Source organism: Lontra canadensis, unplaced genomic scaffold, assembly GCF_010015895.1.
Source record: "Lontra canadensis isolate GAN:19392208 unplaced genomic scaffold, GSC_riverotter_1.0 scaffold2, whole genome shotgun sequence".
Lineage (NCBI taxonomy): Eukaryota > Metazoa > Chordata > Mammalia > Carnivora > Mustelidae > Lontra > Lontra canadensis.
The window spans coordinates 20085583-20204353 of NW_022630996.1; the positions used below are offsets into that span (position 1 = coordinate 20085583).

Sequence of the window (118771 nt, forward strand, 5' to 3'; positions counted from 1 at the left end):
CAAGTTACGGTCATTCAAATGCAGACACATATAGAAATATACCTTACTTTATGAAGCAGATGTTTTCCTGAAACTTATCTGTCAGTTGAAAATTTATGAATTAATTCCTACTTAAAATATATTATAGAATATTAAGTATTAGGTGATCCAACTTCTCTAATTTTCTAGATGAATAAAATGGCCAGCATGCACCTGCACTTGAGGTAAATGTGGTTCCCTCTATTTTTCTATATTGCCATGGATCTTCCACTCCTGGTTGAGTGGCTTTCCATTATATCAGTTGCCTAGGGAAGTTTGCTATTTTAAAAATTTGTATGGAACATGATTTTATTTTATTTTTTTTTAATATTTTATTTATTAGAGAGAGAGAGAGAGAGCTCTTGAGAGAGCGAGCATGAGCAGGGGAAGGGCAGAGGGAGGGGGAGAAACACGTTTCCTGGTGAGGCACCTGGGGGGCTCAGTCAGTTAAATGTCTGCCTTTGGCTCAGGTCACAATCCTGGAGTCCTGGGATAGAGTCCTGTGTTGGGTTCCCTGCTCAGTGGGGGATCCTGCTTCTCCCTCTTCTCCCGGCACCCTTTCCTCCCTGCTCCTGCTCTCTCACTGCCTCTGTCTCTGTCTCTGTCTCTCGCAAATAAATAAATAAAATCTTCTTTAAAAATTAGTATTCTTTACACTTTTTTAAAGGAAATCTTTACACCCAACGTGGGACTCAAACTCACAACCCTGAGATCAAGAATTGTGTGCTCCACTGACTGAGCCAGCCAAGCGTCCCTGTAAGTATTTTCTTAAAACACTTGAAGTATTTGTTGGGGTGTCCTCTTATTCAATCTTTTCATTCATTCAACAAGTATTTATTTAGCACCTACAATGTAACAAGCACTAAGCTAGTTTCCAGGTATACAAGTAACATAGACATTTCCCTGTCTCTTAAAAAAGACAAGAAGAGGGGTGCCTGGGTGGCTCTGTGGGTTAAAGCCTCTGCCTTCGGCTCAGGTCATGATCCCAAGGTCCTGGGATCGAGCCTCGCATTGGACTCTCTGCTTGGCAGGAAGCCTGCTTCCCTCTCTCTCTCTCTGCCTGCCTCTCTGCCTACTTGTGATCTCTGTCTGTCAAATAAATAAATAAAATCTTAAAAAAAAAATAAGAGACCTAAAAACAAGAAGACCAGACCATAGATTTTAAAGGACAACAGGAACAGATGAGAAGCAATTTCAATACTGTCTATGGTATATGGTAAAGGTACACATAGAAGAAATACCTAACCTAGAGAAAGCTACCTGGAAGTAGAGATACCAAAGCTGAGACATTAAGTATGAGTTGGAATTCGCTATGAAAAGGGTAGTGAAGAAGGTGGGGAGATAAAGAACATCAAGTTGAAGAGTCAGAGGGAAAGCTCATCAGAAGACCCAAAGGTGGGGCACCTGGGTGGCTCAGTGGGTTAAGCCTCTGCCTTTGGCTCGGGTCATGATCTCAGGGTCCTGGGATCGAGTCCCGAGTCAGGCTCTCTGCTCGGCAGGGAGCCTGCTTCCTCCTCTCTCTCTGCCTGCCTCTGCCTACTTGTGATCTCTCTCTGTCAAATAAATAAATTCTCTAAAAAAAAAAAATAAAAAAAAAGACCCAAAGGTGAAATAGCACATGTTCAGGTTACTGCAGAGTTTGGGGGAGGGAAGTGTCAAGGGACTGGGAAGGTGAGATATCCATGAGCCAGATCAGGAAAAGAATGTTAAAGACTGGGATGTCATTGTAAGGGGACTGGAAGATATTGAAGGGGTTTTGAGTAGCTTGTGACAAGATCTGACTTGCACTTCAGGAAGATGTTATGACTGCAGAGTTGAATATGGATCAGAGGAAGAGCCTTTCAGTAATTAGCAATTGCAGATATCCCAATGGCAAAAGATAGACATCTGATCTAGGGTGGTGGTGATGGAGACTGGTCGGAGCAGCAAGGGACAGGTTTGGCAGGAAAAAGTGGCAGAATTGACAGCATTTGCTCACTCGTTGAAGGGCAATCCACTGAGTGAGCAAAGCATAGAGGCAAGAATCTGGCTCGTGAGGCCGTGTCTCATTCCCCTTGATTCTCCTCTGCCTAGCCAACTACCATGCATGACGTAGTGCAGAATAAGTGTTTGATGAAGGGATGGATGGATTTAGATTTATTGATTGACTGACTAAGTGAATTCATTAATAAAAAGCAGAGAACTTGAGAGGAGAGGTTAAAGCAAAGAATGAACATTGCTAAAGAAGAAAGCTCAACTTGAATAATTAAAAGTTTTTATCTAGATTGAGATTTCTATGAGCTCTGAATCACAAACTTGAGGGATTAAGTAAAGCAAACAATAAAGATCTGACTCAAATGATGAGTGGGTTGATACAAAGAACACATATACACTGGTAAAGCTGGGTTGTTGAAAGCTAATAACATCAGAGAAATGCATGCTAAGTAAAAACATTCTGTGTGATGAAATTTACCCCAAGAGCATAAAAATCCACTGTAGTTATCCTCTTTTTTTGAACTAGTATAAAAATTGAACTAGCACAAATTAGCGTGAAATTTATGAACCAATAATGTAATCTCATGTAGTGATCAAGTTATATTTATCTTAATTTTCCATTAAAAAGAGGGAAAGAAAAAGAGTAACAAAGCAAACTTCTTATTCCTCAATACAGTTACTAAATAACTGGAATAGTAAATATCTAATATTTTTAAATGTAAAACTAGACTCAAATCTGTTAAATCACAGTTTGCATAGTTCTTTCCTATGCAAGTTACCAAACAGAAGCTCATCTGAGAAGAGCACATGGACAATTTGTTCTATTAACAGCAAAAGATTTCCTAACTGACTATAAAATCTAAAGCAGCAAAGAACAAGTCTGAGCAAGAATCAGGAAAAAGACTAAAGACATTCAGTAGTTTCCATAGTCAAGAATAGACTTAGACCATCATAAAAATATTCTAATCTTTCTAATGACATAGAAAAAAGAAAGGCAAATCAAGAGAACCAGTGAATATTAGGAGACATCATGGTGTGTTATCAATAGTTGGCATTAATTCTTTTTCTGGGGTGTTGGGTAGCCTGCCATCAAATCTAGTTTTTAAACTGTAATATCAGCAGCTATTGGCTTCTGTGGGCAATCAGCAGACAAATAGTCCTTGGGCCTTTGGATTTGCCCACCCCATGGCATTTCCTTCTGACTTCAGGCAGAAAGTAACCAAGCAATTTTCATCACGCAAAGCTTGGTTTTAAGCCACTTTTCTATAATTTTGTTCCAAAGATACCGTACTTCTGGTTTCATTTACTATTCTTTAAGTCACAATTTTTACCATGTAGTTCAAATCACTGGACTCCTGTGTTGTCCTGAATTCTTAGCTTCAGTCCTAGTGTTTTGCCTAGTTGCTCAGTCCCATCACTTCAGCCTCTGGGTTTGAAATTTTGTACCAGAAACATCATTGCATTGGTTGGAAGGCCCATTATTTGCACACCAGCCTCTCAGATGGCAACTGAGATTCAGATGTCAGAGTATCACATGTCTGATTATGTTCTTGCCACCCACTGAGATGCCCTTGCCAACCATCGAGGTGCCCCACTTTTAGATGTCAGTCCCCACTCTTGCCTGAACTCTGACTGGATGTTGCTGTTTCCATGGATTCTACCCACTAACTGCTCTGCTTCTGGTCTTAGTGACTTCTCTCCAAATCCAGGTAATTGGCATCATGTACAAAATACCCATAACAAAAATGCCAAAATAATATAACCACCAAAGGTTTTTAGGCTGCAACTACTATACTGGCAGAAAGGTGAGACTTTATAATCCAACTCTATTACTCGAATTTATATGGAGGAAAAATATAGGATTACAAACATCGTGAATGATGAGGTAAAGAGAGTAACAACTGGGTAGACTGAAATCAAACACAATTACATGTAAGTAATGGCTGTAGAAGTACGTGTGAGAGCAGCAGCTGACAGATTCCCCTTATGTCCAGCAACATTGGTTTCTCTTTTTTAGAGCAAAGTAACCAAGACGCATGAGTAAAGACACAGAAGTACAAGCAATAAAGTCAATACATTCCATCAGTGACTGCTCAACAAAGTTGAGTCTCTGTGTAGATGTAATGAGGATAGAAGTCTTGGTCATGGAGTGGTCATAATACCATCAACTGGGCATTTTACTATCAGTCACGTGATGGATCAAAAATAAGGAGGTTCATCTCTCACTATAAAGGTCAATTTATATTTGTAAATCTGTATCTACATGTACATATATCACGGTGGTTCTCCACTAGGGCTGTTTCCCCCAACAGGGGGATATTTGGTGATGTTTAGGCATATTCACAATGGAGTATGCTAGTGGCATTGAGTGGGTAGAGGGCACAGATGCTGCTAAACATCGTACACAGGACATGCATAGGACAGCCCTCCAAAAAAAGAATTATCCAGTTCAGGGGAGCCTGGGTGGCTCAGTGGGTTAAAGCCTCTGCCTTCGGCTCGGGTCATGATCCCAGGGTCTGGGATCGAGCCCCACATCAGGCTCCCTGCTCAGCAGGGCCCCTGCTTCCTCCTCTCTCTCTCTCTCTGCCTGTCTCTCTGCCTACTTGTGATCTCTGTCAAATAAATAAAATAAAATAAAATAAAATAAAATAAAATAAAATAAAATAAAATAATTATTCAGTTCAAAACACCAAATGCTGAGGTACAGCAACCCTGATAGACAGTTTTTGAAATCTATATACAGGCAGCTCTCATTTTGCATGGTACGGTGTTGACTGAGGTTTGATCTCAGTGAGGAGTGAGGAAACAGTTCTGATATGAACAAGAATCAGTGAACATGCAGGGCAAAGACTGCTTTCATCTAGTTGCTGGGTGAAGTGGAACAATTCACAATATAATAGCAAGCAAGGAAAAGCATTTTTAGAAATAGACTTTCTCTCCAGCTTACTCTTCTTAAGGCACATTATTTAAATTTATAATGCCTGCAGCTGAACATTTTATCTTTTTTCAAAGTCTATCTCTTGCTCACTCTCTTTTTCTATTAATGGAACTACCACTATCTTTCTCTTCCTTCTCGCTAAGCTCTTATATTCAATACATGGCCAAATCCTGTTGATTCCATTCCTATTCTATTTCCCACATCCATTTCCTCCTTAATATTCTCAATGCCACATTCCTAATCTGTGTCTTCCTTTTACCTTTCACAGACTACAACAATAGCTTTATGACAAGACACAAAAACTCCACCATATAATCCATTTTCAGCACATTTCATGAATAAAACCTATTTACTAATAATTTATTTTTCCTAAAACACAAACCTAATCATGAAAATTCCTAGCTCGGAAACCTCTAATATTTCTCTATTGCTTCCTGAATAGTCAAGTCCCAACGTACTTTGCTTTCATTGCTCAACACTCTTCTAAGTGACTAATGGTCCTCCAGAGCAGGATTACTTCATTTCATTCTGTGATTACACCTACCCTATTCAATCTCCGTGTCTTTGCCCACATTCTTCACATAACCAGAAACCTTTTCCCTGACTCATCCTGCTACCCAGCTTTTCAAGAACTGTCCAGATTGAATATCACCTTCCTTACAAAATTGTCCTTTGTATCCTAAGGGGAACTTCTGCAGTAGATTGTTTGGTGTGTGTGTGTGTGTGTGTGTGTGTGTGTGTGTGTATGTGTGTGTTTTAATCTCAAACAATGATTGCTAAATACCAGTAATGATTCCTAATGGTAATGGTAATGATTCCTAAATACCAGTTCACCATCACACTGTTGGTGACATACTTTTTTCCTGTCCGTGATGAAGTAAGATAAATAGCTAGGCAGTACCTTTTTATGAAGGTAGATTTATTTAAACATAAGTTGTCCTTTATTCTGGTATCGTGTCCATCCTAACTTTTGGTTTAAAATAACCTGTTTCTTTAATGACAATGTAAAAAAAAAATTTTTTTCTTACTTGATAAATTTAAAAGCCGGCAACCTTATGTATGTCATCTCAATTTTTAAGGGCAATTTCATTGGTCTATGAAACCTAAAAATCTGCCTATCACATTTTACCTTAGAAGCGTTCACATTTTTTCCTTCGAATCTCTTTCCCTTATGGTTTTGAGGTAGCTTTAATACTACGAATACTGCGATTCTTTGCAAAAGGACTGCATAAATTATGAAGTAGACAGATGTTTGTGTCTCGTAATCTTTTGCATGAGACGGTTAACTGGGGTGTACATTGTGAGGAGTCACTCAGATCCTCCTCCCAGAGGACCTGTTACCCCAGTTCCTGGAAGAGCCACTGGCAGGCAGCTTTCTGCTGTCAGACTCTACAGGGATTGCTCCAACTCTAGAGAGCTCCCTCACCCAAGATAATGCCCCTTTTGTGGTGGTTTCCATCCAGTGACTAATTGACACCATCATGGGAATACTTTGAAGGACGCTTTTAGCTCCAGAGGTTTTCCTGGGATGAGCCAACACAAACACTGAGTCCGTACTAGCTCTTCTACCACACCCCTCTTTTACTTTAGAAACTCTCTACCTTTATACAAGCATGTGTGCTGTGGGGAGAACTGGTCCATCTCCCCTAGGTGCCTGATCCAAACTGCACCAGTCAGAACACTGCACCCTGTTTGCCGAGGTGGTAATGAGCACCTGACCCTGGGGGCAAGGAGAGCCAGACTGAAGACTCCTGCTCAGACTGGGGGGTAAGAGCATTGTAGCTTTTCTTCAAAGTGCTAAGCTGGCAGGTGCTAAGTCCTGGAGCTGCAGGGAGCCAGCACAGGGATAGAAGCTGCCAGGGTACTGTGGCTACATAGGATAAAGTCGAAATGTGGAGCATGAAATGCTGGGACCTACGGACATCAATGAGCCCTAGATATCCAGCTAAGCCTTGAGAAGTCTATCTTGGTCTTTGCAGTTATGAGAACCAGTAAAACCAATCTTTTTTTTTTTCTTTCCTCTTTCTTTCTTTCTTCTTTTTTTTTTGCATGAACTTATTATACTCAGAATTCTACCACCTGTAGTCGAGTCCCCTTTTAGCAAGTTATCTTGAGGCACCCAAAGATTTATATAGTAAAGTTATTAAGTTGAAAATCAGAACCAAAATAAATCATTTCTAAAAGTCAACACGGTTCACTGTTTTTCCAACAGATGATAATTATACTACAGATTGTACGTGAGATGATTTTAGCATGATATGTATAACTTTTTATTTTAATAGCTTAATATTTATTTTAATATGAATTAAATATAGCTAGCACATCAAACCCAAGAGTTCTTTTAAAATACATTTGTTAAGGCAAAAAAAAAAAAAGATCTGATTAGAGTGGGAATATAAATTCTTGTGGGAGGGTGAGGAGATGGCAAACATCAGAATGTATGTATATGTTGGAAATTTTGAAGACACTGATAGTTCATGTTACCGAGTATCAAATTTTCCTCTGCGTGTCATACTAGGCTGAGGTGGGGCAGGTGGGGCTTTTGGGGGATAGGGTAGAAATGCATTATTTTACAGCTCTTATCAGAAAAGCGCAATATGTCAGCACATCCGGAAAGCCTATTCCCTGCAACTAAATTCCAAAAGAAATTTCTCAGTAAGCACTTTTATAGAGAACCTATTAGCTCATATTACTTAAGAAAAATATCTCAAGCAATAATTTTATACTCAATAGAAAAGTGAATATTTTTTTCTTACAATAATCTTCTATTGAAGTCAAGAGTTTTTAAGCTATAACTCAGTGCATTTGAAAGTATAACAGTGCGTCCTGATCCCACAAGAGGTTTAAGTTAATGTGGTACAACTGTGTGGCCTTCCAGGGATCTAATTTAGTACAAAAATAAAAGTTAGGTCACCTAGGGGTTTCAATGGGGAGCATGTCCATTGAAAACTTTTCTAAATCTCACATTTCTTACTGGGCTTGAGAGTGGCTGAATAGTGAAAAATTATGGTTTATGCTGCCCGAGGTGGTTTTGGAGTACTGATGTTCTGTATTTCTAATTAAGGACAGACTCATATGCTTTGGAAATCAAGAGAACAGAAGGCAACTATTATTGATGACAAAAAGAGAAGTCTTTTGGTAATACAAAGAGTTCTGTAGCAACTACAAGTAGGAACCTTTTCATAATAGGAAAGATATCAACATAATGTCCTTCAGAACAGAATATAAGTTCTTGGTAATCTAAATTTAGTAGTCGCTGTGAATCAGGAACTATAGGAACAGAAGCTAGAGAGAGTGGGAACCTTAAGAACCTACTTATTGAAAAAAGAGTACGTAATGTCCTAGAACAATAGCAACGGGCACAGGAGAGACATATCCGGAGTTGGCCTTGGAAAGCATATCTTTGGAAGGAAATTGAAAAAGCTAAAGGAAGAGTAGAATGATAAAAAGTGAAACCTGACCTAGCAGGAGAGAGTGAGAGAACATATCCAGAGACTAAACCTCCTTGGGACAATGTTTTGTTACACTAAGGAAGCAGGAAGGGCATATTGTTGGCTTCACTCATAGCCTTGGTTTAAATAAATATGAAAACTGAGATAAAGACCTGCACTGTTTTGGTAGCGCAGTAGCTGAAGAAATGCTGACTACAGAAAGAGGAACTGCAAAAGCAGTTGTTCCTTTAAGTCTTAGTTTTTGATCATTTCAATAGCGAAAAGTTACGTTTTCTTCTACATACATAAATATTTGCCATCTAATGGGCTAAGTGTGAAAAGACAAACCATTTCATTAGCAGAAGCTACTTTTGAGAAATGTGAAAACTAAGAAGGGAATTAAGAGCAAAATATTAGAGAAAGAGACTGTAAATCCCTTTTTACCATGTTTCCCATAGAATTAACAGATACCCAATACTGTCGTATGTGAAGAGCAGGGATTTCTCCAACTAATGCTTTAAACCCTTTATGTTTTAAACCCTTGACTTGCAAAAGTGCCCAAGATACTGCATCCCTGACAATTGTAAACTGTCAATTTCTGTCTTTACCCATACCGACCTGGTCTCTGTTCTCTAGCCCTGCCCCGACTTGATTAGAAAACAAGAAGATTGTTCTGTAGAGGCAACATCAGTACTTGGCTATCATCTTTATTCACCTTCAGGTGACAATTCATTTTCTTTATTTATCACTTGTAGCTTTGTTAATTCAAAAGAAGATGAAAAATTTCCTTGAGAAATTGACAAGTTTTTTGATTAATAGATACCTTGAATGATGAATAAAGTGTTCAGAATTATTAGCTTCTAAGTCTTTGATGTTGTATTTTTTTTCAGTAGAAATATATTCAGACAAATTATTTAATTATAATATATGATTCCTGGTCAATCCAGTACCATTTTTTAATGTGTTTTTGTCATTAAGAGTCATTGCCACTTTCAAAAGATTTGTTTATGCATTTGTTATGCATCAGGAATGTCAATGGAAAGGAAGTAAGATTGGAGGGCACCTGGGTGGCTCAGTGGGTTAAGCCTCTGCCTTTGGCTCAGGACATGATCCCAGGGTCCTGGGACTGAGTCCCACATCGGGCTCTCTGCTCAGCGGGGAGCCTGCTTCCCCCTCTCTCTCTCTGACTGCCTCTCTGCCTACTTGTGATCTCTGTCAAATAAATAAATAAAATCTTTTTAAAAAGAGAAAAAGAAAGTAAGATTGGAGATGCTGGTACCTGGGCAAAGATCTTCCAGTAAGTATAGGAACATTTTGAAGGAACCTACCTGACTGCAGAGAGTGGCATTCGTATTTGTATTCAGATGGGTGAGAACAGAAATCTTAGTCATGATTCAGACATTTAACACTGAGAGGGCCAAGATTATTTAAAAGAAAAGGAGATGGAGAACTACAAGGAATCTGGAGTCTTAGAACTCTGAAAGGTCCTCCTTTTGTTTCTCTCTTCCTTGCTTTTTTTCCTCCCCTCCCTTTTATGTTTCTTTAAATGTTAATGAACAAAAACTTATTGAGAATCCTTGCCAGGCAGTAGGGGATCATGTGTAAGAAAAATCTACGTACACATGTAAAGTTACAGGATCCATCTCTTTAGAATCACATGAGGAATCTGGTAAGTATGAACACGTTTAGCTCATTCTAAGCTGTAGTGGAATTATATGCAAGTTGCAATGTGGTCACAGAGGAGAAAGGGGCACCTCCCCTGGGAAATTCGGTAAAGGCTTCGCAGAAGTTGTAAATAATTGACCTGGATGTTGAAGGAAAGCTTGCGACACAGACAAACAAAGGAACAGGAGAGAGGACGTTCCAAGCGGAGGGAATAAAGGTGTAAGAAATGTGGCCTGTTTAGGCAACTCTAAGTCCTGGTGGGGCATGAAGTATGAGAAGTGAGGAAGGGGGAGCTACCAGAGCACAAGGCTGAACCGGTCGGAAGGGACAGGTAGTGAAGGGTTTATACATCCAAGAAGGAACTAAATCTTACCCTGTAAGCAATGAGGAACCTCTGAAGAATTTCTAGTAGGGAGGGTAACATGATGAACATCTCATCTGCTTGCTGGCAATATGTGCAGGATGAACTGGGGGCAGGGCAGTAAGAGTAAAAACAGGGAGACTATTAAGGCAGTCAAGGATAGCCTGATTTGGGGCACAGACAGAAGAGTTATAAGAGGTGATGGATGGAGATCTTAAAGGAGGTAAAATTGACATGATATGGTGACTGGAGTTTACTTATTTATTTATTTTTAAAGATTTTATTTATTTGACAGACAGAGACAGTAAGAGAGGGAATACAAGCAGGGAGAGTGGGAGAGAGGAAAGCAGGCTTCCCGCTGAGCAGGGAGCCTGATGTAGGGCTCAATCCCAGGACTCTGGGATCATGACCTGAGCCAAAGAAAGACACTTCAGGACTGAGCCACTCAGGCGCCCTTGGTGACTGGAGTTTAGAGAACAGGGGCAGTGCGAAGGATGGGAGAACCCAGTGGTTTTGAAGTTTCTGATTGGGAGAGAGAATATGGCAGTGCTATTCACTAAGATAGGGAACACCTGAAGAAGAAAGATTGGAAACAAAGATTTTAAGTTCAGATTCATGCGTGATGACTTGGAGGAGCTTATCAGTTGAAGCTACAGATCTGGGGCTCAGCAGAGAAGTCTGGAGAGATATATGGGAATTACAGAGATGACAGTAAAAAGCCATGGACATTAATAGTGCCACTGTTAAGGGTGTAGGCTATTGTCAAAATAAGCAGCTTTGAATCAGATTTTCTTCTCACTGGCTTGTGCAAGTGGTCTAAATCTGAAAAGAGATGTTAAAAATATTTCCCATAAGCCAAAAAAGAATTACATGAGAATATATCTAATAAGGTATATCCAGTAGGGTGTATGACCTAAGTAGTAAGTAGTAAGTACTCAATAAATGCTTGCTTATGTTATTCTGACAAATAGGATTAACAAATTAGAATTAATCTAGTCACGAGGTCTTGTTAGAACTCCTGCTATATTCAAGGCCAAAGAAAAGAAGCAAAATGATAGCAGTCTGGGTGGATCGATATTTTTAAGATGTAGAGCCCACAGAGAAAACAGAGTGAGTGATCAGACTAGTGGGAGAGATAATGTATTGACTGGCGGTACAGAGCCTGCAAAGAAGAGAAAATGTCAAATTCTACCAATATGTCACATAACTAATGAATTTTGGGGGAATTTAGTAGTTACTAAGTCACTCGTGAACTTAAGACACCGGAATGTTAGGGGTGGAAACACTCTCACATTGCTTGATGAGTGAAAGAGAAAGGAAAAAAATAGAGATGGTGAATGGACATGACTCTTTTTAGAAGCTTGACTGTGAAAAGGAGAGATACAGGATAGTAACTAAATCAGAGTATTTTTAATTTTAGTTTGAGAGGTATTTGAGCATATTTATATATAGATTAGAGAAAGCCAATGAAGAAGAAAATACTTAAAATATAGGAAAGAAGGTGAATCTTCCATGGAACAAGTTACAGAGAAGTGTAGAATACAGCAGGTGGAAGGCTTTAGGAAGGGCAAAATGCTATGCTTCCATAAACATAGAGATAGATGCCAGACACGATGCATACTGAGTTACCTTTGCTGTCATTTGAAGGATAGAATTCGAATTATAAAAAAGACCTAAAAATGTATAACATCCTTAGGTCAATGATTCTTAAAGTTTTTTTGTTTTGTTTTGTTTTTACTTATTTATTTGACAGAGAGAGATCACAAGTGGGCGGAGAGGCAGGCAGAGAGAGAGAAGGGAAAGCAGGCTCCCCAGCGAGTAGAGAGTGGATGCGGGGCTTGATCCTAGGACCCCGGGATCATGACCTGAGCCGGAGGCAGAGGCTTTAACCCGCTGAGCCACTCAGGCTCCCCAGGTCAATGTTTCTTAAAAGAAATTTACAGTAAAATAGCCAGTGAGTTTCTTTTTCTTTTTTCTTTTTTTTTTTTTTGAGCAATTTTAATGGTTATCCCTATCTCATTGCAAAGTATTTAAGATACTCTAATCCACAAGTCATTAGTTCAGCAACCATGGATAAAATTATGAACTTCACTGGCGATCTCAGTCCTATAGTCCTATCAGTCCAAGAGAGATGTTGTTGTTTTTTTGTTTTGTTTTGTTTTGTTTTTCAGAATTATCACAGAATGTCTCTGAGTATCAGGCTGTGCTCTGAGGCAAGAATTTATAGACAAGAGCTTGTCATTCTCACTGGTTCATTTATTCAGTGCTGTCTCACAGTTACTGAATTCTTCATACCTTTATTATTTGATGGCAAAAAAAATACTCAATTACCTATTAAGGGTTAACAAACTTTCTGTGCATGGCCAGATAGTAAATATTTGAAACTTTGTGGGTTATACATGTTTCTGTTGCAACTACTCAGTTCTGCTATTGTAACATGAAAGTAGTCATAGACAATATTTAAAGAATGAGCATGGCTGTGTTCCAATAAAGCTTTATTTATAAAAACAGGCAGCAGGCTAGATTGAGCCCTGGCTAGTTTGCTGACCCCTGCCCTAGAGCTTTCTGGAATCCCAATAAATTTTAGGTTGTAATAACCATAGGCAATAGTGTAATACTGTTTCATTGCTACTTTCTCAACTTAGAATGTGAATGACAGTTTCACTGCCCCTTGCCCCTCGCAGCCAGATAACCAATTCCAAATAACCCACCTTCCCTAATGATACACTACCTGCAACCAGCATTATGGTAGAAATGTTAGAATCACCTAGGGTTTCCAGTTCCAGCAACAGAAACTGACCCTGAATAACTAAAGCAAAGGGGAATTTACTGGAAGGATATTGTGAGGCTCACAGATCAGCTCATTTCTCAAGCACAGGTCAGACCTCCTGGACCATGTTCCCATTCCACTTGATATTGTGTTAGTTCACTGCATAAAACAATATCACATTGAAACTGACCTGTAGATCAGGAGGTTACAATATCCTAGGTGCCTTGGCCAGATAAATGATTGTGATGGGGAAATGAATACCACCAAATACAGAAGTCTGATACCATAGGGACGTTTCAGGAGGACATGTAAAAATATCTTCTTCAAAATGAAGGACACGTTGCCATTCCTAACATGTCTTTCCAGTAAAAAAAGGAGGCTTGGTAGACATCTTTGGATGGTTATATCAGCAGATACAATTGAGTGCCTTATTTCAATTTATGTATCCAGTGTTTACAAACTGCTATTTTGAAATGGAGCCAAGAGTAAAAGAGGGCTTTCCAGTAAGTTCAGCCTGAGGTAAGATGGTCTGCCAATCATCCCTTATGGCCCAGTAAATCCAGTGGTGCTTGGAAAGCCTGGGGAAGATTGGGATGTTCTGTGAAACTTCATTAAAACAGGAAACACATTCTCATTTTGTGTGTCAGAACACTATAATGTGCATGCATGTAGATATCATCATTATGTAGGAACTGAAACAACACACCAAGTCAGTTTTGATGCTTATTAGAGCTTTCCTCTTTCAGTGGTTTGAAGTCCCAGTCTAACTGAATATAACATAAACATACAGTAGCTTCAGTATGAAGATGAACAAAAAAAAGTATCAGTATTCCACTGTGCATATCTTCCTAACTATCTTAAAGAAGAAGAAAAGGAAATATGAGAAAGGAAATATGTACCTTAATTTTTAAACTATTTATTTAAATTAGTTAAAATGTTAGCTTAGGCAAGGATCTTTTAGTCCCAGGCAATAAAACCTCCCCCATCCCTGGAATAAGGCAAAAAAGAGGAATTTATATAGGATTTTTGAATTTATGGAGTATTCCTTAGTATCTAAGAGCAGGAAGTCATACTGGGTCTCAACTAGGAACTGGGCCACTAGCAGGGATGCAGGCTGCTCTTCCTTGGATCTCCCTCTTGGGGGGATGGGGGGGTTCACATGAACTCCCATCTTTGCTTCATTCTGATTTCTCCCCGCAAAATGCTTTCTCTTCTTTCATGCACACAGAAAATGGCCACCGCACATTCCTTGCATTTATACGTCCTTAGTTGATGCAATTAGCATGCACTAACATCTAGCACATAGGATTCGCAGATCTCAGGAAACAAATTTGATTGGCCCAGCCGAGATTAGGTGCTCAGCCCTGATCCAATTTTCTATGGGAGGGTCTTAGACCTTAGATTAGACTTTCTAAGCGCAAGGTCACAAAATAAAACATGGCTACCACTACTTGGCAGTATGGACATGAGCTTTTGTTAAAGAACAGGTATCTATTTTAGGAAAATAGGGAACAGTAAAGGTAATATGTGGAATCTGATTATTGTTTTCACTGGTGCTAGGGATGCTGAAAAACCGAATAGGGAACAGTAGAAACAGAGATTAGCAGAAAGAGAAAGTCACTAGAATTTTGAGTCTGGAAGGACAAAGGGAGAAGGAGGAACCAGAGATACTTAGCAGTAGCTGGATCCTCAGCTGGCCCAGTCAGTGGAAGCTCTCTACTCTCAAAGAGGCCATCTCAGAAAAACAAAATACAAAACAAAACAAAGTTTCCTGATTTCTCTCTTTCTCCTGTCTTCCAGTCTTTAAAGTGCCTCTCATTAACTGAACCTAGTTGGAAATCAGCTGATTTGGAAGCTGGGAATTGTACCCTTGTAGGAGTCACCCCTTTACAATATAGAACAGAACAGAGGAAGAGTGAGAAATTGGTTTGATAGCAAGTTCTCAAGGACAGGTATGATACTATTTGCTAAAATAACCTTAGAAGGTTGTATGTAGCCTTTTTAGTTCCCAGTCCTTGTGTCTCCTTCAGATACACACACACACACACACACATACATGTATGTATGTATATATATATATTTCCAAATTCATTTTGTCTTGACTGGACTTCTTTCACTCAGAGTTTCTGCTCATTACTAGCTTTTAAATCATTTACCAATCATCAGATTCCACATGTTATCTTTATTCCAGGTTAGATTCATTCTGTCTTAAATACTTCATTTATGATTGCTTAGGTGGACCATGGTTGACCATATGAGCATCACTATGGGTATTTTTTTTATTGTACTTATTTGAGAGAGAGAGAGCACGAGTGGGGTGTGGGGAGGAGCAGAGGGAGAGGGAGAAGCAGGCTCCCCATGGAGCAGAGAGCCAAACATAGGCTCAATACCAGGACCCAAAGATCATGACCTGACTCCAAAGCAGATGTTTAACCACTGAGCCACCCAGGCTCCCCTCTGTGAGTTTTTGATTTCTCTGAAGTTTCTCTGAAGTCTCATAGGACTCCAGAGTCAGAGCCAAAGGCAAGAGTCTAAACCCAAACAAAATATAAGCCCCCGGACGCTTTAGAGACTAAGAAATTATTGTTTTTCACTGGTAACAGTTGAAATCAAGATTAAGTGATAACCAGATAGAGAAAAACAATTATTGGGCTTTGATGAAAGGAAAATTTGTATCCAGCTTTATTTTTTCCTTAAACATTTGTCAGTATTGCTTTCCTGGCCCTGCTGAGCAGTAGGTACTGAAGCCCTTCACTCGTAGCTTATGCTTCAAGGGCTGTCACTAGTCTACTAAGTGCTTTTGTAGGAATTAGCAAAAAGTGTCTCCTCTGGGTGCCAGGGCTATAGAGCGTAAACTAGGCTATAGAGCGTAAACTTGGCTATACAGCGTAAACTAGGTTTCAGCTCATAGAAATCTAGAAATTATTATTCAGGATGCTGTGAGTGCAAAGGAAAAATCCTAGACTCAGAAACCTTCCTGAAGAGCTATCCTGTTGGTGTACCTCCCCCATCCCCTTGACCAGTCCAGGCACCCAGCTCTCAGTGTTGAAAGTGCTGCCAGCTAAGGGTGCACAGCTGCTCCCCTTCTCCAGAGATTTGCCATTGCCTTTGGCTAGTGGGCCTCACCATCCAAACTGCTCCCTCCTCCCAAAGCCAATGGCTGATAGTGTAATATGTGACACATAAAAGGGTGATCCTCAAGGACTCAAGGTGACATTTCTATGTAGTCATTTCTGCTTCAGAGCCTCATCTTCTGGATCAGACTAATGCCAGACCTCATCTGAGATGTCACGCTCGTGGCTATCTCTCCTCCCCCCTTGCAGCTTCCTTCATCCCATTTTGAGTGCTTCCTGAACAACAGTCCCTCCAGAAATCATGTGTGCCTGAATCCCTATCTCAGGCTCTGCTTCTAGGGAACCCAGTCTAATACAAATACTAATTATTATTATTATTTTTTAACCTCTAGAGAAGGACAAATAGATTCTGGAGAAAGAGTACTGATTTAAGCAGTAAGAAATAATTAATAATCTAATATTAAGGTTTAAGGATTCAATCTTAAAACAAGTGGCAAATTTGTACTTATAGATGAAATGACAAAATATTTTTTTTGGATGAGAATCTTAAGAATGGAGAAAACAGAGCAAGGAAGTGTTTTAAAACTTGATCTGTGCACTATAGGGTTTTCAGGTTACACATATTTTTATGTATAAAGTACATATAAATATGGCTGAGTAGTTTGCTTAACATTCTTGCAAATTTTTGTGGGAGGTGCTTACACCTTACTTCTATTTAGTAGTAATAGCTACCATTTACTGAACAACAATTAAAGATCAGGTTTGTAACAGGTGCTGTTATATACATAATTTCAATTTTACTCCTTGCAACAATCCCATAGGATAGTATTATCTCCATTTTACAGATGAGAAAAATGAGATACGGTGAAGTTAATTTGACCACCGCAGAGCTGGTTTTCAATAGAAGTCTAACTGACTGCTATAATGTCTACCTTATTTTCATTATATTATGCTGCCTCTCAATGGAATTTTTAGATATATTTAATCAACAGCTGTTGCTGTGTAGCAAACCAAATATATCCACCTATTCTCTTATACTTTTTTGCTTTTTTCATTTTTAGGCACAGATGAACGAGGAGTTTGAACTATATAATTGTTAAGGTCCCTTCTACCTCTAACACAAGGATTTGAGCTGAATGATTTCCAAACAAGGAATAAGGAATTTATTCTAATATAACCATTAACTCTGGATAAAGTCTTGAGTGTTCAATGTTTTTCTCATCTATTAAAAAACAACTAATAATATTAACTCCCAGCCATGGGAATTTGAGAAGCATGACTGTTCTAGCAATTACCAAGTTTTGTATAATCTAGTTTTGAATATAAATGATACATATTAGAGTGACATTTCCATGAAACCATAGTCACCAATTACCCATTCCTTTCTGCTGCGGTAATTAGAAATAGGATTTTTATGCTCAGGGGATAGAAATTCTTACCAGCCCCTCCTGCAATAGAGGTAGGCTTATCATTAGACATATATTCATTTTTATACTACCAAAGGGCATTTGTAATAATGCAAAAAATAGCATTGCTTATATTCTCTTATGCACTGCCTTTTTATCCATTACTTTAAAAATGCTAGATGTCTTTCCAATTCAAAAATATGGGATTGATTATTTTTAAGCTGTAAAAAACCTTAGCAATTATTAATTCATTCCTTTCATTTCAGAAATCAGAAATGGAAGCATAAAGAAGTTGAGTGACTTTACTACAATATATCAGAACTGAGATTAGAATAGCTAATCCATTTGCCCTAGCAGCTATTTTGCCAGATGTGAACAGTGAAGATGTTGTGCCTACAGATACTATACCTAGATACTACATGTAGGCCTTACACTGACAAGAATACACCCTGACGGGTTTTTTTTTAATTAAAAAAATTAAGTTTTTATTTGGATTCCAGTTAACATGCACTGTAGTATTAGTTTCAGGTGTACAATATAGTGATTGAACCCATCCACGCATCACCAGGCACTTATCACCACAAGTGCCCTCCTTAATCCCCATCCCTTTTTATATAATTTTTAAAAAATTTTTTAGAAACATATAATGTATTATTAGCCCCAGGGGTACGGGTCTGTGAATCACCAGGTTTATGCACTTCACAGCACTCACCATAGCACATACCCTCCCCAATGTCCATAACCCCACCACCTTCTCCCTACCCACCTCCCCCGGCAACCCTCAGTTTGTTTTGTGAAATTAAGAGTCTCTTATGATTTGTTTCCCTCCCCATCCCATCTTGTTTCATTTATTCTTTTCCTACCCCCCAGACTCCCCACGTTGCATCTCCACTTCCTCATATCAGGGAGATCATATGATAGTTGTCTTTCTTGGATTGACTTATTTTGCTAAGCATAATATCCTCTAGTTCCATCCACGTCAACACAAAAGGCACGATTTCATTTCTTTTGATGGCTGCATGTATTCCATTGTATATATATATATCACATCTTCTTTATTCATTCATCTGTGGATGGGTTCTTTCCATAGTTTGGCTATTGTGGACATTGCTGCTATAAACATTCATACACCTTAATGGTTTTTATAGTTCCCTCCCCAAAAAGGAATGGAATTCAGATATGGTGGCCTAGTTCAGAAGAAATGTGGGATCTGTTGTTGGAGATTTTGATAATAGCTTTTAGCATGAATCATTTGCCAGAATAGTAAATCAAGGCCAGACCTCATCTGAGGAAGCAACTCTGAAAGCAAATCCAGTACCCAGGCATATTAAAAACTGGAGTAAGAGCAAGGATCAGGACAAAAAGTCAATAGACTAGGCATCCCTAGGGACTGGGTGAGACAGACTAGTTCTCAAAATGTGGTTCCCCCAACCAAGGACAATGGAATTACCTGGGAACTTTTAAGAAATTCCCGTTCTTTTTAAAAAAATTTTAAAAATATTTTATTTACTTATTTGACACAGAGAGAGAGACAGGAGAGAGGGAACACAAGCAGGTAGTGGGAGAGGAAGAAGTAGGTAGCCTGCTAAGCAGGGAGCCCAATGCAGGGCTCAATCCCAGGACCCTGGGATCATGACCTGAGCCAAAGGTAAACACTCAACAACTGAGCAACCCAGGTGCCCCAAGAAATTCTTTCTTGAATTAGAAACTGAATCGGAAACAGTGGGGACAGAACTCATGAGTGTATATTTTTAAAAGCCTTCCTGGTGATTATGATGGGCTGATTTTCAAGAGGACATCTAGGGGGTTAAATTTACTACCACCAACAACTACCTTCCCCCACTAGCATATAAGATATATAGCATTCTACACACCATATCTGAAGTGATTTCATGCTCTGGACTTGAATTCATTTGCTGGGCCACCTATAGTGAGAGCCATCCATGTCTGTTGTTCTAAGTTATAACCCCTCTTCCTGCTCCCACTAGGTTTTATGCAGATTTCTGTGCATTCTGTTTTCTTTCCAGATACTCTTTGAATATTATGTGATTAGTATTGTGTGGAAGAGTTTGGACAAACCAGTAAGTTTTCTTGTCTTGATTTTAGAGCATGTATAACCATCTTTGTACCTTATGAGAAATATTCATGTACTACTGTTCCTGGAATCAGAGGTGATCATTTGATCTAGGAATATACATTTAATATGGTATAGGTTCAATATTAAGAATAAGGAAATATAAAAAAAAGAATAAAGAAATATCAAGACGAATAAGACAGAGCTTTCAGGCTAATAATGGAAGAAACAGATGTTTACAAACTAATTATATTTACCAAATAGAAAATTTGTATGTCACTGGCTTTGACAGCATATTATGATATATTAAAATGACACACAACAGTTTTCTTTAATGGACTGGCAAAGCAGCTATTTGTAGACAAATGACATCAAAGTGTATAATCTTATAGTTCCAATCCATTCAGCCATTACTAACTTTCCAAGAACAAACCTAGTTGACCTGGGTCAGGGGGAAGGAGCAACATTGTTAATTCTTATTTATTTATTTTTTTAAGATTTTATTTATTTATTTGAGAGAGAGACAGTGAGAGAGAGCATGAGAGAGGAGACGGTCAGAGGGAGAAGCAGACTGCCCGTGGAGCTGGGAGCCCGATGTGGGACTCAAGCCCGGTACTCTGGGATCATGACTAGAGCCGAAGGCAGTTGCTCCACCAACTGAGCCACCCAGGCGCCCCTGCTAATTCTTATTAAAGACCAAAAAAAAAAAAAAAAAAAAAAAAAAGGGAAGGAATGAAAAGGACTGGTTACTTCCTAGAGACAATTTTACAATTTTTTATGTGTGTGATATGCATGTACTATATACAAATGCTGTCACCTTCATAAAACTGGAAAGCAAATACTAGTTAAATTTAATACTTAATATTATTGTTTTGTCTTTAAAAAGATCCCTCTGTAATCATCCACTGTTCTAAAGTTCTGTCGATTGCCACCTTCTCACCAACTGAATCAACTTGCTGCTGAGTGCCTACAAATATTCTTCCTAGGTTCAGGGAATTTCCGACCTTACGAATCTGTAGATCCCTAAAGTTGAACCTGAAATCTCAGGCCCCCTTGCAGCAAGGGCACAGGTATGTGACTTTTCTCTATACAGACAAATCCATGGGCAACTGTGATTTCAAAGCACAAAGAAGTGAGTGGCAAAGGAATCCATTCTGGCAAAGGTGGCAGCAGAAATACACAGCTTTAAAGAAAGAAAGAAAAGAAATATATGGCTTTTAGAAACCTAGAAGAGATTCTGGTTTCTTGTTCCCAATATTAGCGGTAGATTTATGGTGTCTGTGTCCAGAGATGATGACAGGTGAGAGTTCACTGGAGCAATTCCAGAGTGAAACTTACGTGTAGTTTCTAGTTGTGTAAAGAATACATCAGGACGTTTAACGTTTGACCAACAGACATTCTGGAAAGAGAAGAGAAAAACCGAGTGGAGAAAATGATGAGAAAGTAACCTAACAAAAATTTCAAGTACCAAAGAACATGAGTTTTTAGGTAGAAAAAGCCTTTAGAATACCCAGTACAAGACTGAATATATATAAAAAATGCCACTATGATACATCATCAAATTGTAGAATTCCATGAGCAAAGAGAAGATCCTAAGAACTTCTAGAAATAATAAAAAGTCACACAAAGGATCAGAATCAGAATCATAGCACCACATTTCAACAGCAATGTTGAAAATTAGAAATCAATGGAATAACACCCTCAGATTCTGAAGAAAACTGATTTTCATTCTGAAATCTATCTACCCTGTTAAACTATCAGCCAAGGATTAGAATAAGACAGAATCTGATATGCAAGGTGTCAAAAATTTTACTTTCTACAGTTTATTTTCCTAGGGAAGTCACTAATGGATATAGACTACCAAAATGAGGGAATAAACCAATTTAGATAACACAGGATCCAGAAACAGAGGGCCCAAGAATAAGGGGGTTGAAGGGAAATCCCAGATAACAGCCATGTAGTCAAGAGATCTATAGACTAGGTAAACAAAGGATGGGGGAGTACTCAGGGAGAGAGGTCTCTGATTTAAAAATAAACAACAATGTAAGTATATCAAATAGATTTCTGATACATGTAATTACCTGGAAAATAGTATGGGGAGGGATTTTATAGTTGTTAAAGAATATGGAAGAAATGCAAAAATTAAACAAAAGAAAATTTGAGGAAATCATTGAGGGGGAAAAAACCCCAACAAAGTTAAAGTAGTATGAGGATGTAAATATAATCATAGTGCAACACTTGACTCATTAGAGACTAACACACATCTTTCTGTGTGATAATGCCTTAAACACAAATTGTGCTGTAACTATGTGGGAAGGGAGAGAAAAGTGGGAATGATAGTTTAAGAGATAAATCCTTGCCATTTGTAATAGAAAGTTAATAAATAATACTTTAAATTGATCAAGTTAGTATATAGCAGCTTAGCCTATTATTTATAAATACATATGTAAAAACTAGAAGAAACAATGAGGATGTCTCTGGGGAGAGTAAGTGAGAACAGAGAAGGAAGCATGAAGATTCTGTTTTTGTTGTTATAAACTTTGTAGTATTTTTTAAATTATGCTCATGTATCACTTTTATAAAACTAAATATTGATTTTAGAAAGTTTTATGCATCCTGAAATATATTCAAATACCAAATCATTATGTCGTTAACCTGAAACTAGTATAACGTTACATGTCAATTATATCTCAATTTTTAAAAAGCCTAGATTTCAACTCTGACATAGAAAAAGAACTACAAATTACTAAGCCTGAAGTAGAAAAGAGCAATAAAAACACAAAAATTATTGAAATAGAAAATCAAATAAACCTGATCAATATAACAGCAACAACATATTAGATGATAGGGATGACCATATCCTTCACCCTGATACTTTTAGTGAGGTAATGGGGATCTGTGGCATCTTCAAATGATCACAAATATCCAAGATGCCTACCATTTCAATCAAGGTAGACTGACATGGAGCATGTTATAACAAAGGAAGCAATGTTTTCCCCTCCTCTCATCTGAAATAATTAAACTGAGAGCCATTGAATATTCATTAACATTAAAGAGCAACAGCAGAGAAAACTTGTAAGCAGCACCCTGGGAACTATTACACACTTAGCTGTTTAAATAATTTCTTCAAAAAGGTACTGAGGTGGGAAACAAAGGCAGAACAAAAATTGTTAAATGTCCTTACTACCTACAGCCCATTGACATGTCCTTGAAACAGGCAGACTGAACGGCCTAGGGACTCAACGGCCCCCTCAATGTTAATAATACTTTGCTAAGGGCAAAAGGCAATCCTAGCCTGACCAGCCACCTCCACCCCACCCCCAACCGAAATCCTATAAGTTTATTTAATGTATAAAAATTCCTTTGGAAACTTCCTTTATCTGTAAACCCACCAAGATATGTGTTGGCAATCATCTCCCAAGCATATGGCCCACCAGTATCCATCTGAAGGATCTCATGACTAAGGTTTTATTAGATAGTAATAAATGACCTTTTGCCAACAATAGCTAGCTAGCCCCCTCAAGATCCTGAAAACTTTGCTTCCAAATTCCTTTGAGACTTATGCTATCCCTAACCTCCTCCCAACTTGAAAGTATATAATGGGCCACCCCTCATGACCCCAGTGCAGCTCTTTCTGCCCAAGGGTCCTGTCCCCATCCTTTAATAAAATCACCTTATTGCACCAAAGATGTCTCAAAAATTCTTTCTTGGCTGTCGGCTTCAATCCCTATGTCATCTTTCTTACATCAGGTATATATTAGGCATCTGGAGATTATGCCATATAGTGGTAGTGACTATCACTATAATTCACTAGCATGAATAAGAATTCAGTTTTCTACTAATATCAATAAGAAATTAGAACGAATTGTAAATAAGCTATCTATTTCATAAAAAGTATGCCCCAAAGAGGTTTATACTCAAAAGGAATTTAAAAGGAAGAGGAAAGGGCACCTGGGTGGCTCAGTTGGTTAGCGTCTGACTTGATTTTGGCTCAGGTCATGGTCTCAGGGTTGTGAGATTGAGCCCCCTATTGTGCTATGCGCTGGGTGTGGAGCCTGCTTAAGATTCTCTCTCTCCCTCTGCCCCTCCCCCTCTCTCCTCTCTAAAAAAAATAAAAATAAAAGGAAGAGGGAAGGGAAAATAGTTTGCTAGCTTTTTAAGATTTTAGTTGATGAAAAACAAAACATTCCGCATTTAATGAAAGTACCAGGACAAATTCTCTTGCACACTGCTGTGTGCAACATTTACATAAACATGCATAAAGACATTTTACAATGTGAACATTTTAAACCCAAGGCACTTGGAGGTTGGTTGGTAAAAGTCACATTCATCATCCCTGCAGTATCCTGGTTCACTGTTGTTCTGTCTCTATAACTCAGTTCTGCCAAGTAAAGCAGCTACTCAGTACTGGTAATTATGGCTACAATGGCTGCTGAATGCAATTGATCCTGTGTGCGGCTACCTCCACATTCCTCTATAATGATGGGTGTCACTACATTTTGAATTATTAACATTAGCAATGAGAACAGGGTGTTTCAAAGGACTTGTAATAGTATACAAACAATGATATCTGTGAGAAGAAAAGTGGATTAACAAAGGAGAAATTTGCAAAATATAATAATGGCAGGGAATCCATCTGAAATATACCCTCATTTCCATAAATAAGCTACCCTAATGTCTTCTGTTAAAATAAGGACTTTACCTTAAAGGATCATAGCAAAGAAAGAAGAAAATAGAAGTAGTTAGAATACATTCTGAGTCATGGAAAGTCAAATGGAAGAAATTAAATTTAAGAATTGCCTTATTCTTAATTATTTTCAGACATTTTAATACAGCATATGCATTTTATACCCACATGAAGATAAAATCCTTACAGTCTTCTTAACCTAGCTTATAAATTTCAGGATACTTAGTGGAAGGGAAACAGAATCCTTCTTATTTCCTGGACCAAATCCAATCTCTCAAACTGGGTAAAAAGAATTTGAGATAAGAAAATAACTTGCCAAAGAAAACAGAGAGAAAGATGTCTTGTGTTCTGCCAAATAGAGGATATGCTATCAAGAATAAAAGAAGAGACTTGCTAGAACTTTGAAACAAACCAAGCTGCTACTGCTTGGTCTTGGGATGAACATGGAAAAATACAATCCTTGTATGCATGCTAAGAAGGGAAAACCCCAAATATTGCTTGTCCACATGCTCATAAGAGTAAGGAAGTCATATTTCCAATGTAACATTCATGGTAACATTTTCCACATTTTAAGAATAGGGAGTTGGACAAAGGCCAAAGAAAAGCAAAAATAAGAATGAAGGGGTAGAAAATAAAAACTTAGATTGCAATTTTGTGGACAAAATAACCATATTTCAAATTTTGAGTCAAAGTTAAATGATTTGGGCCATCATCATTTCTAAACAAAGAACAGGGGCAAACAGTCAGAAAATTGCACCTAGAAATAGATGACATTTAATATTTCCTGAAAGGAAAAAAAAAAAGGCAATTAAAATAGTACATAGTCCAGGCTAACAGGAGGTTGTGAAATGATTGGAACCTAGCAGTTAACTCATAGCTGATGTCCCTTCAACTAGCTTTCCATGCTGCCTGCTTTTTCCCATAGCCCTCTTCCATGGCTCTCTCTCTGATCTTCAGAATAATTGGGTGGTCTATAAGCTTTTAAAAAGCTGACCTTCTGCATAAAACTTGACGCCTTTCAGTTTTTATTAATGAGTAAAATTAACATTAGAAAATACAATATTATAAAATATTTAATATTATAAAGATAATATTAGAAACAAATGAGTCTGTCTCTAGATTTATAGTTTTTAAAAGGTTTATAATTTTGGCATAGTGGGACATACATACTCCACGTGACATACTGTATAGCCTTAGTCGAAATTATGCTAAGAAATAATTCACCACCATATATTTGGAGAAGTGCAGAGTTCTAAATGAGAAAAACAGTTTTTGAAGTATCACATTTAGATAGCACAAAGGTAAAAATACACATTTCAACTCAACTTTTGATCCTTAGCTAAGGGAAGGGAAGCTGACCACAGGCAAAGGGAAGACAAGAAGACCATAGGCAAGGATGGTCAATGATGAACAAATAATATTTGAGTAACCACTATGTGTCAGATATTTTATATATATTTTCTTGGTAAATTTTACAGCTTTGAAGTAGGTTTAATTATCTCTATACTATACCTTTATTAAATAAAAATTATTTTCATTTTACAGATCAAGATTCAGGCAAATTGTCCAAGGTCCATAAGGTTGTGTAAATACACGGCAGAACAGGAACTCCACGTAGGCCTATCTTAAGTGTGTATTTGTTACTACCCTGGTTCACAGGTTTGACACTATTAGGACTCTGATTTCTATTATTTCTCAAAAATTTGTACTGCTTTCTGCTGTCACTGTGGTTTTAATTTAAAGGAACCGCACTTTTAAGAGACAAACTGATGTAATGTCTGTTAGCTTCGTAATTCAGAGGCAACTGCAGGTTTACATTTCTGCCTTTCTAAACCTAATTATTTTATAAAAAGTCAGCTTGCTTTTCTTGAATCACTTTTCCCCCTAACACTACTAATCAAGTTTAATTTTGAGATGTCCGTATTTTGTAAGAGGACTCCCAGGACTACATGATCTCATTTTCCTTTCTAGATATCTTAGCTAGTTTCATACGGGCAGCTTTAATTTTGAATTTTTATAATATTTTCAAAGTTCATTTATCATGGCTTATCAGTTTCTTTAGTACATAGGAGACTTGCATTGGAAGCTAAAGGGATGTTAAAATCAAATAGTTTTACCAAATTTTATCTGGTGTAATATGGGGGTCAGGTTTAATATATGGCAACTCCTTTGTTTATTGAAATTGAATAATTACCAAACACAATGGTAAAGATTATACAATAAATGATGTTTAAAGTGGAGATGTCAGGGGCGCCTGGGTGGCTCAGATGGTTCAATGCCCTCAGTTCAGGTCATGATCCTGGGGTCTTGGTATTGAGCCCGGCATCCCGCTCCTGGCACAGTGGGGAGCCAGCTTCTCCCTCTCCCTCTCCCCCTGATCATTTTCTTTCTCTCCCCGGTATCTCTTTCTCAAATGAATAAATAAAATCGTAAAAAAAAAAAAAAAAAAAAAAAGTGGATAAGTCAGATACTTATTGCTGCAGGGGTATTCTTTACGTTTCTTTCGGTAAGTGCAAAACCTCGTTTAGTAATATTTGTTTAGTATTTAATTTACTGAACAAAGAACGTTATCCTAAGTAACTATCAATATTCTGAGGCATACAAATTTAACAAAAATTCTTGAGATTTTCTTCTAAGGATTAAATCAGACTACCTATTTTCCTGTGTGACATCCCCAAATGGGCGCATTCCTTTTGGATAAAAAGACAAGAGTGTTTGGGGTTTGAGAGAAAGAAAAAGATGGGAAGGGGGGTAAAAGCATGTTTTCTAATTCACAAGACAGGGAAAAATGTGTTCAGGGCACGTCAGAGAAGAGAAATTGAATTTAAATGGTCCAAATACATTTATCCCACGCAACACTCCAGGCAAGCGGTAGAAATTTTTTTTAATTTTTTTATTATTTTTTTTTAAGCGCGTTTGGTTTTTGTTAACATCCATCAGCAAGATCTCTCTTTCACAATACTGGGAGAGGCCTGTTTGTTCCTCCACTCCCACTGTTGAAGTTTGGACAAAGTTTGAGAAACCCCAGGCACCTGCGGCTCTGACCGAAACCGACGAGGAGCACAGGGAGCGCGTCCCCTCTTTCCAGTCTTCCGTCTCCAGATTCCAGATCTTTTTGACCCGCGATGTTAACGTCCGGCTGCCGCGCCCCCAAAATAAGAGCTATTCTGGGGAGGGGGGACCTGGGTCTTCACCGACGTTTAGCCAAGGTGTGCCTTCCGCGGCCCAGGGGCGGGCGGCCCCTCTTCCCTGCAGGCGGCTTGCCGCCGGGCCCTAGCACCACAGAAGCGAGGCCAGAGGCCGGGACCGGTACGCGTGATCACAGCTCCGCGTCCCACCTCGCAGCCCGCGCCCCGCCGGAAGGGGGCGGGGCCTCGGGCCGGCGCGGCGAGGCCGGCCGCGGCGTGGGGTGGGGGGGGCTCCTCAGGGGCCCGGCCCGCAGCCGCGCGTTTCCGGCGCGCTCCCCCGCGTCCTGCGTCCTGTGGTCTCGTCCGCCCCCGCTGCCATGTTGGATTGTGCGGCCGCCACCGCTGCCGCTGCTGCCGCCGAAGGAGGTTTGGAGGAGGAGTTGGGAGTTTAGCGCAGTCGCCAGAGAACGAAGACAACGGCCATCCGGCCGGAGCTTAGCCGGTCGGGAGCCGGGAGCTTCCCTTTCTCTGCGCAGCCCGTCGTTGGCTCCTCCTTCCCGTGGCCTCCTCCTCCCCGCGCCCGAGGAGCTGCGAGATGCTGCGCCTCTGATTCCCCTCCTCCTACCCCTGTCACCGAGAGGGGAAAGAGCGTTCGCCTACTCGCCGGAGACGGCCCTGGACTCGCAACCCCGCCAGCGAAACCATGAGCTCCGGCCAGCAGCAGCCGCCGCCACCGCGGAGGGTCACCAATGTGGGGTCCTTGCTGCTCACCCCGCAGGAGAATGAGTCTCTCTTCACCTTCCTCGGCAAGAAATGTGTGGTCAGTGGCCGAGACCCGCGTCGCCATCCCCTCCCCGACGTTACCTCACGGGCCCGGGAAGTGGGAGTGGGGAAGAAGGCGGGAGCGGCGCGGGGAGGGTCCGGCTGCCGGCCAGGCCTCCAGCCAGCCGGCTCCCTGGGTACGGGCACTGCGGGCCGGGGCCGCCGGACACCTCCTCCCGAAGCTGCCCGTGAGCAGGAAAGTGTCACCTCCGCAGGCCTGTCCTGGAACCCTGCCTGGCCGGGCCCGGGTCTGCGCCCTTGCTGCTGGTTCAAACTTTGCTCTCAGGCCACAAGGGGATTTTATTCTTGCACGAGCTGCTCGGTCTTAAAAACCGGGCCTCTGTACTGGCCCTCACTTCACCTCCTACTGCTTGATTTGGGGGTACCTTCTTTCACAATGGCTGAGGTTCAGGAGTGGGTAGGTCAAGGAATGAAGCCCAGATATGAATGAAGAGGACCAGATTTGGGGTATTTGATCCCCCTTTAGGATCCCAGGAGGGAATGAAGTCGAGTGCATCGGTTCAGAATGAGGGCAGGAAATGCTACTGATCCCCATTTGCAGAAAACCAGCGTTTATTTCTCCAGCAATCTCGCCCAGGCCTGGTTTCTGCTCTCCTCCCCACTGATTTTTTTTTTTTCCCCATTGGTGGGAGGAGGTGCTGCTCTCCCCACAACCATGCGCAGGGGAACCGCAATCTCTAGTAGTTCTTGGCCTTTGGGGGCCTGAGAGTGATTCTTAGGTTGGTGCTGTGCGGCCTGTTCCAACCCCAGATGGCCGGTTGGGAGCAAGCAGTTCTGCTGTGGGAAGGGGAATGTGTGTTGTTGACGGAAGCATTCATTACATTGGCTGCTGGCACTTCTGGGGGTGGGGAGGTTCTGCTCTGTGGTGTAGGCCTTGTCAGGCTGCATCTTACTGCGGTGGCTGGGTTGAACTGTGGTTGAGTTTGTTCAAACGCTGTTTGGGTCCCTTTCTCCCCTCTTTTGCGTGTTAGCACCTGCACTGTCTGTGCCACGGCGACCCAGGAAACCCCTACTGAAATGTCCACAGAGCAGTACCATTTTACAACTTTTCTTAGTAGTGTTAAATATGTCAAGTTAGGCTACGTCTGCTTGTTTAAGAAGTTAAGATTAGACAATTTCTGGAAAGTTACCTATGGGTTAATTGTTAACTTTACAGGAGTCAACCTTTTGTATCCTCTTGGAGATTGAATCATTACATTTAATTCAGATGTGTTTTATATTTTGCTGATTAGAAGAATGAAATAAGAAGACTGGTTTAAAATCAATATTTTGGGAAACGACTTTAAGGATAATCAAGTCCCCCCCCACACACACACACTGCTTTTAAACAAATGAGAAAACTGAGCCAGTGAACCCAAAGTCACACAGCAGTTTCGTAATGTAACCAGAACTAGAAAACCAGGACTCCTGATGCCTAGTTTGTTGTACTTTCCACTACATCATGTTGTTTTAGAAGGGTTTTTCTCTTACTTGTTATTGATCTATTTCAAAAAGTCATGCAGAAGCAATAATCACTTCTTTTTTTTCCATCAGAACTTGATACAATTGGAGTGTGAGATTCTTAAAGCAGCACTAACTTTTGTATATTTTCAGTTTAGGAAAATCTCTGGCTCTTTAAATGTTACATTATCTGCAAATGAAAAAAATTTAAAATTTCCATGGTTTATTTTCATTTGCTATGTAATCTGTGTCAGAAAGGAAGTAGTTGTATTACGTTCTACATACCAGACACATTAACTTTAGGGAGGAAGGACATTACATTTAAACACGAGTACACTGACTAATTGCTCTCTGCTTACCTGTAATGTTTACTGGTTTCAAAAAAAAGATGTGAAAGAATACCGTCATTGAGATAGTCTTGCTTTCTGGTTAGCATAAGTGGATTGCAGAATGAGCCATCAGTATTCAGTGCTCAATATCTTTATGTCATCTATTATTCATCACCTTTACCTTTTGAATTTGTCATTTAAAACCACACTCTAGTGGTATGAAATTATTGTGAAGATTAACTTTTAATATTTGAAGTCTCCAGTTACTTGAGTAAAGTAAGACTATTTTAATTTTTTGAACGATCTTTTTTTTCTTCTTTGCTGACTATGCAGTTTTTTTTTTTAGCTTAAAATAATAGTGAAATAGGTTATCTCATTAAAAAAAAATCAACAGTAAACGTTTACAAGTCAGACCAGATTTGTTAAGGAAGATGTGTATTCAGAGCCATATCTAAGAGTTCAAGGAATGAAACATACGTAGTTATAGTCTCAGTTCTGGCGGAGCTGCATTCCTTCTTTGACTCAACAAATATATATTGAGTAACTAAATGTTGAGGTCAAAATCCGGGTAGATGCCTGCCCTCAAGGAGCTTTACTGTCTCAAAAGGGAAACAAGTAAGTAAACTGATGAGTAAGTCAGTACTTCAGAATGATATGTAAGATGCTGCATGTCACAATGCAGAATGTCTTGGCTTGTAGTCAGCACACCAGAGTTCAGACTCATTTGGTCACTTAGGACAAGTTTTGTTCTTGTTTTTTTCTTTTCTTAACTTCCTGTGGTAGAATTGATTTTCTCATTTCTAAAATAGGGATACTGTCTGATGGGATGATTTTGCGGATTAGGACCATATGTAAATATATGGATAGTTGGTGGGGGTTTTTTTTTTTTTTTGGCAAAAGTTTAGGAGTTTAAAAGAGGGTGAATTAAAGTTTTTTAGGATGGGTGATACCTGACTATTTAAGATTAGTATATGCTCCCAAGTTGATGAGAGAGAAATGAAACATCTTTGAAAGTTGGAGGCCTACTAGTAGTAGTTTGTTACGGAGCAAGGAGGATTTCTGCTTGGTTCTCAAATTTAGGTGTGCATTAGAAAACATTGTGGAGATTACAAATATTGCTAGCTGGAATTCCTAGATAATATTCAGTGAGTCTGAGGTAGAACTTGGGCATTTCTATTTTTAGCAGCCTTAACAGGAGACTTTAACATATATGAAATTTACTGTTTTCTGATAGGGTAATCCTGAAACACATTTGAAATGTTTGTTTCCCTTTACTCTTGGGTGTATATTTTGTGAGTTAAGTTTAAATTTAAAAAAAGATTTTTTTTTGTTTTGTTTTGTCTTGTTTGTTTTAGTATAGACTGTCTCTAATAAGGTATCAGTGTATATTTCATAGATGTAAGAGATACAGTTGATGAAGTTTTGCACTGGTTAGTACACCAGTATCAGATCAGGTATGACTATTAGAAAGTTGGGGGGAAAGTTGAAGGTGCTATAGAAGGTGGATTGATGGTTGTAAGAGTGGAGACAAAGGAGATCAGGTAAGTATTTAACAATAGTGTACATGAGATTTGAGGGCCTAAATAAAGGCACTGCTGGTGGGAATTCCAGGACAATTAAAAAATCTTTTAGTAGGATTTCATTCCACTTAGATTTAGTTGGTGAGGGAAGAGAATTAGGTTAGAGTCAGGTATAATCACCAGCAGAAAAAGTATGCAGAAACATGCATACTTTTGGAAATATGCCTTGTATTTAAGGCATATATAATGTAATATAAGAAATATGCCTTGTATTAGACTCCAGGTTGGTGATTGGTTTAATGGAAGAGGTGAATCTTGAATCTATTTTGCCACCGTTTTAAAAAATAGTTTTTGTGAAAGATGAGGTTTCACTTAAAGTTATATGTAATAAGTCAGTATATGTTAAGTACTTTTACTTAAGTAGTTCTGATGCAATTCATTAGCTGGGGTATTTTCTTAGAACAATTAAGAGTTTAAAAACAAGATTATCAAAAAACCCATCAAGATTATCAGGTCTTGGGGTACCTGGCTGGCTCAGTCCGTTAAGCCTCTGCCTTCTGCTCAGGTCCTGGGATGGACTCTACCTCAGGCTCCCTGCTTAGCAGGGGACCTCCTGCTCCCTCTCCTCCTCATTTGTGCTCTCACACTATCTCTGTGTGAGATATTATTAATAAATAAATAAAATCTGTAAAAAAAAAAAAAAAAAAAAAGGACTGCCAGGTCTTATTTTGTAGTTAGTTCTGTTGTACTGTGATTTAACTTACTTTCTGTAGAGTATATGCCATCTTGCCAAGTGAAGTTTAATATATGTAGTCCTGAAAAAGAAATTCAGGATTGGGAAAAGTAAAACCTTATACTAGCTCTCTACAACCATCTTTGGGTTGAGGTTAGTAATGTTGACTGCTGCTTGTTTCTACCATGCTGACCTGGTTTATTTCAAGATTTAATGGTGCTTAAGGAGCCATTTTTATTAACCATTTTAAATCCTCATTTCTTGATTCCTCAGTACTTGTTTTAACTTGCTTATATTCTTTTGTTAGTTTTTCAGTTTGTTTTCTCACCCTGTATATAATTCTGGGAGATTAGACCTTATGCCTATGTAGTTTTCTATAATTTTTAAAACATCTAGTGTACAGATCACTGAACACTTATTAATTAATTATACTTGCTAACTCTTTTATTCCTTAGGAGCTCATTTAGTATTTCTCATTGCTTAGTCAGGTTGTTAAAGTCTTCAGTTTCTGATACAGGTTGTATTTGTACTTTAATCTCCCTCTATTAGAACAGAATGGTTGGGCGCCTGGGTGGCTCAGTGGGTTAAGCCTCTGCCTTCGGCTCAGGTCATGATCTCAGGGTCCTGGGATTGAGTCCCACATCAGGCTCTCTGCTTGGCAGGGAGCCCGCTTCCTCCTTTCTCTCTCTGCCTGCCTCTCTGCCTACTTGTGGTCTCTCTGTCAAATAAATAAATAAAATCTTAAAAAAAAAAAAAAGAAAACAGAATGGTTTAAGTCAGATGCTGAATACAGGTGGTAATAGCCGCTGTCCCAATAGTTACTTTGTTTCTGTTTTAAATTCTTACAATAGGTTTATAGGAAGAGGTGCCTAGTGGGATCATTGTTTTGATGAAGGCCTGAATTAAGGCAGCACTGGTGGGAAGTTAGGGCTGAGAATGTATTTCGCCTTGAGTATTGCAAGAGAAAGAAGGTTAATATTTATGGGATTTGGAATATACGAGGCAGAGAAGGCAACCTTGTCTAGTATGGAGGGAAAAGATGATTATAAAAGTGTGTGTTATATGGGATAAACTATAAGTATAGGAGGAGATTTAGAAGAATCTAGCAGATTTGGGTTATAAACCCTATTTCTTGTAATTCTTAGCTTATTGTCAAATTTCTTAGCCAATATGAGCCTTAATGTCTAGATTTGTAAAATGGGCTTACTCAAGGATTTCAGAGAATAATGCTATAATGTATGTATAGCACTTGGAGTACCTGCCACTTCTAAAGTGTTCTGGCTGTTTGGAGAAGCATGTGAAAGAAGGTAAAGAAGAGTTTAAAAAAGTTTTTGTTTAGGTGTTAGATTCTACAGTTATAGTGAACTGACTTGGTCATTTTATTTTATTTTATTTTATTTTATTTTTATTATTTATTTATTTTATTACTATTTTTTAATATTTTTATTTCTGTTTTGACAGAGAGACAGCGAGAGAGGGAACACAAGTAGGGGGAACGGAAGAGGGACACACAGGCTTCCTGCTGAGAGCAGGGAGCCCAATATAGGGCTCTATCCCAGGACCCTGGGATCATGACCTGAGCCAAAGGTGGGCAGTTAACCACTGAGCCACCCAGGCATGCTTGGCTTGGTCATTTTAAAGAAACGAATTCAAAGTTGAGGTATAAAAGAGCGGATAGAAGTTATCTGCTTGATCTGTCTGGGAGTTTATAGAACCCAGGATAGAGGTCACTTTCACTAAAGGTTTTGGAAGCAAAACAAGTTCATACATTCTTGTCCACTGTAATATATATTGTTAACTGTAACTGTAACTCTTAGTGGTGTATGAATGAACAGTCTAGTACTTTTAAGGGGTTATGTATTAGTAATTAGAAGACATTTGGTATATTTAACTCTTCATAAATACATGTAAGAGAAATAGATCCTGTTTTTATTTGTTATATCTATCGTATCTCTATCAGCATTCTTAATAGTGGAGGATTAATGACTATAATATCAATATAGGAGAGTGAAATTAATTAGACAACATTAGTTTCACTTTGGAGTTAATGTTTTGTGGAGGAGTTAAACCCTTTTTTAAAGAGACCAAATAATTGTGTTTAGAATAGTATTGAAGAGGGAAATCTAGAAAAGCCACCTTTAGGAAATGGAATCAAATGAAAGATTTGTAGTGACTTAATAGTTCAATTACTATGAGTTTCTGTTAGTTTCCTTAGTTTCTCAGTTTCCTTGGCCCCTTGGTTGCTCTGCCATAGTGATTTTTTTAAACTTATTTTTAACTCAATCTGAAGATTACTGTAGAAATCTGTCTTTGTGAAAGGGGTGCTCATTGAACACCAAATAAATTCAAACAAAAGGGAAATATGAGAGATACCAGGAATATAAAATGCTATTAAAAATGATATGCGATCAAAATTATAAGCTAAACATACAGTAGTCTTTGGACAATGAAATGTTTTTCAAGTTTCATTTTAAAGTTAAATTTTATATTAGATTTGGAGAAGCTAAATCTAGTATTTTTAATTAGTAAGATAGAGGTGAAATTGTTTATTTATCATGTCTTTGTTTCCAGAATAAAAGAGTTTAAGTGATACTGTTCCTCCACTGTGATGAATAATTCTGTTGCCGTAAAATATTAGAGGATCCTTAAATGCCTAAGAAATTTTCATTATAGTGAAGGAGTTTATTGGTTTGTATGTAATTCATAAAGCTAGTTAGAAACCCAGATGATTTCTTCTCTTTTTATTAATGAAATGTCATCCTGATCAAGTACCGAGGACTTACTGAGAACATAACATCCTCTCAGTATCTTAGAATACATGAAAGGAGTAAGGAAGATTTAGTCCTTATGCCTTAGCTGGGGAAGACAAAAATCTTGCACAAAAAGATACATTTTACAAGCCAGCACATACTAAAGATTTAAATAATAAAGAGGAAAGTTAGGTTACCATGGGTTTTGGTACATCATTGTGGGGCTTGAACATGAGGACTTTAAATGTCCTTAAATTGTCAGGAACAAGGAAGCAGCTCAGTTCAAGTTGAGTGAAATACATAAGTTCAGACTATAACATTTGCAAGAGTATTAGGAAATATTAAATAGGCTGGCTTGGCTAGAATGGTGTTTGCTTGAGAACACAACGAATGATAAGTTTGAAGGGTAAATTGAGGCCAGATTTTGAAGGACCTTGACCTTCAGACTTATATGTTGAGATTCAGTTCTTAAGTAGTAAGAGGTCAAAAAGATCTTTGATTCAAAAAGTATCAACCTGGAAGGATCTAGACATGGGGAAAACTAGAAATTACATTCATAGTGGAAATAATTCAGTAATGGCTTAAAGTTTAGTAAACATTCTCATATTCATTATCTCAGCTGACCTGGCCTGGCTAACGAACCTGAACTGTAGCAGCATCTGGAACAAAAGAAGGGTTGTGAGGTAGAGTACATCCATGGTCTTTGTGCACATGGCAGACACCACCTATCACTCATAGCATTTTTTCCTACTATGTCCACATGTGGTCTCTGAATACTTAGCATATCCCTACAGGCAGCCACTACCGATCAGTCCAGGTTCGCAAAGATGAAATCTAGTTGCCGTGCCATGGCTGTGTAATAAAAATATTTTGAAGAAAAAAATGGCGATGTTTATTTAGTTGGCTGTGTGAATTCCAGATGACAGCGGAAACTCCTGATAATAATGGTTAGATAGTAGAGACTGTGGGACTAGAGCTTTTGGATTCCTTTGCAGTGTTGATTATTGAGGCCTTGGAAGTGAATTCAGTCTATGAAGGTGTCAGTGCAGGTCAGGATCACAGAGGGAAGTAGTCTAACCCATATTTGACTTGGCCAGTATTTGAGAAGGGTGGATTTCAGTGAGGAGTTGGAGGGAGAGAAAGATATTCTCTAATTTATCTGAAAAATGGTATTATATATGCTGTTCTGAAACTTAATTTTTTCACTTATATTAATATATCTTTCATATATTTCCATCTTCATTTATATCTATTGTATAGTTTTTATTACTACTTCCTCTGTTTTGTGAGTTTCTTGTAACTTATTCTAACTATTGATAGGTGTATTAGTTTTCTGGGGCTACCATAACAAAGTATCACAAATTAGGTAGCTTAAAAGGCAAATTTATTCTTGCTTACTTTGGAGGCTAGCAGTCAGAAATCAGGGTGTTAGCAGAGTTGGTTCCTTCTGGAGGCACTGAGAGAATTTGTCTCATGCCTCTCTCCTAGCTTCTGGCATTGCTGGCAATCCTTGATGTTCCTTGGCTTAGAGACTCATGACTCTAATCTCTACCTGTGTAATCACATGGTGTTCTCTACCTGTCTGTGTTTTCTCTTATAAGGACACCAGTCATTGGATTAATGTCAGCCCTAATGACCTCATTTTAACAAATGAAGTGCATTTGTTAAAATGCATTTGCACTTTCAAAGTGCAAAGCCGCACTTTGAAAGTAAGGTCCATTTGTAGATACAGGTGTTAGAACTTCAGTATATCTTTTAAGGAGATATATATATAATTCAGTCCTGGACATTAGGTATTTTTTACTTTCCAAGTTTTTGCCTTTAGAAAAAGTGCTATAGGGACACCTGGGTGGCTCAGTTAGTTAAGCGTCTGCCGTCCGCTCAGGTTATGATCCCAGCCAGGGCCCTGGGATCAGTCCCACATCAGGCTCCCTGCTCAGTGGGGAGCCTGCTTCTCCCTCTCTCTCTGCCTGCTACTCCCCTTGCTTGTGCTCTCTCCTTGTCAGATGAATAAATAAAATCTTTAGAAAGTGTATTGGGCGCCGGGGTGGCTCAGTTGGTTAAGCGACTGCCTTTGGCTCAGGTCATGGTTCTGGAGTCCCAGGATCGAGTCCCCATCCGGGCTTCCTGCTCAGCCTCTGAGAAGCCTCTGATTCACCCTTTGACCCTCCCCTTCTTGTTTTCTCTGTCTCTCTCTCTCTCTCATTCTCTCTCTTTCAAATAAATAAATAAAGTAAAATAAATAATTATATATATTTTAATACATACTGCTGGATTGTCTTCCAAAGCAGTTGTTTCTAAACTCCATATATTCTTACCAATATTAGTATTTCAAAATCATTTCCACCTTGACAGTTTTACTGGCCAAAAAAAAAAAAAAAAAAAAATTGTGTTTGATTTGTAGTTTTTAGTGAAGTTAAATATTTTTTCATGTCTGGTTATTGATACTTCTGTGAATTATTCTTGTTTTTAGACCAGTTTTTCTGTTGGGTTTTTTTTTTTTTCCTTAGTTATTTGAAGAACTCTTTAGGGATAGTTACTGTATATTACAGGTTTTTTTTTTTTTTTTGGCAATTTGTCATTTATCTTTTGACAGAAGTATATTTGGTGTTTCTGTTCATTGCACGGGATTTGAAGTTTTGTACAGTTAGATATAATAATTTTTCTATTATTCCAAGCTTTCATTTAATACTGCCCTAGCTTAGAATTTCAAAAATATTTACTCAATTTTCTTACCTTTGTGGTTATATTTTGAACATTTTATCTTCGATCTTTCTGGAAATGACTTTGGAAGATGAGTATAGAAGAAATACAGCTTTATATTTTTACAAATGGCTAGTTGCCCCAATACCATTTATTGAACAATTTTTTCTTTCATCTATTTGAAATGCAACCTTTATTATTTACTAAATTTCCAGATGTACTTACATGTGTTTTGCATTCTCTTTTATTTATTTATTTCTTTGCCTGTTACAGAAATTTTAATGAATGTAACTTTATAATGATGGTAGAGTTTGATTATCATTAAGCCCCTTATTACTCTCCTTTTCAGTATCTTCTGGCTATTTTTATGTGCCTATGCTTTGCATTTTTTTAAGACTTACCTACCATCTCTGTCCCTCACCAGAAAATATTTGCTTTGATTTGGAATAGCATTGAATTTGTAGATGAAGTTAGGAAGAATTGACATATTATGGCTTCCCATTGCAAAGCAAGTCTTTTATTTACTATTTAGTTCTTATTTCATTCTGTAGTTTTATGATTTTCTTATCATATGTATTAGCCATTTAAAGTTGTTTTAGAGTGTAAAAGTAATGTCCACTTATACTCATTGTTTAAAACATACACATACACAATGCACTATACAGCATCAAAAGTTAAAATACTCTTTTACCCCTCTAAGCCTCCAGTACAGTTAGGCTTCATATAACACTCTCCTTAATGGTTTAATGTGACTGTTGCCCTTTTTTTTTCACTTTTGTGTGCATTCAGTGCTATAAATTTCTCTCTAAGTGCTGTTTTGCTTCATGCCACAAATTTTGGTAAGTTATATTTTCATTTTCATTTAACTCCACATTATTTTTTAAATTTCTCAAGACCTGGGGCACCTGGGTGCCTCAGTTGTTTAAGCATCTGCCTTTGGTTCAGGTCGTGGTCCCAAGGTTGGGATTGAGCCCTGTGTAGGGCTCCCTGCTCAGTGGGGAGTCTGCTTCTCCCTCTCCCTCTGCCCCTTCCCACCATTTGTGTGCACGCTTGCTCTCTCTCCCCACTCTCTCACTTTCAAACAAATAAATAATTTTTAAAAATTAATTGCTCAAAGCCTTTTAAAATCCTGTGTTATATAGCAATATGTTTAACTCCAAATATTTTGAAAATTTCTTTTATTGATTTCTACATTGTTGTCTGCTTTGCATGATTTGTTATTTTATTTTTTAATTTTTATTTTTTAAAAGATTTTATTTACTGTTGAAAGAGGCAGATCCTGATTGGAATGGGGGGAACAGGGAGGAAGAACTCAGTGGGGGGAGCTCAGCAGGGACCCATACATGGGGCTCAGCCCCAGAACCTGGGGATCATGGCCTGAGCCAAAGGCAGATGCTTAACTGACTGAGCCACCCAGGTACTCCTCTCTTCTTTTAAATTTAAGTTGTGTTTTATGGCCCAGAATCGCCTCTCGTTTGGTGATTATTACATGTGGACCTGAGAGGAATGTATATTTTGCTGTTGAATGAACTATTCTATAAATGTGAACTAGATCCAGCTTACCAACGAATAATAGTGTTGAGTCCTCACTGATTTTCTGCCTATTAGATCTGTCAGTTATTGATTGAATACTGTTGGAGTCTCCAACTTAAATAGTGGATTCATCTCTTTTTTCTTGCAGTTCTGTCAGCTTTTGCCTCTTGTATTTTAATGCTCTGTTGTTAAATGCAGACATATTAAATATTGTTATATCTTCCTGAGAATTGGTCTCCTTATCATTATGTAATGTCCCTCTTTATTCCCAATAATCTTCCTTGCTCTAAAGCATGCTCCCCCCACCGCCCCCAATTTGTCGGAGAAAGAGAAGGAGTACAAGCAGGGGAGCACCAGGCAGAGGGAGAGGAAGAAGCAGGCTTCCTGCTGAGCAAGGAGCCCGATGTAGGACTCAATCCTCATGACCTGAGTGGGAGGCATATGCTTAACTGACTGAGCCACCCAAGTGTCCCACTCTAAAGCATGCTTTGCCCAAAATTAATATAGCTACTCCAGCTTTCTTTCATGTAGTGTTGACATAGTATATTTTTCTTTTTGCTTTTAATTATCTGTCTTTATAATTAATTTTTTTTTTGTAAACGACATACACTTGGCTCTCCTTTTTAATACATTCTGACAGTCACTCCCTTTTAATTAGTATATTTAGACCACTTACATTTAAAGTGATTATTGATATAATTGGATTAAGGTCTACCATATTGTTATTTTCTATTTTTTGCCCTGTTCTTTGTTTCTTTTTTTCCTCTTCTGCTTTTTTTCTGCTTTGCCTTTTTTAAAGATATTTATTTATTTATTTTAGAGAGAGAGGGAGCATGTGCACATGTGAGTTGGGGGAGGGATATAGGGAGAGAGAATCTGAAGCAGACTCTGTGCTCAGCTCAGAGCCCAGTGTGGGGCTTGATGATAGGAGTGCCAGATTGTGCCCTGAGCTGAAACCAGGAGTTGGGGGCTTAACTGACTGAACTACCCAGGTGCCCCAAGCGTTGTTTGGTTTTAATTGAGCATTTTATATGATTCCGTTTTCTTTCCTCTCAACATATCAATTGTATTTCTTAAAAAAAATTTTTTTAGTGGCTCCCCTACATCCTGCAGTATACAGTTATAGTCAGTCTAAGTCCAGTATCAAATAATCATGGCTAGTGTAAGTACCTTATGACAGAGTACTCCCAATTCTTCCATGTCATCCCTTATAACATTGCTTTCATTCATTTCACTGATCTATAAACCATAATCACTAAATACATTGTTGCTGTTATGTGTTAGAGTAATTAAAAATAAGAAAAATAAAAGATTTTATTTAATGTTCATTTATTCTTTCTCTAACCCTTTCTTCTTACAAGTATATTCACATTTCTGACATTTCATTTACTTCCCTCTAAAGAATTTTTAGTACTTATTGTAGGTAAGCTTCTTGTCTAGTGGGAACAAATTCAATTTCTGTTTGTCTTAAAAAGTACTTAACCACTTTGAGGCTAATTTTGCTGAATACAGAATTGTAGATTGGTGAGTTTTTTCTTTTAGCACTTTAAATATTTTACACCACTCTCTTGTTTGTATGGCTTCTGAGACATTTGATACAGTTCTTACTTCTGATAGGAGGAGAAAATTCCTCTGGTAGGAATTCTTAGGTTTACTTAAGTACTGAATGAATCCTTAAATTTTCAAGCCTGTTTTGATGCATCTAATGATTATGATCTTTTTCTTATTTTTTAGGAGAACTCAGAGAAGTTTCTGAAGCAGAAGTTATTTTAATTCTTTATTCAATTAAACATACTGTGCATAATTTTGATATCACATTAAAAGACCTTGAAATAATGTTCATAGTATATAGCTAAGCAGTTAATATGTATTGAATTTAACCATCAGGAATTTACTATTTAGGACATGTAGAAATCAGGGAACTGGTTTTATGCATACAGCCACTTCTATACTGAAAGACTGTTAGTGCTACATTTTTAAATTTTTGGTTTTGTACCTTTCTTTCATGTGCTCAGACCAACCTGTTCATTTCTAAAAACAGAATTTTCCCACAAAATGCTAGGAAACAGTATGAATAACTCAAAAAATTATGTAATATTCAGGTGTGAGGCTTTGGGAAAAGGTCTCTGATAGCAGTCAAGTGACTGATTATTTAAAAAATGACTTCTCCTTTTCATTAAAAATATAGTGTTTATTATAGAGATTAAGACCTTCACTGTCTGATAATGTACCTGGTAGCCACTAACCACATGTGACTGTTGAGCACTTGAAGTATTATTAGTTCAAATTTATATGTACAGTAACTGTGATATACACACTGGATTTCTAAGACTTAGTACAAAAAAGAATGCAAAATATTTCACTAAGATTTTAATATTGAAATGCCTGGCTAGCTCAGTCAGAAGAGTATGTGATTTTTTATTTCGGGGTCATGAGTTCGAGCCCCATGTTGGGTATAGAGATTGCTTAAATAAATAAACTTTTTTTTTTTTTTTAAGATTTTATTTATTCATTTGACAGAGAGCACAAGCACGGGGAGTGGCAGGCAGAGGTAGAGAGAAAAGCAGATTCCCTGCTGAGCAGAGAGCTTGATGTGGGGCTTGATCCCAGGACTCTGAGATCATGACCTGAGCTGAAGGCAGACACTTAATCCACTGAGCCACCCAGGCATCCCTTAAATAAATAAACTTAAAAAAAAAAAAGATTTTAATATTGATTACATGCTGAAATGACAGTTTAAGAAATATTTTCAGTTAAATTTATTAAAATTAATTTCATTTACATACTGGCTACTAGAAAATTTGAAATTGCTTATGTGATTCACTTACTGTGTCTGCTGGGGAGTGCATACTTCAGCAGTTCATTAGGTAGTAATCATAAAAATGGAAAATCATCTATAAACCCCATCACCCAGAAATAACTCTTGTTAATATTTTTGTGTATATCCTTCTAGGTTTTGTTTTTCATGAATTACTGAATGATAAATAAAAAGGTGTACTTACTCTCAGCAAACACCCCCAGACAAATATAGATACTAATTTTTTATTAACATTGTTTCATGTCAGTAAATACACTGTTTTCAGTGGAGGGACACGTTAAAGAAGATTGACCAGCTTCCTAAAATAGATAGTTAATTTTCTCTTTTCTTTTTTCTTTTTATTTCTGCTAGTATTCTTCCTAATATTTGTGTGTATACATGTATTCCATCTGTCTTGATCTGTTGTTTTACTGTGATAATTTCAAAGAAATAGAGTTGCTTAAAGGGATAAGCATACTTAAAATTTGTCTTTATATTGCCAAATTATGCTGTCCTTGTGCCTTTTATTACGATAATCTAGTGTATTCTTTGTAGTTCTTCAAAGTGCCCAGTTGCTATGTAAGGGTACCTATGGGACCATTAATACTAAGTAACATTAAGCAAATATAAATAGCAATAGTTTTTTTAAGTTTAATTCCATAAAAATGTTCTGATTTCTTAAATTTTCCTGAGTCCTGGATATGATTTTTCTTAAGTATTAGAGATTTTTCAATTTTAAAGTAAAAGTGAATGAATCGACAGTAAAGTATGGAAAGAGTCCAAATATCTTTCAGCTGATAAATGGATAAAGAAGAAATGGTATATAGATATACAATGGAATGTTACTCAGCTATCAAAAAAGAATGAAATCATGCCATTTGCAATGACACGGATGAAACTAGAGTATATTATGCTAAGCGAAGTAAGTCAGAGAAAGACAGATATCCTATGATTTCACTTATGTTGAATTTCAGAAACAAAGTAGATGAACATAGGGGAAGGAAAGGAAAAATAAAATAAGATAAAAGTAGGGAGGGACCAAACCATAAGAGACTCTGAACTATAGAGAACAAACTGAGGGTCAAGTGTAGGAGGTTGGGGAGATGGGGTAAATGGGTGATGGGCATTAAGGTGGGAACTTGTCAGGAGCACTGGTGTTATATGATGGATCACTAGATTCTATTCCTGAAACTAATACTATACTATATATTAATCAATTTGAATTTAATTAAAAATCTTGGGGAAAGATCAAATAAAAATAAAATGAAAGTGAATGAATGAGAAAATAAGTATAACAAAGTTTTATGTATCTCCCTTATAAAGTAGGATTTTATGGGTTTTTCTTGAATAAAGCAAGTAAGAAAGTTGTGTTAATATTTATTGTTACAACTTTCCCTTTATTTTGTCTAGTCACCTTGCAAACAACTTTGTGTCAAACATAGAAGTAATTTGGTAGTTTGTTTTTAAAACTCATCACGGTAAGGTATTTTTCACTTTTAAAACAATTGAGGTATAATTTACGTAACAATAAAACACAGATTTATATACCTAATTTTTATATACCTAAATACTAAAATTGATGAATTTTGACATGTGATACACTTGTGTAACCAACACCCCCCCTAAAAAACAAAGATTAAGAATATCTCTTAAGGGGCGCCTGGGTGGCTCAGTGGGTTAAAGCCTCTGCCTTCGGCTCAGGTCATGATCTCAGGGTCCTGGGAACGAGCCCCACATCCCTGCATGGGTCTCTGCTGGGCAGGGAGCCTGCTTCCCTCTCTCTCTCTGCCTGCCTCTCTGCCTACTTGTGATCTCTGTCTGTCTGATCTCTAAAGAATAAAATCTTTAAAAAAAATAAAAGAGTTTTCTGTGTCTCTGTCCAACCAATTACTTTCTAATTCTTACCTCTCCTTCACCCCCTATCCCTAGCAATCACTTTTTGATTTCTGTCACAATGGCTTAGGTTTTGTCTGTTTGACTTCTTTCACTCAGCATGTTTTTGAGATTCATTTGTGTTATTGCATAGGTATTTGTTTTTATTGGTCGGTGGTTTACCATTGAAGAATATATCATAGTTTACTTATGCATTCTCCTATAGATGGATATTTAAATTATTTCCCATTTGGGACAGTTATAAATAAGGTTTCTGTGAATGTTCTTGTACAAGTTTTTTATGTGACGCATGTTTTTATTTCTTTGTGGTAAATATCTAGGAGAAGAATCACATTGTTGTAGGAAGATGTATATTTATCTTTTTTTTTTTTTTTAAGATTTTTATTTATTTGACAGAGAGAGATCACAAGTAGGCAGAGAGGCAAGCAGAGAGAGAGAGAGAGGGAGGAGGAAGCAGGCTCCCTGCCCAGCAGAGAGCCTGATGCGGGACTCGATCCCAGGACCCTGAGATCATGACCTGAGCTGAAGGCAGAGGCTTAACCCACTGAGCCACCCAGGCAGCCCATATTTATCTTTTATAACAGTCTTTCAGATAGTTCTCTAAGTGGCTAGTGCCATTTCACACTTTGACTTCTAATTATTCCCGTCTTTGTCAACACTTGGTATGGTCAGTCTTTTTTATTTCGGCCATCCCAGTAGGTGTGAAATAGTGTCTCAGAGTGTTTTTTATTTGCATTTCCCTGACAGTTAATGATGCTGAGTAACTTTCATGTATTTATTGTCCATTTATGTATCTTAGTTTTTTAATGTAGCTTTTCAACTCTTATTCATATATTTAGTGAGTTATCTGTTTATTAATGACTTAGGAGTGCTTTATATATTCTGGACACAAGGCCATTTATGTACCTCAAATATTTTCTGTGGTTTGCCTTGTTATTTTCTAAGTAATGTCTATTGATGGATTGGGTTTTTTAGTTTTGATGAGGTAATTTACCTTTTTTTTTCTTTTCTGGAAAACGCTTTTTGTGTTCTAAGAAGTCTTTGCCTATTCCAAGGTTGCAATGATAGTTAAATGCTTCTTCTAGAAGTTTTGTGATTCTGACTTTTTATGTTTAGGTTTTCATTTCTAATTTTTTCATCTCCAATTAATTGTTGTATATGGAGTGCAGAATGGGTAGAATGCTATTTTTTTCTTTAGAGTTTTATTTTTTTCCATATAGTTACTCATTTAATAATTATAATTCATAAAAAAGAATCATCATGACCAAGTGGGGTCATCAATGTACTTTACCTCATTAACAAAATAGAAAAAAGAACCATATAGATCATCTCAATAGATGGAGAAGAAGCAGCTGACAAAATTGAATACTATTCATGATAAAAGTTCTCATAAAACTAAGCATGAACAGCAACCTCCTAAATTTGAAAAAGGACATCTGTGACAAAAGCATACTTTCCCGCACCAATATCAAGAACAAGGATAGAATGTCTTTTCTTACCACTAATATTCAAGATTGTATTAGAAATCTAAGCTAGGTAAATAAGGCAGGAATAATAAAAGGCATAAAGATAGGAAAAAAAAAATAAAACTTCCATTATTCATAGAAGACATGGTTGTATGCATAAAAATATTACAGAATCTAAAAATAATACAGAATCTATTAAAAAAAAGGCTACTGGAACTAATAATTGAATTTAGTAGGTTTAACTGGTTTCAGGATGCAAGGTCAATGTACTACATACTTGTATATGTTAACAATTAGAGAATAAAAATTTTAAACAACATTTACAATAGCATATAAAAAAATCTAGAAATAAATGAATACTGTGATATGTTCATAGGTTGAAAAACTCAGTATTGTTACAAAACGCATTCTCCCCAAATTGACCAATAGATTTAACACAGTCCCAAGCAAAATCCTAGAAGGAAAGAGTTGAAACACTTTTTTTTTTTAATTTAGATGGGAATTCAGAGGACCTAGAATAGCCAAAACAATCTTGAAAAAAGAAAAATGTTCGTCCAGCATACCTGACTTTTAAGATTTTTTTTTAAGACTTTATTTATTTATTTGACAGAGAGATAGAGAGCACAAGTAAGCAGAGCAGCACGCAGAGGGAGAGAAGAGGCTAAGCAGGAAGCCCGATGTGGGGCTCAATCCCAGGACTTTGGAACCATGGCCTAAGCTGAAGGCAGCTGCTTAACCAACTGAGCCACGCAGGCGCCCCCTGACTTAAGATTTTGATAAAACTCAATAATCAGATCATTGTACATTGACATTATGAAAAAGGTTCCAAGTCAATTTAGTGATGACAGATAAGACTTGACTCTCTCTTCTGTTAATGGAGGTTGAAATGGAAGCAAATTCCTCTGGTTTGTGAATATTAGAAATGGGGATGCATTAATTGGGGTTTTCACCATGTCATATTGATGTTTATGACTAATGGAAATGCCAAGAACTGTTGTCATTCTTCTAAAAATAATATAAATACTATAGGTTAGCAATTTCTACCTTCCTGAAAAAGTATTTAAAGTAATTTTGGTAATGTGGCAATAATTAATATGATTCTAAGACACCCCTTTCAATTTAGTTGAGCTAATGAATAAGTGCAAATGCATATAAAATACTGTGGAGAGGCAGTGTTTTTCTAATCTCAGAAATATTCAGGATGGGGACAGGCAGTCCCCGCTTAAGATAGGTTTACCATGTGTGTAAAAGTTAGTGAAAATTCTGTTGAGATGTAGTACTTGGTTATTTATTTGGTGTGTCACTGACCTACACCTGTTTTAGATGCCATCCTTAAACTGGGGGTGCATAGGCGGCTCAGTTGTTTGAGTGTCAGGCTCTTGATTTTGGCTCAGGTCATGATTTCAGAGTTCTAGGATCAAACTCCATGTTGGGCTTTGCGCACAGTGCGGAGTCAGCTTATCCCTGTCCCTCTGCTGCTTCCCCAGCTCAAATGAGCACTCTCGCTTACTCTGTCTCTCTCAAATAAATAAATAAAATCTTTAAAAAAATTTTACTGTAACTGAGGTGCTTTTTTAGTTATAATTCTGATCCTAGATTTGCAGACTGTAGAGGTGTAAGGGTGTCTTTCACATTTTTGCAAGCTTAGGGTTCTTCTGTTTCTCCTTATTTTAATTGACCAACTTGCTAAAAACAGGAAATATTAGTCCTCTAATTACTAGTTTCTATAAGCTAGTAGTAGAGCTTTAAAATGATCTGATTGGAAATAATCTGATAATAGCAGTGTCATAATAATTAACTTTAAGTACAATGACCTGCAATTTTCTAAGTACTTTCTGTATTATTTTATTTAATTTTAATCACCCTATGATAAAGAAACTGTTCAGAGCAATTTACATGTATTAACTGATTTACTTTATAACACAAAATGAAGTTAGTAATATTATCCCCTATATGGAAGAGAACTGCATAATCACCTAAAATCACTTAGCAAATAAGTGGTGGGATCTATCCCGGAGTGTATGCTTTAGTCCTCACATTTTTCTTCCCTCGGACATCTCTGATTCTCTGCCCTCACCTTGTCCCCAGTGAGAATTCAAGGTTTGCTTTTCAGCCTTCCCAGAGCATGTGATTTCTGCTTTCATTTGGGTACATTATAGGTGGTACATTTTTACTTGGTAGCATACTTTGTTATTTTTTTAAACATATCTCCCTAACTAGGTTATTATCTCATCAAAGACAGAGACCATCTCTTAATTGTTTTTCTATTTTCAGCATGTAATAAATATTAATTAAATTGTAATAAATTTCAGTTAAATTTGAATTTAATGTCCTGTTCAAACTTAGTCTCTAAGTTAGCCAGACATTTTATGAATAAATATGGTTTTATTCTTTTTATTACGAATATTCCTTGTTTAATGATCCCAACTCTGTTCTACTCTTGATCTTATAAATTCCGTGTCTTACTTTAAGAAAGTATTTATATAAAATCTCTTTCTTAGGTTTTTCCAGAGCAGTACTGCCCAATGAAACTTTTTTTTTTAGGGGCACCTTGGGTTAAGCCTCTGCCTTTGGCTCAGGTCATGATCCCATGGGATCGAGCCCCGAATTGGGCTCTGTGCTCAGCAGGAAGCCTGCTTCCCCCTCTCTCTCTGCCTGCCTCTCTGCCTACTTGTGATCTGTCAAATAAATAAATAAATAATCTTTTAAAAAATGTTTAAAGAAAAAAGGAAACCCTTTTCTAAAAATATGGGCATATTCTGTACCATTTATTAAGTGGTTACCGATGGCTGCTGAGCATTTGAAACGTGGCTAGAGTATGACCAAGGACCTGAGTTTCCAACTTGAAATAGCTACATGTGGCTATTGACATCCTTATTAGTGCAGCTCCAAAGAGCAGAAAGGAATCTAGAACCTAATAGCACCCTTCCACATTTTCTGCCTAGCCACCAGATAAGGCACTCACCTGGAGAGGTCAGTAACATTGTAAAATCTGTTTGGCTCAAAGTTAATTAGTTCCCAAATAACTTAAGCATTAAAAAAGTAAAACATACAAGTTATTAAATATTTACATGGGATCCAGGCCACCCATTCCATTTAGAGAGAAAATCATTAGCTTGTTGTTTTTGCCTTTATAGCTGCACTTAGTGTAATATTAGAGAGTAGAATTATATAAAATCCTAACATTTTTCCCTGCCCCCCAAGTTTATGGTTTATTAATAGTAAAGATGTTTTAAAAGAAAAAATAACGTGATCCTCCTTTTATTTTAATATAGTCTGCTCCTGACTCCTGGTAATGGCAGTCAAGCATCTAGTTAGGCATGTTCATTCAGTTTCAGTGATGGTAACTGGAGTTAGAAATATTGGTTCATGCATTTTGAGTAAAAAATGCCTTTTGAAACTAGCAATATTGAGCTTTCTGAGGAAGTATATAAAACCTAGTTTTTTGTTTTGTTTTAAAGATTTTATTTTTATTTATTCATTTGACAGAGATCACAAGTAGGCAGAGAGGCAGGCAGAGAGAGAGAGGAGGAAGCAGGCTCCCCACTGAGCAGAGAGCCCGATGTGGGGCTCGATCCCAGGACCCCAAGATCATGACCTGAGCCTAAGGCAGAGGCTTTAACCCACTGAGCCACCCAGGCGCCCCAAAACCTAGTTTATTAAATAAATGATTTTTCAAATTATTGAGTAGATTATTATTAATGTTTTTTCATTATAATTTTAAGTCTGAAATTGTTAATAAATATAAAATTTTTAATTGAAGAATAATTGAAATACAATTTCATATTAGTTTCAGCATACAGCATAGTAATTCAGTATTTATATACATTGCAAAGGGATCACCATAGTAAGTCTGGTTACATAAAGTATAAATCTTAAAAACAACCTTAGGAAGGATTTTGTCTTTCCTTTTTTTTCTTTTCTAATTCTTACTCATAATGTATGAGAGAGTCTCAAATGTTGAATTTAAAGTCTTTAGCTAGGTTGTATGTTGAATTTAAACTGTTGGTTTACTCTCAGATTAACCTTCTCTTTGCATGTCTTTCCCCCCACCTTGATTGTACATATGAAAGTCAAGCAAATTAAATGTGTGTATGTATATAATATATAATGTGTACAAAAGTGCATGTATATATGTACATCACATTTACATGTATGTATATATAATATGTACACACATCCTTGTGACAATAAAAGTTGGGATAATCATGAGTTGCTGCATATAGAATAACAAATAGGGAAAACAAAGCCAATTGAATTTTATTTAAACTTGTTTCTCCTGAGTAGTTATCTTTAAGAGTTCAGAAGACTCAGGGAAAGTTTGTGAAAGAAATCGTAGACTTTGGCCTTCATTACAGTCATAGGCTATCTCTTTACAGTAGCCAAAGCCTTTGCTTTTTTATTACTTTATGCCTTCAGATGCTATGTTATGTTAGTATAGTATGTTATTTTTAGCAGTATTCACTTTTAAGTTTTACGGGAAAGGCTTTTTAAAAAGCTACTAGAAATTCTCCTGAATTATAGTTCTCAAAGATCTTTTTAATCATCCCCACCCATACTTATACCATGATATGACTTGAACAGGTCTTTTTCTTTCTTTTTTGTATTTTCAAATCAGTATTTAGTTTTTTGAAAGGCTAAAAGAGTCACATGGTTTAAAATCAAAATCTGTGAAAGTAAAAGTTTATTTTCCATCCAATCTTGCATTTGCCTATCCTTTCTTCCCTTGCAAAACACCTGTATATACGCAAAACAGCTAGCAACTGTGTCCCTTTCCAGTTTTATGCATACTGAGGCAAATATTGAATCTTGCTCCTGCTGTTGTGCACAAATGTTAACATACTGTATCTTTCATTGTATAGCTTGCTTACTTCTCATGTACCAGTATTGCTTGAGAATTTTTGTCATTACTTAGAGCCTCTTCATTCTTTTTTTTTTTTCTAGCAGCTGTATAGTATCTCATTGTGTAGCTGAATTTAATGAGTTGAGTGGTTATTTTTCTTGATGACCTAGAAAATTCCAGTTGCTTGAATAATTTTGGATAATATTAAGGTTCTGAATATCTGAATTCACAAATGTAAGATTTGAAGTATTCCAGTGATTTTGATGGGAGGCTTTCTAAATGTGTTACTCTTTTAGTATGGTTTAGTAAATAGACCAAACACATTATTAAACTAAACTTATTTTAACTTCTGTATGATAAATCAGGTCATCTATATTAACAGTTTGGGTTCCATATATTTTATTATGCTATGTTTCCTTGCTCCAAAGGAAATACATCATTATTGTAGGATACAAGTTGTCGTATCATGCTTTATCTTATGAATTTATTCATTTTGCCTATGGTTAAGACAACTTTTTTAGTGTTCTTGCCAGTCAGTTATAGGTCTTCTTTCACAGTGCATATTATCTTTGTTTATGTAATTTCCTGTTAATTATTACATACTTTTATCTCAGTATTTTGTAGATCTGTTACTGTTTTGTATAAGCAAGATTGTTTGAGTAATGCTTGCCTATATTTTCTGAGTATGTGGGCTCAGTTGCAGAGGATTTGTGGTAGATCTGCTGTCCAGTAGCACTCAACTAGACTTCCTTTCAGAGAATTATTATTAGTACCTATGTATGCTTGTGGGAAAACTCTTGAATTAACTACATCAGAGATCATAATTTTTCCTATTCCAGGTGTGTGTTCATTTCTTTATTTATGTTGAAGTATAGTTGACATACAATCTTATATTAGGTTCAGGTGTACAACATATATATGCTCACTACCAAAAGTGTAGTTACCATCTGTCACCATACAACATTATTACAATATTATTGACTATATTCCCAATATTATTGACTGTATTCTTTCATAATGAGCTTTGTTTCTCAACATGTTTGCTTCTTACAGACTTTTAAATTCTGTATTTCATTTTATTCTCTAGCATTTCCTGTCCACTAAAAAATGTTTAACCTGACCACTAGTGTAGTTTGAGAGGATTAATTACCTAAGCAGTCCACTGACTTTAGATGAGAATCTTTTTGGTAAGGCCCAGTGAAAGGAAAAACTACTTATTACTTCTTCTGAGGTTTTTGTGTTTTTTTTTTTAAGATTTTATTTATTTATTTGATAGAGAGAGATCACAAGTAGGCAGAGAGGCAGGCAGAAAGAAAGGCAGGCAGAGAAGCAGGTTCCCTGCCAAGCAGAGAGCCCAATGCAGGGCTCAATCCAGGACCCTGAGATTGAGCCCAATGCGGGGCTCGATCCCAGGACCCTGAGATAGAGCCCAATGCGGGGCTCGATCCCAGGACCCTGAGATAGAGCCCAATGCGGGGCTCGATCCTAGAGCCCTGAGATCATGACCTGAGCCGAAGGCAGAGGCTTAACCCACTGGGTCACCGAGGCACCCTTCTGAGTTTTGATGACTGAAGCTAACTAAAGTGTCTTGTTAGGCAAGCTCATGTTGCTTATTCTAATAAATAGTGGGATATTAACAGTTGGTTAAGTTATAACACTTTTTGAGGAAGTCAGGGAAGGGATATGGTAGATGACATCTGAACTGAGGTTTGAAAGGTGAACAGAATTAGCCAGGTAAATGGAGGGTCAGAGAGGGTGTTTTGGAGAGCACAGAATTGAAATGGAAGATCGGGCTGAGAGTGGGTAATGATTTAGAGAAAGACAGTCCCATGTGTCTTCTGTATACCATGTGATAGAGGAGAATGAGGCTGCACGAGGAGAATGAGGCTGCACATGGATTTCTTTCTGCAATTGTTAACAAATGATTTCCTCCATCATTTTGTTAAAGTTCTGCAGTGTTCATATCACATGTAAATGTTATCTATTTCATTTTACCAGACTGATAAGGAATCCGTAAGTCAGGTCAGATGAAGATAATCAAGATAAATTCTTGCTGAAAAAGAGATGAACTGAGAGGTTGGGTTGTTAGAGCACATCTTCATGAAAGTGAAGATGTTATTACCATTAAACGGTATGCTGTATGCAATAAAAGTATGCTGCAGTTAGTGGGGAACAGTTTGCATCTCTAGTTTTGTAGCATCATAGTTACAGTAACTAGCCCTGTGCTTATCACATAGCACATGTTCATGTTCAACAGATACTTAAATGAATGACTAAAAATGTAAATACCTATGAGTAGGAATTGCTAGGAAAACAGGTTTAGGTTCAGTATTACTTTCCCGAGTTGCTCAACAATAAGAGTTTATTTTTTCCCCTCAAGTTTCCGAACTATACATTATAGCAAGCATTCAAGCAAATGTTATTTAATCATCTATTAAGAATATTATATGAAGGATTTTTACTTTGGATAGAAGGTTGACTATAAATGACTTGCAACCCATCCATATACACACATAACATACCCATTGGCCTTTCACACGTTTTTTAATTGAGTGGTTTTTTGAAGTTGCATGGCCACAGTTTTCTTATGTAAGGTCATTGTATGTTAAAAAGTTACTACACTAAGTTTAGTTAGGCAAAAGAATTCATTTTTCTTTAGGTACAGAGTCCTGTTCCTGTAATTGATGCATCATTTTCTTACCCCAAATAAGGTTGATCTGGGTTTTGTGGCCTGAAATGTAGACAATTTGGAGGGACTCTTCAAAAAAGGAATCCAAAATTAAATATAAAAACAAATAGTTATTTAGTATGAGAAAAGATCCCCCACAAAATACCATAACCATCACAGAATCCAGAACAATAACTTATTATTATAACTTATTTCTGTTATTATTAATTGACTGATACACCTTGATACTTCCTTCTACTTTGGCTGCATATCCATGGAACATCTTTACTTGACAACAATTTCTATTTCTTGTAGAGGGAACCTTTCCTTTTGCACACGTTTTGCGAACTATAGCCTGCATGCTAAATCTAGCGTGCTTGTGTTTGTAAATGATGTTTTGTTGGAACATATGCATCTCCAAATTATCTATGGCTGCTTTTGCAAACACATAGTGGCAGAGGTAAAAGACCAGATACCCCTTAAAGCCTAAAATATTAATTGTCTGGCACTTTACATTAAAAGAAGCTTTCTCTAGTATGTTTGCTCAAAATGTTGATAGTTGTGAAGCTGAAAGAAATTTCCTAAAACCAGTTACTGGTAATAATACATCTTTAATTTCCTTTAGTTTGTTAAGAGGGTGCTTCTTTGCTGGGGAAAACTCTAGCTCTTTTTTTTTTTTTTTTTAAGATTTTATTTATTTATTTGACAGAGAGAGATCACAAGTAGACTGGAGAGGCAGGCAGAGAGAGAGAGAGAGGGAAGCAGGCTCCCTGCTGAGCAGAGAGCCCGATGTGGGACTCGATCCCAGGACCCTGAGATCATGACCTGAGCCGAAGGCAGCGGCTTAACCCACTGAGCCACCCAGGCGCCCCAAAACTCTAGCTCTTTGAGCTCAGTTAGCTGGACCACTACCCAATGCTTAGAAGTGTTTGTGAAGTTTGGCCTTAGCATGCCATCCCCAGCAGAGCTAGACAGCACTCATTCAGACCTTTTCCTTGGGGTTAAAGATTGGGTCTGGGGGTGCCTGGGTGGCTCAGTGGGTTAAAGCCTCTGCCTTCAGCTCAGGTCATGATCCCAGGGTCCTGGGATCGAGCCCTGCATCGGGCTCTCTGCAAAGCAGCGAGCCTGCTTCCCTTCCTCTTTCTCTGCCTGCCTCTCTGCCTACTTGTGTTATTGTCAAATAAATAAATAAATAAATAAATAAATAAAATCTTCAAAAAAAAAAAAAAAAGTTTGGGTCTGGATGCATATTGTGGTCCAAGAGGGGGACAGGTTATTTGCTGGGGCTGGGCAGGTGTTGAAATAGTACATCCTTGATGGAAATACCAGGATCCACCTACAAGGGTAGCTAGAGAGGGAGTCCCTAAGCAGGAAGCTGGAGTTGCTGCTACCTCGTGTGCTCCCCAAAGGAGAATGAGCCAAACCTTGTAAGGGGCTCTTCCAAGTAAAGGATCCTGAAGCCTAAACTAAGTGACTTCATCACTGACTTCATAAATCTACCTGTGTCCCCAGGACATGTAACTTACATCTGTTTGAAGTTTTTCTTTTCATAAAGATCCTTTCTTCTCTTGCACTAGGAATCCTCTGTTTTCCACCACCACTAACCTCCCCCTACTCTTCCCCAAAATAAGGTAAACCAAATGGGATCAGTAGAGGAATAAAATTATATTAAGGATATATAGTTCTTTGAGCATCATTTAGATGGGATAGAGCAAAAATAAATTTGGAACTGAGATGGATCAGTGGGTAGTGTATGATAAATATAAAATGAGCATCTGATTGTGAAATTTGTCCAGAGCTGACCAAGATGACCTGTGGCAAATAAATTGACCTCTTCTGTAAAATGAGGGGATTGGATTATACTCTGGACAAATTTGTGGTGAAATGATATTGGGTTCGGGAACAGTGAAATCCTATCAATGACCCAAAGTACCTTACCTTTCCACCTTTCCTTCCCAAACTGTTATTTGGACAGGAAAGTGGTAGCATAATAAAATATATATTTTTATAATAAATCTGTATGTTTTATAATAAACATAAATATATAATATACTTATGTTTTTACACATGAAATATATATACCACTAGTTAATATGTAATATATATTTTATGAGACATAATATACTGTATATGTAATTTACTCTCTGTATTTTATAATTTTATAATACATTTTATACACTTACATATTGGTACCAGGGCTTGGGTCTCAGCTGGTAAATGTTAGCCTTTGATCAGCTGAGGTGGTAATCCTAGGGAGCTGCTTTCCCACCTCCACGTTCATTCCCTGAAAATTGAAACCCACACTTCACCTTTTACCATAGGTTTTACTGACCTTGTAAGAGAGAGGCAGACAAAGGGAAGAGGAGACAGAAGAGGAAGGAAGAGAAACTTTAAGCAGATCCGCTTACCCTGCAGGGGAGGGAGAGGCAGAGGAGAGCAAGCCAATACCTGTTTGCTGCCCTTTTAACACAGTGTCCTCACCTATTCGCAAACATAACTCAGTCTGTAATGAGATCAGTTTGACTCTCACCTTTATCTATATATGGTTATCCTTCAAGTAGAAAATTAAGAGTACAGTAAACTTTGCCATTTGTGGTTTGTAGCATCTATAATTTTGATTGTAGGTAATGCTAAAGGTCTTTGCCACATAATTTACAGTTTTTTGTTGTATGAATTTAAATCACAGGCACCATATGAGATTGATGTGTGGCTATGAGTGGTTTAGTGAGTGAGCCTAGTCTCTTGCTCAGTACATATTTTTTAGTAAGGCTTTTGGATATAAAGTGCTTTGTGTCATGATCCTAGAGTCCAGATCGAGTCCCACGTCAGGGAGGGTCTGCTTCTCCCTCTCACCTTACTCTTCTCATGCACACATGCGCGTGCGCTCTCTCTCTCGAATAAATAAATAAAATCCAAAATAAAATAAAATAAAAATTGTCCCCAAAAAGAAGATGCATTTGATAGTGAGAATGAGCTCTAGAACTTTTATGATTTGTAGATTTTGGTGACTTTACTGGTAATTTTAAACACATGTTCAATACGAATGAATGGGAGGAAGGAGCTAGCACCATCTATTACAGGTTATTATTATATTAAAAAAACAATATGTGTATTGCCTCAAACAAACCTCCTAAAAACGTTGTGACTTAAAGCAGTATCGATTTATTTTTTATGATTCTGTGGCTTGGCAGGGTGGTTACTTTGTCACCTGTGCTCACTAATGCAGTGGCATTCAGCTGGCAGGTCTAATGGGAACTGGGCTCAGCAAAGTCAAGTAATAGGACAGGGGCCTTGCTCTCCATATGCCCTTTTTCCCCAAGATTTTAGGGCAGCAGTTCCGAGAGGGTAAGCCACGTTGCACAAGTATTTTTCAAGCTTCTACGTAATCTGCAGCGGTCCTGTTGGTCAAAGCAAGTGATACGGACAAACCCCGGGTCAGTGGGGGATGAGAGTATACCAGAACTGGGATACTAAGAGGCATCAAAAGACATTATAGAAATGATAAACCACTGTACCACATCTCCAGATAAGGTTTCCAAACTACAGGTGGCCGTTTATCTCTCTAAACCACAGAGGTGAGCTGTTTTTTGATACTACTTTAATAAGAAGTCTGTAACTTCATTGCCTGCCACTCTTCTCTTTCTCAGCTCCCCAAACCCCCTTAGCACTTTCCCACGGTAGGATCTTTGTTGAAAAGTCTGCATAGAATGCTGTTTCCTCTCCTCTTCCCTTCACCCCTTTGCTCACCTGACTGGTTCAGTTCTCTCCTTTAGGTAAATTGTCACTTGGAGGAAACCTTTCCAAGCTGGGTAGGTTTTACATTTTTCCTGCATACTGAATTTCTCCTTTATAGCATTTGTAACAGTTACTAATGTCTGTGTGCCCATTAGAGCACATTTCATGAGGACCATGCCTGTGTAATAAATTTTTTTACTCAACCTCACTTTCATTCCCACCCACCCCCATTTATCACAATTCCATGGACTCAGTAGGTATTCAGTAAACATTTGGTAAATGATGCCTAACATGGTTGTTTTCTTAAACAGCTACTAAGGCCTTAAAAGACTATTTCTGCTTGATCCGTAAGACAGCAGCTGTTCTCATGGGACTCCACTTTTTTCAATGTTGAGATTCTGTTACTGCTTTCTTTTTCTTCTAGTCCTTCAACTTTCCTTTTTTATTTATTTTTATTTTTTTAAGGGTTTTATTTACTTATTTGACAGAAAGAGATCACGAGTAGGCAGAGAGGCAGGCAGAGAGGAAGAGAAGCAGGCTCCCTGCTGAGCAGAGAGCCCTGTGTGGGGCTCAATCCCAGGACCCTGAGATCATGACCTGAGCTGAAGGCAGAGGCTTTAACCCACTGAGCCACCCAGGCATCCCCAACTTTGCTTTTTTAAAAATCACTGTTTCTTGTGGAGTCTTCTATCTTTGATGTATTCTTTTTTAATCTTTACCTTTTTCTATTGTTTTTTCTTTCTTTTTCTGGTTCACATTGTGGAAATGACTAGGTGATAAAATCTCTCCTTTCCAGAGCAAATTATTTGTGTTTTCTTTTCCTGGTTAATTTTCTCTGGTATTCACCAATCAGGACTCTTGCTTCTGTTTTTTAAATTGCTGGTTTCTGTATTGGGTTTTTTAGGTGGCCATGTAACTGAGGTGTTTTTATACTTTAATTATTTAGAAAATGGGTCCTTGAGATCATTGTATGGTTAAAGTAATTATAACAATTCATCCAGATTCCTTGTTTAAATATTTTTTTTAGTTTTTAATTGAAGTAAAAAGAAATTATTTTTACTTTTGTAATTCCTTTTATATAAAAGCTACATATTAAAAATTCATATTCGTGATACTAATGGGACATTTCACATGAATATATCAGAGTATTTAGGAACATATTTAAAATAGCTTTATATAATAAGAAAACTTGGGATGGATTTTCCTGGATTAGTTTTTAGGAAGTTGGGTACACACACACACACACACACACACACATAAAAGCTAGAGGAGTATTTTGACTATTAATCTAGGCTATTGTGACCACCGAAAAGACTTAGTTACTCAATCATGTGGTTTTTCCCCCCACACTGTTTATTTTGGATATTAATTAAATATATATCTTTAAAAATTATTTCCTTTAACAGCATTGTGTATTTATTGGATTATTAAAATAATAATAGTTGTAGACAATTATTCACTATTAAGTCCCATTAGTACTTATAGGCATTTGGTTGTCAAGAATCTGTAAGACCTAGTATTTTCCAGTCTTTTCCCTGTTATTAACTGATTCTGTAATAAAAGAAACATCTATTTTCCATATCTAAAATTCTTGCTCTGACCTGTAATATAACATGATTGTTCTGATAATGTGAAAACTAGGGGCTCCTGGGTGACTTGAGCCCCACATCAGGCTCCCTGCTCAGCAGAAAGCCTGCTTCTCTCTCTCCCACTCCCCTGCTTGTGTTCCCTCTCTTAATGTGTCTCTCTCTGTCCAATAAATGAATACAATCTTTAAAAAAAAAATTTAAACTGTAGAAGTGGCGGATATTTGTGATTTAAGTCTTACTCAGGATGAAGTTTCTTTTAACAAAGTTGGTGTCAGTATAGAAGGAATTTGAAGAAGTGGTAGTTGTCTTAGTTTTGGATCAGTGTAGGTGGTGCTTTGTATATGGACAGATAGCAGTGGCTCTGAGAAGAGAATCACCTTCCCAAGACTGTTACATGGCCATGGAAGGAAGCTGAGTCTTACACTTTTATGAGTCATTTGGGCTTTAAAATTTTTTTAATTTCAAAATAATTTCATACTTACAGAAAAGTTGCAAATATAGTACAAGGAATTCCTGCATATCTTTCATCCAGATTTGTCAAGCATTTATAACATTTTACCAGGGTTTCTTCTTTCTATGTATACATACATAATTTTCAGAATCACTTGAGAGTAAGTTGCCAATATGATACCCCTTTATAATAATACTTCAAGATTCATATCCTTTAAAAATTTTATTTATTTATGTGAGAGGGAGAAAGAGTGTATATGAGCAAGCAGAGGGGAGGGGCAGTGGGAGAGGGAGAGAGAAACTTTAACAGACTCCTCACTGAGCACAGAGCCTGATGCCAGGCTCTGCCTGCCAGGCTGCATCTCACGAACCTGAGATCAGGACCTGAGCCGAAACCAAGAGTCGGATGCTCAACCAGCTCAACTGGGCCGCCCAGACGTCCCCATAATGTGGATCCAAAATCAAGGGCATTATCATAGTATTATTATCAAAATCAGAATATGTAATTTTTAATTTAGTAAATGTTTGCTTGGAGCAAAGTAGAGGTGAAAAAGTATAGTCTAGGGGCGCCTGGCTGGCTCAGTGGGTTAAGCCTCTGCCTTTGGCTCAGGTCATGATCTCAGGGTCCTGGGATCGAGCCCCGGATCAGGTTTTCTGCTCAGCAGTGAGCCTGCTTCCTCCTCTCTCTCTCTCTGCCTGCCTCTCTGCCTACTTGTGATCTCTCTCTCTCTCTCTGTCAAATAAATAAATAAAATCTTTAAAAATAAATAAATTAATTAAAAAAAAGAAAGAAAAAGTATAGTCTAGAAACTATACTTTCTATACTATGATATAGAGACTAGGTGCTTAAGAGAATTACAGCCTACTTAATGGGTAATAAATCAATATAGAAAATTATTCTATTTTAGAGTAAGGGCTGTGAGGTAATAAGATTTACACAAGGTATTCAAAAAGTTACTAAAAAAAAAAAAAAGTTACTCTAGAAAGAAAGCAGTTATTTAACCTAGGAAATCAGGGAAGTCATTCCTGACAGTGCAGAATAAGCCTGAGAGGTAATACTAATGCCCTGTTGAAGGACAGTGGGAGGGATTTACATCCCACAATTCATCCTTTATCTTATTTCCGCCTTTGACAAAGTTCTGAGGATGAATATGATATGGCAGTAACTTTGTACTGAAATATCAGGGATGCGTAAGATAGGATAGGTTCTTTTTTCTACAAAGTTAGTATAGTACTTTTTCCCTTTAATTAACAAATTTTAAACCTAACATTATTAGGCTTAGATTTCCCTTCCTTGGCACTTGTCCCTCAGTTGTTTTTTAATAGTACCTTCTCAGTTATGAAAGACAAGAAGTAATGGAGTTGATTAGCTGTAATTACTTTAAAGGAATGGAAGGAATGTTTTTAAAGACTTAATTAAGCCACTGTCAACCTAGAGCTTAAGGGATAGTCACTGTTTTTATATTTCTAGCATTTATATATTAACTTTTATGTGTATAAGCTATTCTTGCATTCACTATAATTTTCCTAAGTTAATCAGAAAGGGCTTTGTATATTTTTCAGACTTTGCTAGTTTAAGATAAAAGGGAGTGAAAGATACATACTTAGACTGATATATGATTGTAGCAAAATTTTGAAAATCCAGTAACTGAAAATAGCTTATGGTTAGGTGGTTTCTTCAGTATTAAAATTTTATAAGTTGTTTTAGAATAAGGTTTATAGTGCCAACCATATTTATGTGGAATGTTATTGAACTATTTCGCAGGTCTTTATTTCTTAGGCATATGTTAAAAGAATTTGTTTTAAATTTTTATAAATATTTAGATGTGGATTTTTAGGTTTTTGTTACTTTTTTTCTTAAGTTCATATATACATTCAGTATTTTACATGTTAATATTTGGTCATTTGCAAGAGAATTTCCATAATGGAATTTCAGACTGTATTTGATAATATGTTGTTTCTTTCGCAAGCTGTCACTTCTTGTTTTTCAGTTTAAAAAAAAAAGTAAAGGATTAAAAAAAAAAGATTTATTTATTTGAGAGAGAGCATACATGGGCTTACATGCATGAGTAAGGTAGGGGAGGAGCAGGGGGAGAGGGGGACCGGCAGACTCCCTGCAGAGTGGGAAACAGACACAGGTTCTATCTGATGATCCCATAGATCATGACCTGAGCCGAAATCAAGATTTGGATGCCCAACCAACTGAGCCACCCAGGTGCCCCTAAAAGGACTTTTTGATGTTTTTTTTCCCCCTTGGTATCTAGTTTCCTAGTTGTTTTTCTTTTTAGAAATGAATACATTTTGACAGCATCATTCATACTAAAAGAGCTGTAATTTATATGAATTTGACTTAGAAAATGAATTAACTCCTCCAGTTTTGAATCCTTTAGCCTACTCTTTAATACCTTTGGATAATATATGCAAAATCCTTTTTTTTTTTTTTTTCTTTTTTAAGGTTATAGTGTTAGAGTTTGGGGTCAGGGAGCCCAAGCAGATGATGATATGTATTACAACTGCAGAAGAACAAAATATGTTTTGAGCAGGCCAAAGGCTTACTCAGCAGTCTTCAGTATCCTTTTTTAAGCCCAGTATCCTACTATATTCATTTTTTATGTTTCTAAGCAATCTTCATAATTTTTTAAATGTCTCCTGTGGAAATTTTCCTGCTGCTTTGTGTCCTATTCATGACTCTGAAATTCAAAGATGAGTTTGTTCTACAAAAAGTTAAAAACTTGGAGTAGTGTTACTTAGGAAAGTTTTTATACATAGAATTTTGGTCCCCAAAAGTACACTGATCTTACATTTTTTACTTTATTATTATAAAAGACATTTATATATATATATATATATCTTTATTTATTTATTTATTAGCTCTTTGGAATCCTCTTATTAAAGGAGGGCAATCCCCAGCCATAGTTAAGGAACCCAAAACAGCTTTAAATCTTAATGTAGTCTATTTTTTTAACAATGCCCACTATTCATTGAACTGCCCACTATTCATTGTACTGTTCTTATTTAAATTATCCATCATCTGGTTATTTAAATTCCTTTTCTAATGTATTTATATTAGATATGTTGTTTCATATTCATATTATAAATAATAAATTTTTGTTGTATTTTAAATTATTTCCTTGATTTGTGGTTTTGGAGTGAAAGCACTAGATTTAGGCCAGAAAACATGATTATTATTTTCAGAGGATTTGTAACTGCTTTGTATCACTCTTAATGGAAACTAAAATCGAATAGTTACATCCAAGATTATAACATAAAACAAAAAAAACTTTAGAAGTAAACTAGAGTTTCCATTTTTTCATGATACTGTCATGAGGGAGGTGGCAACATGGTAAAACTTAATGTGCCATGTTCCTTGCTTGTAGCAATTAGCTTTTCGCTTATACATCTAAAAGGGTACTAGTTAGGTATATCCTTGGGAAAATTAGTACAATAATAACTGATAATTCTTTATATCTTCAGTATAGCTCTCAAGCATGGCCATGTGCAAGTCACTTAATATCTTTTTTCCCTCAGTTTTGCCCTCTTTAAAAAAGATGATATTAGACGGGTGCCGGGGTGGCTCAGTTGGTTAAGCACCTGCCTTTGGCTCAGGTCATGATCCCAGCGTCCTGGGATTGAGCTTGCATTGGGCTCCCTACTGAGTGGGGAGCCTGTTTCTCCCTCTCCTTCTGCCTGCTGCTCCCTTGCTTGTGTTCTTTCTCTCTCTTTGTCTAATAAATAAAATCTTCAAAAAATTTTTTAAAAAAGATGATTTTAGAATCTGCCTTCTAGGATAATGATATGTTCACAATGTCTAGCACTATAATTAGTATCTTCAAATCTTGCTTTCAGGTGTGATTTAGTACCATACTAAAGTAATTAACTGCTATATGGATGCCTTTACTAACACTACTACTTCATATACTTAAGTGTTCACAGTATTAGAAAGTGGTATAGTAGTCCTCCCTCATGCATGGTTTTGCTCTCTACAGTTTCAGTTACGCACGGTCAGTCAACTGCTGTTTGGAAGCAGATGATCCTCCTTCTGACATATTGTCGGAAGGTTAGTAGTAGTCTAACACTACATTATAATGCCTACTCCATTCACCTCACTTCATCCGCTCACATAGGTGTGTTTTATCATCTAACATCATCACAAGAAGGATGAGTATAGTACAATAAGATATTTTGAGAGAGATCCCACATTCACATGACTTTTATTACAATAGTTATAACAGTTGTTTTACTTTTTGTTATTTTTAATCTCTTTGCCTGATTTATAAATTAAACTTCATCATAGATATGTAGGAAAAAACGTAGTATATATGGGATTTGTAGTGTCTGCAGTTTCAGGCATCCACTGGGGAGTCTTGGAATGTACGTCCCATCGATAGAGGGGGACTACAGGATCTGAAGTCATAAATTGCCTGCATTGGAACTCTGCCACTTTGCTGTGTGATTTGAGGCAGATTATTTATCCCTTTAATGTTGGGTTTTGCAAGCATTAAATGAGATTATAATAGTAATACATTTAAATGGAGTTGTATTTAAAAGCACCTAATACAATTTTTGTCACATTCTAAGCATCAGTAAATGTTTGCTTTCTGTAGTTACGTTTAGTGCAGTTATTATGTTGTTTACTACTGTTTGAGAAATTACTTCAAAAAGTAATGGCTTAAAGTAACAACAAATGTTTATCATCTCCTTGTTTCTGTGGGACAGGGAATCAGGAGTGGCCTAGCTGGGTGATTCTGGTTAGATGTCTCTTAAGAAGTTTCAGTGAAGATGTCAGAGGTGCTGTGGTCATCTGAATGTTATTTTGAACCTAATGGCTATACATTTTATATTTTCCAGACTATGTCTTCAGCAGTGGTACAGTTATATGCAGCAGATCGTAACTGTATGTGGTCAAAGAAGTGCAGCGGTGTCGCTTGTCTTGTTAAGGACAATCCACAGAGATCTTATTTTTTAAGAATATTTGATATTAAGGTGAGTTTTATTTCCACTTTAAACTGTAGGTAAATAGGTTTTTTAACCTCAGTTATAATTATTTATATATTTAAATATATTGTTATATATATAATTTTTGTTCATCTTGTGTGTATTTTTTAAATTATACTTAATATTTGAAGAGTGAGGCTTGCTTTTAGAAAATGAAACATGGGCATTGCAACCAAACAGGAATAGGTTGTAAGCCAGAACGTGAATAGTTCTCTGTTTTATCTTTCTACAGCCACTACACATTAAAGGATTTTTCTGTTTTTGTTTTTGCTTTTAATACCTTTACATCTTGGGCTTTCTCTGTATTCTCTCTTTTTCTACTGGTACTCCTTTATTCCAAGCATATATAATCCTTTCAGGGAACTATAAAAGTATATTTTAGTTTAGTATATACTGTTAATTACTTCAGTCTAGGTTTAAAGCATGATACACTACCTATAATAATGTATTTGCAACTTATACCTATGTTGAGACAACAGTAACAATGTTCAGATTTTCACAGCTTTGTACCTCACACATTCAAACACAAATCCACATTGTTCTAGATTGGATGCCCATTTTTAGGTATTCACCCTCTTACAGTTACTGTAGAAGTAATTACCTTTGTGCAGAGATGAAGTCTCCATTTATCTTTTGAAACCTTTTCTATAGGGGACCCCCGGGTGGCTCAGTCAGTTAAGCGTCTGCCTTTGGCTCAGGTCATGATCCCAGTTTCCTGGGTTCAAGTCCTGCATTGGGCTCCTTGCTCAGCAGGGAGCCTGCCTCTTTCTCTAACAAATAAATAAATTAAAAAAAAAAAACCCTTTTCTATAGGTAGGCTTCTGTAATATTTGTATGTGGCAATAAGTATAATGGAATAATTACCAAAAAAATTTTTTTGAACTCTCCTGGATGATACTTAAGGATAGATAGATTGTAATTAAACTGTTTTACTTCTCTGGGCCTTGGCTTATTTATTTGTAAAATGGGAGAACCATTTGGGTCTATTGCAAAGTGTTTCCCTGAGATTAAATAAGATTTAAGTTACTGTGCTTTGTAGCTTTGTGCTTCTTAACATCTACTTCTCCATACCACAAGATGTGGCATACTCCCGTGAGCAGTGGCTTACTGTGGCAGTGATTCTGGGGCATAGGGAACACATGCAGAGTTTGAAAGAAACTATTTAGTTTTTAGTTGTGGTTTTTTTTTTTTTTTTTTTTTGACATATTTCTTATCACCATTGAGAAGCACTATTCAGAAATCAAGTGCACATAAAGCTTCACTGAGAAGAAAGGAATTGCATTGTATGTGTATATAGTGTTTTCTAAATATTTTTAAGTCATGGTGTAGGTAGAACCTTGCTTTTGAAATAGGACAATACTTAAATTTCTCTAACCATTTACTTCTAATTTTAAATAACCATTGCTGAATACTTTCACTTAGCCACCTTTGGTAGTAGGTTAATTATATTTCTTCTACTGTAGCCATAGATAAGACAATCCAGTCATCTACGGTTCTCTCAACCATACTTTAACCTTGGTGCACTCAATTATCAGTCTCTTTCTGCACATGATTGACACTAACTACTCTTACCAGTATTTAATGAGAGGGCCTCTATGTAAAAGTTAGGAATTCAAAAATTGTTAATGAATAGTACAGAGAGGGTATATTTGACCCTCTCAGCATCTGCAAAATTGAGGAAAAGAGCATGAAATGTTCCTGTAATATTTGATGGCACACAGTCTATTACTGATGGAACTATGCATTGATAATCAGTGCATGTACAACAGTATTCTAGTCCTTCTGTCTAACATTGATGATCTAGTAATTGTTCTAGGTTAGTGTTTGACTGAGTAACTATATTTGGGAATACAAGGCTAATGAGATAGTGTCTTAGCATACTGACTTACACTCATTTGATATGTAGTTTTTTGAAAGAAAAATCCAAAATTTACTCTTTTGTTAAGAAATTACTGATTAAATTATATGTTATTTATGTTTTATTCGTGTGTGTTTTCTGTGCAAGTATAAGCTATTGTTAATATAAACAATTCCCTGAATATGAGTCATCTATCTTGTTTTAGTCCTGGAGATTATCTTTTTGGTAACTCTTATTTTAACCTTTTTCTAGGATGGGAAACTATTGTGGGAACAAGAGCTATACAATAACTTTGTATATAATAGTCCTAGAGGATATTTTCATACCTTTGCTGGAGATGTAAGTCATATTTTTTTTATTGCCCTGTTTAATGTAGATTTTTTTATTTGTTCATCTGGTTTTTGTTTTCTTTAAGATTTTATTTATTTATTTGACAGAGAGAGAGAGACAGTGAGAGAGGAAACACAGGTAGGGAGAGCGGGAGAGGGAGAACAGGCCTCCCGCTGAGCAGGGAGCCCGATGTGGAGCTCGATCCCATAATTGTTTTAATACTTGTTTGTGGAAAGCATTTATGAGCATTCCATGTAAACACTATATAAAGTAAAAATAATTATTTTGCCTTTAAAAGGTTCTTCATAGGGGCACCTGGGTGGCTCAGTCAGTTAAGCATCTGCCTTCTGCTCATATCATGATCCTGGAGTCCTGGGATCGAGCCCCGCACGGGCTCCCTGCGGGAAGCCTTTTCTCCCTCTCTCACTCCCTCTGCTTTGTGTTCTCTCTCGCTGTCTCTCTTTCTCTGTCAAATAAATAAAAAAATCTTTAAAAAAAAAAAAAAAAAGCTTTTCACAGTATAGCTGAATAGGAAGAAATGGCTTAGATTTTAAAGGGCCAAAAAAAAAAAAGTTCCCAAAGAGTACTATAAATATAATTTGCTGTGTAGAAAAGAAATTTGCTTTTTCATCATCTTTGTCTTTGGACAGAGAGCTTTATCTTTCTGGGATTTAGTGTTCTTATGTATAAAAATGAAGTCTTAATTGCCCACTAATCCATGGTATGTTTTAAATATTGATGTTATATTGCCATTCAGATTATTTTGTGAAAGAATAGTTCGTGGCCTAGAAGAGTGCTAAAATACATTAAATGCGTGTAGGGGGAGAATAGAATATAAAAAAATTTATTGCATATACTTGAGGAAGATGTTAGAAGGATTTCCATACCATATGCTGACAAGGATTGTCTGAGTGACTAGGTTATAGGTGATTTTAATTTTTTATTTTCGTATTTTTATTTCCTAAATTTTTACATAATGAGGAAAAAAGGTTAGATTAGATGATATATCGTTTCAAAAAAATTTTCTTCTCTAGCTGTTATTTTTCACATTTTTCTTAATAAAATATAAATATATGTACATACATAAAAGTGTGCATAACATGCCATTATCAATGTCAGTCTTTTCGTATTTTCAACACTTTATCTGAATTAAGGTTATCATATAAATAATACCTACAGTTGAGCTGTAAAATAAAAACATAACCTAGTAAAGATAGAGCTGACCTGCATTTGACCAACTTTTCCAGTGTTTGCCTTTTCTAAAATCCGTATTATTTTGTAGAGTTCTATTGAAAAATCAAATTCAATTTGCTATTTTTGTTGTCGTTGTTGAAGATGGAGTATTCCATTTAATATTTGAATGTCCGTTATGAGAGGCAACTTATCTATTAGTAGTCTTTTACTTCGCCTTCTCCATGCTTCCAGTATTCTTAAGTTATTCATATAAAATTAAAACTAAGCTTAAACTAAGCTCTTGTTGCTAGTAAACTCAGCTTTCCTTCTTCATAAATGTACTTTGTTGGTTATCGATTTTTTCATTAAAGCTAGATTCATGTTTCTTGTTGTTTACCTTTTTAAATAAAAATATTTCAGACTTGTCAAGTTGCTCTTAATTTTGCCAATGAAGAAGAAGCAAAAAAATTCCGGAAAGCAGTTACAGACTTGTTGGGCCGGCGACAAAGGAAATCTGGTAAACTTTTTTCTTTTTTTTAAACAGGAGCTGGCTCATGGGACAGAACGGGCCCACACCTGTTTTTATAAATAAAGTTTTAGTGAGACAAACCTACGCTCATTGGTTTACATTTTGTCTGTTGCCACAACAACAGTTGGATAGTTACAACAAAGACTGTATGGTACACAAAGCCTAAAATATTTATTCTCTGGCCCCTTACAAAAAAAAAAAAAAAATTCACTAGTACTTACTTAAGAACTATTTTTATTAAGAACTATTTTTTTTCAGATTTACTGAAGAATTCATTCTGATAACCTGTCTTGTTGATAACATGCCATATATACTGACTCTTAAACTTGCATTTTTATGGCTTTGTTCTTAACTTACATTCTTAGCATATTTAATACTTTGTGACAAAGACTACTTAGGCAAGCCTAGAAGCAAATAAGCAAAGTTGCGAACAAAATCTATAAACATTGTTTTGTCTCTATTTTGTCCCTAATGTTGTCTATCATAAATCCATAAGGAACTTAATGTATGAGACTATAATACATATAAAATAGAGAATGCTCTAGTCTAGTATAGAATTTTAAATTTATTGATATAGAAATACTTGACAACAGTATACTAGGCCTTTCTGTTGTCAAGTGGAAGAAGGGTGATTAGGAAAGGTGAACCTCTCTAAAACCATCATCTTAAGAAGATCAGTTTCAGAGACATCAGTTTTCTGTGACATAATAAGGTGCTAGGCCAGGGGCTCTCTGGGGCTCCTTATAGTCAATATATGTGACATTTCCAAATAAAACAAGTAAAAAATATTTCTTAAAATATAGACTAATTGACTTTGAAATGGGAAGGTCCCTAAAAGGCATTTTTCAGCTGGTATAGAAATTTTGTTTTATGTAGTTCCTAAACTTTTAAGCATGGTGTTTCAGAAGCAGGAAGGTCATCTTAGGGAGGCAGCTGATAGATCCCTGGGTAGGGATCTATTCTATTTCTGCTAAGTCAAACTCCAGCCTCGCCTCTCTAACTTAGATGCATGGAATCCGACTTTTGGAGCAATAAAAAATTAGTCTATTTTCTTTTCCTCCCAGTAGCCATTTAATATTGGAAGCCATCTATCATGTTCTCATGCCTTTACTTCTTTACCTTAACCGGTTTCAGTTTCTTACTCTTCTCATGATGTGCTTTATAGATTCATCATCCCAAATACTGTACATCTGAAGCCACTGTATATTTTTATGTCTTCTTCAGAAGGTCCAGATTTGAAGAAATGATCCAGCTTCAAATAGTAGTCATATTTGAACACAGTACTCCACAAGTAGTTTTACTAGTTGGTACTAAAATACCTCTTGATAGGATTAAAGCACTGTTCTGCAAATGTTTTTAGCAGATACCTCATACCAGCAGCTCCCATTCTTCTTTGTTCAACCAAACCCTCCCCTTTTTTTATGTGAATGGCTCTCAAGCCAGGTTAGCATCTTATTTGTAAATTACTTTTTAGAACTTATCCTCTGAACTTTATACTTATGTCAGTGTATTTCCATATCTGTGTTATCAGTTAAAGTATTTCCTCTCTGGTTGCAGAGATAACATCACCTGGGAAATGGGAGATTGACATTCATTGACATAGATGGGACTTCCTTATGTCCAGTGTTTCAGAAAGTTACTTCATCAGACCACCAGATGGAGTAATAAATTGGTATTTCCTATTGCCAGGATTTTTTAACTTATTCCCCAGTTAAATCCTATTAATTTTAGTTTATGGCTGTTTATAAACTGATTATTATATCGTTATTTATGGGTATTTCTCTTATAATTTGGGGCAATTTTGTATTAGAAAATCTGGAAATTACATTTGTTTAAAATTCTTCAACCACTTTTGAATTTCTTAAAGCCAAAATGATATCAAACTTCGTATATAAGAGTCTGAGTACAAAGGATTGATAGTTCTCCTGCTTTTACTCCTTTCTCATCTGCTATAGCTTTTTATTTTTGGTCTGCTTTAGTGATCAGATGTTTCTGTATTCTCATTACTTTTGTGCTTTCATTGTGTCCCATAGCTTTGAAAACTCTCCATACACTGATGCCTCCCAAAGTTTTGTCCTCATTGTTGACCTTTCCCCCAACCTTCAAACTTGTTTACTTCAACTGAGCATCAGGATAACCTTAAACTTAACTTGTCTGAGCAGAACATCTGATCTATGTTCCCTAACCCCAGTTAGACCCATTCCTACTCTTCCCCATGTATTCCCCAACTTGGTAAAAGGCTCCACTCTGGCTCACCATGGTCTCTTATAAATCCCATCAGTGAGTCTGTTGTCTCTTCAGAAACATATCCTGGATCTATTTCTTATCACCTCTGCTACCCCTCTAATCGAAGCCCCAATTATCTGTCATCTGGACTACCATAACTCCCTCAGTAGTCTCCCTGCTGCCACTCAGTGCCCCCTATGATCTCTTTTCCACATAGTAGCCTAAGTTATCTTTTAAAAACATTAGATTATGTTGGCCCTATTAAACCCTGTAAGAGCTTCCTATCATACATAGAATACAATCTGTATTCCTTACCATGGCCTGTGGGACCCTATATGATCCAGTCCCTGGGTCTCCTTCTGACTGCCTCCTTTTACTCTTCTGTTGGCTTACTCTAGTCCAAGCTTCATGATGTTCTTTCATGCTGTTCCCTCCTTAGGGCCTTTAAATATGTTGTTCCTTATTTTATTCAGATGTCAGTTCCTCAGAGAAACCTTTTTTAGCCACTTATACATTGACTTAAGAATAAGACAGAGTTTGGGTAGATTAATTCTTTATGTTGATTTTTGTATTGCATATGTCTGATAATATTATTTTGATTTATTTTCTAACAGAGAAAAGACGAGACCCCCCAAATGGTAAGCTCTTTGATACAAATTATAGATCTAAAAGATTTTAGGTTGTTGTTTTATCCTTTAGAAACATGTATCATACATTAATACTTAAATATTTAATATCTGTGATCAAATACTGTAGTTTATTGTGTCATTTTAAAATAACAATGATGAGTCTTAGAAATGTAAATTTTTTGGCTTTTTTATAGGATGAAGGAGGACTATGTAGGGTGAAGATCACTATTACTTATATCTTCATTCTATATTGACAATTAAGTTTATAAACTGTATGATCTTGACTTAATATCTTCCTTAAAGGTAGTAAATTTTGCATAGCATACTTGTTCATTTCTTTCTTTAAGATTTATGTTTCTTATTTCCAAATACTATTTCACACTGGTAATATGAAACTAGCCCCTGTGAGAATGAGCACTGACTTTAATGGAGTGCATAGAACTAATAGTAGCTTTATATTATCCTCCTTAATTTCATGATGAGCACTTGAAGTATTGAGAATTCTTTAAAAGAAAAAAAAACGTATACCAGAAAAGTATATATTCCAAAATAAAATGGAATTCCAAAATGAAAAGGACAAAGTCCCAGATCTTTAGGGCAGAGATTCGCATCTTGGACTCTGTAAACACTCCTTGAAATATAGTGTACTAAGTTCTTAAGTGTATATATTTTCTCTGGGGACAGAGGATGCAGAGATTGCATCACATTTAAATTGTGTCGCTGGCCTTGTGGAGGTATGGAACTATTGCTCCAGGAACCTTCGTTATAATGGAGGGTATGGCATTTTTTTTTTTTTAAAGCATCTCACATCCTCTCATCAGAATCTAGATAGCTTATTCTGGGAAACAAATAATATATGATAGCTGTTGGGGATTGTTAGGGTTTGTTTCTTTTAAACAGATACATTGCTTTCTGATTTGTCCTTAAATTTTTTTCCTGATACAAAAACATGAACCAAATACTGCTGTAGTAAATTTTGGATTATTTACCTTATTATAATTAAAAAAAAAAAAACTACTTTCTGTAAGGCTTACCCTCTGCCAAGTAATGTATACTTTGGCTTTGTCTTTTAAGTGGAAATTTTAATACTTATTTTATAGAACTGCTGTGGAGATTAAATGAAGTAATCAAAGTACTTAGCATAGCACTTACTAAAACCTAGCTATCATGATGAAGACAATAACAACAATAATTACAGCAGCTACTATTTAATGATCATTTACTACCAGCCAGGCACTGTCCAGGAGTCTTATGAAGTGGCTGCTATTATTCCCATTTTATAGAAGAGCAAACAGGGGCACAGATGAGTATCTTGCTCAGGGTCACAAATCTAGTAAGTGGTACAGAAGGATTCAGTCTCAAGCAGTCTTAACTCCACAGCCTGGCCCCTTTATCACTATGCTACGTCCATAAGATTTTGAAGGAGAAACAGACCTAGACAGGGTAAATAACATGCCTTAAGTAACGCCACTGTTAACGTGGTAGAGGCAAAGGAAGCAGAAGCAGCTGACTCAGAAGTCATTCATCTGTGAACTCTTACAGCAGTGTTAGAATTTTCTCCCTGTTGCATGCTCAATATTTTAATCCTTTTGAATTTATTATTCTGCATTCTGTAAGCATGTATTGAGTACCAGTGGGGAAGGCTTCCTGGAAGTGGCATCTTTGGGAAAAGTAACCTGAGATATTAAAGTATAGATGTTGCAATTAAAGTTAACAGTATATTGACCTGATAAAAACAGATACTACACTTGATCTTAGCCAAAAGGCCGAGAAGCGATAATAAAGTTAACAGTATAAATATTTTATGGAGTTTTCAAAATTTTTAATCTTTTCAGTACATATAAAATGTATTTCTGAAGAGGTACCTAATCCATGAATACAAGGAATTTGGGTATTCTTTTTTGGTTTGTTTTTTAAGATTTTATTTATTTGTTTATGTTTTTATTTAAGAGAGAGCTCTGAGTGGGAGGAGGAGCAGAGAGCAGAGGGGGAGGAAGAGGGACAAGTAGATTCTGTACTGAGATTATGACCTGAGCCCAGACCAAGAGTCTAACACTTAATTGACTGAGCCACGCAGGCACCCCATGAATTTGGATATTCTTTATGTGACAGTGGTGTCTTGCAATTTTATTACTCCTGGTAGGAGAGGTACTCATAATAAGACTTTCTTTCTCTGTGATAGCTCTTGGTTTTAAATATTTAGTTCTGTAGTTTTAACCCTTTTGGTGCAGTGATCCCAAACGTCTTTTCATTAAATGAGAGTTTAAAAAGTATCACGAAAAGGCAAAAATATATGGCATGTATTGCCAGAATTTGTATATTTTCTTATAAAATATACATATAATATGGTATTAACATATTGCATACACAGTAAAGGATAAAATAATTATTAAAAGAAGATTTAATATTTTTTTCCTGCAGTGCAGTCACTCCCCACTATGTGGAGACCACTGTTTTGAAGGCAGCATATTACTTTTTTGCATTTGGTACACTACTACCAGGTGCACTGGACACCTTATCCACCTTGCTGTGTCCCTGCAGGTGCTTTGTCTTAAATCCCCATATGGATGATCAGTTTAGTAGACATTTTCAAATTGTAACTATTGAAAAGACACTTTATGTAGAAGTAGCATATATTCCTGAAATGCAATTCAGTGTCTTCCTCACTAACTCCTAATCCATACATCTTTCTTTTTTCTTCATCGGTCAGTCTCACCTTTTAGCTTAGACGCTTTCCAATGATTTGTTCTCAGCTTCATGACTGCTTGACATCAGAGGCCTCTGGGCCACCTGTTTCTCAACTATTTTACCTTGGTGAGAGTTCTCTGCTTTTTATGTAATTAAGGGGAAGACTTTAGTTTGTTCTTTCAGTTTTAAAATTAACTAGAAATGCTGTTCAGTGAGAATATTAAAAAGCCTTTTCTGTAGCAGTTGTCTTTAATCAGAAAATGGTAATTTGTCATTTGACTAGTTTTTGGTTTTTTTTTTTAAAGAAGGGAAACAATCCCCTTAGTGTATGTTCTTAGGATGAGTATAATTTTATAAATGGAATACTTAATTTTTACTAGAAGTGATTTAGGTGTATCTCCATTACCAGATCTTCCATAAACTTCATTTAAAAATGACTGTGCCTTACACCAGTTGTCACTTTTGGAAACAAATATTTAATTGGGCTTTACAACATCGTTTTAAACTAATTTCCAAACACCTTCAAACTCTAAAGTAAATGACTATTATCAACAGAGATAACCAAGTCCTTAATCTCATGATTATGTAGGAATTTTTTTCCCTAAATTTTGAAAGTTACTAGTAAATATTTATTGAATGATAAACTGTTAAACTATATAAATTGAGAGAACTAATTGGTAAGGAAATAATATATGACAACATTGGTAAAGTTAGCATTATCAGTCACCTTGTGGTTTGACATTAGTGTAAAAAGTACAGTAGTAGTTAATGGATTAGGAATCAAGAAAGCAGAGTTCACCTTTGCTTTTTGTCCCTAATTGTGTGACTTTAGACAGGTCACCTGACACTTCTCATCCTTAGTTTTCAACTATAAGATGAAAAGTGTGGAAAACTCTCTAATTTCCCAGCTAACGCAGCTAATACTAATTTTCTGTTTATCTCTATAATTTGAATTTTCCTGTATAGACTTAATTAAATAATGTTTTAACCAGTACTAAAAAAATTCATGTGTAATGACACTAAAGGCTTTATAGACTGCTTGACAGTAACAGTATATCCACACTTCCTCTTGGGGTAGAGGGAGGAGGGGAAACCCAGTCTGACTACAGTATGAATTAAACTTTGTTATTCATTCCACATACCCCTTCTATTTTGTTCCTGTCTTCTTTATTCTTAAACTTTCTTCAGAGATGGCTGAATTATTTTCTTTAGTGAGTTATGGATCAGGCTTATAAGAATCTTAACTTTATTAAATTTCCCAGGAAAGAATTTGTTAACTTGGATAATTAAAACTATTACGCTTCTCCACTTTACCCAACTCTATTACCATTTAAAATATCCATGGTATAATAATAACTTTCATATAACCTAAAGCAGCAGAATATTTTCATTTTTGTTTTTTTCTAAAAACTAATAGTTTTGTGGTTTTTTTTTTTTTTTTTTTTTATGGTGAATCTGGTTGTTCCTTTATAGTTGCTCTTTGAACACCTATTTCAGGAGGGGTGGTAAGGTACAAGGAGAGTGTCTTATTCTGATACTCCTAAATCAGTCTTAAGTTAATCCTTAAATTCTATTAAATATAAAGAAAAGAGTAAGTAGTGATTTGTGGCATCTTACCATGGATGGTGTAGCTGTTACTGATTTTTAAAGTTATAAATAAAAGAGGGAAGGCAGAAAAGGAAGGATGAGAAGGAGAAACAGATCAGTAGATAAGCCTTTGAGTATAACACAGATTTGACCCTCTAACACTTGGATTCCAGGTATTCTCAATAAGTCCTTTACTTTGTGAAACTACAGTAAACACTGAAATCTGATATGTGAACAAATTTGAAAATCCTAGTCTTTATCTTCTATTTCATCAGCCTTCTGTATTGCATAACTAACCTTTAATTTTTAATCCGGTTATTTTTATTATTCCTTGACACTGAATCAGCTTGTTTTAATGGTCTTACCCATATTATTCACTAGGTTCCATTTTTTTCAGATAACAATTTCTTTATTTCTTGCTAATGTGAGCAACTTCCTTTAGAAATCTGTATGAAAAAATTTTATATGAAATACAAATAGAACTTTTAGATGCTTACATGTAAGTAGAGTTTGATTATGAAGAGAAAAGAGCTGAATTTTGGTGATACTAAAAATTCAAATCTTTCCAAATTGTTTACTTGTCCGATAAGGTGTTAGATGGCTTTTGTAAATTATTTTAGCTCTATTTCATCTTGAATAGTAGAGTTGAAAGAGAGAACATGGGTTATATATAATTGATCCATTTAGATAAACATTGTTCTTTCAGGTAACTTTAATGAATAGGCTACATTTGAGGTTTTAGTGCAATTGAAGAAATACAGTCAAATTGACATTTAGTTATCACCTAATTTACGTTAGCCTGTAACTTCTTGGGATTTCTGTATTCCATTGTATTGGGGTATTCATGGCAAAGATTTATAACAGTGGAATGATATAAAACAAAATCAAAGGGAGATACACAAGGGGTAAGGTCTGAGGGAAATTACATACAACTTTGCCATAGTCTTCTCCCATTGGAGTCAAAGGGAATGCACATAATTCCTTTGATAAGTTGTTACAACACATGGTAAATGTTGTCTAAAGGAGAAACTCACTAGGCACTCAGTTTATTGGGGGCTACTCACAGAGGCCTCCTATGTCTAGCACATACCAAGGTACTAGACTCCCAAAAGGAAAGCAGGTGTTTAGCATCAGCACATTGTTAGCACAAATAGTTGAGGCACAATGGGCCCATCTTATCAGGGAATGATAAAAACCCTCTTGGAATCCCCGTTTCCAGATGCCAGCTCAGAGCTAACCTTACAAGCAGCCCTTTCTAAGGATGGCAGTCTTGGGCCTGCTATGTTAACTGTTTCTCTGCGCAGTAGTGGTTCCATTTTATACAGCATTTGAAAGTTGTCATTAATGTACTTATCTCATAGGAATTTAGTCTAATAAGTGGTTTTGTCAGAGAACCCTATATTAAAATGGACTCTCTAAGGAACATGTGATGCCATTTAGTTAAATTTATAAGGCATTTTTAAATTGAATACATTTCATTTAGACTTGTGCTTTTAAAGCCAAGAATATGTGAATTATAAAACAGGTTTTGTATATTATATTTAAGGTCACTCCTAAAGGTGCTGTTGATAATATCTGAAGATGCCAGAGATAGTTTCACTGTTGATTATTGTGGAAGACGAATGTTTTGAGAATTTTTCCATCTCATTTTTGAGCCCTGTACTTCCAATAGTCAAAGTGTATGTATACCGATAGAGAAAACATTATTGGACTTACGTACGGTATTTTGGAAATAATAATAGTAATAATTGTATAAGTACTTTTTTTCCCTCATGACTAATAAAGTTGAAACAGAGAAGTAAGACTAGATTTTTTTTTGTCAGATTTTTTTTTTAAAAAGTATATGCTCCTTTTAATTTTTATTCTTATTATGCCATATATAGCACTTTACCAACAAGTAATGGGTTGTGTGTGTGAGGCTATTATAATCAAAATTTAAGGGATTAGACCAATTAAATTTAAATTTTTACTGAAAATTTTTTTTCATGAGATTTAATGTTATAAAAATACAAATTCTCTTTGAAGTAACATCTGTGCTTATGTGTTTAAGAATTTATTATATGCTTTTGAAATTTCGGTAGTACTTTATCCATTATTTATAAAAAATTAACATGCAACTTTAAAATTTAAATAATTTATATTAGTGAAGCGGTCCTACTTCAGAGAAAGATATTTAAATTACAGATTATGAATGTAATAATTGTTATCTTAAATTATATCCCTTTCATATTGTTTTGCAGGTCCTAATCTACCCATGGCAACAGTTGATATAAAAAATCCGGAAATCACAACCAATAGATTTTATGGTCCACAGGTCAACAACATCTCCCATACCAAAGAAAAGAAAAAAGGAAAAGCTAAAAAGAAGAGATTAACTAAGGCAGATATCGGAACACCAAGCAATTTCCAGTAAGAGTTCTTTTGTTTTTCTTATCTTTCAATTAACTTACTCCTGCTCTTGATTTTTACCTTGTTAGGAAATTTTGTTTTCTTATACATTTATCATTTGCATACTTTTTTCTCTATAGATTTTGTTGGAATTGTTTTTGTGTGTGTGTGTGTGTGTATGTGTGTGTTTAAGGCTGTTGTTCAGTAGACTTTCTGTGAATCTTACAGTTTATTTACCTTTTTATTCATCAGGAAAGAAAAACTAGATTAAGTTGTTTCTTTAATTGTTGGAGATGATTTCTCACTTTCCTCTATAAATGGTATTTGGAAATTGCCTAGAGGCACTGTCTTATCCCATTTGGGCTACTATAACAGGAATACTATAGACTGAATGGCTTTTAAACAACAGAGATTTATTTCTACAGTTCTGGAGATTGGGAAGAAGCAGGCAAAATTTGGTGTCTGGTGAGGTTCCACTGCCTGGTTAACAGCTGTTAACCAGGCAGCTTCTAGCTGTCTTCTTCACATGTTGGAAGAGGGCAAGAGAACTCTCTGGGGCCTTTTTTTTAAGGGTACTAATCCTGTTTTTGAGGGATCCACCCTCAAAACCTAATCACCTCCCCAAATCCTTACCTCCAGATATTATCATCATACTGGGTATTAGGTCTCAACATAGGAATTTTGGGGGGACACAAACATTTAGTCTATAGTAGGCATCAAACCTTTGGTATTTATTTGACATATTTTAAGCATTTTCATATACATATACATCATTTCATTAGCTCATTACAAAATTCCTATTCATATATATATATATATATATATATATATATATAAAATGCTTGTATTCTTCTGCTAGTTTGACAGTTGAGGAAATGGATACTCAGAAAGATTATGCAAAAATATTAAAACTCAGTTTAACTGAGGCCAGTCCTGGCCTCCTGACCCCTCACACAGTTTTTCCCTGAATATGGGTATGTCTGTGAGAATTATTAGCTCAGGCCCAAAATTTATTGGTTGGATTGGATTTCATATATTTTATGTTTTAAATGCTGTTTATGTATTTTCTGTTTTTTATTTATACATATTTTTGGTCTACTTCTTTAGGCACATTGGACATGTTGGTTGGGATCCGAATACTGGCTTTGATGTAAGTATCTTTTCAAGCCATAAATATTATTGCTGTAAATATGTGGTAATGCGGGGTACCTGGGTGGCTCAGCCGGTTAAGTGTCTGCTTTCAGCTTAGGGCATGATCCCGGGGTCCTGAGATCGAGCCCCACATCAGGCTCCCTGCTCAGCGGGAACCCTGCTTCTCCCTCTCACACTCCCTTGCTTGTGTTCTCTCTCTCTCTCTATCAAATAAATAAATAAAATCTTTAAAATAAATAAATATGTGGTAATGCTGTGGCCTGTGTGTAGATTTTTATTATTCATTTTAGTGAATTTTAGCATTTATTTGAATGTGTTTATGTACATACACCACTGAGGTTGGAAACCTCAGTATTGTTCTGTTATTTATGGCTATATCTATAAGGCAAAGGTTTTATACTCCTTGAATTGATATACTGTAATACTGGGGTGCCTGGGTGGTTCAGTCTGACTCTTGATTTTGACTCAGGTCATGATCTCAGGGTTTTGAGATTGAACCCTGCGTCAGAGCTATGCTCGAGTCTGCTTGAGATTCTCTCTCTCCCTTTCCCTCTGTTCCTCCCCTGCTAGCGCACACACTGTCTCTCTCTGTCTCTCTCAAATAAATAAATATATAAATAAAATCTTATATACTATAATATAAAATTCTTGTGTGTTGACAGCCAAGAGAAGAAAATTATTTTTGCTAACTGATATTTTAGGGGAATGTATGCCAAATTACTGGAAAGTAATAGTACTGAAAAGTATTATAATCAAATTCTGAATATCCAGTTTTTAAATTAGCTAGATCTTTTCATTCCATTCTTTTTGGCATTTTTGTCATTATTTATTTTTAGCCCTATGAGCAAATAAGTGAAACTGCTAGCAAAAATAAGTGTTTTTAACACTTTATCTGTTTTGATTGCTTAAGTAATATGTATTTCACATTTAACAGATAATCAGGGTTTGGAAAAATTATTTTGAAGAGAAATATTTATGATGTCAGAAATTTTTTTGTTATTGACTACAGTGTTAACTCCACAACATTTATTGAATGCTTCCTTGTTTTGGGCTCTGTCCAGGACGCTGAGGTTATAAGGAGGTGCTTCAGATTTTCAAATTGACAGAGTTTCCTCGTTTCTTTGTGATTATATCTAAATTTAGTAATAGGCGAATAGGTTGGAGATGTCTGAATCATGAATGGGTTAGTAAAGCTCTAATGAGATGCCTTCTTTTTGAAGAGAGAACAAAAAAAAAGAAAATTTTATTTTTTTATCTTTTCTATTTCTTTTAAATAAGAAAGTTTCATTGGCTTATAAATAATCTAACCATGTTAAAAAGTATATAAATTTAAAATAATTTCATAATGGGCACAGGTGAAAACTAAATTTCAATTTGATTATGCTTAATTTTAGAAATTGGGATAGATTTTATAGTTAACAGTTACTTTATATGTTATAGCTGAATAATTTGGATCCAGAATTGAAGAATCTTTTCGATATGTGTGGAATCTCAGAGGCACAACTGAAAGACCGAGAAACATCAAAAGTTATATATGACTTCATTGAAAAAACAGGAGGTGTAGAAGCTGTTAAAAATGAACTAAGAAGGCAAGGTAACTTTTTTCTTCTACTCAGGCATTCTAATCTTTTTTTCCTTGTGAATCTTTTGAGGTCAGTTTCCTGGAAACAACTACACACATTCATATGAACTTTCCATAAACAGAATATTTGAAATTATAAATTAAGTAGCTTGGCCTGGCTGCTTTGCATTATTTTGATATAACTTAATAATTTGATAAGGTTTTTCTTATTAAAAAGTCTTCTTTGCCACCTTATTCATTTGGGCTTGCTTCTTCCTAGTTTTTGTGTACTCCAGTTAAAGTATTCTTCTGAGGAATTTAACTGTCATTTTAAATTTGATATTTGACTTATCTGTATCTTTTTCACTACTGATATTCATTCAGTCTTTCATTCATTCATATATTCGTAAACATTATTATGTCTGCACTCATTTCAACTCAGGATATTTAGGTGTAAATAAGCAGTTTCTATCCTCGGAAATCTTACAGTCTAGTGTGGAAACAGATACTTAACAAGTATACAGTCAATAATTGCTATTGTAGAAACATAGTGTTAGTTTTAATGAAACTCATATGCTAATTTATTTTTTGAAAAAACTGTATTTCCAGATTCTCTGGATTTTTGATAAAAACATCTTGGACATAGCACCGTTTTTGTTTTTAAATGCTCCCAGAGTAATTCACATTTACTAGTATTATGTTCCTTGACTCTCTTTTTGTCCACTGTTACCACACACTTTGGCTTTATTCTATCGGATGTCGCCTGCCATCTCTCTGAGCTCTCTGAATTTATAAGTTTATGAATCACTCTTGACATTTACTAGGCCATCCATGCATCTGCCTTCACACCTGAATTCCTTTGGAAGAGCTGACTATATTAATTTGATTGGGTTTGGTTTTTAAAATTTGTTGTGATTGCTCTTTATTCTAGCTGCTTTTAAAGCATCAAATTAGGCAAAGTCTTTCCTCAGTTGAATTACCTAAAACAAAACAATATACAGGCATTAAAAAACATGCTTTGGGAACAAGTTTAAATTCTTGTCATACTCAAGAACCTAACTCCCAGTGTGGAATCTTTTAGACACCAAAGAATGATTTTTTAGAAGGTAAATTTGTTCAAAGGAAGAATAAAAAAACTAATGACTTACTAAGGAAATGTTTTCCAGGGAGAACATATATGTGTTCAAAAGTATAAAAAAATTACAGCAGCTTATGAAGTTGTCTTAAAAATATATTTTGTTAAAAAAAAATATATATATATATATATATATATAAAATCTACTGAATCTAATCTCTTGAAATTTGTTTTTCAAAATTATATAATCAGGTTTTTAAAAGTAGTAGACTTGTGATTTCCAACATATTTTTTGTGTGTCTATGCAATTGTTCAAAGGCCATTAACTCAATAATCTGTGTAGGTCCACCACAATGGAGTGGTATGTATGTGGGATGTCATTTGACCCAGTGCTTTAAATTATGCATGCTTTGATATGTTTATTGTCAAAGAAGCTGGAGTTCATTTATCCTGCTTCCAAATCTAACATTAGTAAGATTATTTGCCCTCTACTCAAACTAATTGATTTCTGTATGAGTCTGAGCTCATATTTCATCTATACTTTAGATGATTGTAATGAAATTCTGTGGATATTTTAAAAATACCTCTTACCCATAGCACCACTGTTTTTTTTGTTGCTTATTATACTTATTCCTAATGATTGCTTTTCACACTTGGTGTTATTTCAGTAACCTATATAAAATATACAATATTATATATATTATATATATATAAATTGGGTCAGGGAGGGGCTACTTAATATAAATACACACACATCTCTATAAATGCCTACTCTGGGAGTTGTCAGTATTCCCATAAATTTAATATAATTTAATATAAATACACACACAGCTCTATACATGCCTACTCTGGGAGTTGTCATTATTCCCATAAATTTAAATTTGTCTTGAATAATATTTTTCTGTTGCTTTACTTTGATGAGAGTGCATTTAATGTAGTTATATTTCTATTGCTTTATATTTTTTGCTTATAATACCTATAAATGTCAAGTACCTAGAGATTAGTTATCTATTACTCTTAATGTTGATCTGCAATAATAATAATTCTTAAGTATATGAGCTTTTTTTGTAGTATAACCTCAAGACAAGTTTCTGTAAATGCCAGTTTTTCTTCCTTTTTAACTAAACTGATAGTAAGAAGTTTTATTTGTTGTGACTTTTGTCATAACTTTGACTTTATTTCTTTTTTAGAACTCTAGGAACTATTGTCATTCTGATTCTGGTATTTGAGTTTTGCAAGTCTCTAGACCATCAGATTTTCTCTTGATGTGTGTGGTATCTGCTTAACAGGCATATTTGTGCATGGAAACATTCTAACTCCCAGTGTGCCCATTCCTCTCTTTTTTTAATTCTTTCACATTTTTACATTGGGATATGGCATGTTTTTTACATACTTAGTTTTATGTAGAAATAATATGGACTATAAAAAAATAGGAAGTTGGTAATAGAGATTTTCCTCATAAAAATATAGAGACATTTCCAGTCACTTTTCAAGATCATAGAAATGCTGAACTTCTGCTGTACCCAAACTGGATGCAGTTAATAATTTACTCACAATCAATTAAGGCTTCCCTTTCCCCTTGGCAATGACTTAACTGTTCCAATGAATAATAGCTAGAGTACAAATTACTCCAATAAAGGTACTTACCTACAAGTTCGAAAGAACTTTTATTCTCTCTACTGAAGAAGTGCATCATTTTACATATAAAAAATTGTGGATTCAGAGTGCTCAGTGAGACCATGAGAAATGATTTACTAGTACTTTTTATAGTAGAATGAGGTGGATATTTTCCTCTTGATTAACAAACAACTAGATCATAACTCTTTGAAATATAAACCTCAGAGTGATTAAAATTGCTGGAAGGATTTGATGTACTTACTGTCTCTATTCTCTGTGATAGCTGACATATAAGTGGGGTAACTCTACCATTTGCAGATATATTTTCACCTTTAAAAGTTTGAATGCGGGTGCCTAGGTGGCTTAGTGGGTTAAAGCCTCTGCCTTTGGCTCAGGTCATGATCCCAGAGTCCTGGGATCAAGCCACGGCATCGGGCATCGGGTTCTCTGCTCAGCAGGGAGTCTCTTTCCCCCCCCACCCCGCCCCCTGCCTGCCTCTCCGCCTGCTTGTCATCTCTGTTTGTCAAATAAATAAATAAAATCTTAATTTAAAAAAAAATAAAATAAAATAAAGTTTGAATGCAAGGAGACAATACCCTATGAGTATTGGTCTTTCTGCATATTTTATTTAATATTTATATATGGTAGCCTATTTCCCATGATCCTCCCAAATTGGAAGATTCCATTTTATCTCTTTTGAAATGAGGGTTCCCCCCCATCCCCGGTATCATTGTATTGTTGAACATCGAAAGGTGCTTGTTGTTATTTGTAGTTAGGGTTGGCATTAGTATTTCATAAGATTATAGAACTGTCCATCAATGAGATAGTTTATATCAGTAAATACAAATAGTTTTTATGAATTCTAGGATTTCTCTACTTCTAAAAATAGTGAATTTTTCTCTCCAGTCTCTAAATGAATGGAGAAGTGATGAAGTTCATTATTATGTAAATTTGTTTATACTATTGGTGAAATCATGCCTTCAGAAATGTAATAAATGTGTATTTTGAATTTGTTTCTTTGTTATATCTTACACTTTTACTTAAGTAGAAAAAGAATATGAATATCATTAATACCAAAATAGTTTTAGTATTTTATTAACAACTTTTGTTCAGTTTTTCAGAATAGAAATTCTAGTTAATTTAACTGAGCCACCCAGGTGCCCCAAGAAATTCTCAGTTAATTTATTAATAGTTAGTTGTGTCTTCTGAATAAGTAGTTGAATATTTCACCTGAGCAAGCCTTCCTTACTGCCATCACTAGAATTTTTATTGACCATCTTAGAGAAATATGGAATATTACATATATTATTATATATTATAGCATACATGTTTTAATATATTCTATATTCTTTAGAAAGTAAAGACATTATAAAATATAAATGTAAGGTGGCAAGGTTTAAATTTTAAAAGAAAAAGTATTCAATTTGGGTTTAGCTCAGATTAACTTGAGTAAACGGGGATAGGTTATGCTACGCCAGCTATATAATTCTGAATGTAAATTAATTTTATAAAGTAACTAAATAAACTCAATTCTTTAAAGAAGGAAGGTATCCATTAATTTTTATTAAAATGTTAAATAATGCTAATTGACCAAAGTGTTTAATTCTGTTGTGATATTTTTGTTATTATATAAGAAAGTGTGTATTCCCAAAGTGATGCTGATTCCTAAAAACTAAATTCAACAGCTTTAGCTAATATTTTTCAAGAAACAGCAAGAAGGTGATCTTGAGTGTTCCCCAATAGAACGATAAGATAGCATCTGTGCTCGCATACCTTTGTAAAATAAAATAACAGAGATGAGGCCTTTTTTTTCTTGTGTCATTCTTTTTAATGTCTGTCGAAGTAAGTTTGTTTTCAGTATGATGTTTGTGGGGGAAAAGCATGCTGTCTTTCTTCTGTTTTTTATTTCAGCACCACCTCCTCCACCACCATCCAGGGGAGGGCCGCCTCCTCCTCCCCCACCTCCACATAGCTCAGGCCCTCCGCCCCCTCCTGCCCGGGGGAGAGGCGCTCCTCCTCCGCCGCCGTCAAGAGCTCCCACAGCTGCACCTCCACCACCGCCTCCGTCCAGGCCAGGTGTAGGAGTCCCTCCACCGCCACCAAATAGGATGTACCCGCCTCCACCTCCAGCCCTTCCCTCATCTGCACCGGCAGGGCCTCCGCCACCACCTCCACCTCTGTCGTTGGCGGGGTCCGCGGCGCCACCCCCGCCACCGCCACCTCCACCTCCACCGGGGCCGCCGCCTCCCCCTGGCCTCCCTTCTGATGGTGACCATCAAGTCCCAACTCCTGCGGGAAACAAAGCCGCTCTTTTAGATCAGATTAGAGAGGGTGCTCAGCTCAAAAAAGTGGAACAGAACAGTCGACCGGTGTCCTGCTCTGGACGGGATGCACTTTTAGACCAGATACGACAGGGTATTCAGCTGAAATCTGTGAGTAAGCCGTTCTTTTCTGTTTAGACTATGTCAGAATGGAATTTTAAAGTCATTTATAAGACAACTTGGAAAGTCTTTATTTCACTCTTTGCACTTTGTCTTGGTATTCATATTTTAACCCTTTTTTCCTGTTATTTTTAGATACTGTAAAACACACACATTTATACCTATCCCAGTGTAACCCATACTTCTGAAAATGAAATATCACCCCAGAGAGTTCCCTCATGCCTCTTTCCAGTTAGTCCCCCTCTCAGAAAAATCACTAATCTGATTTCTGTCACTGTAGATTAGTTTTGCCTCTTCTAGAACTTCATGTAAGTGGAGTATTACAACATGTTGGCTGTTATTCTAGACTTCACCTCTGAATAAAATTTACTTTAAATTTAAAGAAAAATCTTCAAACTATGGAGAAGTAACCCTACTTATAACCATTTATAATCACCTTGGTAAGTTCAAACCATTACCTTTATGAAAACTAAACTGTATTCTAAAGTTCCTGTGTTCTGAAATTTACATTAGTAGAGAATCTGACTCTGCAGAAAATGGACTCTTTCCATTTTTTTTTAAATTTTTTAAAGATTTTATTTATTTGAGAGAGAGAGTGAGAGAGAGCATGAGAGGGGAGAAGGTCAGAGGGAGAAGCAGACTCCCCATGGAGCTGGAAGCCCAATCTGGGACTTGATCCCAGGACTCCAGAATCATGACCTGAGCTGGAGGCAGTCGCTTAACCAGCTGAGCCACCCAGGTGCCCGATAATGGAAAGAGTTCTAATAGAATTTTGGATAGTGGTGATAGATAATTTTGGAATCTCTTTAATGGATGAGGCAGAAGTTGGCAACTTTTTTTTTCTTTTAAAGGACCACATAGTAAATATTTTAGGCTCACAGGCTATGTGGTCTCTGTCCCAAAAACTCAGTTTTACTGTTGTGCCACAAAAGCAGCAGTACTGATGATGCATAATTGAAGGGCATGATTGTGTTCTATAAAGCTTTATTGAGGGACATTGAAATTTGATTTTCATGTAATTCTTACATGTCACACATATTTTTCTTTTGATTTTCTTCCAGCCATTTAAAAATGTAAAACTCGTTTTTCACTTTAAAAGGTTCTACATAAATAAGACACACTAGATTTAGCCCATGGGCAATAGTTTGCTGACCCCTTTTCTAGAACCTAAACTGCTTGCATTTACGTACTTCTGATAGCACATGTAGTGTGTCAGTTCCAAAGGGAAACATTTGCTCTGTAGGGCTTCAGATGGTTAATGGATGGTAGATTTTTCTATGCAGTAAATAAAGATGAAAGAAGGGGTAATTGAAAATTATTTTGGGACATAGGGAATTAGGGTAACTTTCTAAATCTCCAAAGCTTTGGCTAGGAAGAGAATGATGGATAGGGAACACAGCTAACTGAATGAAAACATCTCAACATTGGTATAGCACAGTTTTAAAAACTCTCATCTTTACTATGTATCTAGAGCTTTTTCTTGCTACATGATCAACCTGTGAGCAGTCGTCTCTGCTCCCTCTCCCCCTTTAGCTTATACTAAAGGTTTCTCAGGAGCAGTTAAAGAATTTTAAACAGGTGTTAGTGGGAAGAATTAGTGTCAAAATGACCACAACTAAGGTGAATAACAGGTTTTAATGGAGTCATTTTCAAGCTTGTAGTTTAGAATCTGTGCCATCTCTGTGTCACTCATTCCCACATTTGCCACTCTTACTTTTTGTTTCTCTTTCATATTTCCTCTCTCTTCCACAATCAACTTTTGATTCTTTTTCAGTTGCTGATACTAATAAGGTGTTATTTTTAATGAATTAAATTGTGTCCTCTTTTCTTAATTTAAAAAGTTGCTGAATTAAATACCATATTTATTTTCCCCATCATTATGTCTTCCCATCCCATCCCAACTCTCTCCCTGCCCAAAAAAACCTTGTTAACTGATCTCTGCATTTCTTTTAGAGAAAAAAATGTGTTCTATTATAAGTGTAGGTCATCCTTACCCTAAATAATCACTTTAAAAAAATTAACTACAGACTACTATCCTAGAGTGCATAAGTCAGTGAATTATTAGCATGTTATATGTGTGATTTGAGTCCATAATTTTATTTCCTTTTTAAGAAACCTTTCTGTGGAAAAAAAAGAAGAAATCCTTTCTGTGGCTGAAATTTCTCTGTTTTTTTTTTTTTTAAACAATCTATATAAATCATTTATTCAGTGATGAAAATGACTAACATAAGATCACAGATTTACTTTAAAGAACTGGCAGTAAGGGTATAAGTATTCACTTACATATATTTTGAATTCCGTATTCATAGTACCTCAGACAGCAGCATGTCCAAGTCAGTGCTTTAGAAAACATGTTTACGGCAGTTTCGTGCTGCTGCCATGCTCCTGCGGTGTTTCCTGCCTCGTTTTACCAGATTGCTTAAAGGGAGTCTCTTTCTCCTTATTGCTGCTACAGTTCTTTGAGAGCCTCATGCTGACATTCAAAGCTCTGAAACTATTTCTGTTGTCTTTTTCATTTATGGTATTTCTATACCAGTAATAGTTAACATCTGGTCTCCAAAAACCTAAATACCAATGAATGAGTCAGTATCTTATGGGGAATTACTTTGAATATTTTTAAAAGAAAAAGATCTGTAAGTCCGGAAAGACAAGTAGTATTAGAAGAAGAATTGTTAAGACCAAAGGAAGACGTTTGCCCTAACAAAGTAATTTCTGGGGGGAAATGACTTAGAAATAAAGCAGCTGTGTGATTTCATTTTTAATTATACCAATATTCTACCTTTACATAGGTAATATAATTCCAGAGACAAATTAACAAAATCAGTATTTTGTATAAATGACTGCTCATTTTAGCCAAAGTACACTTAGGGAGGTACTTTCTAAATTTTTTTCCCCCTGAATCTCTACAGATTTCCTGTATTCTCTCTTTTTTAATGAGAATTGAAATCAGAGTATTTTGCATAGAAATTAGATTTTAATGAGACCCCTTGAGGTTGATTCCCCCCCCCCTTGAATGTAGTTTATACTAGATAGAAGTACTTCAGTTAGGGATAGTTGGTTGTCTTGTGAGATAGGTACATTTTGAAAGCTACCTAACTAATCTCTTTGCAGAGAAATATGCTATAAGAATGAAGGTTCATTTTGAGTCAAAATTATATATAATGTATAATTATATATATAGTATGTAAAGTTACAAAGCTTATTTGTAAAGCTGAGTTTTTGTAGGAGAGCAGAAGTCTCTTCAGTTGCTCTTAGGTATCTTAAGTGTCCTTTTCACCTAACACCTCTAGGAATCTGGATATTACTTAAGTTTTGTTAAAATAATGTTCCTTGATAATAGTTTCAAAGTTTCATCAACTAAGGCATTGTGTACTAGAATGAAAATGGACAGAAGTAATCCATCTGCCTGGGTAAGTATTACTTAGGGAAAGGTTTGTTATTCTAAATTTGGAAATGTGTTGATGGCTTTATACACTAGGGAGTATAAGAATAATTTTAAGGCAACCGTTACTTCTTAGTTAAACCTGTCCTGGGCTCATGTGCTCTTTTTTTTTTTTTTCCTTTTCTTTTTTTTTAAATAGGAAGTGATTCTAAAAAAGTAAGACTTTCTGGAGACAAAAATTTTTTACTAAAAATTTATTTCTAAATTTTGCTGACTTTGTTTTCCAAGGTATCTGATGGCCAAGAGTCTACACCACCAACACCTGCACCCACTTCAGGAATTGTGGGTGCATTAATGGAGGTGATGCAGAAAAGGAGCAAAGCCATTCATTCTTCAGGTATATTTACATGTACATATATATATTTAATTTTAATATTTGAAGTTCTATTTTCTTTTGATTTTATGATAGTCTTTGCTAGCTTTTCCTCTGCTCTTGAGTAACACCGATGTGGATTTTAGGGCCAATATTTAAAAGTTATTGCCACTGTGACTAGTCTGTCTGAAGCTTAATGGATTCCAGGACACCATATCCATAACCATAAATTAGAAGAACAGCTTCAGAAAAATAGCAATTTGATTTCCTATACTGAAAATACTAATAGAATGCCTGGCAAATCTCTAAATGAGGCTTGAGATTCTGGATCACATTGCTGTGACATAAGAAATTCAGGTTTTCCTGGTTTGTGAGAATCAGGGCTGAGAAATTGGGTTTTCTGGGATTTGCTAAAAAATCTTGAAGTTTTCTGTGTCCTCCTTTTTGTGATTTCCTGAAAGGTTTATGTGAAAAAAACTAGTCTCTATTCTGAGGCCATTATTAAAAGTGGCCACCATATAAGTGGGTATTACTTTCAAAAGAGAAAAAACAGTGGGTCTTGCTGATACAATGCTTGAGGTTTACTAAAGCTTCCTGGCATGATGTACCAGAATCAGATTTTTGTTCTTTTTGAATCTATTATTTACTCTCTGTGGACCTCAGTTTTCTTACTTGCTATGTGAAGAGAATTCATGAATCATGATCGACATGAAGAATAAATAAAATAATATGTAACTAACCAGCAGATTATCTAGCACATAGTAAGTACTCAAGAAATGTCATTTTTCTTCTCTTTATTTCTCTGTGAGGATGTGGCTATCTAGGATCTATTACCAATATTTATTTTCCTTAAATAGACATAATTATTCTCATACTGTGTGATAAAGAGAAAATAGGCTGTTTCATTCTGCAGATATTTATTGTGGAATTAAAAAAAAAAAAATCCCTGCCTCCATGGAGCATGCATTCTGGTGAAAGATAAACAGTAAACAAACTATGTTAGAAAAATATATAATATGTTAAGTGGTGATATGTACTAAGGACAAAAATTAAGCAGAAAAGGGAGATACAGGGACTTACAGGATGTGAGAGGGAAGTTCATTTTGAAATAAGATGAGGCCTAACTGAGGTGACATTTGAAAAAAGACCAGAAGGAGTTCAGGGAGTAAACCATATAGAAGATGGGGGGAAGTGTGTTCATTTGGGTGGAAAGACCAGCAAGTGCAAAGTCCCTGAGGTTGAGGAACACCAGTGAGGCCAGTATGGCTGAGTAAGGAAGGGAGGGGAAAGAACAGTAAGGTAATGAAGTAGGAGAGATAGTAGGAGGCCAGTGGTTAAGACTCTGGAGGCCATGAATATGATGGGAAGCCATGGAAGGCCCCTAGCAGAGGAATGGCAATGATCCAAGCAAGAGATAGCAAAGATTTGAATCAGATTGGTAGCACCACTGAGCTGGGGGTTGGATACTAGGTGTATTTTGACTGTGGAGATCCTTGAGTTTGCTGATGGATTAGGAGTGAGGATGGAAAAAAGAAAGGAGTGAAAGATGACTCCCAGGATTTTTGACTTGAGCATGAAAGGGGTAAAATTTTCATTAACAGAGTAGGATAAGATTTAGGAGGAACAGGTTTGAGAGGAAAGATCAGCAGTTTGGTTTTTGTAAATATTAAATTTGAGATACTTACTAAAAATTCAAATGTAGATGTTATGCATTTGGTTATGAGCCTGGAGTTGAGGGGCGAGGTCTGGACTGTTAAAATAAATTTGCATGTCATTAAAATAGGTGTGGTATTTAAAGTTACAGAATGGGATGGAATCATGAAGGAAGTGGATGTAAACAGAGAAGAGAAGGTGTAATAAGATCTGAAGGCTGGAGAGTACAGTATCTCAGAAGCCACATGAAGCGTTTGAAGTAGGATGGAGTGATGATCTGGTTTAGATCTGTGTGATCAGTCAAGAAAGTGAGAAAAGGAAATTGAGCTTTAGCTTTAGGAACAGTAGGTCATTGGTGACCTGGAAAGAGCAATGTCATTGGGTTCAGAAGAGAATAGGAGAGTAGGAAGGGAGGCTAGGTATTTGGTCTGCCTGCTCTGTTTCCTTGGTAGCTCAGTGTCCTCAGTGTCAATGAGTTTCCTGCCTATCACTGGAGTTGTACCTGGAATTGGTAGTAGAACAATCTGTCAGGTGTATTTTTTACAACTTTTCTTTAAAAATAGTCATTAAAGAGGCCTCTCTTGGATTTGAGATGTGTGAAAATTGAGAGACAAACCCAAATGTAGGTTTACATATAAACAAACACTGGTTGAAATTCTCTACATAGATACTAAGGAACTAGAACCCAAGTCTTCTGACTCCTGGTCTAATCTTCAACTGACCATTATACTCTTTAGATATATTTTATTTGATTCATTTTAAATTGTCTTTGTTACCAGATTTCTCCAGAATCGAATGGTTTTGTTTCAGAAGTTAAGTAATTGGAGAATTCATCCAAGAATCATGTAATGTTATTTTATTTATACATATATTTTGAATGTTTGCCTTGATGATTTTCTTTTAGATGAAGATGAAGATGAAGATGAGGAAGAAGATTTTGAGGATGATGATGAATGGGAAGACTGATCTATATATTATATATATATATATTTTTAAGGTGAAATACTAAACACTACTTTCTGTCTATGGATTCTGTAAAATTATCATGTAAATGTTCTACCAATTTGCTGTATATTTTTGTTGCCTTTTTTGCTTTTTTTTTAATTAATCTGTGCAATACCTCATTTAATCTGTAAAGGTTTGTCAAAATCCTCTACAAAGCTACTCCCTGTTATTGTGTGCAAGTTTACACCAGGATGCTCACTTAATTTGTGAATATTTTTCATTCCATCAACAAGGGAGTTTAAATATTATATGTGAGACTGACAAAAACCTTAATGTAATTTAGTTATAATGCCAGAAGGAAAACACTATTTTCATACCCTACTTTTTCTGTACCTAAATTTTCTTATTAAAATCTAGTATAGCACTACATTCTTTTTTAAGTGATACAGACCTTATTTAGCCCCTTCATTTTGAACACCATGCTACATGAATGTTGAAGCTGACACATTGCACAGTTCTCTAGACATCACTACACTGATGCAGTTTCTCAAGTTGTAGCAATATGCTCTGCATAATGTCACTACAGAGACACTAGTTGGGAAAATTAGTAACACACCTCTTAAAACAATATTGCCTGTTCTTGGACAGAAGTGGTATTTGGAGGCTGGAATCACAAGGAGACCTTGCATACCTGTACTTGACTGAGATTATTTTTATGCTATAGCAAATGTGGCAGGCTCTTTTTGGCAAAAATTTAAAAATATTTTTGGTATTACTCTTAAATAGTTAAGTTTTTGCAGTTCGGGGGATTTTAGGGGTAATACTCTACATAAACTGAAGGAGGCTATACATTATGGTTACTTCAGTATCTGGTTAAATGCACTATAAAAATCAGAACATTTCTAAAAATGTGGAATTATTTTTATTGTATAGTCTGTATGGATTGAGGTATTCAGAAATATCCACCATACAAATTGAATCTAGCTGGCAAAGGTAAACACTGTAATGCTGAACTAATTACACTATTTAAAATTTTTTTATATAATTTCTCAAGGTTTTTGTCAAATGTCAGGTGAAGGGTTACATTTTTCCTAAAATATTGGTGGCCCCAGTGTTATGTTTCTTGAACCACATAACTGAATGATAGATTCTTTTTTTTTAAATAAAACTTTACAACCTGCACATTTGTTATGTATGCTAAATGATGTGTTAAAATTAGGGTTTCCTTGCCTCTCTGCAGTACACTAATCTGCCTAAAGGTGGTTGTTTTCATATTTATAGTGCTAATTATCATACCTACCTACTTTAAATTTTAGGTAGAAAAACGATCTGATTTAAATACAGACACGTATTTTTCTCACATTGAGTCATATGCAGAATGTAGTTCCAAATGTATTTCAGTACTATAATCACAATATCCAACTAAAAATTAAGCTCTCTAGAATTGTACCGACCAAAATCTAGTATTGGCATGATCTTGACAGGCTGGACCTGCAAGATACAGCTTGAATTTTAACCATTTATCACATAATCTCTAGTGATCATGCATCTAGTTATCATAAGAAATAATTTAAAAGGTTTTGTTGCTGAAAGCAGTAAGTGGTGCAGTAAGATAGTTAAGTTATTCAAAGAATGTTACCTTTCTTGCAAGAGTAATTTAAACACAAGGGAAAGAGTCGACTTTTTGTTTCTTGCAAAAACAGTGCCCTCTGCTGCTAGAAACCTTTTTCTGCTTATTCTCATTTTTATCATGGCTTGCGCTCAGTGACGCTGAGTCTGGTGTGGATGAGGCTGAACAGCTATTAACCAATAGAGTTAGGAATTTGTGCAAATGGTAAATAGAACATTATAATTATTTTAAGTAATATTAAACATCCTTCTTTTTTTTTCATTTTGGCATTTTAAAAAACATTTTAAATATCCTAGAAATGTCTTTAAGGTAATGCCAACTTAAGATCTCTCTTAACTTTTGGCCAAGGAATTCAGGGTTTTCCAGCTAACTTCAGTGTGATAAGTATTATCAGGAGCTGCTCTGAGTAAAAGGATATCAATTCTTTGAGTTGGAAACAATTTTAAACAAAATTTGCCAAAGGTACTTGAGTTTATTTTTCTTGAAGAAAAGAAAAAAAGGCTTTCTGTTATTGTTATTGCACAAAGTCTAAATTACTTACTATTGGTTGAAACACAGCAGCTGTGGAGTTCAGTCCAGGCATGAAGACTAAACCCACTGTAGATGTAAAGGTTGCATGTTTCAGTCCTCCACCACCTGCACTGTGGGCAGCACTATTCCTGTGCGTTGTCTGAAAGCAGCTAAATGATTGTCTGATAGCCTTCGCATTTAACAAACTAGCATGAGGCTTTTTATATGCTATGTGATAGACAATTTCAGCTAGCCACGTATTGTATGTGTGAGATTCATAAAGACTTTTCAATCATTCATTTCCATTTATCAACTGAAATTTTGTTTAGTATGTGAATTTTTTTGAAATGTATAGTGATAGGATGTTGCACTGGTGGCAATTCATCATGGAGCATAATAAAATTAATTTGACCCAAATAGGCTAAAATACTGTGTTTTTCTTTATTGTGGAGAGATTAAAATGGATAAAAACAATTTTTTTGACTACAGACAGTAGCAAAGGGTACAGAACAGTGAATGACGATGGTTGAAGTTCTCAGCCGACTGCATGCCCTGAGAGAGTGTGCCATTAAATAAACACGGTGAGCAGAAAGAATGTTACACCCCGTTCCGCTGGGAAATGTGACAGCTGCTCAGCAGCTCCCTGGAAGCCACAGAACATTCACATTGCAAGGTCAAACTGGAGCTCTTGGCATTCCAGAAACGTTGCGGTTCCCTAAAATCAGAATGATACTGCAGTTTACTGGTCATTTCAGTAAGCCAGATACAGGAGTTCATGTGGGACTTAAGTAGTTCTTAATCAATGGTATCAAAGATGGTTCTTTAAACAGGAACCTCCGTTTTGATAAATAGAATTTTCTGTGCTGCTGACTTTGGCACAAGTGGGTGTCTGAAGATTAAACCGAGTTATGGAATCTAGTGTGTAGGATGCTACAAAATGCCTTCTAAGAGCTTTAGCCAAATTTAAACATTTCAATAATATGTTCCATTAAAAAATTGTTTCTGTTGTACAGATGTGAACACTTAAGAATGTATTAACCAAACTTAGAAAAAAATTTTTTTGTGATACAAATGCCTCCGAATTGCTCTTGTCACATTATATTTATCTAATCAAAGGAGAAATTCCTGAAATAACTTACTGTCCTTTAGAAATGGAGTTCTTAAAGGACAAGTGTAGACATAAGGTCTATTTATATACAATAGAAAATTCTTTAATGGGAAAGAAAAGAGAAATTTTTGCTTTGCACACTTATTTTATTGACATTTTTATATCTTACCTCCAAAATACAGCATTCTCTTATAATCTCTTGGTCTTTCATTGATGGATTTTTTTTTAAACCTTTGCTTTTTAGTTACGCCACTAGGAAAAGGTATAGTATATGGGCTCTTATGAATATGATGGGGAACATACTTTGCAGTTAGTGCTAAGACTGTTTACATGTGATACATGTATCCTCATTACATGAAGGAGTCTGTTGAAAATTTTGGCTTTATAAGAAAATGTCTACATAAATTAACCATAGCTTTTTTTTTTTTTTTTTTTTAATCTACATCAGTGGTCATCCTAACTATTGATGCAGTATTTAATTTTACTCAAGTCCAGTGTAAATTTAAACTGGTTTGTACCACCATCAGAACTAACAAAATGTGAATAGCACACAATTATTTTGAGTAAAATTTAACAGATGGTAGCCTATAGGTGAGTTGTTTTTAGGTATTTGTGTATTGGGAAATTTCTAGTAAATTTGAGGTCCCTTAATTTTTTTTAGCAACCACAAAATATTTTTATACTTATTTTAGTAAAGGTTTTCTTTAAATTTTCTATTCTAGAGGAAATTCCATTTTAACAGTATTAAGTTACATTACAGAACTGGAAGTTCCAGGTGTCATATTGACATCACTTTCTGTCTTGATGGGCATGTCTTGACCTAAATTCAGTTTTATCTTGGTTACGACTAGATGTGTGAGGATTTTCATCCAAGCCCAAGTCTAAGAATTTTTAAACATCAATATCACCATATTTAAACAATTGTTTATTAGGACTAAATAGGTGGTGGACATTAAAATATAATTGCAGTAAGGTAGATCCCCTCCCTCTTTACATCTAAAATGCTTATTTCACAGTGGAAAGACTGCTGCAGATCATCAAGTTCCATCAAGACAACCCTCATCGGAGTGGTAGAGGGGCTCACCTGAGTTCTGTTAGAAGGAGCTAAGACAAGAATTCAGCCTTGACTACTAGTTCAGTTGCATCTTTATGCACCATAATGCTGTTTTATCCTTGTTTTCTGTATTTTTCATAAATTACCAATAAATTGCTGACTTAATTTTGCCTCTGAAAGATTTATGGCTATAAATTTCACTATTTCTCACTTGTCATATGGGTGTTGATAGAAGCCACCGGCATCCTGTTCTCATCTCTGCCTGGGAGAGCTGGCTTGCTTTGAGGACCCGGCCTCTGACTCTGAAGCATGTGATCGTATTTTGGCTCAGTGACGGCAGACACCCTACATTGTCCAAGCAGTCGGTCATCACAGGACACTCTTGTCATTTAGTGCTGGGTTAAAATAAAATTGAGCTTTATAATCTACATCCACATTATTTTTGTTAGTTTCCTATAGATACAAAGAGCATTGCCTTTATTTAGATGTAAGTATTTCGTAAGCCCTTAACACTCAACTTGCCTGACAGAAAATCATTTTGAGAATATATTAATCTTTCTGTATAATTTTCAGGCAACAGCTGCACTGTCAATTTAACGACCGGGAGTTCTTCCAGGAGGACAAGGACAAACCAAACACTTTAAATCCAACTTCCTGGTTTTCTTATCAGTGAGAGAGGGGAGATTCTAATTTAGTGGCTTGTATTTCACCCTTACTGGAAAAGATGCAGGAGAATAAAGCTTGTATTCCAGTGTTGGTGGTGTTGAAAGAAAGAAATTAAGTGAAAGGAAAAGGCATCGTCAGATCCAGTTAACTACAGGGAAACAAAGCTGTTCATAATGTCTCAATTCTGTAGTAATCTGTTAAGAGAAGCTAGTTCCTTAAATCAGCTTTTGAGCCTAAACAGAAACAACTTCTATTTATTTATTTACTTTTTTAGTTAGGGTGGGAGTCTAAGGAGATAGAGAATAGAAAGGAGAATATGTGTTTGCAAGCAGATTTGTGTTTTAAGATTGGGATTGGGAGAATATTCAGAAAGTAATATTTAAGTATGTTAAAATCCCCATTTTGAAGGGTGATGACTAGTTGAGCAGAAGCTGATGAAATCAGGTATTTGGTTTATGTTTTGCTTACTAAGCAAGGATGTAGGGGTACTTGGGTGGCTCAGTTGGTTAAGCATCAGACCCTTGATTTTGGCTCACGTCATGATTTCAGGGTCGTGGAATGGAGCCCTTCCTCGGGCTCTCAGCATGGAATCTGCTTGAGATTCTCTCGCACGCGCTCTCTCTCTCTCTCTCTCTTTCCCTCTGCCCCTCCCCCTTCATGTGTCCTCTTTCTCGTTCTCTCTCTTCCTAAAGTAAAATCTTTCTTAAAATTTTTAAAAATTCTAAAAAAATAAAAAGGTTATAAATGTAGAGAGGCCAGCTTCTTTATTGTATAGTCGACTAAAAATCTATACCAGTCCTTTCAGATTTTTTTTAACTTTGCTGTGGATACTTGACAAAGGTTGTGATGTATTTAACATGAACAGTTAAGTAATTATGAGGGAGTCTGATTTAGTAAGTGTAGTCCTAGCACTGCAACCATTTTCTTCCCAAGCCATGGGTAAATGGAGCATTTTATGATTCTATTTAAGTGACCTTGCTTTGTCCCTGATTGAATGCTTGGATGCTGTTGAACATGTTTGTAAGGATCTGCTGCCTAAAAATGTCTAGAAAGTTTGAGTTGATTCTGAGCCAAATGATTGCTTTGGGTCCACATAGCCACCATGCCTGGGTCAGTCTGATGTGGTTTATATCTTGAGACTGTGTGCGGAAAGCTCTGTGAGTCCTTGAGCCAGCTCAGCATCCTCCTGTTACTTTCCATTTACATTACTTGGTTTTCCAGAACAATAGAAAACCTGCTTTGATGGGAAGTCATTGTGTTATTTTTTATAGATGCTTCTTCCTTTCCCAACGCTTTAAGCATTAAGCCAAGCATCATGCCTCTGAGAAGATGGGCAGGGAGAAACAAGTACGTTGTGCATTTGAGTTCAGTCCTGACTCTGTTGAGCTTGCTTCTCTTATCATTATGGACGGTTGAATTCAAATGGGATTTGGTGGGTCATTGGAAAAGATAGGATAACTTGTAGGGGGGAAACATGTTTGTATTCTTTCCACCGCATGGCCGGTTAACACTCAGAGGTAGCATTTTCTTTGTATCTGGGTCTTGGTTTGTGATGTGTGGTCAGTTAGAATTGCAGTAATGACTCCACACACAAAACAGCTTGACATAATAAAGCAAGTATCTTTCAACACTTGGAAGCCATTGCTCTATCTTCATGTTGACAAGATACGCCACAAAATTGAGGATAGGGATGGGCAGTGTGAAAACTATGAAGGAACTTTTTCAGAGTTTTTCCCAAAAAAGCTTCCAAATATACAAGTTTTTTTTAAATATTACTAGGAACTGGTGGCTAAAGCAAGAAGGAATGGAAATGTAAGGAAATGTTCTCCTGTATGCAGTTCCCGAGGCTTCAAAAATTCCGACTTCTTATTTTTGGACCAACTAGGTGAGTGCACTTAGATGCGGGTGTTATTATCCTAATGTCCTGTACTTAACCAAACTACTTAAAATGAATTATTGTTACTGTAAATTGGAAGTAGGCCCCAGAAAAAAACAAATCTGTTGTCCTGTACTAACATATCTCTAGATCAGGAAAATAGAAATTCATGTGGCCACATAATGCCAAGACCCACTGAGAAGTCAGGCTCCCCACTTCCCCTGCCAGCTTGGTAACAGGTAGTTTATTAAATCGCCTTGTTGTAGTTTGAATAGAAGTTTGAATAGAAGGTTTGCTCATGACCCATCATGAAAGAATGGCTGAAAGGCATCCATCAGTGAAACAGGAAAGGAGGCTGGAAAAAACCTTGACACTGAACGCTGGTGATACTCTTGTGTGGCAACCTGTGTGAGCCCCTTCCAAGCCTGTCTCAAAATACAAGCTCTGCTCTAGCAGGTCACTGGAGATGGGGCGTTGGCGCCACTTATGTTATTTAAGAAACTGTCTTTGTGTTAGGGGGCATGAGCAGGAACATTTATGTATATTGATGTATTCAGAATGTAGTCTCAGAACCACCCTGATCTGCGGAAATTGGAAACAACTTGCCCAGGTACGAGGATGAGGACTTAGTGCACAAGCACTTGACTGGCTCCATTTAGATTGAGAAAGAGCATTTGAGTCATAGGTCATGATTCTTAAAAAGTTTACATTAATGCACTCAGTCTCTAATGAAAAAATCTGGGGGGAAACAAAAAAATAAGGAAAAGATTTTATATTTGTAATCATTACCCACAAGACTGGCAGTGGATCAAAAGGTAAAAACTTAGGCTAGTTTCAAGATTTGCCAACTAATGGCTGCTGAAAACAGGAGTGTTAATACCAGTCTACTGGATAATTTATAAATATGGCAAGCGTTTAAATAAGTCACTAATGTAATCTAGGAAATATACATATATCCTTTAGGGGTTATCAATGCTAAGTCAGGATTTCTGCATGGCTGGTTTTTCTCTTAAAATGGGGGAAAAGGAGCAACCTTTAGGGATGGCACTTTGGGCATGCAGGCTCTCAATATCCAACATACTGTTCATTGAAAAGTGGGTGCTGGCAACATGTAGACTGTGATCTATTTCTTAAAATAATGGGCCTGAATTAATGTGACCTTGACAATGCTATTAACTGACTTACCAGAGCTCTTCTGGCAAATCTTTTGGAGAAGGAAAAGTGATATTGTGTAAAGTTCAAAATATGGAAAATTTTTTCTCAAGTCGTTTGGTTTCCAGACTTAAATTCCAATTGGCAGTTTTTCACAGCATCTCCCCCAAAGATAGAAACTATTGCACCATGTTGAATAGGAAATCAGAAGAAACAACAGGTTTCAGAAAATTATGGGGATTGCTTTCCTGTCTAAGTTACTGTTTCTCTTGAAAGCATTGTCCCCTTAAATCACTCTCCAGGATTACTCTTTCTCTTAATAAGGTAGCAATAACTTCCCTTGTGCTTATCCCTCCTAGAAATTATCTAATACCATTTTTTGTTGTATGGTTCCTGTCATTCCCTTCTACTTTCTTCCCCCATCACAGAAATGAACAGTAACTGTCAGGTAATTAAGAGGGCTGGGAATATAAAATGCTCAGGAGAGGATCGGGTTCGCATATGTATTCTTGAAACTTTCGAGTTGATACTGGGAAGTAGCACAGTGAAGATCCCATGGACTTCATGTAAGTAATAGGAAGAAATACTGGCAATACATTTACCAACCTGTACCAGTGTTTTTGGGTTTGTTTTGGTTGGGTTTTTGTTTGTTTGTTTGTTTGTTTTCACTTTTTTAAAAAAATTAAGTTTTAATTTAAATTATAGTATAGCTACAAGTGTTTTTCTAATAAACACTTTTCCCAGAGGGCACAGTCAGTACCTTCCCAATTAATTTGCAATTCCCAAAGTGTCCACTGATCTCTGACTTCTTCAGGGAGACACTCCCAACCCTGTCTCCCTTCTGCAGGGGAAACTGTAATGTGGACACTCAGCCAGTTTCAGACTGGGCTACTTTTTGATGATAATGATGAAGCCATTTAAGGGGTCTTCAAAGCCCCATGGCCATGCATACTCCATGACCATTTACTTTTCCTTTGAGGAAAGTAGTATTTGAAAGTATCCATTTTAATACTAGCCAGTATTTATTAGAGCACTTATTAACATGCAGTTGGACACTACATGAAATATTTTACATGAGGAACTTGTCACAATTTTTCAGCCAAGGCAAATAAAACAGGTTAAACAATTTGCACAAAGTTAGATAGTTGATATCTGACAGAGCTGAGCTTCAGACTTAGGTCTGTCTTAATACAGAGGATGTGCCTTTAACCACTACAATTCCCTGTCTCCCAGGTGCATTAAGTCATCAGTGATAGTCTGGGTAAAAAATAAAAATACTACTCCAACAGCTTTACTTCAAATGTAGAAGGCTTGGGATTGTTCTGCTTATGTACTTGCAAAGGCCCAAAGGGAAATTCTGTCATTCTCTGTTTTCCAGAAAAAAAAAAAAAAAAAGTTCGACAGGAAAATAAGTTATAATCATGCAGCTGAACCAGCAGCCACTGAAGCAAGCCAAGGCCCAAGGCAAGTTGTGAGATTAGTACAGGCTCATATTTTGGGAGTATTCAGTGAATAGAATATAGTATTTTTATAATTTGTCTTTGGTTTGCTCATCCCCAACCCCCACTTCCCCTCCATCAGCGTTAAAGTTTTTTTTCCCCCATTTGAAATATTGGATTAGGTAACTAACATGTTTGAGTAATCCCAAATGTGTAATAAATGATGACACAAGAATTTATTTGGAATTACCTCAGAGTCCTCTCTCTAAACTCGAAGTAATCTCTGCCAGTGTGTCTCCTTTCCTTAAGCATTTTCCATTTATTTCATATTTTTATCCCCCCAATGGGGACTTTTAATTTATGAATATCATATGTGGAGACAAAATTGGATTTGTTTTGCCTATTTTTTTTTTTGCTTATGTTTAAAAAATTCACTTTTCTTTAAAACCGACATTGACCACTAATAGCCTCTGAGGTAAAAGCATAATTATCTATCCTAACAAGTCAAGATTCCTGTTCATCTTCCTGTGAGTGTCTCTGAAAAGAGTCCCAAAAAATTTCTTGGCTGCATTGAGAGAAAAATAAATGAGGGTGTTAGTATTACCTTGCTCTTCCTGAATGTGATATTTTCAGCTTTCTGCCGGTCTCCTGGGTAGGCTCCACAACTCCCAGCTGGTACCATGTGGGCAAAAAGTAAAGCCGGAGAAGACTAAAGTGTAACTTTTAAAAAGACAATCATAAATATATATAAAATACATGTACTTTTCCCTCTGACTCCTCCTTCCAAATTCCAAAAACTGTTTCCAAAAAAATGTCCTTTAATTTTCCCACTTTTGTTGAAGAGTTTGTAAAGAGTTCCTCTGAGCCACCATTTGTTGGATTATGTTCACATGGATGCACTGGTTTTTAATCTGGGGTGCTGCCCCCACCCTGCACTACCCTCCCCCCAACTGGCTTGAAAAGGATTTAATACAGGATAAATTCAGGGAGGTCAACTTGCAAACTGAACTGAGCCTGACTTTTGATCACCTGTTTCTGTGTTTTTGTGACAGTGATCACTCAGATGGGTCACCTGAGATTCCATTCAGGAAGAGAGAAAGTTTAACAGTTTGTGCTAGTGTCAACACTAGTTTGACCACAGAATGGTATGTTTTTCCGTTACATGTCTAATTTTTAAAAATTCAAAATATATAACCCCACAAAAGTTGTGTTGTTAGGAATCTATTCAATTTGTAATAAAGCTTATATAGCTAATTACACAATGTTTCAATCTGGAACAAGTGATTAGTTGTCTGAAAATTAGCGCAGCATAGCTAATAAACAAAGAGATTATGTATCCAAGTAAAAACTTCCACTTTAAAGTGCAAATTTGTCCTAAGGGTTTTAAAGATCAGACTAATTTTCCCTCAGGATCATCATTTAGAGAACGGGACTTTGATTTTCCAGTTGTCAGTCTCTGACTTGCTCAAATGCTGTCCTGACCATAGCTTGCATAGCCACTCCTGAAGATCGCCTGACCTCTGCTCCCAGACCACACACAGAAAAAGTGTGGAGGTTCTGAGAGAGGAGGCACAGCAAGAGTGGATGCTAATATTCTTAGAACTCTGGCCCTACTATGTACACAAAGGAAATGGTAGCATTGGGTGCTCATTGGAGCCTCTTAGCCTCCACATGCAGGACCTGGGACCAATCTTTTCTCTAGAACTTCATTTCTCAACCATAGCCCTTTTTGATCCCAGACTACTGTTGGCACTCCACGAGGACTGATGAGAAAATACTGTCATGTTGTCTCTTCATTGTTGTTGAGTAGCTAATACATCTGTCTATTAAAATACATGTATTGAGTGCTTGCTGTTTATTGGGCATAAAGATACAATCCCTAAGCTCCTGGATATATAGTCCAGTAAAGATAGTGGGGAGACTAAGACATGTACGCGAATAGTATATAATGCAAGGCAAAATGTATCGTGAGACTGTGGAAAACTGATTATAACAATGGCAGATATTGAAGGAGGAAGATGAGTTCAGTTTTCAGTACATTGTGTCTGAATGTGAATGGGTGCATTCAGAATCGTGGGGGCATTCATTTGTGCTGGATTCGGGGGACCTGTGGTATGAGTAGTAGTTAAAGATAGCACTTTGGATGAGCTCCTCTGGGGGAATGTGAAGAACAGAGGCTCTTTTGAAGGATACTCTTGTCCACATCAACTTGGGTCAATAAGCTACTTGTCTTTCAATGCCTCTTTGGAAGGAGGAATTAGGTGCTAATAAAGAGAGTGAGGGGAACTCCAGGCAGGTAAGACAGGGTATGAAAGGCTATGTGTCAAAAGGGGGCACCGCTTGTCCAGTGAGCTGCAGGTCACTCAGTCCGGCTTAAGCACAGGGTACATGGGGACAAGAGGTGGAAACTGAGGCAGAAAGATAATCAGGGCCATGTTTGCCATGCTAAGCGATTTGAACTTTATTCTGGAAAATATGGGCTACCCCTGAAGAATTTCAAGCAGATGATTGCTGTGATGAGAATTGTGTTTTGGAAAGAATATCCCTCTAGCATGTTAAAGACAAGTTGGGGGTAGTGAGAACGGAAGTGGAGAAGCCAGTTCGAAAGAAATGAGCTCAGAGGCAACCGTCCAGCTAATAGACTGTGAAGGGACTATGAGGGTTTTTTGTGATATTCAAGGAGAGCGTATACCATCTTCCAGGGAGGAAGAAGTTCTATTCAGAGCTATAAGTCTAGGGGTTACTCCTGTTACATAAAAGTACCCTGAGCATCTGCACCACACTAATGAGTTTGGGGGTCCAAAGGTAGACAGGAACTGCACCTTGGGAGGGGGCCAGAGACAGCTGAATTAGTGCCTAACCGAGAGAAACAGATCTGGAATTCCCAAGGGTAACATACAAGGACAGTGGTGATGTAGAAGCATGAAGGGAGAGGAAGGAAGTGATACACTAGCAAAAAACACAGACAAGGAAGTGGGATGAAATAGCCAAGCTGGAGGGCGGAGCGGGGGGGGGGGGGGGGGGCGCGGGTGGGAATCTCTGATGGTTAGTGAGGCAGAGGACTTCTCACAACAATAACATCTCGTGTTTGATTGGAAGTTGTTTGTGTTGCTGTAATGCCAACCCTTCCTTCGGTTCCCAAATTTTCGTGCAATGCTGAGGCTGTGGAAATGGAGAAAGAGAGCTAATTGCCACAGGTCAATATAATTTGAAACAGGGCCATTAAATCATAGGTTTTTAAGGTGCGGGCTTGGAACCAGGGACCCAGAGACAACTAGGAGCAGGAATTCTCCTCCATCCCAGGAATTCTCAGAAATCTTGCAGAAGACCATGGCCTGTCATGGGGATGGAGTGAGATTTCCAGTTGACTTTATCTAGAACATACACACAGAGTCCCCCACTCTCCTAGTGTTCCATGCAGAAATGGCTTAAAGCAAAGTAGCGATGATTTAATTTATATGGAAAAACTTGCAAGTATTCCCAGACCCCCAAAATCACCTCTGTTCGACTTTTCTGTGAAACGTCTAATGTGAAACATGTACGTCTCTCCTCCTGAGAGACGTACAGAATAAATTGAGATAAAGCACAGATGCTCACAGACATGTTTCAAAGCTATGGAGGCTTGATGCTAAGATCCCAAGGGCAGGTCCTTGGGAGGGGACTTGGGGAGCCCTCTCGCTGCTTGAGGTGCGTGCTACCTCTGTAACGGCCTGCAGCCAAACCAACACTGAACGTTATTCTCACTTTTTCATAAAGGTGAAAATCCTTCTTGGATTCCTTTTGGTCAGTGAAAACAGGTACTACTATATGTCTTCCATAAAACCGAAGTGGCATAATGCAAACTTTACAAAATCAGGAGCTATATATATAGATGTGCACACACATATGTCATTTTTACTTGACATAAAAAAATATATATAAATTTATACGTAAGTATATAATATAACTTTTCCTCATGTCAGGTAAAAATGATTATATGTGTATATGTGTGAGTATAAAATACAACTTCTATTTCTCATGTCAAGTAAAAATGACATACCAGGAGGATGTGCCTTCTTTATTCTGAGATTTAGGGACACTGCTCTCCAACCCTGTATCTTTGAATGCCACTCATGCCATGTGACACCCAAACCCTTATTTGCAGCAGGAATCCCACCCCCATCATTCTAGACCCACCCACACATTCAAATGGACAGGCACCTCAGACACAATGTATTTAAAACCAAAGTCATCTTCTTCCTCCAACACCTGCTCCTATCCCACTTTTGGCACCACTATCCACCCAGATGGCCCAGCCAGGAACACAAGTGTCAACATAGACTCATCTCTTTCATTGCCTCCTGCCCCCTACACCTACCCAGTTACTAAATTCTGTGGAGTAGGTACTTTCTCTCTGCTCTGTCTGTTCAGACCCCTTTACACTTATGCAGTGTTCACAGTTCAAATGTGTATCACTTCCTTCTTAAATGATTATAATGGTCTCCCGTCTGGTCTTCCTGCCACCAGCCTGGCCCTCACAGAATCCATCCTTCTCTTGGTTACACAGGTCATATTTTTAAAACCCATATAAACATCATGTCACTCCTCCTCTTGAAATTCTTTGATGCTCCCAGGACTTTCATTAATTAAGTCCACATTCCTTAGCTTGCACTAAATTGTTCAGGTTGGGTTTCTGTAAGCTCAATTCATCCCAGCCTTTTTGATTCAGAAGCAGAAAATTGCATGAACTTTTTGAAAGCATCCTACTAATGCATGCCTCTGTGGTTCAGATAGGCATATAATTTGGCTGTGAGAAAGTTGGTAAACATGACAATTTGGTTGAAACCTAATTTCCAGTTTTGGTGTACCACAATGATGGCTCACAACTCTTGTCTATCTGGGAAATGGCTTTATAGCGGTCATTCATCAATCAGTTTTTCTAAGGGCTTTCTGGAAGAGTTTCAAGTCAGAATAACTCAAAGGGATGGTTGACACAAACAATATATCCAACATCAGAGGACTAATCAAAATAACCTAAATAACCAACAGTTATTGAACTTTCTTAAATAAAATATGATGGGGTGTATAATGGTCTATACGCTATCTTCCCTTTTTTGTAGAAAACATAGTAATATGTATATTTAAGTATGCATTAAGAAGAATGAATCTAAAAGGATATACACTAAAGGGTCATCAGTGGTTGGTCTGTGTGGGTGGGGATATGGGAATTCATTAGGTTCTTTTGCTTCCTGTATATTCTGATTTTTCTTAATGATCACATACTATTTTTGTAAAAAGGAAGCCCATAGAGAAAATATAAGTGGTAATTTTAATTCACCAAAATTATCAATACTGGAAAAAAAGACTGAACTATTAACTTTGTACCAAATCCTTCTTACAGAATTACATTAAACCCTATGATTTTCAACTATTTTCTATATTGCCCTGTTCCTCAAACTTAAATATCCTTCCTTATTCCCTAGCCCCATCATTTGACTGGCTAAAAAAATCATGTGTTACTATCCCTGAGGAGACTTTTTTTTCTTGCCTTCTTTTTTAGAGAGAGGGAGAGAGAAAGAGGAGAGAGAGAGAGATGGGGGAAGGGCAGAGAGAATCCCAAGCAGGCTCCACACCCAGCGTGGAGCCAGAAATGGGGCTCAATCTCACAATCCTGAGATCATGACCTGAGCCAAAAATCAAGTCAGATGCTTAACCCACGGCCCCCCCCAGTCCCCCCCCCCCCCCCCGCCGCCTCAAAGCTTTCCTTGACCCCTATCTGCTTTTGGTCAAGGGTCTATGGTAAACTATGACTCCCAAGTCAAATCTATCCAACAGCCTGTGAACTAAGAGCATTTACATTTTTAAATGGCTAAAAAAATTGAAAGAGGAAAGTTAACAATTCAGGGAGGTTATATAAAATTCAAATTTGAACATCTATAAAGTTCATTAGAACACACACATGCTCTCTCAGTTACATATTTCCTATGGCTGTTTTTGCCCTGCAGGGGCAAAGTCGAATCGTTTTGGCAGAGACCAAATGGCCCACAAAGTCTAAAGTATTTACTCCTTAATTCTTTACAGAAAAAAGTTTCCTGACCTAACTTTAGGTGATGAGGCTTCTTCAGTGCCCACATATGACCTTAAATCTTTCTCTAAGTCCATTCTTACCACATATTCAGGAAGGGATGGTTTTCTCAGGATTCCCACTGCTCTGGGGTGGAAGACACTCTCTAGTTTAACTTGGTCTCCCCAGCAAGGAGCAGAGGGTCTAGTACACGGGAGGCACTTGGTAAGTGAATGCGTGATGTTTGAGGGCCGGTGGAAGCTCTCTCAGTGAGAATGTCTGTTACAGGACAGGGATTGTATCTCCTTCATTGACTGTGTATCCTCAGCATCCAGAAAAGTGCCTGGAACCCAGCAGGCATTTAGAAATCTGTCTTTGTGGAAGTTGTCAAGGGTACTAATGTTGTACCATATTTCTGAGTTCTGTAATTCTTAAGTCAATTCTTAGTCTTTTAGGCCACGCTATTTGATGATTAATGAAAATAAGACTCTACCTTTCAAACCTCAGAGAAAACAAGAAAAGATAGTGTAAACTCTGACATGAAAGGAAGTGGTTGGGAGGCCTTTTCAAGAACCTACGGATTTGCTGCTGTGCTCCGTACGGCTCAGTCTAGGCCTTGCAGCCTGTTAGTACCTCTTCCTTTCCCTCGCTTGGAGCAACTACCTCAGGGCAGGTATTAAATCAACATCCTGCTGACACTGAGTTATAAATGCCTGGGGCAGCCGGGCTCCTGACCCGCCGCGAGACTCAGCATCCTGGCCTCATTTCAAAGCCGGATGATGTGTACTGGAAGAGATTAATGTGCAAGTATAAACCACAGCCTAAACACTTCATCTGCTCCTGGACGCTCTTCTCCTAGTGAGCTGAAAGCTCTTTATAGAGGATGAACTAATTAGTTTCCATACAAACTCTATGAGTTTGCAGGCAGGATGAACTCATCCCTGTCCTTTGCTGAGTAGAGTCATAGCCCCTCGAATGTTTACAGCACTGTGTTCTAAAATAACCTTCTAGCAGTGTCTTTCCTGAATGATAAATGTACCTAATCAGTCTCTGATCACATCAGACCTGTCTTATGATGGGCTTTATAATACTTTGTTGTGTTTTGTGCCTTTCAACAATTGGTGGGGGTGGGGGGTAGGGGGAAATACACCTGAGACAATACAGACAGTTCAGAAAGCATTAGTCACTCCCCACATGGAGGCAGGGCACTGACTTAGCTCAAGGCCTCTGGCCCCCTGCTTCTGAGTTTATATAGATGGTCCTCACCGAGTAAGAGAACAATAGAAACAGACTAAAAGAAACAGACCCAAGAACTACTGGACAGATTTCCTAGTGAAACATAATCCTCTTGATTGGAGATAATCCAAAGCTTTGTACATAGAGCAAACAATCATTGAATGGGTGGCCCAGAGAGCTTGCCAGGACCACTGTTAGACTCTGCAGGATACAGAGGAAACATTGCTAATCATAGTTAATACAAAAGACTTTAGAAGAGATTTATAGCTTTCATAAATTGGAGTGGATCACTGGAGTGGGATGAAGGTAATCTTGGAAATGTCTTTCTCTTATTTGAATTCAGACCTTCCTTATGTGAGAGGGAGGTGGGATCGAATAGTATTTGTGGATTAAAAATACATGTGCCTTTGTCCTAGGATGTGTGCTGAGGACGTCCACGTCACCATTTGTGTAGGGCACAAACAGGTTGATGCCCACTGGACTAAGGTTCATCTAAGGAGAGTTCAAAGGGAGATGAGAGTGATGAATCTTTAGTATCAGCCACAAGATAGCTCTGAATTTAGGGCTTATTTTCCAGAATTCCCCCAACACTATTTCCTCTACCAAGAAGCTTTCCTTTTTTTTTTTTTTTTTTCCCCAGAAATTGTTGTAAATATCAGGTTGACTCCTCGGTACCTATCAGCCTTTTGGGAATGTTGGAGTGTCAGCTGACATTCTGGGTCTAAAGTCAATGCACCCACTATGATAACGGCCACTTTGGGGACTTCTCTAGAGCTTTTATCTCACTACCAAGAAGATTTAAAGAAAATTTTTTATTTCAGGGCCCCTGGGAGGCTCAGTCAGTTGGGCTTCTGCTTTCACTCAGGTCATGATCCCAGAGTCCTGAGATGGAGTCCTAAATTGGGCTCCCTTCTCAGTGGGCAGTCTGCTTCTCCCTCTCCCCCTGCCCCTCCCCACTGTTCTACTTGTTCTCTCTTTCTCTCTCTCTCTCTCTCAAGTAAATAAAATCTTTAAAAAAATTAGAAAAAAAAAAGAAAATTTTTTATTTCAGAATTTTTAGAGCTCTGAATTTTCTTGGACATGAAAAAACAAAGAAAGGAAAATGCTAAGGACTCAAGCCCTTTTTGGGTTAGAATGTCATATTTTTAATATTGGCAATGTTACATACATACCTGACAGATGTATCAACTCACATACACAAAAATTGGTTTGTTTAAAAAAAAAACCAAAAAACTTCAATCCAAATTTATTGGGATTACAAAAATAACAGCACATTTCACTAACTCATTACAGCTCAGAGTTAGCAATACTTCCAGAGATATAAGAGCATCTTTAAATAACCTGCTTCTTGCCAGTACAAATCTCATAACATAAAAAAAGTAGTTTATTTTCATATTTACAGAAGAAACATGCCGATTGTTTCTTAAAATTCTTTTTGGAATTAATGGGTGAGGTTATTTCTAAAGTCAGGAAACATTTCAAACTGAAGAAGGCATTTTAGAAACATCTCACAATGCATCTTATTTAATACCACTGAGTGATTCTGCATCCTCTTCTTAAGATGATGTGTTTATCGCAGAGCTTCTGGAACTTCCACCTATAAAAAGAGGGGATTTTCTTTCAATAAAAGAACATAAATGATACAGGGGAAAATATCTGTAGAGTATGTATGTCGCTAGCAGTATTCTCCGAATCAAACTCAGGTATAGATTATTGCTGTGTGCTAGTCAATATTCAAATTTTATATTATAAATGAGGTTGTAAATCACTTGCAACTCTGGGGTAAATATTTTGACAAGTGACGAATCTTTTTTGGAGTGTAAATTGTATTCCCGATTTTCATATTAAGCAAATCAGGATTTTTAAATGTCGGAGCGTCTTAAAATAGTCCTGGTCCTTCCAGAACTGGGATGCTAAGAAGGTGATCCAGGCACACTTCTTAAATGGAAATGTGCTCACTGGTGACCTGCTCCTGGTGTTCCAAATCTGGAGGCTTGCTCTTGCATACTAAAATATTTAAATGTGAGTAAACGCTTTCAGAGGTGACTTCAGTGCCATTGTGTAATGAAGGCTCACTCACGTACCACATCTGTGCCCCCAAATCTGCTCTTGGGTTACTTACCCGCCGTAGCTGTTTGATACTGCTTCCCCGAATAGCTTCCATGAGATTGTCATGAGCTGATCTGAGTGGGGTAGAAGGTCGGGAACCCTCTTCCATTTTCTTTTCTTGCACTGACCTCAGGGAATTTTTAATTTCCTTTAGGATGTTGTTTGGTTGTTTTTTAACCTTTTTCCCTTTTTTCTTTTTCTGTCCATTTTGTAATGCCCGCTGGGCACTCTCCTGTTGTTTGATGACTTCTGCAATGTTTCGGGTGATTAGTTTTTTCTCTGGGAGTGGAGGAGGTGGTGGTGGAGGAGGAGCTGGCAGCCTCTGCGGGGGCAGCGGAGGGGGTGGTGGGGGAGGAGGAGGGGGTGGAGCCACAGGAGATGGAGGACGGCTCCTCACAGTTTGGACTTTTTTGGGCAGTTTGGGGGATGACCAGGGAGAGTGCCTGGGAGATGCATAAGGTGAAGAGCCAGGTGTTCCTCTTTGCCACACTTTGGTCCTAAGATTGGCTCCTCCATCATAGCCCTCTTGCTGTTTTTGCTCCTGCATCCGCTTCTGCCTCTGTTTATCCATATTTCTCGTCAGGAGGCTCGTCATGCTCATTCTTGGTCCTGGGAGCTCAAAATGGTAGCCCAGCCTCAGCAGCGTGGTGTTCTCCCTGAGCAGCTTGACGATCTCCATCTCCACCTGGCTGCCCATGATGTGCCTCTGGTTGTGGAAGCGCAGCTCTGTGAGCACCGTGTTCTGCTGCAGAGCTCTCATGATGGCCAGGATCCCCTTGCCCGTGATAAAGTTGGACTCCACGTTGATGTTGGTGATGTGCTGGTTGACTTTGAGCATTTCCGCAATGGCCATGGCCACACTGTCATCTGCGTGCGTGTTGGCAAGACTGAAAGTCTTCACCACCGTGTTGCCCTTGAGGGCCTCAGCGAAGCGGGCAAGGGTCTGTGAGGTGATATTCTCGATGTTGTTCAAGTTGACCTCTGTGGTGTAGGGGTCATTGTTCCTAATCTTTTCCAAGGCATCCTCGATCACCGTAGGGTTTCCACAAGGGTGAATGGCAGTGGGTGACTCAGTGTTCCTTCCACTGTGGCCATTGGTCAAAGTTATGTTTTCTATTTGACTTTTAAATGTCTTTGGCTTAGAGTTATCAGAATCGATGCTATCATAATTTACAGTTCCATTAATGCCTTTTTCATTTTCAGTTGTTCCTTCCTCCTCCTCCTCTTCCTCCTCCTCTTCCTCCTCCTCTTCCTCCTCCTCTTCTGTATAAACCTCCTCAGAAACCTCACTGTTAGTTTCAGTGAAGATGAGCTCTTCCTCACTCTCCTCTTTATCTTCTTCAGCAACCTGAAGAGCACAGTATCATCATGAAGTTGGTCATGTTTAAGCATATTTTTGTTAAATTTACAAAAGTAATGCATGGTTTTGTAATATATGAAATCATTACGTTGTATATCTAAAACCAAAATAAGGTTATATGTCACTTATATCTTGGTAAGTAAAAAAGGGAAATAACACATGGCAAATAATACGAAAGAGAAAAGTTCATCTCCTGCTTCTGACCTTTCTAGTTGGTCTAACCAGGGTTAACATTTCATTGCATAACTTTCAACAGTTTTTTTTTAAAACAAACATTTCTTTCGTTTTCTGCAGAATAGGTATCCAGAATTCTATTTATTATATTAAAATTTACTGTCATTTTGCCAGTTTGAACAAATGAGTTGTAACTTCAGCTTTGGAAACCCTTGCTGTATTTTTCATTCTCTTAACTACTTATTCTGAACTATTTGACTCCCTGTCTACTTAGAATTGAACAAATTCAACCCTCCCTCCTGGACTCATTCCTCTATCCCTCCTTATTTCGCCATCTCAAATAAAGAAACAACAACAAAAATATACAACATGTTAATGGATTCCCTTTTTTAACGTTCAAAAACTTTTCCTCAAATTTGCCTCCAGTAGCAGCTGCAACAGCCACCAGGTGCTCTATGCCCCGGCTTGTGTACCTGTAGGCAAAGGCTGGGGGTCTTTCGTTTTTCCAACATTAAACTACCTCTAAGGTAGAGCCCAGCACAGGGTCTTAGAGACCCCACACCATCTGACACCAGCAGCTGTCCCTGTTTGCCGTGGGGAAGGGAAGCCGACTGTTCATGGCAGCAACAGGCCAAAACCTAGCTCCACAGAAAAACATTCCGGTCACCCTTTGCTGCAAATCAGCTTGAAATCTCATGCTAGGGCAGGGTTAAATGAGACGGCCTGCAGAAGAAACGGGGTGGGAGAGATAACCGCCCCCGGCACTAACTAGATTCTAACCATAATGCGAAGCAGCAGAGAACACTAGAAAATCTTAAAGCAAGCCATTGCCCTTGCCTGATGGTCTTAAATTATTTACCATGTATCAATTATGAAAGACTTTCAGACAAACACAATCTCAATTCTATCTTTGTCTTTCCAGTTTATGAGACTTTATACTAAGAAGCTGAGTGACCCCTTCTTTCTTTTTTCTATCTTTTCTGATTAAAATAAAAAAATTCTGGAAATTGCTGACAGAGTCCAATTTCCCCTAAATCAATCTTTTTAGTCCTTTCTTTTGTCTCCTCTAAAGCCCCAATCCCTCCCTTGTCCCCAAAGCCTTAGTTATTCCCTCCACATTGGCAACTTTTTTTTTTCTTTTACCCCTAGGGCTCCTGCTGCCTGAGGCATGTGGAATGAGCTTTGGAAAACACTGCCTGTCTCCCAGTTTGTTTGCCCAGTTGCTACCACAAGATAGCCTCCAATTATCCACTTGTTTGGAGTGGCAGGCACCAAGTGATGGCCTGGGGAAGGGGTCAGCCACTCCCAGGATGGTTGTCTGGTCTTTATTTACTCCCTTCTTTAGGAGCAAGAGGAAGGGGGATGCTGTGTGCACGTGCGTGCATGTGTGTTTGTGTGAAGTTTTAGCTGTTTCAGTATTTGGAGGAAAAGGATCTGTCTCAAAGACTAAGGTATACTGCTTTTCGTGCCACCATTAAACTGTATCCCCTTTGGTTTTTAAAAGACCTTTAGGCTCTATCTTCAAGAGATGTTTTCCCCTCAAAATGTGTCTGAGGGACAAAATCTGAAACTGTTATCCATCATGTAACATCGACATGACACTTCTTCCAGGAAGCCTTCTTTGACACCACCCCCATATTATCCCCTTATATTATTCTTGCCATATATGGCATTGTAGCACCCCCAGTAAAGTACCTATTTTAATTACTTGTTTGTCATTTTTCCTAAAAGACTGTTAGGTGGGTGAGGACAGGGATCATATCTGGTTTGTTCACCTAGCACAGTGCTTAGCACATAGCAGGGGCTCAGCAAAGACTTGTGGACTGAATGGATCTAAACTGACACTGACCACCAGCTACTGAAGATCGGAAGAGGCCTGGGTTGGGCGGGTGACTGTCCTGGCTCGCTTGGGGCTTTCCCAGGATGCAGGATTTTTAGTACTTAAGCTTAGATAGTCCCAGACAATCTGAGATGGTTAGTTGCCCTAGGTGGGGGACATCTAGGAGAAGGACAATAGAAGGGAGCAAAGAGTCTGGAGAGGGAGGTAAAAGGCCTGCTATGTGCCACTGCTCTGGAGTTCACCTTGATCCTTGTGAGAATGGGGGTGGGAAGATAAGGGTTGGGTGAGGCCTGAGGGGTGGGTCTAGAGAAGGCAAATGTTGGCACTCTTCGGGAATAAATAAGGCAACAAGAAGGCGCCAACCATGTCTCCTGATCACCTCCCTGGCATCATTACACAAGCAAGGAGGCAAGAGGCGTGGTTTTTGGTTGGTTCTGGATCTACCCCTGAAGAGCTGGTTGACTTTAGTCAAGTCAGTAAAGCTCTGAGAGGTCTCAGAGAAACTACGGTGTTAGTTGAGTGGTCCTCAACTGTAGTGTGTGTCATCATCACCTGGGGGGCTTGTGAGACCACAGAATGCTGGGCCCCACTCCCAGGAAGTCTGGGGAAGCCCTAGAATGAGCACTTCTGAGAAATTCCCAGGTAAGCTGAGGGGTTGGGCACCCACATTTTGAGAATGGTAGTCTTGGCTCCAGCAGACCTTGGTTTGAATGTCTGCTCTCCTTATAAGCTGTTCACTTCAGCTGTATTTCTTAACCTCTCCTGGTCTCAGTTCTCATGTGCAGAAGGTGAGGATTCAATGAAATAATGTGAGTGAGCTTATTAGCCCCTATGCTTGACACCCAGCAGATACTCAAGTCAGGAAAGCTATAGACCCTCTGGTCTCCAAGGCCCCTTGGAGCTTAAGGCAGCATAATTTGTGTGGACTCAAGTGGGAAGAGGCTGTCATTCAACAAGCACCGAACATGAATTTCATAAGCCTTTACAGAGCCAATAGCCTGATAACCAAGACCCCCATTTCCTTCTGGTCTGTTCTGCACTACTCCTCGGTTACATGGCCCCTCCCACCCCCACGCACCTGCCGGCTGCCTGGAGCTCTGTCCTGTGGTGGGAATGGGTTTACACCCTCCACCCACAGGCCTCTGCTCAGCACCCTTGTGCCTACAGAGGCAGCTGGCTAGCTGGGGAAGTATAGTGGGAGAAAAGTTAACTACTGAGAAAGGAATCCAAGTTCATCAACACATGGCCTCTCTAATTGAGCTGATAAGCCATTGGCAGGCATCAGCAAAACCTTTGGCAGGATCGGGATGGTTCCATCATAGCTGACAGCAGGCTTTGCCCTTGGTTTCCCACTGATCTCCAGGCACTGTGACATGAAAATGCCTTTGCTAGGTTACTGCTACGATGGCTGGCTGTCCTGGCTATTCGTTGGCAATTTTCATCTTTTTATCAAGGAAATTCTTCAAGGACTGTAATAAAAATAGTATATTTTATATATCTTCTCAGATTTTTGACACACATTCCCACATCAGGGGGAAAAAAAACAAGACCTCTAAAAATCGTGGTTTCGTGGTTGTGGAAGCACTGACCAACCCAGCTCTGGCCTCACCTCCCCCTTCTGCTCCTCTGTGCAGGCAGCCACCATGGCCTTGGCAGACCCTGGCCTGATCCCAATGGCCCTTCCCGTGATGATTGACATGAACAAGGCTCACACATATCTTGCTACAAATGTGGCCCACACACCCTATCATCAAGATCATCTAACAGTGCCTAGATTAGTCCTGTGGAGGTCCTGCCATTGGCTTCAGGCCATTTTGATTTGAGATGATTCTGGTGGAGCCCAGAGGTTTGAAACTGTGGCTCCTAACCTGTGTTCTCCAATAAATTCAGGACTTTATTATATGGCATTAACATTGTTATTGCCATTACTATTTTTCCCAGGGCCGGCAGAAAACAAAAGCTTAACAGACATGAGCTCTAATAAAAGAACATTTCCAGATCTCCAGATCGCCATTATAAAGTAGGAAGGAATCTTACGGGCCATCTACACAGGCATAAGTGGGTCCTTAGGTGGGTTTCAGGATGTGTGTGTTATCATTTTGAAATTCAGTGTGAAAGTTTGTGTACGTATGTACAAACCCACGCACATTATCTTAAGGAGAAGGTCTGTAATTTATCAAAATCTCAAAAGGGTTCTTGATTTACCAAAAAAAAAAAAACAAAAAAAAAAACCAACTCTGGATTCAACTCCCTCGAGGGACCCCACAGAGATGACTACCTATTCAAGGTCTCACAACTTAGGAATGGCAGGGGGACTCAAAATAAGGTCCCTGGGCTCTTAGTCCCATGGACTTTCCACCTCTGCTCACTTCTTGGTGTTGGAAAAAAAATAATTATTTTTACTGTAGCCATCCATCACAGTCAAAGCAAACAGAGTACCCACTTCTGTCTTTATAGAAGGAAATAAATTTACTTAACTGCTTATATATATATATAAGTCACAGATACTATGCCACATTAGCAACTCGCAGCTCAAATTAGACTTAGGTTTGGCAATGTATCTAAACCCATGCCTTGCTTGTGGATCATTTTCCTCCAGAAGAATCCTGTCTTAATCGGCAAAAGTCAATCAAAGGATCCCAGCTAAGAATTTTACATATGATGATCTGCGGGGTGGCCTGAGGAATTGTTCAATAGCAGGAGCAAATGGGTTATAAGAAAAGACAAGTGAAGCAGACTGAGAAGTTAGGGAAAACAGGTTTCCCAGGTCAGGGGTAGGGAGCCGAGGGTGGGAGTAGCTAAGGAAAAACCCGAGAGCCTACCTTTCCACACTCCCCCAGCCTCTCCTTCTCCAAGAGTTTTTGGGACTCCTTTTCCCAATAGGCCATCAGTGCCTCTCTGCTGAATGTCCCCGTGGGAGTTTTCTCGGTCAGACTCTTTTGCCTTAGCCCCACAGGAAGGCTGTGATCAGGTTCAATGTCTTCCAACTCCCTCTCTAGCTCCTTCAGCTCCTCAGCTGACAGGGAAGCAAGAAGTTCATCCTCATCGATGGATTCATATTTGCTAAGTCCTCTCCTGTAGCCAAAGGTAGACATGGTCCCTGCTTTGTCAGACCCACAAGGAGCTTGAAGAACCAGGCATTCACGGCGGCCAGAAGCAGGCAGGGAGGCAAGTGGGCAGGCTGGTCAGCAACCAGAGCTAGGAGTGGCCTTTTAAGAGCGGTGATACAGGGCCGTGACAATGCAGAGAGGGGGTGAAAGCATGGGCTGTTTTAAGCAGCAGACGTCAGCTAGACATTTGAACACAAAGAATGTCACATCGGTGGTGGATGGAGGTCTCAGAACCAGTGGGGATTATTAACATACTGGCCAGGGACATATTTAGCTTAGCCTGATAGCTCATGAGGACAGGCAGAGAGTACTTCAGATAGGGAGTAACACAGTTCTCACGTTGTATTCAAGCAACAGGAGAATACAATTTATTTTGAAAATGACTCGCTACCACCACCATGGCCATGAAAAGATTCTTTGATTATAATCTCAGAGGTTGAGAAATGACTACACATCTCTCCTCTATGAGTCAATATTCAGGTTCCTCTAAAAACATTCTGTGGGTGGCATTGATGGTAACCGAAGGCTATCCTAATACAGCACCTCAAACTTTTATTGTATTTTGTGGGGATAAGGCACTAGTTGTAACAAGTCCTGTGAGATGAGTATCCTCCTTTATGGATTTTGTCAGTGGAGGCTCTGAGAGTTTACATGAAAACTTTGAAGTCAGACAGCCAGAAGCCTTTCTCCACTGCACAACATGGCTCCCTTCTCTGCAACCAAGAGTATTAGTAAACAACCACTTGGAAATAAAACTCCAAAAAGACAAATACTAATATGGGTTATGGCTTATTAGTGCTAAGCAGTTTATATATTTTATCTCCTTGAATCCCACAGTCCTGTCAGGTGTACGTTTTCATCCATATTTTACTACAACAGCCAGAGAGGTTAAGCAATTAGCCCATGGCCACAGAGCTAGAAAGTGGTGGAACTAGAATTTGAACCAGATTTGTGTCTGGCCTGAAAACTGAAGAGATGATAACATGAAATTATTTATATATGTCCACATTCTTAGGAGTGTAGAAAATATATATACATAGTTTACAGGTCATTTTAGCATGCAGATAGATAAAGAGCTGTTAAATGTGTATGCATAGAAATATGCACATCTTAGTACATGCATAATAGACTGTATTTTGTTTATTACATTCAGCAGTTGGTATTTGTGTTGTTTCCAAGTTTATGTTGTTAGAGATAATTCTGTGAACACTTAACACACAAGTCTTTGTGTAGCCATATGTTTTCATTTCTTCTGGGTAGATACATAACAGAGGAATTGCTGAGGTAAATGGTACATCTATAGTTAACTTTTCAAGAAATGGCCAAACTATTTTCCAAAATGGCTGCCCCTGCTTACATTCTCAGCAGCAATGATGTGAGTTCTAGTCTCTCCACATCCTAATTCCTGCTTGTCTTTCTGGTTGTAGCCATTTTAGTGGGCATGAAATAGATCTCCCTGAAGTCTTAATTTTCATTCCTTATAACAAGTGACATTGACCATCATTTCATGTGTTCATTTCTACTTCAATAAAATGTTTTTTGGAAGAAATCTTACACTCATTTTAAATTGAGTCATCTTCATATCGTTGGCCTATAAGAATTCTAGAATATATTATGGACTTTAGCAAGTATATGATTTGCAGGTATTTTCTTCCATTCTGTGATTGTCTGTTGGTGTCTTTTGGAGAGTGAATGCTTTTAATGTTGATGAAGTCCAATTTATCAATTTTTTTTTTCATTTACTGCTTGAGCTCTTGATGTTATAGCTAAGAAATTTTTTCCTAACCCAAGATCAGAGATGATCATTCCTATGTTTTCTTTCTGAGAGTTCTACAGTTTTAGGTGTTTATATTTAGCTCTGTTACCCATTTCAACTTGTATTTGCATATGTGTAATGTAAGGGTCTAAATTCATTGTTTTGCATACAGGTATCTGATTGATTTAGCATTTCTTTGGGAAAAACTATACTTTCCCCTATTGAATTGCTTGGGTGCCGTTGTGTAAAATTAACTGGCCACAAATGTAAGGGCTTGTTTCAGGAGGG

General features: G+C 37.2%; 2 protein-coding genes and 1 pseudogene across 3 annotated transcripts; 1 reads left to right on the forward strand and 2 right to left on the reverse strand.

The window, feature by feature from the left end:
* The first annotated feature begins 27847 nt into the window (after positions 1-27847).
* WASL (WASP like actin nucleation promoting factor) lies at positions 27848-93088 on the forward strand. Of its 2 annotated transcripts, none has more exons than XM_032870150.1 (11): positions 27848-28346; positions 63667-63801; positions 65924-66010; positions 67595-67691; positions 70544-70567; positions 77074-77242; positions 78329-78371; positions 79814-79967; positions 84538-85058; positions 88738-88846; positions 91380-93088. In XM_032870150.1, exons 1-11 carry the CDS (start codon positions 28230-28232, stop codon positions 91439-91441), a joined length of 1518 nt encoding a protein of 505 aa, XP_032726041.1. In that variant the 5' UTR covers positions 27848-28229; the 3' UTR covers positions 91442-93088. The 2 variants fall into 2 exon arrangements, with proteins under 2 accessions (XP_032726041.1, XP_032726051.1); XM_032870160.1 differs by having other exon boundaries at positions 91392-93088.
* LOC116878971 lies at positions 72225-72336 on the reverse strand (annotated as a pseudogene).
* Positions 93089-109352: 16264 nt separating the features above from the next.
* On the reverse strand, positions 109353-116837 carry LMOD2 (leiomodin 2). The gene is made up of 3 exons (XM_032870175.1): positions 116440-116837; positions 110257-111591; positions 109353-109731 (listed from the first exon to the last, which is right to left on the reverse strand). Exons 1-3 carry the CDS (start codon positions 116710-116712, stop codon positions 109705-109707), a joined length of 1635 nt encoding a protein of 544 aa, XP_032726066.1. The 5' UTR covers positions 116713-116837; the 3' UTR covers positions 109353-109704.
* Between the last annotated feature and the right edge of the window lie 1934 nt (positions 116838-118771).

Bases quoted from the DNA above. Each gene is read 5' to 3' on its own strand.
- WASL (XM_032870150.1), top strand. From the start codon at position 28,230: ATGAGCTCCGGCCAGCAGCAGCCGCCGCCACCGCGGAGGGTCACCAAT. The intron at 66,011-67,594 runs GTAAGTCATATT...AAAATATTTCAG, and splicing joins TTCATACCTTTGCTGGAGAT to ACTTGTCAAGTTGCTCTTAA. The intron at 78,372-79,813 runs GTAAGTATCTTT...TATATGTTATAG, and splicing joins ATCCGAATACTGGCTTTGAT to CTGAATAATTTGGATCCAGA.
- LMOD2 (XM_032870175.1), bottom strand. From the start codon at position 116,712: ATGTCTACCTTTGGCTACAGGAGAGGACTTAGCAAATATGAATCCATC. The intron at 111,592-116,439 runs GTAGGCTCTCGG...TGTGCTCTTCAG, and splicing joins GGCTGGGGGAGTGTGGAAAG to GTTGCTGAAGAAGATAAAGA. The intron at 109,732-110,256 runs GTAAGTAACCCA...CTCTTTTTATAG, and splicing joins GTATCAAACAGCTACGGCGG to GTGGAAGTTCCAGAAGCTCT.